Below are 122,132 nucleotides of genomic sequence, written 5' to 3'. Positions count from 1 at the left end.
TGATCGTGCGACGAGTATCTCTGTCTCTCTTGTCTCTCTAACCCTCTGTCTCTCTGTCTCTCCTAACCCTCTGTCTCTCTGTCTCTCTAACCCTCTGTCTCTCTATCTCTCTGTCTCTCTAACTCTCTGTCTCTCTGTCTCTCTAACCCTCTGTCTCTCTGTCTCTCTAACCCTCTGTCTCTCTATCTCTCTGTCTCTCTAACTCTCTGTCTCTCTCTGTCTCTCTAACCCTCTGTCTCTCTGTCTCTCTAACCCTCTGTCTCTCTATCTCTCTGTCTCTCTAACCCTCTGTCTCTCTAACCCTCTGTCTCTGTCCCCGTGTCTCTCTAACCCTCTGTCTCTGTCCCCGTGTCTCTCTAACCCTCTGTCTCTGTCCCCGTGTCTCTCTAACCCTCTGTCTCTCTGTCTCTCTAACCCTCTGTCTCTGTCCCCGTGTCTCTCTAACCCTCTGTCCCTCTGTCTCTCTGTCCCTGTCCCCCGCGTTGCCCCAGCTCCAGTGAGGGTCCGGTGGACTTTACGCTCGAGTCGGCCTTGGCCTTTGTGGCCGAGCGAGAGGCCGCAGAGACGACCGGCGGTGACGCCGACGCCGCTGCCGGTGACGCCGGTGACGCCGGTGACGCCGGTGACGCCGGTGACGCCGGTGACGCCGGTGACGCCGCTCCGTCTCGTCCTCGGGCGCGACTCCGAGGGCCGTACCTCGCCCGTCTCGAGCTGCTGAGCCGTGCCGGCAATAACCCCGGGCTGGGCGGAGGAGGTCCAACAGACCTCGGTGAGAGCCTCCATCACTCCATCACTCCATCACTCCACTCACTCCATCACTCCATTCACTCCATCACTCCATCACTCCGTCACTCCATCACTCCATCACTCCATCACTCCATCACTCCATCACTCCGTCACTCCGTCACTCCATCACTCCATCACTCCATCACTCCATCACTCCATCACTCCATCACTCCGTCACTCCATCACTCCGTCACTCCGTCACTCCGTCACTCCATCACTCCATCACTCCGTCACTCCGTCACTCCGTCACTCCGTCACTCCGTCACTCCATCACTCCGTCACTCCGTCACTCCATCACTCCATCACTCCGTCACTCCATCACTCCATCACTCCATCACTCCGTCACTCCATCACTCCATCACTCCATCACTCCGTCACTCCGTCACTCCGTCACTCCGTCACTCCGTCACTCCGTCACTCCGTTCACTCCGTCACTCCATCACTCCATCACTCCGTCACTCCGTCACTCCATCACTCCATCACTCCATCACTCCATCACTCCATCACTCCATCACTCCATCACTCCGTCACTCCGTTCACTCCATCACTCCATCACTCCATCACTCCATCACTCCATCACTCCGTTCACTCCGTCACTCCGTCACTCCGTCACTCCGTCACTCCGTTCACTCCGTCACTCCGTCACTCCGTCACTCCGTCACTCCGTCACTCCGTCACTCCGTCACTCCGTCACTCCGTCACTCCGTCACTCCGTCACTCCGTCACTCCGTCACTCCGTCACTCCGTCACTCCATCACTCCATCACTCCATCACTCCGTCACTCCATCACTCCGTCACTCCGTCACTCCGTCACTCCGTCACTCCATCACTCCGTCACTCCGTCACTCCATCACTCCATCACTCTCCATCACTCCATCACTCCATCACTCCATCACTCCATCACTCCATCACTCCGTCACTCCATCACTCCATCACTCCATCACTCCGTCACTCCATCACTCCATCACTCCATCATCACTCCATCACTCCGTCACTCCATCACTCCGTCACTCCATCACTCCATCACTCCATCACTCCACTCACTCCGTCACTCCATCACTCCATCACTCCATCACTCCATCACTCCATCACTCCATCACTCCATCACTCCATCACTCCACTCACTCCATCCTCCACTCACTCCATCATCACTCCATCACTCCGTCACTCCATCACTCCGTCACTCCATCACTCCATCACTCCATCACTCCACTCACTCCGTCACTCCATCACTCCATCACTCCATCACTCCATCACTCCATCACTCCATCACTCCATCACTCCATCACTCCATCACTCCATCACTCCGTTCACTCCATCACTCCATCACTCCATCACTCCGTCACTCCATCACTCCATCACTCCATCACTCCGTCACTCCATCACTCCGTTCACTCCATCACTCCATCACTCCATCACTCCGTCACTCCATCACTCCGTCACTCCGTCACTCCATCACTCCATCACTCCATCACTCCATCACTCCATCACTCCATCACTCCACTCACTCCGTTCACTCCATCACTCCATCACTCCATCACTCCATCACTCCGTCACTCCGTCACTCCATCACTCCATCACTCCATCACTCCATCACTCCGTCACTCCGTCACTCCATCACTCCATCACTCCATCACTCCATCACTCCACTCACTCCGTTCACTCCATCACTCCATCACTCCATCACTCCATCACTCCGTCGCTCCGTCACTCCATCACTCCATCACTCCATCACTCCATCACTCCGTCACTCCACTCACTCCATCACTCCATCACTCCATCACTCCATCACTCCGTCACTCCACTCACTCCATCACTCCGTTCACTCCATCACTCCATCACTCCGTCACTCCGTCACTCCGTCACTCCATCACTCCATCACTCCGTCACTCCGTCACTCCATCACTCCGTCACTCCATCACTCCATCACTCCGTCACTCCGTCACTCCGTCACTCCGTCACTCCGTCACTCCGTCACTCCGTCACTCCGTCACTCCATCACTCCATCACTCCATCACTCCATCACTCCGTCACTCCGTCACTCCATCACTCCATCACTCCGTCACTCCGTCACTCCATCACTCCGTCACTCCGTCACTCCGTCACTCCATCACTCCATCACTCCGTTCACTCCGTTCACTCCGTCACTCCATCACTCCATCACTCCATCACTCCATCACTCCGTCACTCCGTCACTCCGTCACTCCGTCACTCCGTCACTCCGTCACTCCGTTCACTCCGTCACTCCGTCACTCCGTCACTCCGTCACTCCGTCACTCCATCACTCCGTCACTCCATCACTCCATCACTCCATCACTCCATCACTCCATCACTCCGTCACTCCGTCACTCCGTCACTCCGTCACTCCATCACTCCATCACTCCATCACTCCATCACTCCATCACTCCGTTCACTCCATCACTCCATCACTCCATCACTCCACTCACTCCATCACTCCATCACTCCGTCAATCCGTTCACTCCATCACTCCATCACTCCATCACTCCATCACTCCGTTCACTCCGTCACTCCATCACTCCATTCACTCCATCACTCCGTCACTCCGTTCACTCCATCACTCCATCACTCCGTTCACTCCGTTCACTCCGTCACTCCATCACTCCATCACTCCATCACTCCATCACTCCATCACTCCATCACCCCATCACTCCATCACTCCATCACTCCATCACTCCGTCACTCCATCACTCCATCACTCCATTCACTCCACTCACTCCGTTCACTCCATCACTCCATCACTCCATCACTCCATCACCCCATCACTCCATCACTCCATCACTCCATCACTCCATCACTCCGTCACTCCATCACTCCATCACTCCATTCACTCCACTCACTCCGTTCACTCCATCACTCCACTCACTCCATCACTCCGTTCACTCCGTTCACTCCATCACTCCACTCACTCCATCACTCCGTTCACTCCGTCACTCCGTCACTCCGTCACTCCGTCACTCCACTCACTCCATCACTCCATTCACTCCATCACTCCGTCACTCCGTCACTCCATCACTCCATCACTCCATCACTCCATCACTCCGTCACTCCGTCACTCCATCACTCCATCACTCCATCACTCCATCACTCCATCACTCCGTCACTCCATCACTCCATCACTCCATCACTCCGTTCACTCCGTTCACTCCATCACTCCATTCACTCCATCACTCCATCACTCCGTTCACTCCGTCACTCCGTCACTCCATCACTCCGTTCACTCCATCACTCCATCACTCCATCACTCCATCACTCCATCACTCCATCACTCCATTCACTCCGTTCACTCCGTCACTCCACTCACTCCGTTCACTCCGTCACTCCGCTCACTCCACTCACTCCATCACTCCATCACTCCACTCACTCCGTTCACTCCGTTCACTCCGTCACTCCGTCACTCCGTTCACTCCATCACTCCATCACTCCATCACTCCGTCACTCCATCACTCCATCACTCCATCACTCCGTCACTCCACTCACTCCGTCACTCCGTTCACTCCATCACTCCGTCACTCCATCACTCCATCACTCCATCACTCCGTCACTCCATCACTCCGTTCACTCCATCACTCCATCACTCCGTCACTCCGTCACTCCACTCACTCCATCACTCCATTCACTCCATCACTCCATCACTCCGTCACTCCGTCACTCCGTCACTCCATCACTCCATCACTCCATCACTCCGTCACTCCGTCACTCCGTCACTCCGTCACTCCGTCACTCCGTCACTCCATCACTCTATTCACTCCATCACTCCATCACTCCACTCACTCCACTCACTCCATCACTCCATCACTCCATCACTCCATCACTCCGTTCACTCCATCACTCCGTCACTCCACTCACTCCACTCACTCCACTCACTCCATCACTCCGTTCACTCCATCACTCCATCACTCCATCACTCCGTCACTCCATCACTCCACTCACTCCACTCACTCCACTCACTCCATCACTCCGTTCACTCCATCACTCCATCACTCCATCACTCCGTCACTCCGTCACTCCATCACTCCATCACTCCATCACTCCATCACTCCATCACTCCGTCACTCCATCACTCCGTTCACTCCGTCACTCCGTCACTCCGTTCACTCCGTCACTCCATCACTCCATCACTCCTTCACTCCATCACTCCATCACTCCATCACTCCATCACTCCGTCACTCCATCACTCCATCACTCCGTTCACTCCGTCACTCCATCACTCCGTTCACTCCGTCACTCCATCACTCCGTTCACTCCGTTCACTCCGTCACTCCGTCACTCCATCACTCCATCACTCCATCACTCCATCACTCCATCACTCCGTTCACTCCGTCACTCCGTCACTCCATCACTCCGTCACTCCGTCACTCCGTCACTCCGTCACTCCATCACTCCGTCACTCCGTCACTCCGTCACTCCATCACTCCGTCACTCCGTCACTCCATCACTCCATCACTCCATCACTCCGTTCACTCCGTCCCTCCGCTCACTCCGTCACTCCATCACTCCGTTCACTCCATCACTCCGTTCACTCCATCACTCCATCACTCCATTCACTCCGTCACTCCGTCACTCCGTCACTCCATCACTCCATCACTCCGTCACTCCATCACTCCATCACTCCATCACTCCATCACTCCATCACTCCGTCACTCCGTCACTCCATCACTCCGTCACTCCATCACTCCATCACTCCGTCACTCCATCACTCCGTCACTCCATCACTCCGTCACTCCATCACTCCATCACTCCATCACTCCATCACTCCACTCACTCCATCACTCCGTTCACTCCGTCCACTCCATCACTCCATCACTCCATCACTCCGTCACTCCATCACTCCATCACTCCGTCACTCCGTCACTCCGTCACTCCGTCACTCCGTCACTCCGTCACTCCGTCACTCCGTCACTCCGTCACTCCGTCACTCCGTCACTCCGTCACTCCGTCACTCCGTCACTCCGTCACTCCGTCACTCCGCTCACTCCGTCACTCCGTCACTCCGTCACTCCGTCACTCCGTCACTCCGTCACTCCGTCACTCCGTCACTCCGTCACTCCGTTCACTCCGTTCACTCCGTTCACTCCGTTCACTCCGTCCACTCCGTCCACTCCGTCACTCCGTCACTCCGTTCACTCCGTTCACTCCGTCACTCCGCTCACTCCGTCCACTCCGTTCACTCCGTTCACTCCGTCACTCCGCTCACTCCGTCCACTCCGTCCACTCCGTCCACTCCGTCACTCCGTCACTCCGTTCACTCCGTTCACTCCGTTCACTCCGTCACTCCGTTCACTCCGTTCACTCCGTTCACTCCGTCACTCCGTTCACTCCGTTCACTCCGTCACTCCGTTCACTCCGTCCACTCCGTTCACTCCGTTCACTCCGTTCACTCCGTCACTCCGTCCACTCCGTTCACTCCGTCACTCCGTCCACTCCGTTCACTCCGTTCACTCCGTCACTCCGCTCACTCCGTTCACTCCGTCACTCCGCTCGCTCCGTTCGCTCCGTTCGCTCCGTCCGCTCCGTCCACTCCGTTCACTCCGTTCACTCCGTCACTCCTTCACTCCGTCACTCCGTTCACTCCGTTCACTCCGTTCACTCCGTCACTCCGTTCACTCCGTTCACTCCGTTCACTCCGTCACTCCGTTCACTCCGTTCACTCCGTCCACTCCGTTCACTCCGTCACTCCGTCACTCCGTTCACTCCGTCACTCCGTTCACTCCGTTCACTCCGTTCACTCCGTCACTCCGCTCACTCCGTCACTCCGTCACTCCGTCACTCCGTCCACTCCGTCCACTCCGTTCACTCCGTCACTCCGTTCACTCCGTCACTCCGTTCACTCCGTTCACTCCGTCACTCCGTTCACTCCGTTCACTCCGTTCACTCCGTCACTCCGTTCACTCCGTTCACTCCGTCCACTCCGTTCACTCCGTCACTCCGTTCACTCCGTCCACTCCGTCACTCCGTTCACTCCGTCACTCCGTTCACTCCGTCACTCCGTTCACTCCGTCACTCCGTTCACTCCGTCCACTCCGTTCACTCCGTCCACTCCGTCACTCCGCTCACTCCGCTCACTCCGTTCACTCCGTTCACTCCGTCACTCCGTTCACTCCGTTCACTCCGTCACTCCGTTCACTCCGCTCACTCCGTCACTCCGTCCACTCCGTCACTCCGTTCACTCCGTCACTCCGTTCACTCCGTCACTCCGTTCACTCCGTCCACTCCGTCACTCCGTTCACTCCGTCCACTCCGTTCACTCCGTCACTCCGTTCACTCCGTCACTCCGTTCACTCCGTTCACTCCGTCACTCCGTTCACTCCGTCACTCCGTTCACTCCGTTCACTCCGTCACTCCGTTCACTCCGTTCACTCCGTCACTCCGTTCACTCCGTCACTCCGTTCACTCCGTCCACTCCGTCCACTCCGTTCACTCCGTCACTCCGTTCACTCCGTCACTTCGTTCACTCCGTTCACTCCGTCCACTCCGTTCACTCCGTTCACTCCGTCACTCCGTTCACTCCGTCACTCCGTTCACTCCGTTCACTCCGTCACTCCGTTCACTCCGTCACTCCGTTCACTCCGTTCACTCCGTCACTCCGTTCACTCCGTTCACTCCGTTCACTCCGTCACTCCGTTCACTCCGTCACTCCGTTCACTCCGTTCACTCCGTCCACTCCGTTCACTCCGTTCACTCCGTCACTCCGTTCACTCCGTCCACTCCGTTCACTCCGTCACTCCGTCACTCCGTTCACTCCGTTCACTCCGTTCACTCCGTCACTCCGTTCACTCCGTCCACTCCGTTCACTCCGTCACTCCGTCACTCCGTTCACTCCGTTCACTCCGTTCACTCCGTCACTCCGTTCACTCCGTCCACTCCGTCCACTCCGTTCACTCCGTTCACTCCGTCACTCCGTTCACTCCGTCACTCCGTTCACTCCGTTCACTCCGTCCACTCCGTTCACTCCGTCCACTCCGTTCACTCCGTCCACTCCGTTCACTCCGTCACTCCGTCACTCCGTTCACTCCGTCACTCCGTTCACTCCGTCACTCCGTCACTCCGTTCACTCCGTCACTCCGTTCACTCCGTCACTCCGTTCACTCCGTTCACTCCGTCACTCCGTCACTCCGTCTACTCCGTTCACTCCGTCCACTCCGTCCACTCCGTTCACTCCGTCACTCCGTTCACTCCGTCACTCCGTCACTCCGTCCACTCCTTCATTCCGTCACTCCTTCACTCCGTCACTCCGTTCACTCCGTTCACTCCGCTCACTCCGTCCACTCCGTCACTCCGTTCACTCCGTCACTCCGTTCACTCCGTTCACTCCGTCACTCCGTCCACTCCGTCCACTCCGTCACTCCGTTCACTCCGTCACTCCGTCCACTCCGTTCACTCCGTCCACTCCTTCACTCCGTTCACTCCGTCACTCCGTTCACTCCGTCACTCCGTTCACTCCGTCCACTCCGTCCACTCCGTCACTCCGTCACTCCGTTCACTCCGTTCACTCCGTTCACTCCGTTCACTCCGTCACTCCGTTCACTCCGTTCACTCCGTTCACTCCGTCACTCCGTTCACTCCGTCACTCCGTCCACTCCGTCCACTCCGTCACTCCGTCCCTCCACTCACTCCGTTCACTCCGTTCACTCCGTCACTCCGTTCACTCCGTCACTCCGTTCACTCCGTTCACTCCGTCACTCCGTTCACTCCGTCACTCCGTTCACTCCGTTCACTCCGTCACTCCGTTCACTCCGTTCACTCCGTCACTCCGTTCACTCCGTCACTCCGTTCACTCCGTCACTCCGTTCACTCCGTTCACTCCGTCACTCCGTCCACTCCGTTCACTCCGTCACTCCGTTCACTCCGTCACTCCGTTCACTCCGTTCACTCCGTCACTCCGTTCACTCCGTCACTCCGTTCACTCCGTCACTCCGTTCACTCCGTCACTCCGTTCACTCCGTTCACTCCGTCACTCCGTTCACTCCGTCACTCCGTCCACTCCGTTCACTCCGTCACTCCGTTCACTCCGTTCACTCCGTTCACTCCGTCACTCCGTCCACTCCGTCACTCCGTCACTCCGTTCACTCTGTGCCTCCGTCCGTCTGCCGGCCCGTCGAAATGTCTTCACCGTCCGTGTGGGTGGGCGGGCGGGCGAGCGGGTGGGCGAGTGGGTGGGCGAGCGAGTGAGTGGGTGGGTGGGCAAGCGAGCGGGTGGGCGGGCGGGCGAGTGGGTGGGCGAGAGGGTGGGTGGGCGAGTGAGAGGGAGGGTGAGTGAGTGGGTTGGTGTGTGGGCGAGTGGGTGGGCGAGTGTATGGGCGAGTGGGTGGGCGAGTGAACGAGTGAGTGAGTGGGTGGGTGAGAGGGAGGGTATGTGGGTGGGCTAGTGAGAGGGAGGGTGAGAGGGAGGGTGAGTGTGTGAGCGAGCGAGCGAGTGGGTGTGTGGGCGAGCGTGTGGGTGTGTGGGCGAGCGTGTGGGCGAGTGGGTGGGCGAGTGGGTGGGCGAGTGAGAGGGAGGGTGAGTAGGTGGGCGAGCGAGTGGGTGTGTGGGCGAGCGAGTGGGCGAGTGAACAAGTGAGTGGGTGGGTGGGCGAGAGGGTGGGTGTGTGGGTGAGCGAGTGAGCGTGTGGGTGTGTGGGTGAGCGTGTGAGCGAGTGAGCTGTGTGGGCGAGCGTGTGGGTGAGCGAGTGAGCTGTGTGTGTGAGCGTGTGGGTGAGCGAGTGAGCTGTGTGTGTGAGCGTGTGGGTGAGCGAGTGAGCGAGTGAGCTGTGTGTGTGAGCGTGTGGGTGAGCGTGTGGGTGAGCGAGTGAGCTGTGTGTGTGAGCGAGTGAGCTGTGTGTGTGAGCGAGTGAGCATGTGGGTGAGCGAGTGAGCTGTGTGGGTGAGCGTGTGGGTGAGCGAGTGAGCGTGTGGGCGAGCGAGTGAGCTGTGTGTGTGAGCGAGTGAGCGTGTGGGTGAGCGAGTGAGCTGTGTGTGTGAGCGAGTGAGCTGTGTGGGTGAGCGTGTGAGCGAGTGAGCTGTGTGTGTGAGCGTGTGTGTGAGCGTGTGTGTGAGCGAGTGAGCTGTGTGTGTGAGCTCTGTGGGTGAGCGAGTGAGCGTGTGGGTGAGCTCTGTGTGTGAGCGAGTGAGCTGTGTGTGTGAGCTCTGTGTGTGAGCGAGTGAGCTGTGTGGGTGAGCGTGTGAGCGAGTGAGCTGTGTGCTCTCTGTGCGTGTGCTGTAGGGGACTCGGTTCTGCTGATGCGGCAGTATTTTGCGAGGTTTGGAGACAAACCTTGCTGCTTCTCAGACCTACGCCCCTACCTGCACCTCATCCCTCACCACGACGCACAGCAGGTGAGCGGGTGGGTGGGTGGGTGAGTGATACAGCAGGTGGTGAGTGGGTGAGTGAGTGGGTGAGTGAGTGGGTGAGTGATACAGCAGGTGGTGAGTGGGTGAGTGAGTGGGTGAGTGATACAGCAGGTGGTGAGTGGGTGAGTGAGTGGGTGAGTGAGTGGGTGGGTGATACAGCAGGTGGTGAGTGAGTGGGTGAGTGAGTGGGTGGGTGATACAGCAGGTGGTGAGTGGGTGAGTGGGTGAGTGATACAGCAGGTGGTGAGTGGGTGAGTGAGTGGGTGAGTGATACAGCAGGTGGTGAGTGGGTGAGTGAGTGGGTGAGTGATACAGCAGGTGGTGAGCGAGTGAGTGGGTGGGTGAGTGATACAGCAGGTGGTGAGTGGGTGAGTGGGTGGGTGAGTGATACAGCAGGTGGTGAGTGGGTGAGTGAGTGGGTGAGTGATACAGCAGGTGGTGAGTGGGTGAGTGGGTGGGTGAGTGATACAGCAGGTGGTGAGTGGGTGAGTGGGTGGGTGAGTGATACAGCAGGTGGTGAGTGGGTGAGTGAGTGGGTGAGTGATACAGCAGGTGGTGAGTGGGTGAGTGAGTGGGTGAGTGATACAGCAGGTGGTGAGCGAGTGAGTGGGTGGGTGAGTGATACAGCAGGTGGTGAGTGGGTGAGTGGGTGGGTGAGTGATACAGCAGGTGGTGAGTGGGTGAGTGAGTGGGTGAGTGATACAGCAGGTGGTGAGTGGGTGAGTGAGTGGGTGAGTGATACAGCAGGTGGTGAGTGGGTGAGTGAGTGGGTGAGTGATACAGCAGGTGGTGAGTGGGTGAGTGGGTGGGTGAGTGATACAGCAGGTGGTGAGTGGGTGAGTGGGTGGGTGAGTGGGTGGGTGAGTGATACAGCAGGTGGTGAGTGGGTGAGTGAGTGGGTGGGTGAGTGATACAGCAGGTGGTGAGCGAGTGGGTGAGTGAGTGGGTGAGTGGGTGATACAGCAGGTGGTGAGTGGGTGAGTGAGCGGGTGAGTGATACAGCAGGTGGTGAGCGAGTGGGTGAGTGGGTGGGTGATGCAGCAGGTGGTGAGCGAGTGGGTGAGTGAGTGGGTGGGTGATACAGCAGGTGGTGAGTGGGTGAGTGAGTGGGTGAGTGAGTGGGTGGGTGATACAGCAGGTGGTGAGTGAGTGGGTGAGTGAGTGGGTGGGTGATACAGCAGGTGGTGAGTGGGTGAGTGGGTGAGTGAGTGGGTGAGTGATACAGCAGGTGGTGAGCGAGTGGGTGAGTGGGTGGGTGATACAGCAGGTGGTGAGTGGGTGAGTGAGTGGGTGAGTGATACAGCAGGTGGTGAGTGGGTGAGTGAGTGGGTGAGTGATACAGCAGGTGGTGAGCGAGTGGGTGAGTGGGTGGGTGATACAGCAGGTGGTGAGTGAGCGGGTGAGTGGGTGAGTGATACAGCAGGTGGTGAGCGAGTGGGTGAGTGGGTGGGTGATACAGCAGGTGGTGAGTGAGCGGGTGAGTGGGTGAGTGATACAGCAGGTGGTGAGTGAGTGGGTGAGTGGGTGAGTGATACAGCAGGTGGTGAGCGAGTGGGTGAGTGGGTGGGTGATACAGCAGGTGGTGAGTGAGCGGGTGAGTGGGTGAGTGATACAGCAGGTGGTGAGTGCAGGTGGTGAGTGGGTGGGTGAGTGATGCAGCAGGTGGTGAGCGAGTGGGTGAGTGATACAGCAGGTGGTGAGTGATACAGCAGGTGGTGAGTGATACAGGTGGTGAGTGAGTGGGTGAGTGATACAGCAGGTGGTGAGTGATACAGCAGGTGGTGGTGAGTGATACAGGTGGTGAGTGATACAGCAGGTGGTGAGTGATACAGCAGGTGGTGAGTGATACAGCAGGTGGTGAGTGATACAGGCGGTGAGTGTGCGTGTGATGCGGGCGGTGCCGGTGGGGTGAACTCCGCACCTCCTCTCCCAACGCGTCCGGTCTGCAGCGTGGAAGAGGAGGCCAAAGTACGCCTCCTCTAGGCTGGCCTGCAGTGGGTGAGGATGAGGCCTACGTGAGGCTGTTTTTTACAGTGAGGGAGGATGAGGCCTACGTGAGGCTGTTTTTTGCAGTGAGGGAGACTGAGGCCTACGCGAGGCTGTTTTTTGCAGTGAGGGAGGATGAGGCCTACGTGAGGCTGTTTTTGCAGTGGGTGAGGATGAGGCCTACGTGAAGCTGTTTTTACAGTGAGGGAGGATGAGGCCTACGTGAGGCTGTTTTTTGCAGTGGGTGAGGATGAGGCCTACGTGAGGCTGTTTTTTGCAGTGAGGGAGGATGAGGCCTACGTGAGGCTGTTTTTGCAGTGAGGGAGGATGAGGCCTACGTGAGGCTGTTTTTGCAGTGAGGGAGGATGAGGCCTACGTGAGGCTGTTTTTACAGTGAGGGAGGATGAGGCCTACGTGAGGCTGTTTTTGCAGTGAGGGAGGATGAGGCCTACGTGAGGCTGTTTTTTGCAGTGAGGGAGGATGAGGCCTACGTGAGGCTGTTTTTGCAGTGAGGGAGGATGAGGCCTACGTGAGGCTGTTTTTGCAGTGAGGGACGGATGAGGCCTACGTGAGGCTGGTTTTTACAGTGAGGGAAGGATGAGGCCTACGTGAGGCTGTTTTTGCAGTGAGGGAGGATGAGGCCTACGTGAGGCTGTTTTTGCAGTGGGGAAGGATGAGGCCTACGTGAGGCTGTTTTTTGCAGTGGGTGAGGATGAGGCCTACGTGAGGCTGTTTTTACAGTGAGGGAGGATGAGGCCTACGTGAGGCTGTTTTTGCAGTGAGGGAGGATGAGGCCTACGTGAGGCTGTTTTTTGCAGTGAGGGAGGATGAGGCCTACGTGAGGCTGTTTTTTGCAGTGGGTGAGGATGAGGCCTACGTGAGGCTGTTTTTACAGTGAGGGAGGATGAGGCCTACGTGAGGCTGTTTTTGCAGTGAGGGAGGATGAGGCCTACGTGAGGCTGTTTTTTGCAGTGAGGGAGGATGAGGCCTACGTGAGGCTGTTTTTTGCAGTGAGGGAGGATGAGGCCTACGTGAGGCTGTTTTTGCAGTGAGGGAGGATGAGGCCTACGTAAGGCTGTTTTTCCCTCTCGTTCCAGTTCATCGACGATCTCATGGCCACCGTCCCGCTCTCGCCCTGCACCGAGGCATCGACATCATCATCGACATCATCATCATCGACATCAACGACATCATCATCATCGACATCAACGACATCATCATCATCGACATCAACGACATCAGCTGTTGCCCCCAGCGAAGGTGGCCGCCCGGACACCCCTAACAAAGGTGGCCGCCTGGACACCCCGAACCAAGATGGTCGCACGGGCACCCCCAACCAAGATGGCCGCCTTGATACCCCCTGCCACGATGGCCGCCGGGACGTCACCCCCGGCCGAGATGGCCGCACGGACGCCCCTGACCAACATGGCCGCACGGACGCCCCTGACCAACATGGCCGCACGGACACCCCTAACGAAGATGGCCGCACGGACGCCCCTGACCAACATGGTCGCACGGACACCCCTGACGAAGATGGCCGCACGGACACCCCTGCTGATGATCCTACTGCTGACGGTGTCCCTGCCGCCACGCCCGCGAGCCACAGCAGCAGGAGGCCGCTGCTGTTCCCAGGTGCCATGGAGGCGCTCCAGAGGCACCAGTGCCTGGAGCAGCTGCGGCGAGCCCTTGGCCTGCACGCGGCGCCGGGGAGGGCGGAGAGGGCGAGGGAGATGGTGCTGAGGTATCGGCACGCGTTGAGATTCGGTGAGACGTGGTGGGTGTGGTGAGCGTGTGTGGTGAGTGTGGTGTGGTGTGTGTGTGGTGTGTGTGTGTGGTGTGTGGTGTAGTGTGGTGTAGTGTGGTGTGTGTGGTGTGTATGTGGTGTGTGTGTGGTGGGTGTGTGTGTGGTGTGTGTGGTGAGTGTGTGGTGAGTGTGTGTGGTGTGGTGTGTGTGTGGTGTGTGTGTGGTGTGTGTGTGTGGTGTGGTGTAGTGTGGTGTGTGTGGTGTAGTGTGGTGTGTGTGTGGTGTGTGTGTGGTGGGTGTGTGTGTGGTGTGTGTGTGTGGTGTGTGTGGTGTGTCTGTGTGGTGTGTGTGTGGTGTGTGTGTGTGGTGTGTGGTGGGTGTTGTGAGTGTGTGTGGTGTGTGTGGTGTGGTGTGTGTGTGTGGTGTGGTGTGTGGTGTGTGTGGTGAGTGTGTGTGGTGTGTGTGGTGTGTGTGTGTGTGGTGTGTGTGTGGTGGGTGTGTGTGTGGTGTGTGTGTGTGGTGTGTGTGTGTGTGGTGTAGTGTGGTGTGTGTGGTGTGTGTGTGTGTGGTGTGTGTGTGTGGTGTGTGTGGTGTGGTGTGTGTGGTGTGTGTGTGTGTGGTGTGTGTGGTGAGTGTGTGTGGTGTGTAGTGTGTGTGTGTGTGTGGTGTGTGTGTGTGTGTGGTGTGTGTGTGGTGTGGTGTGTGTCTGTGTGTGGTGTGTATGTGGTGTGTGTGTGGTGTGTGGTGTGTGTGTGTGGTGTGTGTGGTGTAGTGTGGTGTAGTGTGGTGTGTGTGGTGAGTGTGTGGTGTGTGTGTGGTGTGTAGTGTGTGTGTGTGTGGTGTGTGTGTGTGGTGTGTGTGTGTGGTGTGTGTGTGGTGTGTGTGTGTGTGTGTGTGTGTGTGGTGTGTGTGTGGTGTGTGTGTGGTGTGACACAGTGAGTGAGTGACACAGTGAGTGAGTGACACAGCGAGTGAGTGACACAGTGAGTGAGTGACACAGTGAGTGACACAGTGAGTGACACAGTGAGTGAGTGGCACAGTGAGTGAGTGGCACAGTGAGTGGCACAGTGACACAGTGAGTGACACAGTGAGTGAGTGACACAGTGAGTGACACAGCGAGTGAGTGACAGTGAGTGACACAGTGAGTGAGTGACACAGTGAGTGACACAGCGAGTGAGTGACAGTGAGTGACACAGCGAGTGACACAGCGAGTGACACAGTGAGTGACAGTGTGTGAGTGACACAGCGAGTGAGTGACACAGTGAGTGACACAGCGAGTGAGTGACGCAGCGAGTGACACAGCGAGTGAGTGACACAGCGAGTGAGTGACACAGTGAGTGGCACAGTGAGTGACACAGCGACACAGTGAGTGACACAGCGAGTGAGTGACACAGCGAGTGAGTGACACAGTGAGTGGCACAGTGAGTGACACAGCGACACAGTGAGTGACACAGCGAGTGAGTGACACAGCGAGTGAGTGACACAGCGAGTGAGTGACACAGTGAGTGACACAGCGAGTGAGTGACACAGTGAGGGACACAGTGAGTGACACAGTGAGTGACACAGTGACACAGTGAGTGACACAGTGAGTGACACAGTGAGTGAGTGGCACAGTGAGTGACACAGTGACACAGTGAGTGACACAGCGAGTGACACAGTGACACAGTGAGTGACACAGTGACACAGCGAGTGACACAGCGAGTGACACAGTGACACAGTGAGTGACACAGTGACACAGTGAGTGACACAGTGAGTGACACAGTGAGTAACACAGTGACACAGTGAGTGACACAGTGAGTGACACAGTGACACAGTGAGTGACACAGCGAGTAAGTGGCACAGTGAGTGACAGTGACACAGTGAGTGACACAGTGATTGACACAGTGAGTGACACAGTGAGTGACACAGTGACACAGTGAGTGACACAGCGAGTGAGTGGCACAGTGAGTGACAGTGACACTGAGTGACACAGCGAGTGAGTGACACAGTGAGTGACACAGTGAGTGACACAGTGAGTGGCACAGTGACAGTGAGTGACACAGTGACACAGTGAGTGAGTGACACAGTGAGTGACACAGTGAGTGACACAGTGAGTGAGTGACACAGTGAGTGACACAGTGAGTGACACAGTGAGTGACAGTGAGTGAGTGACACAGTGAGTGACACAGTGAGTGACACAGCGAGTGAGTGACACAGCGAGTGAGTGACACAGTGAGTGACACAGTGAGTGACACAGTGAGTGACACCGTGAGTAACACAGTGAGTGACACAGTGAGTGAGTGACACAGTGAGTGAGTGACACAGTGAGTGAGTGACACAGTGAGTGACACAGTGAGTGACACAGCGAGTGACACAGCGAGTGACACAGTGAGTGACACAGTGAGTGACACAGTGAGTGACACAGTGACACAGTGAGTGACACAGTAAGTGACACAGCGAGTGAGTGACACAGTGAGTGACACAGTGAGTGACACAGTGACACAGTGAGTGACACAGTGAGTGACACAGTGAGTGACACAGTGACACAGTGAGTGACACAGTGAGTGACACAGTGACACAGTGAGTGACACAGTGACACAGTGAGTGACACAGTGAGTGACACAGTGAGTGACACAGTGACACAGTGAGTGACACAGTGAGTGACACAGTGACACAGTGAGTGACACAGCGAGTGAGTGGCACAGTGAGTGACAGTGACACAGTGAGTGACACAGCGAGTGAGTGACACAGTGAGTGACACAGTGAGTGACACAGTGACACAGTGAGTGACACAGTGAGTGACACAGTGAGTGACACAGTGACACAGTGAGTGACACAGTGAGTGACACAGTGAGTGACACAGTGAGTGACACAGTGAGTGACAGTGACACAGTGAGTGACACAGTGACACAGTGAGTGACACAGTGAGTGACACAGTGAGTTACACAGCGAGTGAGTGACGCAGCGAGTGAGTGACACAGCGAGTGACACAGTGAGTGACACAGTGAGTGACACAGTGAGTGACACAGTGACACAGTGAGTGACACAGTGAGTGACACAGCGAGTGAGTGACACAGTGAGTGACACAGTGAGTTACACAGCGAGTGAGTGACACAGTGAGTGACACAGTGAGTGACACAGTGAGTGACACGGTGAGTGACACAGTGACACAGTGAGTGACACAGTGAGTGACACAGCGAGTGAGTGACACAGTGAGTGACACAGTGAGTGACACAGTGAGTGACACAGCGAGTGAGTGACACAGCGAGTGACACAGTGAGTGACACAGTGAGTGACAGTGACACAGTGAGTGACACGGTGAGTGACACGGTGAGTGACACGGTGAGTTACACAGCGAGTGAGTTACACAGCGAGTGAGTGACACAGTGAGTGACACAGCGAGTGAGTGACACAGCGAGTGAGTGACACAGCGAGTGAGTGACACAGCGAGTGACACAGTGAGTGACACAGTGAGTGACACAGTGAGTGACACAGTGACACAGTGAGTGACACAGTGAGTGACACAGTGAGTGACACAGTGAGTGAGTGACACAGTGAGTGACACAGTGAGTGACACAGTGACACAGTGAGTGACACAGTGAGTGACACAGTGAGTGAGTGACACAGTGAGTGACACAGCGAGTGAGTGACACAGCGAGTGAGTGACACAGTGAGTGACACAGCGAGTGAGTGACACAGTGAGTTACACAGCGAGTGACACGGTGAGTGACACAGTGACACAGTGAGTGACACAGTGAGTGACACAGTGACACAGTGAGTGACACAGTGAGTGACACGGTGAGTGACACAGTAACACAGTGACACAGTGAGTGACAGTGAGTGACACAGCGAGTGAGTGACACAGTGAGTGACACAGTGAGTGACACAGTGAGTGACACAGTGACACAGTGAGTTACACAGTGAGTGAGTGACACAGTGAGTGAGTGACACAGTGAGTGACACAGCGAGTGACACAGTGAGTGACACAGTGACACAGTGAGTGACACAGTGAGTGAGTGACACAGTGAGTGAGTGACACAGTGAGTGACACAGTGAGTGACACAGTGACACAGTGAGTGACGACACAGTGAGTGACACAGTGAGTGACACAGTGAGTGACACAGTGACACAGTGAGTGACACAGTGAGTGACACAGTGACACAGTGAGTGACACAGTGAGTGACACAGTGAGTGACACAGTGAGTGAGTGAGTGACACAGTGAGTGACACAGTGAGTGACACAGTGAGTGAGTGACACAGTGAGTGACACAGTGACACAGTGAGTGACACAGTGAGTGACACAGTGAGTGACACAGTGACACAGTGAGTGACGACACAGTGAGTGACACAGTGAGTGACACAGTGAGTGACACAGTGACACAGTGAGTGACACAGTGAGTGACACAGTGAGTGACACAGTGAGTGAGTGACACAGTGAGTGACACAGCGAGTGACACAGTGAGTGACACAGTGAGTGAGTGACACAGTGAGTGAGTGACACAGTGAGTGAGTGACACAGTGAGTTACACAGCGAGTGACACAGTGAGTGACACAGTGAGTGACACAGTGAGTGACACAGTGACACAGTGAGTGACACAGTGAGTGACACAGTGACACAGTGAGTGACACAGTGAGTGACACAGTGAGTGACACAGTGAGTGACACAGCGAGTGAGTGACACAGTGAGTGACACAGTGAGTGACACAGTGAGTGACACAGTGAGTGAGTGACACAGTGAGTGACACAGTGAGTGACACGGTGAGTGACACAGTGAGTGACACGGGGGTGTTGTGTGGTGTGCTCCAGGTGAACGCTGCTTGAAGACTGAACTACAGCCGGCCGACCCGTACTGCCTCCTGGCAGCTCACCTGCTGCTGGACGCACAGCCACCCTGCACAGGTGGGTGTGTGTAACACGTGGTGTGTGTGTAACACGTGGTGTGTGTGTGTGTGTGTAACACGTGGTGTGTGTGTGTAACACGTGGTGTGTGTGTGTAACACGTGGTGTGTAACACGTGGTGTGTAACACGTGGTGTGTGTGTGTGTGTGTAACACGTGGTGTGTAACACGTGGTGTGTGTGTGTAACACGTGGTGTGTAACACGTGGTGTGTAACACGTGGTGTGTAACACGTGGTGTGTGTGTGTGTAACACGTGGTGTGTAACACGTGGTGTGTGTGTGTGTGTGTAACACGTGGTGTGTGTGTAACACGTGGTGTGTGTGTGTGTAACACGTGGTGTGTGTGTAACACGTGGTGTGTAACACGTGGTGTGTAACACGTGGTGTGTGTGTGTGTGTGTAACACGTGGTGTGTGTGTGTAACACGTGGTGTGTGTGTGTAACACGTGGTGTGTAACACGTGGTGTGTGTGTGTGTGTAACACGTGGTGTGTGTGTGTAACACGTGGTGTGTGTGTGTAACACGTGGTGTGTAACACGTGGTGTGTAACACGTGGTGTGTAACACGTGGTGTGTGTGTGTGTAACACGTGGTGTGTAACACGTGGTGTGTGTGTGTGTGTGTAACACGTGGTGTGTGTGTAACACGTGGTGTGTGTGTGTGTAACACGTGGTGTGTGTGTAACACGTGGTGTGTAACACGTGGTGTGTAACACGTGGTGTGTAACACGTGGTGTGTAACACGTGGTGTGTGTGTGTGTGTAACACGTGGTGTGTGTGTGTGTAACACGTGGTGTGTGTGTGTGTAACACGTGTGTGTGTGTGTGTAACACGTGGTGTGTGTGTGTGTGTGTAACACGTGGTGTGTGTGTGTAACACGTGGTGTGTGTGTGTGTGTAACACGTGGTGTGTGTGTAACACGTGGTGTGTGTAACACGTGTGTGTGTAACACGTGGTGTGTAACACGTGGTGTGTGTGTGTGTGTGTGTAACACGTGGTGTGTAACACGTGGTGTGTGTGTGTGTGTGTAACACGTGGTGTGTGTGTAACACGTGGTGTGTGTGTGTGTGTGTAACACGTGGTGTGTGTGAACACCGTGGTGTGTGTGGGTTCAAAAAAAACCACGTTGGTGTGGTGTGTGTGTGTAACACGTGGTGGGTGTGTAACACGTGGTGTGTAACACGTGGTGTGTAACACGTGGTGTGTGTGTAACACGTGGTGTGTAACACGTGGTGTGTAACACGTTGGTGTGTGGTGGTTTACACGTGTGTGTGTGTGTGTAACACGTGTGTGTGTTGTGTAACACGTGGTGTGTGTGTAACACGTGGTGTGTGTGTGTGTGTAACACGTGGTGTGTGTGTGTGTAACACGTGGTGTGTGTGTGTAACACGTGGTGTGTAACACGTGGTGTGTGTGTGTGTGTAACACGTGGTGTGTAACACGTGGTGTGTGTGTGTGTAACACGTGGTGTGTAACACGTGGGATGTGTGTGTAACACGTGGTGTGTGTGTGTGTAACACGTGGTGTGTGTGTGTGTAACACGTGGTGTGTAACACGTGGTGTGTGTGTGTAACACGTGGTGTGTGTGTGTGTAACACGTGGTGTGTGTGTAACACGTGGTGTGTGTGTGTAACACGTGGTGTGTGTGTAACACGTGGTGTGTGTGTGTGTGTGTAACACGTGGTGTGTGTAACACGTGGTGTGTGTAACACGTGGTGTGTGTAACACGTGGTGTGTAACACGTGGTGTGTGTGTGTGTGTGTAACACGTGGTGTGTAACACGTGGTGTGTGTGTGTGTAACACGTGGTGTGTGTGTGTAACACGTGGTGTGTGTGTGTAACACGTGGTGTGTGTGTAACACGTGGTGTGTGTGTGTGTGTAACACGTGGTGTGTAACACGTGGTGTGTGTGTGTGTAACACGTGGTGTGTAACACGTGGGATGTGTGTGTAACACGTGGTGTGTGTGTGTGTAACACGTGGTGTGTGTGTGTGTAACACGTGGTGTGTAACACGTGGTGTGTGTGTGTGTGTGTAACACGTGGTGTGTGTAACACGTGGTGTGTGTAACACGTGGTGTGTGTAACACGTGGTGTGTAACACGTGGTGTGTGTGTGTGTGTGTAACACGTGGTGTGTAACACGTGGTGTGTGTGTGTGTAACACGTGGTGTGTGTGTGTAACACGTGGTGTGTGTGTGTAACACGTGGTGTGTGTGTAACACGTGGTGTGTGTGTGTAACACGTGGTGTGTAACACGTGGTGTGTGTGTGTAACACGTGGTGTGTGTGTGTGTGTGTGTAACACGTGGTGTGTGTGTGTGTGTAACACGTGGTGTGTGTGTGTGTGTGTAACACGTGGTGTGTGTGTGTGTAACACGTGGTGTGTGTGTGTGTAACACGTGTGTGTGTGTGTAACACGTGGTGTGTGTGTGTGTGTGTAACACGTGGTGTGTGTGTGTAACACGTGGTGTGTGTGTGTGTGTAACACGTGGTGTGTGTGTAACACGTGGTGTGTGTAACACGTGTGTGTGTAACACGTGGTGTGTAACACGTGGTGTGTGTGTGTGTGTGTGTAACACGTGGTGTGTAACACGTGGTGTGTGTGTGTGTGTGTAACACGTGGTGTGTGTGTAACACGTGGTGTGTGTGTGTGTGTGTAACACGTGGTGTGTGTGTAACACGTGGTGTGTAACACGTGGTGTGTAACACGTGGTGTGTGTGTAACACGTGGTGTGTAACACGTGGTGTGTAACACGTGGTGTGTGTGTGTTTAACACGTGTGTGTGTGTGTGTGTAACACGTGGTGTGTGTGTGTGTAACACGTGTGTGTGTGTGTGTAACACGTGGTGTGTGTGTGTGTAACACGTGGTGTGTGTGTGTGTGTGTAACACGTGGTGTGTGTGTAACACGTGGTGTGTGTGTGTGTGTAACACGTGGTGTGTGTGTGTGTAACACGTGGTGTGTGTGTGTAACACGTGGTGTGTAACACGTGGTGTGTGTGTGTGTGTAACACGTGGTGTGTAACACGTGGTGTGTGTGTGTGTAACACGTGGTGTGTAACACGTGGGATGTGTGTGTAACACGTGGTGTGTGTGTGTGTAACACGTGGTGTGTGTGTGTGTAACACGTGGTGTGTAACACGTGGTGTGTGTGTGTGTGTGTAACACGTGGTGTGTGTAACACGTGGTGTGTGTAACACGTGGTGTGTGTAACACGTGGTGTGTAACACGTGGTGTGTGTGTGTGTGTGTAACACGTGGTGTGTAACACGTGGTGTGTGTGTGTGTAACACGTGGTGTGTGTGTGTAACACGTGGTGTGTGTGTGTAACACGTGGTGTGTGTGTAACACGTGGTGTGTGTGTGTAACACGTGGTGTGTAACACGTGGTGTGTGTGTGTAACACGTGGTGTGTGTGTGTGTGTGTGTAACACGTGGTGTGTGTGTGTGTGTAACACGTGGTGTGTGTGTGTGTGTGTAACACGTGGTGTGTGTGTGTGTAACACGTGGTGTGTGTGTAACACGTGGTGTGTGTGTGTGTAACACGTGGTGTGTGTGTGTGTGTAACACGTGGTGTGTGTGTGTGTGTGTAACACGTGGTGTGTGTGTGTAACACGTGGTGTGTGTGTGTGTGTGTAACACGTGGTGTGTGTGTGTGTGTGTAACACGTGGTGTGTGTGTGTGTGTAACACGTGGTGTGTAACACGTGGTGTGTAACACGTGGTGTGTAACACGTGGTGTGTAACACGTGGTGTGTGTGTGTAACACGTGGTGTGTAACACGTGGTGTGTGTGTGTGTGTAACACGTGGTGTGTAACACGTGGTGTGTGTGTGTGTGTAACACGTGGTGTGTAACACGTGGTGTGTGTGTGTGTAACACGTGGTGTGTAACACGTGGTGTGTGTGTGTGTGTGTAACACGTGGTGTGTAACACGTGGTGTATGTGTGTGTGTAACACGTGGTGTGTAACACGTGGTGTGTGTGTGTGTGTGTGTAACACGTGGTGTGTGTGTGTGTGTAACACGTGGTGTGTGTGTGTGTAACACGTGGTGTGTAACACGTGGTGTGTGTGTGTGTGTGTAACACGTGGTGTGTGTGTGTGTGTGTGTAACACGTGGTGTGTGTGTGTGTGTAACACGTGGTGTGTGTGTGTGTGTGTAACACGTGGTGTGTGTGTGTGTGTGTAACACGTGGTGTGTGTGTGTGTGTAACACGTGGTGTGTGTGTGTGTAACACGTGGTGTGTGTGTGTGGTGTGTGTGTGTGTAACACGTGGTGTGTGTGTGTGTGTAACACGTGGTGTGTGTGTAACACGTGGTGTGTGTAACACGTGGTGTGTGTAACACGTGGTGTGTGTAACACGTGGTGTGTAACACGTGGTGTGTGTGTGTGTAACACGTGGTGTGTAACACGTGGTGTGTGTGTGTGTGTGTAACACGTGGTGTGTAACACGTGGTGTGTAACACGTGGTGTGTAACACATGGTGTGTAACACGTGGTGTGTAACACGTGGTGTGTGTGTAACGCGTGGTGTGTAACACGTGGTGTGTAACACGTGGTGTGTGTGTGTGTGTGTAACACGTGGTGTGTGTGTGTGTAACACGTGTGTGTGTGTGTGTAACACGTGGTGTGTGTGTGTGTAACACGTGGTGTGTGTGTGTGTAACACGTGGTGTATGTGTGTGTGTGTAACACGTGTGTGTGTGTGTAACACGTGGTGTGTGTGTGTGTAACACGTGGTGTGTGTGTGTGTGTAACACGTGGTGTGTGTGTAACACGTGGTGTGTGTGTGTGTAACACGTGATGTGTGTGTGTGTAACACGTGGTGTGTAACACGTGGTGTGTGTGTGTGTAACACGTGGTGTGTAACACGTGGTGTGTGTGTGTGTAACACGTGGTGTGTAACACGTGGTGTGTGTGTGTGTAACACGTGGTGTGTAACACGTGGTGTGTGTGTGTGTAACACGTGGTGTGTGTGTAACACGTGGTGTGTGTGTGTGTGTAACACGTGGTGTGTAACACGTGGTGTGTGTGTGTGTGTAACACGTGGTGTGTAACACGTGGTGTGTGTGTGTGTGTAACACGTGGTGTGTGTGTGTAACACGTGGTGTGTGTGTGTAACACGTGGTGTGTGTGTAACACGTGGTGTGTGTGTGTAACACGTGGTGTGTAACACGTGGTGTGTAACACGTGGTGTGTGTGTGTAACACGTGGTGTGTGTGTGTGTGTAACACGTGGTGTGTGTGTGTGTGTGTAACACGTGGTGTGTGTGTAACACGTGGTGTGTGTGTGTAACACGTGGTGTGTGTGTGTGTGTAACACGTGGTGTGTGTGTGTGTAACACGTGGTGTGTGTGTGTGTGTGTAACACGTGGTGTGTGTGTGTGTGTGTAACACGTGGTGTGTAACACGTGGTGTGTAACACGTGGTGTGTAACACGTGGTGTGTAACACGTGGTGTGTGTGTGTGTGTGTAACACGTGGTGTGTAACACGTGGTGTGTGTGTGTGTGTGTAACACGTGGTGTGTAACACGTGGTGTGTGTGTGTGTGTGTAACACGTGGTGTGTAACACGTGGTGTGTGTGTGTGTAACACGTGGTGTGTAACACGTGGTGTGTGTGTGTAACACGTGGTGTGTAACACGTGGTGTATGTGTGTGTGTAACACGTGGTGTGTAACACGTGGTGTGTGTGTGTGTGTGTAACACGTGGTGTGTGTGTGTGTGTAACACGTGGTGTGTGGTAACACGTGGTGTGTAACACGTGGTGTGTAACACGTGGTGTGTGTGTGTGTGTAACACGTGGTGTGTGTGTGTGTGTAACACGTGGTGTGTGTAACACGTGGTGTGTGTGTGTGTGTAATACGTGGTGTGTGTGTGTGTGTAACACGTGGTGTGTGTGTGTGTAACACGTGTGTGTGTAACACATGGTGTGTGTGTAACACGTGGTGTGTGTAACACGTGGTGTGTGTGTGTAACACGTGGTGTGTAACACGTGGTGTGTGTGTGTGTGTAACACGTGGTGTGTGTGTGTAACACGTGGTGTGTGTGTGTGTGTAACACGTGGTGTGTGTGTGTGTGTAACACGTGGTGTGTGTGTGTGTGTAACACGTGTTGTGTGTGTGTGTGTAACACGTGTGTGTGTAACACGTGGTGTGTGTGTGTGTGTGTAACACGTGGTGTGTGTGTGTGTGTAACACGTGGTGTGTGTGTGTGTAACACGTGGTGTGTGTGTGTAACACGTGGTGTGTGTGTAACACGTGGTGTGTGTGTAACACGTGGTGTGTGTGTGTGTAACACGTGGTGTGTGTGTAACACGTGGTGTGTGTGTGTGTAACACGTGGTGTGTGTAACACGTGGTGTGTGTGTGTGTGTAACACGTGGTGTGTGTGTGTGTAACACGTGGTGTGTGTGTGTGTGTGTAACACGTGGTGTGTGTGTGTAACACGTGTGTGTAACACGTGGTGTGTGTGTGTAACACGTGTGTGTGTGTGTAACACGTGGTGTGTGTGTGTGTAACACGTGGTGTGTGTGTGTAACACGTGGTGTGTGTGTGTGTAACACGTGTGTGTGTGTAACACGTGGTGTGTGTGTGTGTAACACGTGTGTGTGTGTGTAACACGTGGTGTGTAACACGTGGTGTGTGTGTGTAACACGTGGTGTGTGTGTGTGTAACACGTGGTGTGTGTGTGTGTGTAACACGTGGTGTGTGTGTGTAACACGTGGTGTGTGTGTAACACGTGGTGTGTGTGTAACACGTGTGTGTGTGTGTGTGTGTAACACGTGTGTGTGTGTAACACGTGGTGTGTGTGTGTAACACGTGGTGTGTGTGTGTAACACGTGGTGTGTGTGTGTAACACGTGGTGTGTAACACGTGGTGTGTGTGTAACACGTGGTGTGTGTGTGTAACACGTGGTGTGTGTGTGTAACACGTGGTGTGTGTGTAACACGTGGTGTGTGTGTGTGTGTAACACGTGGTGTGTGTGTAACACGTGGTGTGTGTGTAACACGTGGTGTGTGTGTAACACGTGGTGTGTGTGTGTGTGTAACACGTGTGTGTAACACGTGGTGTGTGTGTGTAACACGTGTGTGTGTGTAACACGTGTGTGTGTGTAACACGTGTGTGTGTGTGTGTGTGTAACACGTGGTGTGTGTGTGTGTGTAACACGTGTGTGTGTGTAACACGTGTGTGTGTGTGTGTAACACGTGGTTTGTGTGTGTAACACGTGGTGTGTGTGTAACACGTGGTGTGTGTGTAACACGTGTCTGTGTGTGTAACACGTGTGTGTGTGTAACACGTGGTGTGTGTGTAACACGTGGTGTGTGTGTAACACGTGGTGTGTGTGTAACACGTGGTGTGTGTGTGTGTGTAGCACGTGGTGTGTGTGTGTGTAACACGTGGTGTGTGTGTGTGTAACACGTGGTGTGTGTGTGTGTGTAACACGTGGTGTGTGTGTGTAACACGTGGTGTGTGTGTAACGTGTGTGTGTGTGTGTGTGTAACACGTGTGTGTGTGTGTAACGTGTGTGTGTAACACGTGTGTGTGTGTAACACGTGTGTGTAACACGTGTGTGTGTGTAACACGTGTGTGTGTGTGTAACAAGTGTGTGTGTAACACGTGTGTGTGTGTAACACGTGTGTGTGTGTAACACGTGTGTGTGTGTAACACGTGGTGTGTGTGTGTGTGTAACACGTGTGTGTGTGTGTAACGTGTGTGTGTAACACGTGTGTGTGTGTAACACGTGTGTGTGTGTAACACGTGTGTGTGTGTAACACGTGTGTGTAACACGTGTGTGTAACACGTGTGTGTGTGTGTGTAACACGTGGTGTGTGTGTAACACGTGTGTGTGTGTGTGTAACAAGTGTGTGTGTAACACGTGTGTGTGTGTAACACGTGTGTGTGTGTGTAACACGTGTGTGTGTGTATGTAACACGTGTGTGTGTGTGTAACACGTGGTGTGTGTGTAACACGTGGTGTGTGTGTGTAACACGTGGTGTGTGTGTGTGTGTGTAACAAGTGTGTGTGTGTGTGTAACACGTGTGTGTGTGTGTAACACGTGGTGTGTGTGTGTGTAACACGTGTGTGTGTGTAACACGTGGTGTGTGTGTAACACGTGTGTGTGTGTGTGTAACAAGTGTGTGTGTAACACGTGTGTGTGTGTAACACGTGTGTGTGTGTGTGTGTGTGTAACACGTGTGTGTGTGTAACACGTGTGTGTGTGTGTAACACGTGTGTGTGTGTGTAACACGTGTGTGTGTGTAACACGTGTGTGTGTGTAACACGTGGTGTGTGTAACACGTGGTGTGTGTGTGTAACACGTGGTGTGTGTGTGTAACACGTGGTGTGTGTGTGTAACACGTGGTGTGTGTGTGTAACACGTGGTGTGTGTGTGTGTGTGTAACACGTGGTGTGTGTGTGTGTGTAACACGTGTGTGTGTGTGTGTAACACGTGTGTGTGTGTGTAACACGTGGTGTGTGTGTGTGTAACACGTGGTGTGTGTGTGTGTAACAAGTGTGTGTGTGTGTGTAACAAGTGTGTGTGTGTGTGTAACACGTGGTGTGTGTGTGTAACACGTGTGTGTGTGTGTGTGTAACACGTGGTGTGTGTGTGTGTGTAACACGTGTGTGTGTGTGTGTAACACGTGGTGTGTGTAACACGTGTGTGTGTGTGTGTAACACGTGTGTGTGTAACACGTGTGTGTGTGTGTAACACGTGTGTGTGTGTGTAACACGTGTGTGTGTGTGTGTGTAACACGTGTGTGTGTGTGTAACACGTGGTGTGTGTGTGTAATACGTGTGTGTGTGTGTAACACGTGTGTGTGTGTAACACGTGGTGTGTGTGTGTAACACGTGGTGTGTGTGTGTGTGTGTGTAACACGTGGTGTGTGTGTGTAGCACGTGTGTAACACGTGGTGTGTGTGTGTAGCACGTGTGTGTGTGTAACACGTGTGTGTGTGTGTGTAACACGTGGTGTGTGTGTGTAACACGTGTGTGTGTGTGTAACACGTGGTGTGTGTGTGTGTGTAAGACGTGGTGTGTGTGTGTAACACGTGTGTGTGTGTGTAACACGTGTGTGTGTGTAACACGTGGTGTGTATGTGTAACACGTGTGTGTGTGTATGTGTAACACGTGGTGTGTGTGTGTGTAACACGTGTGTGTGTGTATGTGTAACACGTGTGTGTGTAACACGTGTGTGTGTGTAACACGTGTGTGTGTGTGTAACACGTGTGTGTGTGTGTAACACGTGGTGTGTGTGTGTAACACGTGTGTGTGTGTGTAACACGTGTGTGTGTATAACACGTGGTGTGTGTGTGTAACACGTGGTGTGTGTGTGTGTGTAACACGTGGTGTGTGTGTGTAGCACGTGTGTGTGTGTAACACGTGTGTGTGTGTGTGTAACACGTGTGTGTGTGTGTGTAACACGTGTGTGTGTGTGTAACACGTGGTGTGTGTGTGTAACACGTGGTGTGTGTGTGTGTAACACGTGGTGTGTGTGTGTAGCACGTGTGTGTGTGTAACACGTGTGTGTGTGTGTGTGTAACACGTGGTGTGTGTGTGTAACACGTGTGTGTGTGTGTAACACGTGGTGTGTGTGTGTGTGTAAGACGTGGTGTGTGTGTGTAACACGTGTGTGTGTGTGTAACACGTGTGTGTGTGTAACACGTGGTGTGTGTGTGTAACACGTGTGTGTGTGTGTGTGTAACACGTGGTGTGTGTGTAACACGTGTGTGTGTGTGTAACACGTGGTGTGTGTGTGTAACACGTGTGTGTGTGTATGTGTAACACGTGGTGTGTGTGTGTGTGTAACACGTGTGTGTGTGTATGTGTAACACGTGTGTGTGTAACACGTGTGTGTGTAACACGTGTGTGTGTGTGTGTAACACGTGTGTGTGTGTGTGTAACACGTGTGTGTGTGTAACACGTGTGTGTGTGTGTAACACGTGTGTGTGTGTGTGTAACACGTGTGTGTGTAACACGTATGTGTGTGTGTGTAACACGTGGTGTGTGTGTAACACGTGGTGTGTGTGTAACACGTGGTGTGTGTGTAACACGTGGTGTGTGTGTAACACGTGTGTGTGTGTGTGTAACACGTGTGTGTGTGTAACACGTGTGTGTGTAACATGTGTGTGTGTGTGTGTGTAACACGTGTGTGTGTGTGTGTGTGTGTAACACGTGTGTGTGTGTAACACGTGTGTGTGTGTGTAACACGTGTGTGTGTGTGTAACACGTGTGTGTGTGTGTAACACGTGTGTGTGTGTATGTAACACGTGTGTGTGTGTGTGTAACACGTGTGTGTGTGTGTAACACGTGTGTGTGTGTAACACGTGTGTGTGTGTAACACGTGTGTGTGTGTGTGTAACACGTGTGTGTGTGTAACACGTGTGTGTGTGTAACACGTGTGTGTGTGTGTAACACGTGTGTGTGTGTGTAACACGTGGTGTGTGTGTAACACGTGTGTGTGTGTAACACGTGTGTGTGTGTGTGTAACACGTGTGTGTGTGTGTAACACGTGTGTGTGTGTAACACGTGTGTGTGTGTGTGTAACACGTGTGTGTGTGTAACACGTGTGTGTGTGTAACACGTGTGTGTGTGTGTAACACGTGTGTGTGTGTGTAACACGTGTGTGTGTGTAACACGTGTGTGTGTGTGTAACACGTGTGTATGTGTGTGTGTGTAACACGTGTGTGTGTGTAACACGTGTGTGTGTGTGTAACACGTGTGTGTGTAACACGTGTGTGTGTGTGTAACACGTGTGTGTGTGTGTGTAACACGTGTGTGTAACACGTGTGTGTGTGTGTGTGTAACACGTGTGTGTGTGTGTAACACGTGTGTGTGTAACACGTGTGTGTGTGTAACACGTGTGTGTAACACGTGTGTGTGTAACACGTGTGTGTGTGTAACACGTGTGTGTAACACGTGTGTGTGTAACACGTGTGTGTGTAACAAGTGTGTGTGTAACACGTGTGTGTGTGTGTGTAACAAGTGTGTGTGTAACACGTGTGTGTGTGTAACACGTGTGTGTGTGTGTGTAACACGTGTGTGTGTGTGTGTAACACGTGTGTGTGTAACACGTGTGTGTGTGTGTGTAACACGTGTGTGTGTGTGTGTAACACGTGTGTGTGTAACACGTGTGTGTGTGTGTGTGTAACACGTGTGTGTGTGTGTGTAACACGTGTGTGTGTAACACGTGTGTGTGTGTAACAAGTGTGTGTGTAGAGCCGTGGAGGGCTGTAGTTCTGCTAGAGGAGGGGCTGTGTGTGTGTGACTGTGTGTGTGACTGTGTGTGTGACTGTGTGTGTGTGTGTGTGACTGTGTGTGTGTGTGACTGTGTGTGTGACTGTGTGTGTGTGTGTGACTGTGTGTGTGTAGAGCCGTGGAGGGCTGTAGTTCTGCTAGAGGAGGGGCTGTGTGTGTGTGTGACTGTGTGTGTGACTGTGTGTGTGTGTGACTGTGTGTGTGTGACTGTGTGTGTGACTGTGTGTGTGTAGAGCCGTGGAGGGCTGTAGTTCTGCTAGAGGAGGGACTGTGTGTGTGTGACTGTGTGTGTGTGTGACTGTGTGTGTGACTGTGTGTGTGTGACTGTGTGTGTGACTGTGTGTGTGTGACTGTGTGTGTAGAGCCGTGGAGGGCTGTAGTTCTGCTAGAGGGACTGTGTGTGTGTGACTGTGTGTGTGTGTGTGACTGTGTGTGTGACTGTGTGTGTGACTGTGTGTGTGTGACTGTGTGTGTGTGTGTGACTGTGTGTGTGACTGTGTGTGTAGAGCCGTGGAGGGCTGTAGTTCTGCTAGAGGAGGGACTGTGTGTGTGTGTGTGACTGTGTGTGTGTGTGTGACTGTGTGTGTGTGTGTGACTGTGTGTGTAGAGCCGTGGAGGGCTGTAGTTCTGCTAGAGGAGGGGCTGTGTGTGTGTGTGTGTGTGACTGTGTGTGTGACTGTGTGTGTGTGTGTGACTGTGTGTGTGTAACTGTGTGTGTGTGTGTGACTGTGTGTGTGTGTGACTGTGTGTGTGTAGAGCCGTGGAGGGCTGTAGTTCTGCTAGAGGAGGGGCTGTGTGTGTGTGTGACTGTGTGTGTGTGTGACTGTGTGTGTGACTGTGTGTGTGTAGAGCCGTGGAGGGCTGTAGTTCTGCTAGAGAAGGGGCTGTGTGTGTGTGTGACTGTGTGTGTGTGTGACTGTGTGTGTGACTGTGTGTGTGTGACTGTGTGTGTGTGTGTGACTGTGTGTGTGACTGTGTGTGTAGAGCCGTGGAGGGCTGTAGTTCTGCTAGAGGAGGGACTGTGTGTGTGTGTGTGACTGTGTGTGTGTGTGTGTGACTGTGTGTGTGTGTGTGACTGTGTGTGTAGAGCCGTGGAGGGCTGTAGTTCTGCTAGAGGAGGGGCTGTGTGTGTGTGTGTGTGACTGTGTGTGTGACTGTGTGTGTGTGTGTGACTGTGTGTGTGTAACTGTGTGTGTGTGTGTGACTGTGTGTGTGTGTGACTGTGTGTGTGTAGAGCCGTGGAGGGCTGTAGTTCTGCTAGAGGAGGGGCTGTGTGTGTGTGTGACTGTGTGTGTGTGTGACTGTGTGTGTGACTGTGTGTGTGTAGAGCCGTGGAGGGCTGTAGTTCTGCTAGAGAAGGGGCTGTGTGTGTGTGTGACTGTGTGTGTGTGTGACTGTGTGTGTGACTGTGTGTGTGTAGAGCCGTGGAGGGCTGTAGTTCTGCTAGAGGAGGGGCTGTGTGTGTGTGTGACTGTGTGTGTGTGTGACTGTGTGTGTGACTGTGTGTGTGTAGAGCCGTGGAGGGCTGTAGTTCTGCTAGAGAAGGGGCTGTGTGTGTGTGTGACTGTGTGTGTGTGTGACTGAGTGTGTGACTGTGTGTGTGTAGAGCCGTGGAGGGCTGTAGTTCTGCTAGAGGAGGGACTGTGTGTGTGTGACTATTTGTGTGTGACTGTGTGTGTGTGACTGTGTGTGTGTGTGTGACTGTGTGTGTGTGTGTGACTGTGTGTGTGTGACTCTGACTGTGTGTGTGTGACTGTGTGTGTAGAGCCGTGGAGGGCTGTAGTTCTGCTGGAGGAGGGACTGTGTGTGTGTGACTGTGTGTGTGTGACTGTGTTAGGTGCTCGCTAACAGCACTTGCCCCTACAGTCTGTTAAGGCTATATGGGGGATCTTTGTCTTTATCTTTGTGTGACTGTGTGTGTGTGACTGTGTGTTACTGTGTGGGTGTGTGTGACTGTGTGTGTGTGACTATTTGTGTGTGACTGTGTGTGTGTGTGTGACTGTGTGTGTGTGACTCTGTGACTGTGTGTGTGACTGTGTGTGTGTAGAGCCGTGGAGGGCTGTAGTTCTGCTGGAGGAGGGACTGTGTGTGTGTGGCTGTGTGTGTGTGACTGTGTGTTACTGTGTGGGTGTGTGTGACTGTGTGTGTGTGACTATTTGTGTGTGACTGTCTGTGTGTGACTCTGTGTGTGTGACTCTGTGTGTGTGACTCTGTGTGTGTGACTGTGACTGTGTGTGTGACTGTAACTGTGACTGTGTGTGTGTGACTGTGTGTGACTGTGTGTGTGACTGTGTGTGTGTAGAGCCGTGGAGGGCTGTAGTTCTGCTAGAGGAGGGACTGTGTGTGTGACTGTGTGTGTGTGTGACTGTGTGTGTGACTGTGTGTGTGTGACTGTGTGTGACTGTGTGTGTGACTGTGTGTGTGTAGAGCCGTGGAGGGCTGTAGTTCTGCTAGAGGAGGGGCTGTCCCACAGCCCGTCAAGTGCCCAGCTGAAGCTTCTTCTGCTGCGGCTGTACGCGGCGGCTGGGGCGTTCACACCCTGTGCTGAACTCTACACTTCACTGGACGCCAAGCACGTCCAGCACGAGACCATCGGGTGTGAACACACACACAGTCACACACACACCTACACACACAGTCACACACACACACCACGGCTGGGGCGTTCACACCCTGTGCTGAACTCTACACATCACTGGACGCCAAGCACGTCCAGCACGAGACCATCGGGTGTGAACACACAGTCACACAGTGACACACACACCTACACACACCTACACACACACACACCTACACACCACGGCTGGGGCGTTCACACCCTGTGCTGAACTCTACACATCACTGGACGCCAAGCACGTCCAGCACGAGACCATCGGGTGTGAACACACACACACAGACAGTCACACACACACACACACCACGGCTGGGGCGTTCACACCCTGTGCTGAACTCTACACATCACTGGACGCCAAGCACGTCCAGCACGAGACCATCGGGTGTGAACACACACACAGACACACCTACACACACCTACACACACAGTCACACACACACCTACACACCACGGCTGGGGCGTTCACACCCTGTGCTGAACTCTACACATCACTGGACGCCAAGCACGTCCAGCACGAGACCATCGGGTGTGAACACACACACAGTCACACACACAGTCACACACACAGTCACACCACGGCTGGGGCGTTCACACCCTGTGCTGAACTCTACACATCACTGGACGCCAAGCACGTCCAGCACGAGACCATCGGGTGTGAACACACAGTCACACACAGTGACACACACACCTACACACACCTACACACACACACACCTACACACCACGGCTGGGGCGTTCACACCCTGTGCTGAACTGTACACCTCACTGGACGCCAAGCACGTCCAGCATGAGACTATCGGGTGTGAACACACACACAGTCACACAGTGACACACACACCTACACACACCTACACACACACACAGTGACACACAGTCACACACACACCTACACACACACACAGTGACACACAGTCACACACACACAGTCACACACACACCTACACAACAACAACAACAACAACAACCGCCATTCGCCACTAAGTGGCGGTGACGTCACCACGACGCTTGTGCCAGGCTATGTGCACCCTGAGGCCACGTGAAGTGTCGAACGCCCGCTGGCAGGAGGTCACGGGGCAGACCCAGGTGCCACGGGTCGACTGACTGAGATGACTGGCTGATGCACCACCTGTGCCCCCTACTGTGCCAACCTGCTGTGCTTTAGCCACCCGGCGCTCCGCTCGCTGTTGTGAGCGTCGCTCCTCCGCCCTCCGTTGTTGTTGGAGGGCGACTGCCTCCAACTGCCCAGTAGCATCCTTCACGAGCCTCCTCCACAGAGGCCGATCTTGACACCGCTGGTACCAGTCATCGGCAAGTCCACTCAGCTCCACGTCCTCCTGTACCACATCACTCCATCTCTTCTCTAGCCCGTGCCGCGCCCGCTTAGCCCCCTCAATCCGGCCAAACAAAAGCTGTTTCGGCATGCGGTGGCTGGGCATGCGGGCTACATGACCCAGCCATCGCAGCCTTGCCTGCCGGAGGAGCTCACCGATGGGACCCTGCCCAGATCTTTCAAGGATTTGTGAGCTCCTCACACAATCCAGTCTGGTTAAACCCAGGATGGATCGTAGGCAGGTCAGCCTAAATGTTTCTAACCGGCGAAGATGTTCCATTAGGGGGGTCCACGTTTCGCAAGCGTAGAGAAGGGAGGGAATGACCGTGGCCGAGAAGACCTGAAGCTTAGTGCGGAGCGACAGACCAGGTAGCTTCCACACAGCGTTACGCAACCGATGAAAAGATATTGCCGCTCGACTGATTCGGAGTGAGACCTCTGCTGTTAAACTGGAGCCAGTCATAAGCACACTGCCCAGGTATGGGAAACTCTCCACTCTCTCCACAACTGCCCCATCACCGATTGGGAGTTGTGGGGGTGGAGTGTCCGATGGTACAAAATACCCAGGCAGGTGCTTAGTTTTGGTGGGGCTGATGGTAAGGCCCCACCTCTTAGTGGCACGCTCCAGTCTCAGCAGCAGCGTCTCCAACTCCTCCTCTGACTGAGCAGCTATTACCAAGTCATCAGCATACATAACGTGGTTGAGCAATAGGGAGCCATCCCTTGACCGCACCCGGGCATCGATTAGCCTCCCATTATATCTGTACCATATGGAGATTCCCCCGGTACAGCTATTGAAGGCTTCACGAACTACGTGGTCAAAATAGATGTTAAATAATGTGGGAGCCAGAGGACATCCCTGTCGCACCCCAAGGTGTACAGGGAATGGCTCTGACTCCCGGCCACGTAGTTTTACCCGGGCCCGCTCACCATCATGAAGGTCCTTAATGATCGTGAGCAGAGGGTCAGGTACTCCAAAAGCACGAAGAACGACCCAGAGCCCAGGCCTACTGATGGTATCATAGGCCTTGACCAGGTCAATAAAGCAGAGATGTAGGTCTTGTTGGAATTCCCTACACCTCTGCTGTAGCAGACGGACAGAAAATATGGCATCTGTGCAGGACCGCCCTTTCCTGAAACCGCATTGGGGCTCCGCAAGCCTCTCCTCAGCGTGCCTGGCAAGGCGATGCTGAATAATCCTTGCCAGGACCTTTCCCGGCACACTGAGGAGTGAGATGCCCCTGTAGTTGTTACAGTCTGTGCGGTCCCCCTTCTTAAAAAGGGGGACCACCAGGGCATCCTTCCAATCCTGCGGAACCCGTCCAGTGGTCCAGACTGTTGTTATGATGTCATATAGGGCAGTCTGTGCACAAACGCCACCCTCCCTCAGCATTTCGCTTGGGAGATCATCTCTGCCCGCTGCCTTTCCTGGTCTCAGACTCCGGATCGCCTTCAATACTTCCTCAGCAGATGGCACCTCAGCCAGCCACTCACAGGGGGTGACTTCATCCAATATTTGAGGCACCGCAGCCTCAGCAGGGTCATCCTCACCCTGTGCCACGATGTTTTCCTGGCTGTGGGATTTTCCCTCCCCCAGGACCTCACAGAAATGCTCAGCAAATCTGCGAACCTGTTCCTGGGGGTCGGAAATTGGATCACCGTTTTTTCCCCTAATGATGGTAATAGGTGTGGCGCTGCAGGTTACTCTTTTGATGGAGTTAAATAGCGATTTGTGATCACGGGCCACTGAGGCAGACTCCATCTCCTCAGCAACCCGCGACCACCACCCATCCTTGCAGCGCCTCACGGCTCTCCGAACCTCCGAGCGAAGGCTGCGGTAAGCCTCCTCATTCTCTGACGTGGGATTCTGTAGCCGATGACAGTGGGCCTGTCGCTTTTTCTCAACCATCCTGAACAACTCCTCTGTCATCCAGGGTGTCTGGGGAGGTCTGGACCGCGTACCCAAAGCAGCCATTGCAGCTGCATGAGTCACAGTCCTAAACCTCGCCCATTTACCCTCGACATCAGGAGGAGTCGGGGACGATGCTAATCCCAGCCGCAAGCGATGATGAAATTCTCGCTTGCAACTTTCATCAGATAACTGAGACCAGGCCACTTTAGGTTGGAATGGGGTCCTGGGTGTACACCCACCACCGGAGTGGAAGAATGGCAGGCGCATCTTACAGATGACTAGTCGATGGTCAGAGGGCAGATCAGCTCCACGGTAGGTCCTGGTGTCAAGGACATGGGCTCGCATTCGCTGGTCCGTCACTATGTAGTCCAGCAGATGTTCTTGCTTGGACCCGGCATGCATCCATGATGTTGTGTGGATGCGCCGATGCCGGAACAGCGTGTTGGTAATTACAAGCCCATGGGCTGCACAAAAATCTAGCAGCCTCCTACCGTTGTTATTGAGCTGATCTGGCCCATGCCCTCCAATCACTCCAGACCAGGTGCCAGTATCATGACCAACTCGGGCATTGAAGTCACCCAACATGATGACTCTATCCCGAGGGGCCACTTTAGCCAGCACCTGTGACAGGAGGTCATAGAAGGCATCTGACTCATCGGCTTTGCCTGCATCCCTCCACGGATGTTCATCTTCGGTGGGGGCATAAGTAACCACGACCACCATTCCTCGCCTCCGGTTGATGGGAAGGCGAGCCCAAAGTAGCCTGGGGCTTACAGCTTCCCACACCTCACCGCCACGCTCCCACGCCCCCTTCATTCTTTTATTCAAAAGAAGACCCACACCCTGTTGTTTGGCAGTCTGCTGCCCCGAGTAGAGGACTGTCCACCCCTCATGGTGGCAGGAGCCAGAGCCGGTCCACCGGACCTCCTGAATGCCGCATAGATCCAGGCGGTACCGGTCCAGCTCCCGACAGAGGAGTGGCAGCCTCTCCTCTGCAGTGAGCGTTCGAACATTCCACGTGGCCACCCGTAGTGGCTTTTCGTTGTTTCTGGAGTAGCCCCGAGGGTAGGTATTCAATCTCCTGGCTCCGCCAATTGGGGTTTGGCCAGGAGACGTCATAGACGCCTGGCCCCCCGGGGCCTCCGGCACAAGCTTAGTTGTTACATATTTCACTTTAATTCGTGGTTTTGTGGTAATTAATTGAAGGTGGAGGGGTTACCAGCCCCTCGCACCCGTCCAGAGCCCCCGTTTAGCCCCTGTGGTGGACACATATGCCATGAGGGGAGGAGCCAATCAAAATTGGAACTCCCCCCACAGCACTGTCCACGACAGAGTTGCCCGTCCGGCACCGCGAGGAGGTAGGGGGTTGTTTTGCCGGACTACACACACACACAGTCACACACAGTCACACACACACAGTCACACACACACCTACACACACACAGTCACACACACACACACACAGTCACACACACAGTCACCCCACGGCTGGGGCGTTCACACCCTGTGCTGAACTCTACACCTCACTGGACGCCAAGCACGTCCAGCACGAGACCATCGGGTGTGAACACACAGTCACACACAGTGACACACACACACACCTACAACAACAACAACAACCGCCATTCGCCACTAAGTGGCGGTGACGTCACCACGACGCTTGTGCCAGGCTATGTGCACCCTGAGGCCACGTGAAGTGTCGAACGCCCGCTGGCAGGAGGTCACGGGGCAGACCCAGGTGCCACGGGTCGACTGACTGAGATGACTGGCTGATGCACCACCTGTGCCCCCTACTGTGCCAACCTGCTGTGCTTTAGCCACCCGGCGCTCCGCTCGCTGTTGTGAGCGTCGCTCCTCCGCCCTCCGTTGTTGTTGGAGGGCGACTGCCTCCAACTGCCCAGTAGCATCCTTCACGAGCCTCCTCCACAGAGGCCGATCTTGACACCGCTGGTACCAGTCATCGGCAAGTCCACTCAGCTCCACGTCCTCCTGTACCACATCACTCCATCTCTTCTCTAGCCCGTGCCGCGCCCGCTTAGCCCCCTCAATCCGGCCAAACAAAAGCTGTTTCGGCATGCGGTGGCTGGGCATGCGGGCTACATGACCCAGCCATCGCAGCCTTGCCTGCCGGAGGAGCTCACCGATGGGACCCTGCCCAGATCTTTCAAGGATTTGTGAGCTCCTCACACAATCCAGTCTGGTTAAACCCAGGAAGGATCGTAGGCAGGCCAGCCTAAATGTTTCTAACCGGCGAAGATGTTCCATTAGGGGGGTCCACGTTTCGCAAGCGTAGAGAAGGGAGGGAATGACCGTGGCCGAGAAGACCTGAAGCTTATTGCGGAGCGACAGACCAGGTAGCTTCCACACAGCGTTACCCAACCGATGAAAAGATATTGCCGCTCGACTGATTTGGAGTGAGACCTCTGCTGTTAAACTGGAGCCAGTCATAAGCACACTGCCCAGGTATGGGAAACTCTCCACTCCACAACTGCCCCATCACCGATTGGGAGTTGTGGGGGTGGAGTGTCCGATAGTACAAAATACCCAGGCAGGTGCTTAGTTTTGGTGGGGCTGATGGTAAGGCCCCACCTCTTAGTGGCACGCTCCAGTCTCAGCAGCAGCGTCTCCAACTCCTCCTCTGGATGAGCAGGTATTACCAAATCATCAGCATATATAACGTGGTTGAGCAATAGGGAGCCATCCCTTGACCGCACCCGGGCATCGATCAGCCTCCCATTATATCTGTACCATATGGAGATTGCCCTGGTACAGCTATTGAAGGCTTCACGAACTACGTCGTCAAAATAGATGTTAAATAATGTGGGAGCCAGAGGACATCCCTGTCACACCCCAAGGTGTACAGGGAATGGCTCTGACTCCCGGCCACATAGTTTTACCCGGGCCCGCTCACCATCATGAAGGACCTTAATGATCGTGAGCAGAGGGTCAAGTACTCCAAAAGCACGAAGAACAACCCAGAGCCCAGGCCTACTGATGGTATCATGGGCCTTTTTTGATGGAGTTAAATAGAGATTTGTGATCACGGGCCACTGAGGCAGACTCCATCTCCTCAGCAACCCGCGACCACCACCCATCCTTGCAGTGCCTCACGGCTCTCCGAACCTCCGAGCGAAGGCTGCGGTAAGCCTCCTCATTCTTTGACGTGGGATTCTGTAGCCGATGACAGTGGGCCTGTCGCTTTTTCTCAACCATCCTGAACACCTCTGTCAGCCAGGGTCTCTGGGGAGGTCTGGACCGCGTACCCAAAGCAGCCATTGCAGCTGCATGAGTCACAGTCCTAAACCTCGCCCATTTACCCTCGACATCAGGAGGAGTCGGGGACGATGCCAATCCCAGCCGCAAGCGATGATGAAATTCTCGCTTGCAACTTTCATCAGATAACTGAGACCAGGCCACTTTAGGTTGGAATGGGGTCCTGGGTGTACACCCACCACCGGAGTGGAAGAATGGCAGGCGCATCTTACAGATGACTAGTCGATGGTCAGAGGGCAGATCAGCTCCACGGTAGGTCCTGGTGTCAAGGACATGGGCTCGCATCCGCTGGTCCGTCACTATGTAGTCCAGCAGATGTTCTTGCTTGGACCCGGCATGCATCCATGATGTTGTGTGGATGCGCCGATGCTGGAACAGCGTGTTGGTAATTACAAGCCCATGGGCTGCACAAAAATCTAGCAGCCTCCTACCGTTTTTATTGAGCTGATCTGGCCCATGCCCTCCAATCACTCCAGACCAGGTGCCAGCATCATGACCCACTCGGGCATTGAAGTCACCCAACATGATGACTCTATCCCAAGGGGCCACTTTAGCCAGCACCTGTGACAGGAGGTCATAGAAGGCATCTGACTCATCGGCTTTGCCTGCATCCCTTCACGGATGTACGTCTTCGGTGGGGGCATAAGTAACCACGACCACCACTCCTCGCCTCCGGTCGATGGGAAGGCGAGCCCAAAGTAGCCTGGGGCTTACAGCTTCCCACACCTCACCGCCACGCTCCCACGCCCCCTTCATTCTTTTGTTCAAAAGAAGAGCCACACCCTGTTGTTTGGCAGTCTGCTGCCCCGAGTAGAGGACTGTCCACCCCTCATCGTGGCAGGAGCCAGAGCCGGTCCACCGGACCTCCTGAATGCCGCATAGATCCAGGCTGTACCGGTCCAGCTCCCGACAGAGGAGTGGCAGCCTCTCCTCTGCAGTGAGCGTTTGAACATTCCACGTGGCCACACGAAGTGGTTTTTAGTTGTTTCTGGAGGAGCCCCGAGGGTAGAGATTCAATCTCCTGGCTCCGCCAATTGGGGTTTGGCCAGGAGACGTCATAGACGCCTGGCCCCCCGGGGCCTCCGGCACAAGCTTATTAGTTACATATTTCAGTTTAACTCTTGGTTTAGTGATAATTAATTGAAGGTGGAGGGGTTACCAGCCCCTCACACCCGTCCAGAGCCCCCGTTTAGCCCCTGTAGTGGACACAGACGCCATGAGGGGAGGAGCCAATCGGAATTGGCCCTCCCCCCACAGCACTGTCCACGAGAGAGTTGCCCGTCCGGCACCGCGAGGAGGTAGGGGGTTGTTTTGTACACACACACACACACTGACACACACACAGTCACACACGCACCTGCACACACACACACATGCACCTACACACACAGCCTGCTAGAGGCTACCTGGGGGATCTTTGTCTGTGTGTAGGTGCTGCTACTCGCTACTAACTGCACTTGCCCCTACAGCGTGCTAGAGGCTACCTGGGGGATCTTTGTCTGTGTGAAACTGCACTTGCCCCTACAGCGTGCTAGAGGCTACCTGGGGCATCTTTGTCTTGACAGCTACCTGCTGACGCGGTACGGCGAGGCTCTCGGTCAGTTCTCGGCAGCGTCTCAGGCGTACTCAGCGGTGTTACGATTCCTCCACTCCAACCAGAAGGACGTGGGTCACTCACTCAGTCACTCACTCAGTCACTCACTCAGTCACTCACTCAGTCACTACTCAGCGGTGTTACGATTCCTCCACTCCAACCAGAAGGACGTGGGTCACTCACTCAGTCACTCACTCAGTCACTACTCAGCGGTGTTACGATTCCTCCACTCCAACCAGAAGGACGTGGGTCACTCACTCAGTCACTCACTCAGTCACTACTCAGCGGTGTTACGATTCCTCCACTCCAACCAGAAGGACGTGGGTCACTCACTCAGTCACTCACTCAGTCACTACTCAGCGGTGTTACGATTCCTCCACTCCAACCAGAAGGACGTGGGTCACTCACTCAGTCACTCACTCAGTCACTACTCAGCGGTGTTACGATTCCTCCACTCCAACCAGAAGGACGTGGGTCACTCACTCAGTCACTCACTCAGTCACTCACTCACTCAGTCACTCAGTCACTCACTCAGTCACTCAGTCACTCACTCACTCACTCAGTCACTCACTCAGTCACTCACTCAGTCACTCACTCACTCACTCAGTCACTCACTCACTCACTGAGTCACTCACTCAGTCACTCACTCAGTCACTCACTCAGTCACTACTCAGCGGTGTTACGATTCCTCCACTCCAACCAGAAGGACGTGGGTCACTCACTCAGTCACTCACTCAGTCACTCACTCAGTCACTCACTCAGTCACTACTCAGCGGTGTTACGATTCCTCCACTCCAACCACAAGGACGTGGGTCACTCAGTCACTCACTCAGTCACTCACTCAGTCACTACTCAGCGGTGTTACGATTCCTCCACTCCAACCAGAAGGACGTGGGTCACTCACTCAGTCACTCACTCAGTCACTCACTCAGTCACTCACTCAGTCACTACTCAGCGGTGTTACGATTCCTCCACTCCAACCAGAAGGACGTGGGTCACTCACTCAGTCACTCACTCAGTCACTCACTCACTCAGTCAGTCACTCAGTCACTCAGTCACTCACTCACTCAGTCACTCACTCACTCAGTCACTCAGTCAGTCACTCACTCAGTCACTACTCATCGGTGTTACGATTCCTCCACTCCAACCAGAAGGACGTGGGTCACTCACTCAGTCACTCACTCACTCAGTCACTACTCAGCGGTGTTACGATTCCTCCACTCCAACCAGAAAGACGTGGGTCACTCACTCAGTCACTCACTCAGTCACTCACTCAGTCACTCAGTCACTCACTCAGTCACTCAGTCAGTCACTCAGTCACTCACTGAATCACTCACTCAGTCACTCACTCACACACTCAGTCACTCACTCAGTCACTCACTCACTCAGTCACTCACTCACTCACTCAGTCACTCACTCACTCACTCAGTCACTCAGTCACTACTCATCGGTGTTACGATTCCTCCACTCCAACCAGAAAGACGTGGGTCACTCACTCAGTCACTCAGTCACTCAGTCAGTCAGTCAGTCACTCAGTCACTCACTCAGTCACTCACTGAGTCACTCACTCAGTCACTCAGTCACTCAGTTACTCACTCACTCACTCAGTCACTACTCATCGGTGTTACGATTCCTTCACTCCAACCAGAAAGACGTGGGTCACTCACTCACTCAGTCACTCACTCACTCACTCAGTCAGTCACTCAGTCACTCAGTCACTCACTCAGTCACTCACTCAGTCACTCACTCACTGAGTCACTCAGTCAGTCACTCAGTCACTACTCATCGGTGTTACGATTCCTCCACTCCAACCAGAAGGACGTGGGTCACTCACTCACTCAGTCACTCACTCACTCAGTCACTCAGTCACTCACTCACTCAGTCACTCAGTCACTCACTCAGTCACTACTCAGCGGTGTTACGATTCCTCCACTCCAACCAGAAGGACGTGGGTCACTCACTCAGTCACTCACTCAGTCACTCACTCACTCACTCAGTCACTACTCAGCGGTGTTACGATTCCTCCACTCCAACCAGAAGGACGTGGGTCACTCACTCAGTCACTCACTCAGTCACTCACTCACTCAGTCAGTCACTCAGTCACTCAGTCACTCACTCACTCAGTCACTCACTCACTCAGTCACTCAGTCAGTTACTCACTCAGTCACTACTCATCGTTGTTACGATTCCTCCACTCCAACCAGAAGGACGTGGGTCACTCACTCAGTCACTCACTCACTCACTCAGTCACTACTCAGCGGTGTTACGATTCCTCCACTCCAACCAGAAAGACGTGGGTCACTCACTCAGTCACTCACTCAGTCACTCACTCAGTCACTCAGTCACTCACTCAGTCACTCAGTCACTCAGTCAGTCACTCAGTCACTCACTGAATCACTCACTCAGTCACTCACTCACACACTCAGTCACTCACTCAGTCACTCACTCACTCAGTCACTCACTCACTCACTCAGTCACTCACTCACTCACTCAGTCACTCAGTCACTACTCATTGGTGTTACGATTCCTCCACTCCAACCAGAAAGACGTGGGTCACTCACTCAGTCACTCAGTCACTCAGTCAGTCAGTCAGTCACTCAGTCACTCACTCAGTCACTCACTGAGTCACTCACTCAGTCACTCAGTCACTCAGTTACTCACTCACTCACTCAGTCACTACTCATCGGTGTTACGATTCCTTCACTCCAACCAGAAAGACGTGGGTCACTCACTCACTCAGTCACTCACTCACTCACTCAGTCAGTCACTCAGTCACTCACTCAGTCACTCACTCAGTCACTCACTCACTGAGTCACTCAGTCAGTCACTCAGTCACTACTCATCGGTGTTACGATTCCTCCACTCCAACCAGAAGGACGTGGGTCACTCACTCACTCAGTCACTCACTCACTCGGTCACTCAGTCACTCACTCACTCACTCAGTCACTCACTCAGTCACTCAGTCACTCACTCACTCACTCAGTCACTCGCTCAGTCACTCAGTCACTCAGTCACTCACTCACTCACTCAGTCACTCACTCAGTCACTCACTCAGTCACTCAGTCACTGAGTCACTCAGTCACTCAGTCACTACTCATCGGTGTTACGATTCCTCCACTCCAACCAGAAAGACGTGAGTCACTCAGTCACTCACTCAGTCACTCACTCAGTCACTCACTCACTCAGTCACTCACTCACTCAGTCACTCAGTCAGTCACTCACTCAGTCACTACTCATCGGTGTTACGATTCCTTCACTCCAACCAGAAAGACGTGGGTCACTCACCTAGTCACTCACTCACTCAGTCACTCACTCAGTCACTCACTCAGTCACTCACTCAGTCACTCAGTCACTCACTCACTCAGTCACTCACTCAGTCACTCAGTCAGTCACTCAGTTACTCACTCACTGAGTCACTCACTCAGTCACTCACTCACTCAGTCACTCACTCAGTCACTCACTCCTCACTCACTCAGTCACTCACTCAGTCACTCACTCACTCAGTCACTCACTCAGTCACTCACTCACTCAGTCACTCACTCAGTCAGTCACTCACTCAGTCACTACTCAGTCACTCACTCACTCACTCAGTCACTCACTCAGTCACTCACTGAGTCACTCACTCAGTCACTCACTCACTCACTCACCCACTCACTCACCCACCCACCCACTCACTCACCCACTCACTCACCCACTCACCCACCCACCCACCCACTCACCCACCCACCCACCCACTGTCTCTCTCACCCACACCCACTCACCCACACTCACTGTCTCTCTCACCCACCCACCCACCCACTCACCCACCCGCCCACCCACACACACTCACACTCTCTCTCACCCACCCACCCACTCACTCACTCACACTCTCTCTCTCACCCACCCACCCACCCACTCACTCACCCACCCACCCACACACTCACACTCTCTCTCACCCACCCACCCACTCACCCACTCACTCACCCACCCACCCACACACTCACACTCTCTCTCACCCACCCACTCACACTCTCTCTCACCCACCCACTCACCCACACTCACTCACTGTCACTCACTCACCCACCCACCCACTCACTCACTCACACTCTCTCTCACCCACCCACCCACTCACAAACACTCTCACCCACCCACCCACTCACCCACTCACTCACCCACCCACCCACACACTCACACTCTCTCTCACCCACCCACTCACACTCTCTCTCACCCACCCACTCACCCACACTCACTCACTGTCACTCACTCACTGTCACTCACTCACCCACCCACACACACTCACTCACTCTCTCACCCACTCACTCACACACTCACTCTCTCACCCACCCACTCACACTCTCTCCCACCCCCACCGTTCCCACCGCCCCCCCCGCCCAGACGTCTGAGTACGTCATCCAGGCCTTCAAGTTCGGGGCCTTCCACAAAGTGCCGGAGCTTGTGGCCTTCCGTCAGCGGCTGGAGAACTCCCTTCACTTCGCCACGGTGCAGACGGAGAGAGCCCTGCTGCAGATCTTCCTGGAGGGAGACACGTGAGTGGGGAGACACGGGGAGGAGACACGGGGGGACACGGGGAGACACGGGGGAGACACGGGGGAGAGACACGGGGGGAGAGACACGGGGGGAGACACGGGGGGACACGGGGAGACACGAGGAGACACGGGGAGACACGGGGGGGAGACACGGGGAGACACGGGGAGACACGGGGGGGAGACACGGGGAGACACGGGGAGACACGGGGAGAGAGACGGGGAGACACGGGGGGACACGGGGAGACACGAGGAGACACGGGGAGACACGGGGAGACACGGGGAGACACGGGGAGAGAGAGACACGGGGAGACACGGGGGAGACACGGGGAGACACGGGGAGACACGGGGAGACACGGGGAGACACGGGGAGAGAGAGACACGGGGTGGCCTTCCCTCAGCGGCTGGAGAACTCCCTTCACTTCGCCACGGTGCAGACGGAGAGAGCGCTGCTGCAGATCTTCCTGGAGGGAGACACGTGAGTGGGGAGACACGGGGAGGAGACACGGGGGGACACGGGGAGACACGGGGGAGACACGGGGGGGAGACACGGGGAGACACGGGGAGACGGGGGAGAGACACGGGGAGACACGGGGAGACACGGTGAGACACGGGGAGACACGGGGAGACACGGGGGAGAGACACGGGGAGACACGGGGAGACACGGGGAGACACGGGGAGACACGGGGAGACACGGGGGAGAGACACGGGGAGAGACACGGGGAGACACGGGGAGACACGGGGAGACACGGGGAGACACGGGGGAGACACGGGGAGACACGGTGAGACACGGGGGAGAGACATGGGGGAGAGACACGGGGAGACACAGGGGAGAGACACGGGGGGAGAGACACGGGGAGAAACGGAGTGAGAGACATGGGGGAGAGACACGGGGAGACACGGGGAGACACGGGGGAGAGACACGGGGAGACACGGGGGGAGAGAAACGGGGGGAGAGACACCTTGAGAGAGACACGGAGGAGAGACACGGGGGAGAGACACGGGGGGAGAGACACGGGGGGGGAGAGACATGGGGGGGGAGAGACACGGGGGGGGAGAGACACGGAGGAGAGACACGGGGGGAGAGACACGGGGGGAGAGACACGGGGGGAGAGACACGGGGGGAGAGACACGGGGGGAGAGACACGGGGGGAGAGACACGGGGGGAGAGACACTGTGACACTGTGTCTGTCACTGTGTGTGTACCACACCTATTACCATCATTAGGGGAAAAAACGGTGATCCAATCTCCGAACCCCAGGAACAGGTTTGCAGATTTGCTGAGCATTTCTGTGAGGTCCTGGGGGAGGGAAAATCCCTCAGCCAGGAAAACATCGTGGCACAAAGTGAGGATGACCCTGCTGAGGCTGCGGTGCCTCAAATATTGGAAGAAGTCACCCCCTGTGAGTGGCTGGCTGAGGTGCCATCTGTTGAGGAAGTACTGAAGGCGATCCGGAGTCTGAGACCAGGAAAGGCAGCGGGCAGAGATGATCTCCCAAGCGAAATGCTGAGGGAGGGTGACGTTTGTGCACAGACTGCCCTATATGACATCATAACAACGGTCTGGACCACTGGACGGGTTCCGCAGGATTGGAAGGATGCCCTGGTGGTCCCCCTTTTTAAGAAGGGGGACCGCACAGACTGTAACAACTACAGGGGCATCTCACTCCTCAGTGTGCTGAGGAGAGGCTTGCGGAGCCCCAATGCGGTTTCTGGAAAGGGCGGTCCTGCACAGATGCCATATTTTCTGTCCGTTTGCTACAGCAGAGGTGTAGGGAATTCCAACAAGACCTACATCTCTGCTTTATTGACCTGGTCAAGGCCTATGATACCATCAGTAGGCCTGGGCTCTGGGTTGTTATTCGTGCTTTTGGAGTCCCTGACCCTCTGCTCACGATCATTAAGGACCTTCATGATGGTGAGCGGGCCCGGGTAAAACTACGTGGCCGGGAGTCAGAACCATTCCCTGTACACCTTGGGGTGCGACAGGGATGTCCTCTGGCTCCCACATTATTTAACATCTATTTTGACCACGTAGTTCGTGAAGCCTTCAATAGCTGTACCAGGGGAATCTCCATATGGTACAGATATAATGGGAGGCTAATCGATGCCCGGGTGCGGTCAAGGGATGGCTCCCTATTGCTCAACCACGTTATGTATGCTGATGATTTGGTAATAGCTGCTCAGTCAGAGGAGGAGTTGGAGACGCTGCTGCTGAGACTGGAGCGTGCCACTAAGAGGTGGGGCCTTACCATCAGCCCCACCAAAACTAAGCACCTGCCTTGGTATTTTGTACCATCGGACACTCCACCCCCACAACTCCCAATCAGTGATGGGGCAGTTGTGGAGAGAGTGGAGAGTTTCCCATACCTGGGCAGTGTGCTTATGACTGGCTCCAGTTTAACAGCAGAGGTCTCACTCCGAATCAGTCGAGCGGCAATATCTTTTCATCGGTTGCGTAACGCTGTGTGGAAGCTACCTGGTCTGTCGCTCCGCACTAAGCTTCAGGTCTTCTCGGCCACGGTCATTCCCTCCCTTCTCTACGCTTGCGAAACGTGGACCCCCCTAATGGAACATCTTCGCCGGTTAGAAACATTTAGGCTGGCCTGCCTACGATCCATCCTGGGTTTAACCAGACTAGATTGTGTGAGGAGCTCACAAATCCTTGAAAGATCTGGGCAGGGTCCCATCGATGAGCTCCTCCGGCAGGCAAGGCTGCGATGGCTGGGTCATGTAGCCCGCATGCCCAGCCACCGCATGCCGAAACAGCTTTTGTTTGGCCGGATTGAGGGGGCTAAGCGGGCGCGGCACGGGCTAGAGAAGAGATGGAGTGATGTGGTACAGGAGGACGTGGAGCTGAGTGGACTTGCCGATGACTGGTACCAGCGGTGTCAAGATCGGCCTCTGTGGAGGAGGCTCGTGAAGGATGCTACTGGGCAGTTGGAGGCAGTCACCCTCCAACAACAACGGAGGGCGGAGGAGCGATGCTCAGAACAACGAGCGGAGCGCCGGGTGGCTAAAGCACAGCAGGTTGGCACAGTAGGGGGCACAGGTGGTGCATCAGCCAGTCATCTCAGTCAGTCGACCCGTGGCACCTGGGTCTGCCCAGTGACCTCCTGCCAGCGGGCGTTCGACACTTCACGTGGCCTCACGGTGCACATAGCCTGGCACAAGCGTCGTGGTGACGTCACCGCCACTTAGTGGCGAATGGCGGTTGTTGTTGGTTGTTGTTGTGTGTGACACTGTGTATGTGTGTAGTGTGAGTGTTCTACAGGAGTGTGTGTGACTGTGTGTAACTGTGTGTGTAGTGTGAGTGTTCTACAGGAGTGTGTGTGTGTGTGACTGTGTGTGTGTGTGACTGTGTGTGTGTGACACTGTGACTGTGTGTGTATAGTGCGAGTGTTCTACAGGAGTGTGTGCGTGCTCTGGGGTTGACTGTGTGTGTGACTGTGTGTATGTGTATGTGTGTAGTGTGAGTGTTCTACAGGAGTGTGTGTGTGTGTGTGACACTGTATGTGTGTGTGTAGTGTGAGTGTTCTACAGGAGTGTGTGCGTGCTCTGGGGTTGACTGTGTGTGTGTGAGACTGTGTAACTGTGTGTGTAGTGTGAGTGTTCTACAGGAGTGTGTGTGTGTGACTGTGTGTGTAGTGTGAGTGTTCTACAGGAGTGTGTGTGTAACTGTGTGTGTGTGTGACACTGTGTGTGTGTGTGTGTGACTGTGTGTAACTGTGTGTGTAGTGTGAGTGTTCTACAGGAGTGTGTGTGTGACACTGTGTATGTGTGTGTAGTGTGAGTGTTCTACAGGAGTGTGTGTGTGTGTGTGACACTGTGTGTGTGTGACTGTGTGTAACTGTGTGTAGTGTGAGTGTTCTACAGGAGTGTGTGTGACTGTGTGTGTGTGACTGTGTCACTGTGTGTGTGTGACACTGTGTATGTGTGTAGTGTGAGTGTTCTACAGGAGTGTGTGTGACTGTGTGTGTGTGTGACTGTGTCACTGTGTGTGTGTGTGACACTGTGTATGTGTGTAGTGTGAGTGTTCTACAGGAGTGTGTGTGTGACACTGTGTGACTGTGTGTGACTGTGTGTGTAGTGTGAGTGTTCTACAGGAGTGTGTGTGTGACTGTATGTGTGTGTGTGACACTGTGTATGTGTGTAGTGTGCGTGTTCTACAGGAGTGTGTGTGACTGTATGTGTGTAGTGTGAGTGTTCTACAGGAGTGTGTGTGTGACTGTGTGTGTGTAGTGTGAGTGTTCTACAGGAGTGTGTGTGTGACTGTATGTGTGTGTGTAGTGTGAGTGTTCTACAGGAGTGTGTGTGTGTAGTGTGAGTGTTCTACAGGAGTGTGTGTGTGACTGTATGTGTATGTGTGTAGTGTGAGTGTTCTACAGGAGTGTGTGTGTGTGTGACACTGTGTGTGTGTGTGACTGTGTGTGACTGTGTGTGTAGTGTGAGTGTTCTACAGGAGTGTGTGTGTGTGACTGTGTGTGTAGTGTGAGTGTTCTACAGGAGTGTGTGTGTGTGTGTGACTGTGTGTGTGACTGTGTGTGTAGTGTGAGTGTTCTACAGGAGTGTGTGTGACTGTGTCACTGTGTGTGTGTGACACTGTGTATGTGTGTAGTGTGAGTGTTCTACAGGAGTGTGTGCGTGCTCTGGGGTTGACTGTGTGTGTGTGTGACTGTGTGACTGTGTGTGTGTGCGTGACTGTGTGTATGTATGTGTGTGTAGTGTGAGTGTTCTACAGGAGTGTGTGTGTGTGTGACTGTGTGTGTCACTGTGTGTGTAGTGTGAGTGTTCTACAGGAGTGTGTGCGTGCTCTGGGGTTGACTGTGTGTGTGTGTGACTGTGTGACTGTGTGTGTGTGTGTGACTGTGTGTGACTGTGTGTAGTGTGAGTGTTCTACAGGAGTGTGTGCGTGCTCTGGGGTTGACTGCCCACTCCGACAACATCTGCTGGGACTCGCTGAGGGACAACAGAGACCTCGACCTCATCCTCTCCTGGAACCCCTCTGCTAGGTGGGAGTCCACCACTCTACATAGTCCACCTCTCTACATAGTCCACCACTCTACATAGTCCACCACTCTCTACATAGTCCACCACCACTCCACAGTCCACCACCACTCCACATAGTCCACCACTCTTCATAGTCCACCACCACTCTACAGAGTCCACCACTCTACATACAGAGTCCACCACTCACTCTCTGCATTGTCCACCACCACTCTCTACATAGTCCACCACTCTACATAGTCCACCACCACTCTCTACACAGTCCACCACCACTCTCTACATAGTCCACCACTCTACATAGTCCACCACCACTCTACATAGTCCACCACCACTCTATACAGTCCACCACCACTCTCTACATAGTCCACCACCACTCTACATAGTCCACCACTCTACATAGTCCACCACCACTCTCTACACAGTCCACCACCACTCTACATAGTCCACCACCACTCTCTACACAGTCCACCACTCACACTCTACATAGTCCACCACCACTCTACATAGTCCACCACTCTACATAGTCCACCACCACTCTCTACATAGTCCACCACCACTCTACATAGTCCACCACCACTCTCTACACAGTCCACCACTCACTCTCTACATAGTCCACCACCACTCTACATAGTCCACCACTCTACAGAGTCCACCATTCTCTACATAGTCCACCACTCACTCTCTACATAGTCCACCACCACTCTACATAGTCCACCACTCTCTACATAGTCCACCACCACTCTCTACATTGTCCACCACCACTATACATAGTCCACCACTCTACATAGTCCACCACTCTACAGAGTCCACCACTCACTCTCTACATAGTCCACCACTCTCTACATAGTCCACCACCACTCTACATAGTCCACCACTCTACATAGTCCACCACCTCTCTCTACACAGTCCACCACCACTCTACACAGTCCACCACTCATTCTCTACACAGTCCACCACTCACTCTATACATAGTTTACCACTCTACATAGTCCACCACCACTCTCTATACTCCACCATCACTCTACATAGTCCACCACTCTACATAGTCCACCACTCTACATAGTCCACCACCACTCTCTACATAGTCCACCGCCACTCACCACATAGTCCACCACTCTATACATAGTCCACCACTCTCTACATAGTCCACCACCACTCTCTACATAGTCCACCACCACTCTCTACATAGTCCACCACCACTCTCTACACAGTCCACCACTCACTCTCTACATAGTCCACCACCACTCTCTACAGAGTCTACCACTCTACATAGTCCACCACTCTCTACATAGTCCACCACCACTCTCTACATAGTCCACCACCACTCTCTACATAGTCCACCACCACTCTCTACACAGTCCACCACCACTCTCTACATAGTCCACCACCACTCTACATAGTCCACTCACTCTCTACATAGTCCACCACCACTCTCTACACAGTCCACCACCACTCTCTACATAGTCCACCACCACTCTACATAGTCCACTCACTCTCTACATAGTCCACCACCACTCTCTACACAGTCCACCACCACTCTCTACATAGTCCACCACTCTCTACATAGTCCACCACCACTCTCTACACAGTCCACCACCACTCTCTACATAGTCCACCACTCTCCACAGAGTCCACCACCACCACCACCACGACTGAGTCCACCAGCCCGCTTGCCGTGCTCCCCCAGGCTTGTGTCCGAGCTGTCCTGTCGCCAACGCTCTGTGCACGAGGAGCGACTTTGGCTGCGGCTGCGTTCTCTGCTGCTCCGCTCCATCGCCGCCATCGCAGCCTTCTGCCAGCCCCTCGCCGCCACCGCCGCTGCCGCAACAACAACAACAACAACATCAACAACAACGTCAACAACAACAACGTCAACAACAACGTCAACAACATCGTCAACCGCTAGGGCAGCTTCATCGCACAACGGCGTTAGCCAGGGCGGCGGCGCTGACGGTGACCCTGGCGACGAATCCTCGGCCCTTCGCTGCTTCGTGCCCATGCTGCGGGAACTCCGCGCCATGCACCAGCACCTGCTGCTTCAGCAGCAGCAGGAGCAGCAGGGGCAGCAGCAGGAGCAGGGGCAGGGGCAGGAGCACCTGCTGCTTCAGCAGCAGCAGGAGCAGCAGGGGCAGCAGCAGGAGCACCACCACCTGCTGCTTCAGCAGCAGCAGGAGCAGCAGGGGCAGCAGCAGGAGCACCACCACCTGCTGCTTCAGCAGCAGCAGGAGCAGCAGGGGCAGCAGGGGCAGGGGGACAGTGAAGACAACAACCACCAGCAGCACAACCACCACCACGGCCACCAGCAGCAGCAGCAACTTGAAGAAAGTCTCCAGCACCACCACCAGCAGCAGCAGCAGCAGGAACTTGAAGAAAGTCTCCAGCAGCTGCATTGCCGCCAGCAGCAGCAGCAGCTGACTGGGGTGGTGACCAACTCAGACTCGCTGGTGGTGAGTGGACATCATCAGCATCAGCAGCATCACCATCAGTATCATCATCAACATCATCAGCATCATCAGCACTCCGTATCATCATCAACATCATCAGCATCATCATCATCAGCAGCAGCACTCCGTCTGTGTGTCTGTGTGTGTGCAAAACAACCCCCTACCTCCTCGCGGTGCCGGACGGGCAACTCTGTCGTGGACAGTGCTGTGGGGGGAGGTCCAATTTTGATTGGCTCCTCCCCTCATGGCGTTTATAACCACCACAGGGGCTAAACGGGGGCTCTGGACGGGTGCGAGGGGCTGGTAACCCCTCCACCTTCAATTAATTACCACTAAACCACGAATTAAACTGAAATATGTAACTAATAAGCTTGTGCCGGAGGCCCCGGGGGGACAGGCGTCTATGACGTCTCCTGGCCAAACCCCAAATGGCGGAGCCAGGAGATTGAATACCTACCCTCGGGGCTCCTCCAGAAACAACGAAAAGCCACTACGGGTGGCCACGTGGAATGTCCGAATGCTCACTGCGGAGGAGAGGCTGCCACTCCTCTGTCGGGAGCTGGACCGGTACCGCCTGGATCTATGCGGCATTCAGGAGGTCCGGTGGACCGGCTCTGGCTCCTGCCACCATGAGGGGTGGACAGTCCTCTACTCGGGGCAGCAGACTGCCAAACAACAGGGTGTGGCTCTTCTTTTGAGCAAAAGAATGAAGGGGGCGTGGGAGCGTGGCGGTGAGGTGTGGGAAGCTGTAAGCCCCAGGCTACTTTGGGCTCGCCTTTCCATCAACCGGAGGCGAGGAATGGTGGTCGTGGTTACTTATGCCCCCATCGAAGATGAACATCCGTGGAGGGATGCAGGCAAAGCCGATGAGTCAGATGCCTTCTATGACCTCCTGTCACAGGTGCTGGCTAAAGTGGCCCCTCAGGATAGAGTCATCATGTTGGGTGACTTCAATGCCCGAGTTGGTCATGATACTGGCACCTGGTCGGGAGTGATTGGAGGGCATGGGCCAGATCAGCTCAATAACAACGGTAGGAGGCTGCTAGATTTTTGTGCAGCCCATGGGCTTGTAATTACCAACACGCTGTTCCGGCATCGGCACATCCACACAACATCATGGATGCATGCCGGGTCCAAGCAAGAACATCTGCTGGACTACATAGTGACGGACCAGCAGATGCGAGCCCATGTCCTTGACACCAGGACCTACCGTGGAGCTGATCTGCCCTCTGACCATCGACTAGTCATCTGTAAGATGCGCCTGCCATTCTTCCGCTCCGGTGGTGGGTGTACACCCAGGACCCCATTCCAACCTAAAGTGGCCTGGTCTCAGTTATCTGATGAAAGTTGCAAGCGAGAATTTCATCATCGCTTGGGGCTGGGATTGGCATCGTCCCCGACTCCTCCTGATGTCGAGGGTAAATGGGCGAGGTTTAGGACTGTGACTCATGCAGCTGCATTGGCTGCTTTGGGTATGCGGTCCAGACCTCCCCAGAGACCCTGGCTGACAGAGGAGGTGTTCAGGATGGTTGAGAAAAAGCGACAGGCCCACTGTCATCGGCTACAGAATCCCACGTCAGAGAATGAGGAGGCTTACCGCAGCCTTCGCTCGGAGGTTCGGAGAGCCGTGAGGCGCTGCAAGGATGGGTGGTGGTCGCGGGTTGCTGAGGAGATGGAGTCTGCCTCAGTGGCCCGTGATCACAAATCTCTATTTAACTCCATCAAAAAAGTAACCTGCAGCGCCACACCTATTACCATCATTAGGGGAAAAAACGGTGACCCAATCTCCGACCCCTAGGAACAGGTTTGCAGATTTGCTGAGCATTTCTGTGAGGTCCTGGGGGAGGGAAAATCCCTCAGCCAGGAAAACATCGTGGCACAAAGTGAGGATGACCCTGCTGAGGCTGCGGTGCCTCAAATATTGGAAGAAGTCACCCCCTGTGAGTGGCTGGCTGAGGTGCCATCTGTTGAGGAAGTACTAAAGGCGATCCGGAGTCTGAGACCAGGAAAGGCAGCGGGCAGAGATGATCTCCCAAGCGAAATGCTGAGGGAGGGTGGCGTTTGTGCACAGACTGCCCTATATGACATCATAACAACAGTCTGGACCACTGGACGGGTTCCGCAGGATTGGAAGGATGCCCTGGTGGTCCCCCTTTTTAAGAAGGGGGACCGCACAGACTGTAACAACTACAGGGGCATCTCACTCCTCAGTGTGCCGGGAAAAGTCCTGGCAAGGATTATTCAACATCGCCTTGCCAGGCACGCTGAGGAGAGGCTTGCGGAGCCCCATTGCGGTTTCAGGAAAGGGCGGTCCTGCACAGATGCCATATTTTCTGTCGTGCCACTAAGAGGTGGGGCCTTACCATCAGCCCCACCAAAACTAAGCACCTGCCTGGGTATTTTGTACCATCGGACACTCCACCCCCACAACTCCCAATCGGTGATGGGGCAGTTGTGGAGAGAGTGGAGAGTTTCCCATACCTGGGCAGTGTGCTTATGACTGGCTCCAGTTTAACAGCAGAGGTCTCACTCCGAATCAGTCGAGCGGCAATATCTTTTCATCGGTTGCGTAATGCTGTGTGGAAGCTACCTGGTCTGTCGCTCCGCAATAAGCTTCAGGTCTTCTCGGCCACGGTCATTCCCTCCCTTCTCTACGCTTGCGAAACGTGGACCCCCCTAATGGAACATCTTCGCCGGTTAGAAACATTTAGGCTGGCCTGCCTACGATCCATCCTGGGTTTAACCAGACTAGATTGTGTGAGGAGCTCACAAATCCTTGAAAGATCTGGGCAAGGTCCCATCGGTGAGCTCCTCCGGCAGGCAAGACTGCGATGGCTGGGTCATGTAGCCCGCATGCCCAGCCACCGCATGCCGAAACAGCTTTTGTTCGGCCGGATCGAGGGGGCTAAGCAGGCGCGGCACGGGCTAGAGAAGAGATGGAGTGATGTGGTACAGGAGGACGTAGAGCTGAGTGGACTTGCCGATGACTGGTACCAGCGGTGTCAAGATCGGCCTCTGTGGAGGAGGCTCGTGAAGGATGCTACTGGGCAGTTGGAGGCAGTCGCCCTCCAACAACAACGGAGGGCGGAGGAGCGACGCTCACAACAACGAGCGGAGCGCCGGGTGGCTAAAGCACAGCAGGTTGGCACAGTAGGGGGCACAGGTGGTGCATCAGCCAGTCATCTCAGTCAGACGACCCGTGGCACCTGGGTCTGCCCAGTGACCTCCTGCCAGCGGGCGTTCGACACTTCACGTGGCCTCAGGGTGCACATAGCCTGGCACAAGCGTCGTGGTGACGTCACCGCCACTTAGTGGCGAATGGCGGTTGTTGTTGTTGTTGACTGTGCGTGTGTGACTGTGTGTGACTGTGTGTGACTGTGTGTGACTGTGTGTGTGTGTGACTGTGTGTGTGTGTGTGTGACTGTGTGTGTGACTGTGTGTGTGACTGTGTGTGACTGTGTGTGACTGTGTGTGTGTGTGAATGTGTGTGTGTGTGTGACTGTGTGTGTGACTGTGTGTGTGTGACTGTGTGTGTGACTGTGTGTGTGTGACTGTGTGTGTGTGACTGTGTGTGTGTGACTGTGTGTGTGTGTGACTGTGTGTGTGTGACTGTGTGTGTGACTGTGTGTGTGACTGTGTGTGTGTGTGACTGTGTGTGTGTGACTGTGTGTGTGTGACTGTGTGTGTGAAACAACCCCCTACCTCCTCGCGGTGCCGGACGGGCAACTCTGTCGTGGACAGTGCTGTGGGGGGAGTTCCAATTTTGATTGGCTCCTCCCCTCATGGCATATGTGTCCACCACAGGGGCTAAACGGGGGCTCTGGACGGGTGCGAGGGGCTGGTAACCCCTCCACCTTCAATTAATTACCACAAAACCACGAATTAAAGTGAAACATGTAACAACTAAGCTTGTGCCGGAGGCCCCGGGGGGCCAGGCGTCTATGACGTCTCCTGGCCAAACCCCAATTGGCGGAGCCAGGAGATTGAATACCTACCCTCGGGGCTACTCCAGAAACAACGAAAAGCCACTACGGGTGGCCACGTGGAATGTTCGAACGCTCACTGCAGAGGAGAGGCTGCCACTCCTCTGTCGGGAGCTGGACCGGTACCGCCTGGATCTATGCGGCATTCAGGAGGTCCGGTGGACCGGCTCTGGCTCCTGCCACCATGAGGGGTGGACAGTCCTCTACTCGGGGCAGCAGACTGCCAAACAACAGGGTGTGGGTCTTCTTTTGAACAAAAGAATGAAGGGGGCGTGGGAGCGTGGCGGTGAGGTGTGGGAAGCTGTAAGCCCCAGGCTACTTTGGGCTCGCCTTCCCATCAACCGGAGGCGAGGAATGGTGGTCGTGGTTACTTATGCCCCCACCGAAGATGAACATCCGTGGAGGGATGCAGGCAAAGCCGATGAGTCAGATGCCTTCTATGACCTCCTGTCACAGGTGCTGGCTAAAGTGGCCCCTCGGGATAGAGTCATCATGTTGGGTGACTTCAATGCCCGAGTTGGTCATGATACTGGCACCTGGTCTGGAGTGATTGGAGGGCATGGGCCAGATCAGCTCAATAACAATGGTAGGAGGCTGCTAGATTTTTGTGCAGCCCATGGGCTTGTAATTACCAACACGCTGTTCCGGCATCGGCGCATCCACACAACATCATGGATGCATGCCGGGTCCAAGCAAGAACATCTGCTGGACTACATAGTGACGGACCAGCGAATGCGAGCCCATGTCCTTGACACCAGGACCTACCGTGGAGCTGATCTGCCCTCTGACCATCGACTAGTCATCTGTAAGATGCGCCTGCCATTCTTCCACTCCGGTGGTGGGTGTACACCCAGGACCCCATTCCAACCTAAAGTGGCCTGGTCTCAGTTATCTGATGAAAGTTGCAAGCGAGAATTTCATCATCGCTTGCGGCTGGGATTGGCATCGTCCCCGACTCCTCCTGATGTCGAGGGTAAATGGGCGAGGTTTAGGACTGTGACTCATGCAGCTGCAATGGCTGCTTTGGGTACGCGGTCCAGACCTCCCCAGACACCCTGGATGACAGAGGAGTTGTTCAGGATGGTTGAGAAAAAGCGACAGGCCCACTGTCATCGGCTACAGAATCCCACGTCAGAGAATGAGGAGGCTTACCGCAGCCTTCGCTCGGAGGTTCGGAGAGCCGTGAGGCGCTGCAAGGATGGGTGGTGGTCGCGGGTTGCTGAGGAGATGGAGTCTGCCTCAGTGGCCCGTGATCACAAATCGCTATTTAACTCCATCAAAAAAGTAACCTGCAGCGCCACACCTATTACCATCATTAGGGGAAAAAACGGTGATCCAATTTCCGACCCCCAGGAACAGGTTCGCAGATTTGCTGAGCATTTCTGTGAGGTCCTGGGGGAGGGAAAATCCCACAGCCAGGAAAACATCGTGGCACAAAGTGAGGATGACCCTGCTGAGGCTGCGGTGCCTCAAATATTGGATGAAGTCACCCCCTGTGAGTGGCTGGCTGAGGTGCCATCTGCTGAGGAAGTATTGAAGGCGATCCGGAGTCTGAGACCAGGAAAGGCAGCGGGCAGAGATGATCTCCCAAGCGAAATGCTGAGGGAGGGTGGCGTTTGTGCACAGACTGCCCTATATGACATCATAACAACAGTCTGGACCACTGGACGGGTTCCGCAGGATTGGAAGGATGCCCTGGTGGTCCCCCTTTTTAAGAAGGGGGACCGCACAGACTGTAACAACTACAGGGGCATCTCACTCCTCAGTGTGCCGGGAAAGGTCCTGGCAAGGATTATTCAGCATCGCCTTGCCAGGCACGCTGAGGAGAGGCTTGCGGAGCCCCAATGCGGTTTCAGGAAAGGGCGGTCCTGCACAGATGCCATATTTTCTGTCCGTCTGCTACAGCAGAGGTGTAGGGAATTCCAACAAGACCTACATCTCTGCTTTATTGACCTGGTCAAGGCCTATGATACCATCAGTAGGCCTGGGCTCTGGGTCGTTCTTCGTGCTTTTGGAGTACCTGACCCTCTGCTCACGATCATTAAGGACCTTCATGATGGTGAGCGGGCCCGGGTAAAACTACGTGGCCGGGAGTCAGAGCCATTCCCTGTACACCTTGGGGTGCGAAAGGGATGTCCTCTGGCTCCCACATTATTTAACATCTATTTTGACCACGTAGTTCGTGAAGCCTTCAATAGCTGTACCGGGGGAATCTCCATATGGTACAGATATAATGGGAGGCTAATCGATGCCCGGGTGCGGTCAAGGGATGGCTCCCTATTGCTCAACCACGTTATGTATGCTGATGACTTCGTAATAGCTGCTCAGTCAGAGGAGGAGTTGCAGACGCTGCTGCTGAGACTGGAGCGTGCCACTAAGAGGTGGGGCCTTACCATCAGCCCCACCAAAACTAAGCACCTGCCTGGGTATTTTGTACCATCGGACACTCCACCCCCACAACTCCCAATCGGTGATGGGGCAGTTGTGGAGAGAGTGGAGAGTTTCCCATACCTGGGCAGTGTGCTTATGACTGGCTCCAGTTTAACAGCAGAGGTCTCACTCCGAATCAGTCGAGCGGCAATATCTTTTCATCGGTTGCGTAACGCTGTGTGGAAGCTACCTGGTCTGTCGCTCCGCACTAAGCTTCAGGTCTTCTCGGCCACGGTCATTCCCTCCCTTCTCTACGCTTGCGAAACGTGGACCCCCCTAATGGAACATCTTCGCCGGTTAGAAACATTTAGGCTGACCTGCCTACGATCCATCCTGGGTTTAACCAGACTGGATTGTGTGAGGAGCTCACAAATCCTTGAAAGATCTGGGCAGGGTCCCATCGGTGAGCTCCTCCGGCAGGCAAGGCTGCGATGGCTGGGTCATGTAGCCCGCATGCCCAGCCACCGCATGCCGAAACAGCTTTTGTTTGGCCGGATTGAGGGGGCTAAGCGGGCGCGGCACGGGCTAGAGAAGAGATGGAGTGATGTGGTACAGGAGGACGTGGAGCTGAGTGGACTTGCCGATGACTGGTACCAGCGGTGTCAAGATCGGCCTCTGTGGAGGAGGCTCGTGAAGGATGCTACTGGGCAGTTGGAGGCAGTCGCCCTCCAACAACAACGGAGGGCGGAGGAGCGACGCTCACAACAACGAGCGGAGCGCCGGGTGGCTAAAGCACAGCAGGTTGGCACAGTAGGGGGCACAGGTGGTGCATCAGCCAGTCATCTCAGTCAGTCGACCCGTGGCACCTGGGTCTGCCCCGTGACCTCCTGCCAGCGGGCGTTCGACACTTAACGTGGCCTCAGGGTGCACATAGCCTGGCACAAGCGTCGTGGTGACGTCACCGCCACTTAGTGGCGAATGGCGGTTGTTGTTGTTGTTGTTGTGTGACTGTGTGTGTGACTGTGTGTGTGTGTGACTGTGTGTGTGTGACTGTGTGTGTGTGACTGTGTGTGTGACTGTGTGTGTGTGACTGTGTGTGTCACTGTGTGCGTGTGTGTGACTGTGTGTGTGTGTGTGACTGTGTGTGTGTGACTGTGTGTGTGACTGTGTGTGTGTGTGTGACTGTGTGTGTGTGTGACTGTGTGTGTGTGACTGTGTGTGTGACTGTGTGTGTGACTGTGTGTGTGACTGTGTCTGTGTGACTGTGTGTGTGTGACTGTGTGTGTGTGACTGTGTGTGTGTGTGTGACTGTGTGTGTGACTGTGTGTGTGTGTGACTGTGTGTGTGTGTGACTGTGTGTGTGTGTGACTGTGTGTGTGTGTGACTGTGTGTGTGTGTCACTGTGTGTGTGTGTGTCACTGTGTGTGTGTGTGACTGTGACTGTGTGTGACTGTGTGTGTGACTGTGTGTGTGACTGTGTGTGTGTGTGACTGTGTGTGTGTGTGACTGTGTGTGTGACTGTGTGTGTGACTGTGTGTGTGACTGTGTGTGTGTGTGACTGTGTGTGTGTGACTGTGTGTGTGACTGTGTGTGTGACTGTGTGTGTGTGTGACTGTGTGTGTGTGTGACTGTGTGTGTGACTGTGTGTGTGTGACTGTGTGTGTCTGTGTGTGTGTGTGACTGTGTGTGTGTGACTGTGTGTGTGTGACTGTGTGTGTGTGACTGTGTGTGTGTTTGACTGTGTGTGTGTGTGACTGTGTGTGTGTGACTGTGTGTGTGTGACTGTGTGTGTGACTGTGTGTGTGTGTGTGACTGTGTGTGTGTGTGTGACTGTGTGTGTGTGTGACTGTGTGTGTGTGACTGTGTGACTGTGTGTGTGTGTGTGTGTGTGACTGTGTGTGACTGTGTGTGTGTGTGACTGTGTGTGTGTGTGACTGTGTGTGTGACTGTGTGTGTGACTGTGTGTGTGACTGTGTGTGACTGTGTGACTGTGTGTGTGTGTGACTGTGTGTGTGTCACTGTGTGTGTGTGACTGTGTGTGTGTGTGTGACTGTGTGTGTGACTGTGTGTGACTGTGTGACTGTGTGTGTGTGACTGTGTGTGTGTGACTGTGTGTGTGTGACTGTGTGTGTGACTGTGTGTGTGTGTGACTGTGTGTGTGTGTGACTGTGTGTGTGTGACTGTGTGTGTGTGACTGTGTGTGTGACTGTGTGTGTGTGACTGTGTGTGTGTGTGACTGTGTGTGTGTGACTGTGTGTGTGTGTGACTGTGTGTGTGTGTGACTGTGTGTGTGTGACTGTGTGCGTGGCGGTGAGCAGGAGGTGAGCGCCCCTCCCCCATCCCGCCTGCACGCGTTGGTGCGGAGTGGCAGCCTCAGCTGCATCCTGAGCAGCCTGGCGCTCGCTCACGACCTGCAGCGCCTGCACGCGGCCGGCACAGGTGAGGCTCACCCACTCACTCACCCACTCGCTCACCCACTCGCTCACCCACTCACTCACCCACTCACTCACCCACTCACTCACTCACCCACTCACTCACACACTCACTCACTCACCCACTCACTCACCCACTCACTCACTCACCCACTCACTCACCCACTCACTCACCCACTCGCTCACCCACTCACTCACCCACTCGCTCACCCACTCACTCACCCACTCACTCACTCACCCACTCACTCACCCACTCACTCACCCACTCGCTCACCCACTCACTCACCCACTCACTCACTCACCCACTCACTCACCCACTCACCCACTCACTCACTCACTCACCCACTCACTCACCCACTCACTCACCCACTCGCTCACCCACTCACCCGCTCGCTCACCCGCTCACTCACCCACTCACCCACCCACTCACTCACCCACTCACTCACTCACCCACTCACTCACTCACTCACCCACTCGCTCACCCACTCACTCACCCACTCACTCACTCACTCACCCACTCACTCACCCACTCACTCACCCACTCACTCACCCACTCGCTCACCCACTCACCCACTCACTCACCCACTCACTCACCCACTCGCTCACCCACTCACCCACTCGCTCACCCACTCACTCACCCACTCGCTCACCCACTCACCCACTCGCTCACCCACTCACTCACCCACTCACTCACCCACACACTCACCCACTCACTCACTCACCCACACACCCACCCACACACTCACTCACCCACCCACCCACTCACCTACACACTCACTCACTCACTCACCCACTCACTCACCCACTCACTCACCCACTCACTCACCCACTCACTCACCCACTCACTCACCCACTCACCCACTCACTCACTCACCCACTCACTCACTCGCTCACCCACTCGCTCACCCACTCGCTCACCCACTCACCCACCCACTCACTCACTCACTCACCCACTCACTCACCCACTCGCTCACCCACTCGCTCACCCACTCACCCACCCACCCACTCACTCACTCACTCACCCACTCACTCACCCACTCACTCACCCACCCGCTCACCCACTCACTCACCCACTCACCCACCCACTCACCCACTCACCCACCCACTCACCCACTCACCCACTCACTCACCCACTCACTCACCCACTCACTCACCCACTCACTCACCCACTCACTCACTCACACACTCACTCACTCACCCACTCACTCACTCACTCACCCACTCACTCACCCACTCACTCACCCGCTCGCTCACCCACTCACTCACTCGCTCACCCGCTCACTCACTCGCTCGCTCACCCGCTCACTCACTCGCTCACCCACTCGCTCACCCGCTCGCTCACCCACTCGCTCACCCACTCACTCACTCGCTCACCCGCTCACTCACTCGCTCGCTCACCCGCTCACTCACTCGCTCACCCACCCACCCACCCACTCACCTACTCACCCACTCACCCACCCACTCACCACCTACTCACCCACCTGCCCACTCTCACCCACTTGCTCACCTGCTCCGTGAGTGTGACGGGGAGTGGTGGTGCTGTGGTTAGCACTATGCTGTGTGTGACTGTCTGTGTGTGACTGTGTGTCAGTCTGTGTGACTGTGTGTGTGTCAGCCTGTGTGTGTGACTGTGTGTGTGTGTCAGGCCTTCATAGGTGCTCGCAGGCCTTCATAGGTGCTCGCTAACAGCATTTGTCCCTACAGTCTGTTACAGGCTATATGGGGGATCTTTGTTATCCTTGTTGTGTGTCAGCCTGTGTGTGTCTATGTGTTTGTCTGTGTGTGTATGTGTCTGTGTGGTGTGTGTGTCTGTGTGGTCTGGGTGTGTGGTGTGTGAGTGTGTGTGTGTGGTGTGTGTGTGTCACTGTGTGTGTCTGTGTGTGTATGTGTAACTGTGTGTAACTGTGTGTGTGTAGTGTGAGTGGTCTACGGGAGAGTGTGCGTGCTCTGGGTTTGACTATGTGTGTGTGTCACTGTGTGTGTGTGTCTGTGTGTGTCATTGTGTGTGTGTCACTGTGTGTGTGTGTGTGTCACTGTGTGTGTGTCACTGTGTGGGGAGCGATAGTGTAGCGGTTAGCGCTACGCTGCGCTATGAACCTGGCGACCCGGGTTCGATTCCCGCTCACGGCCAACACCAGTGACGATTATCTGAACCGGTCCCGGGCCGCCCCTAGGTCGACTCAGCCTCAAATGAGTACCCGGTGCGGTGTGTAAACATCGCCACTAGGGAGACAAAGGCGGTCGGGTGTGGTGCTGGCCACCCACCCCCTCGTGTACCGTTCCGGCCTTCATAGGTGCTCGCTAACAGCACTTGCCCCTACAGTCTGTTAAGGCTATATGGGGGATCTTTGGATCTTTGTATGTGTGTCACTGTGTATGTGACTATGTACATGTATGTGTGTGTCACTGTGTGTGTATGTATGTGACTGTGTGTATGTATGTGTATGTGACTGTATGTGTGTCACTGTGTATGTGACTATGTATATGTATGTGTGTGTCACTGTGTGTGTATGTATGTGTGTGTATGTATATGTTTTATGTGTGTATATGACTGTATGTGTGTGTGTGACTATATGTGTATGTGACTGTATGTGTGTGTGTGACTGTATGTGTGTCACTGTGTATGTGACTATGTATATGTATGTGTGTGTCACTGTGTGTGTATGTATGTGTGTGTATGTATGTGTGTATGTGACTGTATGTGTGTGTATGTGTCACTGTGTGGTGTGTGTGTATGTGACTATGTGTGTGTGACTGTGTGTGTATATGACTGTATGTATGTGTGTGGTGTGTGTGTGTGTCACTGTGTATATGACTGTATGTGTGTATATGACTGTATGTGACTGTGTATGTGTGTCACTGTGCGTGACTGTATGTGTGTATATGACTGTGTGTATATGACTGTATGTGTGTGTGTGACTGTATGTGTGTGTAGGTGTATGTATGTGACTGTGTGTGTATATGACTGTATGTATGTGTGTGTGACTGTGTGTGTATATGACTGTATGTGTGTGTGTCACTGTGTATATGACTGTATGTGACTGTGTATGTGTGTCACTGTGCGTGACTGTATGTGTGTATATGACTGTGTGTATATGACTGTATGTGTGTGTGACTGTATGTGTGTGTATGTGTATGTATGTGACTGTGTGTGTATATGACTGTATGTATGTGTGTGTGACTGTGTGTGTATATGACTGTATGTGTGTGTGTGTCACTGTGTATATGACTGTATGTGTATGTATATGACTGTGTGTATATGACTGTATGTGTGTGTGTGGTGTGTGTGTGTGTGTGTCACTGTTTATATGACTGTATGTGTATGTATATGACTGTGTGTATATGACTGTATGTGTGTGTGTGGTGTGTGTGTGTGTGTCACTGTGTATATGACTGTATGTGTATGTATATGACTGTGTGTATATGACTGTATGTGTGTGTGTGGTGTGTGTGTGTGTCACTGTGTATATGACTGTATGTGTATGTATGTGACTGTGTGTGTATGTGACTGTATGTGTGTGGTGTGTGTATATGACTGTGTGTGACTGTGTGTGTGTGACTGTATGTGTATGTGTGTGTGTGTGACTGTGTGTGTGTGTCTGTGTAGACCCTTCTGCCGAGCTCCAGGAGGCAGTCTGTGACAAGTTCGCCTTGGTGGTTCCGCTACTCAGAGGTACCAGCAACATCATCGGCAACATCATCAGCATCAGCATCATCAGCATCATCATCAGCATCATCAGCAGCATCATCACCAGCATCATCATCATCATTAGCATCATTGTCATTAGCAACATCATCAGCAGCAGCATCATCAGCATCATCATCAGCATCATCAGCAGCATCAGCATCATCATCATCAGTAGCATCATCATCAGTAGCATCATCATCATTAGCATTATTATCATCAGCAACATTATCAGCAGCATCATCAGCAGCAGCATCATCATCAGCTATATCAGCATCATCAGCAGTATCATCAGCAGCAGCATCATCATCTGCATCATCATCAGCAGCATCATCAGCAGCATCATCAGCAGCAGCAGCAGCATCATCATCAGCATCATCATCAGCAGCAACATCATCACCATCATCATCAGCAGCAACATCATCACCAGCATCATCATCAGCATCATCATCATCAGCAGCAGCATCATCAGCAGCATCATCAGCAACAGCAGCATCAGCAGCAGATGATGACGGTGATGTTGTTGATGTTGTTGATGTTTTTGTTGATGATGTTGTTGATATAGTAATAGGTTTTACCCTTTTAACTGGCACAAAAACTGACACCTTTATTCAAGGCATCGTGTTTGCAATGACCACAACACAAGCAGTCAAAATGCAAACAAAAAAGACAACTCTGATAATAATATGCACTGTCCTTGAATTTGATTGGTCCACACACGAGTTAAAAGGGTAAAACCTATTCCTATATCTTGTTTCTGGCAAAGGAGGTCTCATAATGTAAATGCTCACCCCGAGCCCTCAATACTCTGATGGTGCGCTGTTTTTGAGTTGTACGCCTTTTGGCGTCTTCTGGTCCAACACCAATGGAGACTAAAGGGCTCTAAGAAAAGCTGTCTCGGGTGTGGACCAATCAAATTCAAGGACAGTGCATATTATTATCAGAGTTGTCTTTTTTGTGTGCATTTTGACTGCTTGTGTTGTGGTTATTGCAAACATGATGCCTTGAATAAAGGTGTCAGTTTGTGTGCCAGTTAAAAGGGTAAAACCTATTCCTATATCTTGTTTCTGGCAAAGGAGGTCTCATAATGATGTTGTTGATGTTGTTATTGTTGATGTTGTTGTTGTTGTTATTGTTGATGTTGTTGTTGATGTTGTTGATGATGTTGAAGTTGTTGATGATGTTGTTGTTGTTGATGATGTTGAAGTTGTTGATGATGTTGATGTTGTTGTTATTGTTGTTGTTGTTGATGTTGTTATTGTTGATGTTGTTGTTGTTATTGTTGATGTTGTTGATGATGATGATGTTGTTGTTGTTGATGTTGTTGTTGTTGTTGTTATTGTTATTATTATTGTTGTTGTTGATGTTGTTGTTGTTGATGTTGTTGTTGATGTTGTTATTGTTGTTGTTGATGTTGTTGTTGATGTTGTTGTTGATGTTGTTGTTGTTGATGATGATGTTGTTGTTATTGTTATTATTGTTGTTGATGTTGATGTTGTTGTTGATGTTATTATTGATGTTGTTATTGTTATTATTATTGTTGATGTTGTTGTTATTGTTATTATTGATGTTGTTGTTGTTGATGATGTTGGTGTTGTTGATGATGTTGTTGTTGTTGTTGTTATTATTGTTGTTGTTGATGTTGTTATTATTGTTATTATTATTGTTGTTGATGTTGATGTTGTTGTTATTATTGTTGTTGATGTTGATGTTGTTGTTGATGTTATTATTGATGTTGTTATTGTTATTATTATTGTTGATGTTGTTGTTATTGTTATTATTGATGTTGTTGTTGTTGTTGATGTTGTTATTATTGTTATTATTATTGTTGTTGATGTTGATGTTGTTGTTGTTGTTGATGATGTTGATGTTGTTGTTGATGTTGTTGTGTAGAGGTGCTGGCACGGTGCAGGGGCTCTGTGCTCTCTTCCTCCCCCTCACTGGGGCTGAGCGTCGCCCCTCAGCTGCTGGAGCACCTGGTACTCTTCATGGAGGTGAATCAACAACAACATCAACAACATCAACAACAACGTCAACAACAACATCAACAACATCAATAACATCAACATCAACAACATCAACATCAATAACAACATCAACAACATCAATAACAACATCAACAACAACATCAACAACATCAATAACATCAACATCAACAACATCAACATCAATAACAACATCAATAACAACATCAACAACATCAACAACAACATCAACAACATCAACAACAACGTCAACAACAACATCAACAACATCAATAACATCAATAACATCAACATCAACAACATCAACATCATCATCAACAACATCAACAGCAACAACAACATCAACAACATCAACAACGTCAATAACATCAACAACAACATCAACAACATCAACAACGTCAATAACATCAACAACAACATCAACACCATTAACAACAACATCGTCAACAACATCAACAACAACATCTCCCCCCCCGTGTCTCTCCCCTCCGTGTCTCTCTCCCCGTGTCTCCCCGTGTCTCCCCCCGTGTCTCCCCCCCGTGTCTCCCAGTGTCTCTCCCCCGTGTCTCCCCGTGTCTCTCCCCGTGTCTCTCCCCGTGTCTCTCCCCCCCCGTGTCTCCCCCCCGTGTCTCCCCCCCGTGTCTCCCCCCCGTGTCTCCCCGTGTCTCTCCCCCCGTGTCTCCCCGTGTCTCTCCCCCCGTGTCTCCCCGTGTCTCTCTCCCCGTGTCTCTCTCCCCTGTCCGTGTCTCCCCAGACTGCTGCTGTGGTGACCTTCGTGGCTGGTGTGGCTTGCCGTGCCCTACGCCCCACCAGCTCCCCGTGTCTCTCTCCCCGTGTCTCTCTCCCCTGTCCGTGTCTCCCCAGACTGCTGCTGTGGTGAGCTTCGTGGCTGGTGTGGCTTGCCGTGCCCTACGCCCCACCAGCTCCCCGTGTCTCTCTCCCCGTGTCTCTCTCCCCGTGTCTCTCTCCCCTGTCCATGTCTCCCCAGACTGCTGCTGTGGTGAGCTTCGTGGCTGGTGTGGCTTGCCGTGCCCTACGCCCCACCAGCTCCCCGTGTCTCTCTCCCCGTGTCTCTCTCCCCTGTCCGTGTCTCCCCAGACTGCTGCTGTGGTGAGCTTCGTGGCTGGTGTGGCTTGCCGTGCCCTACGCCCCACCAGCTCCCCGTGTCTCTCTCCCCGTGTCTCTCTCCCCTGTCCGTGTCTCCCCAGACTGCTGCTGTGGTGAGCTTCGTGGCTGGTGTGGCTTGCCGTGCCCTACGCCCCACCAGGTCCCAGCTGCAGAAGCGGCGCAGGAAGAAGGGGGGTGGAGGGGCAGGGACGGGGACGGTGAGTGAACACGTGACAGTGTGTGTGTGTCAGTGAGTGTGTGAACACGTGTGTCAGTGAGTGTGTGTCAGTGTGTGTCAGTGTGTGTCAGTGAGTGAACACGTGAGTCAGTGTGTCAGTGTGTGTGTGTGTGTCAGTGTGTGTGTGTCTGTGTGTGTCAGTGTGTCAGTGTGTGTGTCACTGTGTGTGTGTGTCACTGTGTGTGTGTGTGTCACTGTGTGTGTGTGTGTCAGTCTGTGTGTCAGTGTATGAGTGTGTGTGTCACTGTGTGTCAGTGAGTGTGTCACTGTGTGTGTCAGTGTCACTGTGTGTGTATCAGTGTGTGTGTCAGTGTGTGTGTGTGTCAGTGTGTCAGTGAGTGTGTCAGTGTGTCAGTGTGTGTGTGTGTCAGTGTGTGTGTCAGTGTGTGTGTGTGTCAGTGTGTGTGTGTGTGTGTGTCAGTGTGTGTGTGTCAGTGTGTGTGTCAGTGTGTGTGTCAGTGTGTGTGTGTCAGTGTGTGTGTGTCAGTGTGTCACTGTGTCACTGTGTGTGAGTGTGTCAGTGTGTGTGTGTCACTGTGTGTGTGTGTCAGTGTGTCACTGTGTGTCACTGTGTGGGGAGTGATAGTGTAGCGGTTAGCGCTACGCTGCGCTATGAACCTGGCGACCCGGGTTCGATTCCCGCTCACGGCCAACACGTGTGGCGATTATCTGAACCGGTCCCGGGCCTCCCCTAGGTCGACTCAGCCTCAAATGAGTACCTGGTGCGGTGTGTAGTAAACATCGTCACTAGGGAGACAAAGGCGGTCGGGCGTGGTGCTGGCCACCCACCCCCTCGTGTACCGTTCCGGCCTTCATAGGTGCTCGCTAACAGCACTTGCCCCTACAGTCTGTTAAGGCTACATGGGGGAACTTTGTTGTTTGTCTTTGTGTGACTGTGTGAGGAGTGGTGGTGCAGTGGTTAGCGCTGCGCTACTAACACAGGGAGACCTGAGTTCGATTCCCGCTCACGGCCACCACCACCGCCAGTGACAGCGATTATCTGAACCGGTCCTGGGCCTCCCCTAGGTCGACTCAGCCTCAACTGAGTGCTACCTGGTGTAGCTGTGGTGTGTAGTGAACATCGCCAGCACTGGGGGAGAGACAAAGGCGGCCGGGCGTGGTGCTGGTAGCCACCCACCCCCTCTGTGTGTGTGTGTGTAGGTGCTGCTACTCGCTACTAGCAGCACTTGCCCCTACAACCCTGCTAGAGGCTACCTGGGGGATCTTTGTCTGTGTGTAGGTGCTGCTACTCGCTACTAACAGCACTTGCCCCTACAGCCCTGCTAGAGGCTACCTGGGGGATCTTTGTCTGTGTGTAGGTGCTGCTACTCGCTACTAACAGCACTTGCCCCTACAGCCCTGCTAGAGGCTACCTGGGGGATCTTTGTCTGTGTGTGTAGGTGCTGCTACTCGCTACTAACAGCACTTGCCCCTACAGCCTGCTAGAGGCTACCTGGGGGATCTTTGTCTGTATGTGTGTAGGTGCTGCTACTCGCTACTAACTACAGCACTTGCCACTACAGCCTGCTAGAGGCTACCTGGGGGATCTTTGTCTGTGTGTGTAGGTGCTGCTACTCGCTACTCACAGCACTTGCCCCTACAGCCCTGCTAGAGGCTACCTGGGTGCCCTATACCTGTACCTGTGTGCCCCCCCCCCGCTCACCAGCCCCCCACGCTGGAGAGCTTCGCCGTGTTCACGGCAGCGCTCCGTGAGACGCTCACCGACGCGGTGAGCGACGTGGAGAGCAAAGCTCAGCACGTGGCAACACTGCCCTACCACAGCCTCATCACTCACCACTCACAGGTGGGTGGTGAGTGGGTGGGTGAGTGGGTGGGTGAGTGGGTGAGTGGGTGGGTGGGTGGGTGAGTGGGTGGGTGGGTGAGTGGGTGGGTGGGTGGGTGAGTGGGTGGGTGGGTGGGTGAGTGGGTGGGTGGGTGAGTGGGTGAGTGGGTGAGTGGGTGGGTGGGTGAGTGGGTGAGTGGGTGAGTGGGTGGGTGGGTGGGTGAGTGGTGGGTGGGTGGGTGAGTGGGTGAGTGGGTGAGTGGGTGGGTGGGTGGGTGAGTGGGTGGGTGGGTGGGTGGGTGAGTGGGTGAGTGGGTGGGTGAGTGGGTGAGTGGGTGGGTGGGTGGGTGAGTGGGTGAGTGGGTGAGTGAGTGGGTGGGTGAGTGGGTGAGTGGGTGGGTGGGTGGGTGAGTGAGTGGGTGGGTGGGTGAGTGAGTGAGTGGGTGGGTGGGTGAGTGGGTGGGTGGGTGGGTGAGTGGGTGGGTGAGTGGGTGGGTGGGTGGGTGAGTGGTGGGTGAGTGGGTGAGTGGGTGAGTGGGTGGGTGAGTGGGTGGGTGGATGGGTGAGTGGTGGGTGAGTGGGTGAGTGGTGGGTGAGTGGGTGAGTGGTGGGTGAGTGGGTGAGTGGGTGAGTGGGTGGGTGGGTGGGTGAGTGGGTGGGTGGGTGAGTGGGTGAGTGGGTGGGTGGGTGAGTGGGTGGGTGGGTGGGTGAGTGGGTGGGTGGGTGAGTGGGTGGGTGGGTGGGTGGGTGAGTGAGTGGGTGAGTGGGTGGGTGGGTGGTGGGTGAGTGGGTGGGTGAGTGGGTGGGTGGGTGAGTGAGTGGGTGGGTGGGTGGGTGAGTGGGTGGGTGGGTGGCTGGGTGAGTGGCTGGGTGAGTGAGTGGCTGGGTGAGTGAGTGGCTGGGTGAGTGGGTGGCTGGGTGAGTGAGTGGCTGGGTGAGTGGGTGGCTGGGTGAGTGAGTGACTGGGTGGGTGAGTGACTGGGTGGGTGAGTGGGTGGGTGAGTGAGTGGGTGGGTGAGTGGGTGGCTGGGTGGGTGAGTGGGCGCTTGGGGCCAAGCAGGGCCAGGGGGAGGGCCGGTGATTGTCCAATGGGAGAGCAGCTCCTCTTATTCACCTCCCCCCCCCATGCCCCCGTTGGTGGTGAGCAGGCTGGTGAGCAGGCTGGTGAGCAGGCTGGTGAGCAGGCTGGTGAGCAGGCTGGTGAGCAGGCTGGTGAGCAGGCTGGTGAGCAGGCTGGTGAGCGTGCGGTGTGGGAGAAAGTGCAGAGAAGCTACCAGCGCTCGCTGCAGGAGATCGAGGAAGCTCTCAAACGTCGCCTCGAGTCCACACTCACCACACTCAAACTCTGACGCTCACCACTCACTCACCACTCACACTCACCACTCACTCACCACACTCACTCACCACTCACTCACCACTCACTCACCACTCACTCACCACCCACTCACCACTCACCACTCACTCACCACACTCACTCACCACTCACTCACCACTCACTCACCACACTCAAACTCTGACGCTCACCACTCACTCACCACACTCACTCACCACTCACTCACCACACTCACTCACCACTCACTCACCACTCACTCACCACTCACTCACCACCCACTCACCACTCACTCACCACTCACCACTCACTCACCACTCACTCACCACTCACTCACCACACTCAAACTCTGACGCTCACCACTCACCACTCACTCACCACTCACCACTCACTCACCACTCACCACTCACTCACCACTCACTCACCACCCACTCACCACCCACTCACCACTCACTCACCACTCACTCACCACTCACCACTCACTCACCACTCACCACTCACTCACCACTCACTCACTCACCACACTCAAACTCTGACGCTCACCACTCACTCACCACTCACTCACCACTCACACTCACCACTCACTCACCACTCACTCACCACACTCACCACACTCAAACTCTGACGCTCACCACTCACCACTCACTCACCACTCACTCACCACTCACCACTCACTCACCACTCACTCACCACTCACTCACCACTCACTCACCACACTCAAACTCTGACGCTCACCACTCACTCACCACTCACTCACCACTCACTCACCACTCACTCACCACACTCAAACTCTGACGCTCACCACTCACTCACCACACTCACTCACCACTCACACTCACCACTCACTCACCACTCACTCACCACACTCAAACTCTGACGCTCACCACTCACTCACCACTCACTCACCACTCACACTCACCACACTCAAACTCTGACGCTCACCACTCACTCACCACTCACTCACCACTCACACTCACCACTCACACTCACCACTCACACTCACCACACTCAAACTCTGACGCTCACCACTCACTCACCACTCACTCACCACTCACACTCACCACACTCAAACTCTGACGCTCACCACTCACTCACCACTCACTCACCACTCACACTCACCACTCACACTCACCACTCACACTCACCACACTCAAACTCTGACGCTCACCACTCACTCACCACTCACTCACCACTCACACTCACCACACTCAAACTCTGACGCTCACCACTCACTCACCACTCACTCACCACTCACACTCACCACTCTCACCACACTCAAACTCTGACGCTCACCACTCACTCACCACTCACTCACCACTCACTCACCACCACTCACTCACCCACTCACTCACTCACCACTCACACTCACCACCCACTCACTCACTCACCACTCACGCACCACACTCAAACTCTGACGCTCACCACTCACTCACCACTCACTCACCACTCACTCACCCACTCACTCACTCACCACTCACACTCACCACCCACTCACTCACTCACCACTCACTCACCACACTCAAACTCTGACGCTCACCACTCACCACTCACTCACTCACCACTCACCACTCACTCACCACTCACTCACCACTCACCACTCACTCACCACTCACTCACCACTCACTCACCACACTCAAACTCTGACGCTCACCACTCACTCACCACTCACTCACCACTCACACTCACCACTCTCACCACACTCAAACTCTGACGCTCACCACTCACCACTCACTCACCACTCACTCACCACTCACTCACCACTCACACTCACCACCCACTCACCACTCACCACTCACTCACCACTCACTCACCACCCACTCACCACTCACCACTCACTCACCACTCACTCACCACTCACACTCACCACTCACTCACCACTCACACTCACCACTCACTCACACGCACCACACTCAAACTCTGACGCTCACCACTCACTCACCACTCACTCACCACTCACCACTCACTCACCACTCACTCACCACTCACTCACTCACCACTCACTCACCACTCACTCACCACTCACTCACTCACCACTCACTCACCACTCACTCACCACTCAAACTCTGACGCTCACCACTCACTCACCGCTCACTCACCACTCACTCACCACTCACTCACCACTCTCTCACCACTCACACTCACCACTCACTCACCACTCACTCACCACTCACTCACCACTCACACGCAGCACACTCAAACTCTGACACTCACCACACTCACTCACCACTCACCACTCACTCACCACCCACTCACCACCCACTCACCACCCACTCACCACTCACTCACCACTCACCACTCACTCACCACTCACCACTCACTCACCACTCACTCACCACCCACTCACCACTCACTCACCACTCACTCACTCACCACTCACTCACCACTCACTCACCACTCACACTCACGACTCACACTCACCACACTCAAACTCTGACGCTCACCACTCACTCACCACTCACTCACCACTCACTCACCACTCACCACTCACTCACTCACTCACCACTCACTCACTCACCACTCACACGCACCACACTCAAACTCTGACACTCACCACTCACTCACCACTCACTCACCACTCACTCACCCACCACTCACTCACCACCCACTCACCACCCACTCACCACTCACTCACCACTCACTCACTCACCACTCACTCACCACTCACCACTCACTCACCACTCACCACTCACTCACCACTCACCACTCACTCACCACCCACTCACCACTCACTCACCACTCACTCACCACTCACTCACTCACCACTCACCACTCACTCACCACTCACCACTCACTCACCACTCACTCACCACTCACACTCACGACTCACACTCACCACACTCAAACTCTGACGCTCACCACTCACTCACCACTCACTCACCACTCACTCACCACTCACTCACTCACTCACCACTCACTCACTCACCACTCACACGCACCACACTCAAACTCTGACACTCACCACTCACTCACCACTCACTCACCACTCACTCACCACTCACACGCACCACACTCAAACTCTGACGCTCACCACTCACTCACCACTCACTCACCACTCACTCACCACTCACTCTCCACACTCACTCACCACTCACTCACCACCCACACTCACCACTCACTCACCATCCTCACGCGCACCACTCACGCTCACCATCCTCACGCTCGCCACTCACACTCACCATCCACACTCACCATCCACACACTCACCACACTCACACTCACCACCCACACGCTCTGACGCTCACCACTCACTCACCATCCTAACGCTCACCACCCACACACTCACCACCCTCACGCTCACCACCCTCACACTCACCACCCTCATGCTCACCACCCACACACTCACCACTCACACGCTCACCACCCACACGCTCACCACCCACACGCTCACCACCCACACACTCACCACTCACACGCTCACCACCCACACGCTCACCACCCATACTCACCCCTGAGTGAGTGTTGCTGAGTGTGATGGTGGTGGTCATGGTGTTGTTGGTGGTGATGGTGGTGGTGATGGTGGTGGTGATGTTGGTGGTGGTGGTGTTGGTGGTGGTGATGGTGTTGTTGGTGGTGGTGATGGTGGTGGTGATGGTGGTGGTGGTGATGGTGGTGGTGATGGTGATGATGGTGGTGGTGGTAGTGATGGTGGTGGTAGTGATGGTGGTGGTGGTGATGGTGGTGGTGGTGGTGGTGATGATGGTGATGGTGGTGATGGTGTTGGTGGTGATAGTGTGGCGACAGTAGTAGCTGTAGAGTGACGGGAAGTGTGTGTAGTGTGTGTGTAGTGTGTGTGTCTGTCTGTGTGTGTAGTGTGTATCTGTCCGTGTGTCTGTGTGTGTGTGTCTGTGCGTGTGTGTGTGTCTCTGTGTGTATGTCTGTGTGTCTGTAGTGTGTCCGTGTGTATGTGTGACTGTGTGTGTATGTGATGTGTGTGTGTGTCTCTTTGTCTTTGACTGTGTGTGTGTGTGCGACTGTGTGTGTGTCTGTGTGTGACTGTGTGTGACTGTGTGTGACTGTGTGTGTGTGACACTGTGTTTGTGTGTCTGTGTGTATGTGAGTGTGAGTGTGTATGTGACTGTGTGTGTGTGACTGTGTGTGTGACTGTGTGACTGTGTGTGACTGTGTGACTGTGTGTGTGTGACTGTGTGTGTGTGACTGTGTGTGACTGTGTGTGTGTGACTGTGTGTGTGTGACTGTGTGTGTGTGTCACTGTGTGTGTGTGTGACTGTGTGTGTGTGACTGTGTGTGTGAGTGTGTGACTGTGTGTGTGTGTGACTGTGTGTGTGTGTGACTGTGTGTGTGTGTGACTGTGTGTGTGTGACTGTGTGTGACTGTGTGTGTGTGTGACTGTGTGTGTGTGTGACTGTGTGTGTGTGTGACTGTGTGTGTGTGTGACTGTGTGTGTGTGACTGTGTGTGACTGTGTGTGTGTGTGACTGTGTGTGTGTGTGACTGTGTGTGTGTGTGTGTAACTGTGTGTGTGTGACTGTGTGTGTGTGACTGTGTGTGTGTGTGTGACTATGTGTGTGTGACTGTGTGTGTGTGTGTGACTATGTGTGTGTGACTGTGTGTGTGTGTGACTGTGTGTGACTGTGTGTGTGTGTGACTGTGTGTGTGTCACTGTGTGTGACTGTGTGTGTGTGACTGTGTGTGTGTGACTGTGTGACTGTGTGTGTGTGACTGTGTGTGTGTCACTGTGTGTGTGTGTGTGACTGTGTGTGACTGTGTGTGTGTCACTGTGTGTGTCACTGTGTGTGTGTGACTGTGTGTGACTGTGTGTGACTGTGTGTGTGTGACTGTGTGTGACTGTGTGTGTGTGACTGTGTGTGTGTGACTGTGTGTGTGTGACTGTGTGTGTGTGTGACTGTGTGTGTGTGTGTCACTGTGTGTGTGTCACTGTGTGTGTGACTGTGTGTCACTGTGTGTGTGTGACTGTGTGTGTGACTGTGTGTGACTGTGTGTGTGTGACTGTGTGTGTGTCACTGGGTGTGCTACTGAGTGCTGAATTCAATAAAGCTCTTGCGCTGGTTCCGCCTGCTGTGGCCTCTCTCCAATGCCAACGCCTCGCTGAGGTCGCCAGGGCTGCTGTGCCAGGCTAGGTGCACCAGGAGCAGGTCACGGGACAGACCCTGCAGGGGCTATGGGTTGTACTGCTGCTGTGCCAGGCTAGGTGCACCAGGAGGAGGTCAGGGGACAGCCAGGTGCCACGGGTCGACTGACTGAGATGAGTGGCTGATGCACCACCTGTGCCCCCTACTGTGCCAACCTGCTGTGCTTTAGCCACCCGGCGCTCCGCTCGTTGTTGTGAGCGTCGCTCCTCCGCCCTCCGTTGTTGTTGGAGGGCGACTGCCTCCAACTGCCCAGTAGCGTCCTTCACGAGCCTCCTCCACAGAGGCCGATCTTGACACTGCTGGTACCGGTCATCGGCAAGTCCACTCAGCTCCACGTCCTCCTGTACCACATCACTCCATCTCCTCTCTAGCCCGTGCCGCGCCCGCTTAGCCCCCTCAATCCGGCCAAACAAAAGCTGTTTCGGCATGCGGTGGCTGGGCATGCGGGCTACATGACCCAGCCATCGCAGCCTTGCCCGCCGGAGGAGCTCACCGATGGGACCCTGCCCAGATCTTTCAAGGATTTGTGAGCTCCTCACACAATCCAGTCTGGTTAAACCCAGGATGGATCGTAGGCAGGCCAGCCTAAATGTTTCTAACCGGCGAAGATGTTTTATTAGGGGGGTCCACGTTTCGCAAGCGTAGAGAAGGGAGGGAATGACCGTGGCCGAGAAGACCTGAAGCTTAGTGCGGAGCGACAGACCAGGTAGCTTCCACACAGCGTTACGTAACCGATTAAAAGATATTGCCGCTCGACTGATTCGGAGTGAGACCTCTGCTGTTAAACTGGAGCCAGTCATAAGCACACTGCCCAGGTATGGGAAACTCTCCACTCTCTCCACACACAGACACTGACACACACAGACGCACACTGACACACACTGACACACACACAGACGCACAGGCACTGACACAAACACACACACACTGACACACATTGACAAACACAGACATTGACACACACCGACACACACACTGGCACACACACTGACACACAGACACTGACACACACTGACACACACAGACACACTGACATACAGACACTGACACACACACTGACACACAGACACTGACATACACACTGACACAGACACTGACACACAGACACACACACACTGACACACACACAGACACACACTGACACACACTGACACACACAGACACACACAGACGGACACACACTGACACAGACACTGACACACAGACACACACACACTGACACACACACAGACACACACTGACACACACTGACACACACACAGACTGACACACACACACAGACACACACAGACGGACACACACTGACACACACACACTGACACACACACACTGACAGACACTGACACACAACAATAGAAATGACCGCCCGTTGCCGGATTATGACAAAATAACGATTTATTATTATTACAGTAGAAATCAGAATGGTAACTTTATAGTTATTATAAGAACATCAACAACCCATTGTACACAACGCAGGCAGGAAGATGAGGTGGGGGGGAGGGGGTAAACTCCCTCCACTCGCAGAAATATTCCTTCAGTGACCGCCCGACCAGCGGCACATTGAGGGTCTGGGTTCATCGCTCTCAGGGGGTTCACGATGGCCGTGTCAGAGACCCACAGACTCACCACACAGAGACCCACAGACTCACCACACAGAGACCCACAGACTCACCACACAGACACCCACAGTCACCACACAGAGACCCACAGACTCACCACACAGACACACAGACTCACTACACAGAGACCCATAGACTCACCACACAGAAACCCATAGCCTCACCACACAGAGACCCACAGACTCACCACACAGATACCCATAGACTCACCACACAGAGACCCAGAGACTCACCACACAGAGACCCACAGACTCACCACACAGAGACCTACAGACTCACCACACAGATACCCATAGTCTCACCACACAGAACCATGGACTCATCACACAGAGACCCATAGACTCACCACACAGAGACCCACAGACTCACCACGCACGGAGACCCACAGACTCACCACACAGATATCCATAGTCTCACCACACAGAACCACAGACTCACCACACAGAGATCCACACACCACACAGAGACCCATAGACTCACCTCACGTAGACCCATAGACTCGCCACACAGACCCACAGACTCACCACACAGAGACCCATAGACTCACTACACAGAGACCCACAGCCTCACCACCACACAGAGACCCACAGACTCACCACGCACGGAGACCCACAGACTCACCACACAGAGACCTATAGTCTCACCACACAGAGAACCATAGACTCACCACACAGAGATCCACACACTCACCACACAGAGATCCACACACTCACCACACAGAGATCCACACACTCACCACACAGAGATCCACAGACTCACCACACAGAGATCCACACACCACACAGAGACCCATAGACTCACCTCACATAGACCCATAGACTCGCCACACAGAGACCCACAGACTCACCACACAGAGACCCATAGACTCACTACACAGAGATCTATAGACTCACCACACAGAGACCCATAGACTCACCACACAGAGATCCACACACTCACCACACAGAGACCCATAGACTCACCACACAGAGACCCACAGACTCACCACCACACAGAGACCCACAGGCACGCCACACAGAGACCCACAGACTCACCACCACACAGAGACCCACAGACTCACCACACAGAGACCCACAGACTCACCACACAGAGACCCACAGACTCACCACCACAGAGACCCATAGACTCACCACCACAGAGACCCACAGACTCACCACACAGAGACCCACAGACTCACCACAGAGACCCACAGACTCACCACCACACAGAGACCCACAGACTCACCACCACACAGAGACCCACAGACTCACCACCACACAGAGACCCACAGACTCACCACCACACAGAGACCCATAACCTCACCACACAGAGACCCACATCCTCACCACCATACAGAGACCCATAGACTCACCACCACAGAGACCCATAGACTCACCACCACAGAGACCCACAGATTCACCACACAGAGACCCACAGACTCACCACACAGAGACCCACAGACTCATCACACAGAGACCCATAGACTCACCTCACAGAGACCCACAGACTCACCACCACACAGAGACCCACAGACTCACCACCACACAGAGACCCACAGACTCACCACCACACAGAGACCCACAGACTCACCACACAGAGACCCACAGACTCACCACCACACAGAGACCCACAGACTCACCACCACACAGAGACCCACAGACTCACCACACAGAGACCCACAGACTCACCACCACACAGAGACCCACAGACTCACCACCACACAGAGACCCACAGACTCACCACCACACAGAGACCCACAGACTCACCACCACACAGAGACCCACAGCCTCACCACCACACAGAGACCCACAGCCTCACCACCACACAGAGACCCACAGACTCACCACTACACAGAGACCCACAGACTCACCACACAGAGATCCACACACTCACCACACAGAGATCCACACACTCACCACACAAATACCCATAGACTCACCACACAGAGACCCATAGACTCACCACACAGAGATCCACACACTCACCACACAGATACCCATAGACTCACCACACAGAGAACCAAAGACTCACTCACACAGAGACCATAGACTCACCACACAGAGACCCACAGACTCACCACCACAGAGACCCACAGACTCACCATCACAGAGACCCACAGACTCACCACACAGAGACCCACAGACTCACTCACACAGAGACCCATAGACTCACCACACAGACACCCATAGACTCACCACACAGAGACCCACAGACTCCCCCCACAGACTCACCACACAGAGACCCACAGACTCACCACACAGAGACCCACAGACTCAACACCACACAGAGACCCACAGACTCACCACCACACAGAGACCCACAGACTCACCACACAGAGACCCATAGTCTCACCACACAGAGATCCACACACCACACAGAGATCCACACACTCACCACACAGAGACCCATAGACTCACCTCACAGAGACCCACAGACTCACCACCAGAGACCCACAGACTCACCACACAGAGACCCACAGACTCATCACACAGAGACCCATAGACTCACCTCACAGAGACCCACAGACTCACCACCACACAGAGACCCACAGACTCACCACCACACAGAGACCCACAGACTCACCACCACACAGAGACCCACAGACTCACCACACAGAGACCCACAGACTCACCACCACACAGAGACCCACAGACTCACCACCACACAGAGACCCACAGACTCACCACACAGAGACCCACAGACTCACCACCACACAGAGACCCACAGACTCACCACCACACAGAGACCCACAGACTCACCACCACACAGAGACCCACAGACTCACCACCACACAGAGACCCACAGCCTCACCACCACACAGAGACCCACAGCCTCACCACCACACAGAGACCCACAGACTCACCACTACACAGAGACCCATAGACTCACCACACAGAGATCCACAGACTCACCACACAAATACCCATAGACTCACCACACAGAGACCCATAGACTCACCACACAGAGATCCACACACTCACCACACAGAGATCCACACACCACACAGATACCCATAGACTCACCACACAGAGAACCAAAGACTCACTCACACAGAGACCCATAGACTCACCACACAGAGACCCACAGACTCACCACCAGAGACCCACAGACTCACCATCACAGAGACCCACAGACTCACCACACAGAGACCCACAGACTCACTCACACAGAGACCCATAGACTCACCACACAGACACCCATAGACTCACCACACAGAGACCCACAGACTCCCCCCACAGACTCACCACACAGAGACCCACAGATTCACCACACAGAGACCCACAGACTCAACACCACACAGAGACCCACAGACTCACCACCACACAGAGACCCACAGACTCACCACACAGAGACCCATAGTCTCACCACACAGAGATCCACACACCACACAGAGATCCACACACTCACCACACAGAGACCCATAGACTCACCTCACAGAGACCCACAGACTCACCACCAGAGACCCACAGACTCACCAGACAGAGACCCACAGACTCACCTCATAGAGACCCACAGACTCACCACACAGAGACCCATAGACTCACCACACAGAGACCCACAGACTCACTCACACAGAGACCCATATACTCACCACACAGAGACCCACAGACTCACCACACAGAGACCCACAGACTCACCACACAGAGACCCACAGATTCACCACACAGAGATCCACACACCACACCGAGATCCACACACTCACCACACAGAGACCCATAGACTCACTACACAGAGACCCACAGACTCACCTCATAGAGACCCACAGACTCACCACACAGAGACCCACAGCCTCACCACCACACAGAGACCCACAGACTCACCACACAGAGACCCATAGACTCACCTCACAGAGACCCACAGACTCACCACCAGAGACCCATAGACTCACCACACAAAGACCCACAGCCTCACCACCACACAGAGACCCATAGACTCACCACACAGAGACCCACAGACTCACCTCATAGAGACCCACAGACTCACCACACAGAAACCCATAGACTCACTACACAGAGACCCACAGACTCACCTCATAGAGACCCACAGACTCACCACACAGAGACCCACAGCCTCACCACCACACAGAGACCCACAGACTCACCACACAGAGACCCATAGACTCACCACACAGAGACCCACAGACTCCCCCCACAGAGACCCACAGCCTCACCACCACACAGAGACCCACAGCCTCACCACCACACAGAGACCCACAGCCTCACCACCACACAGAGACCCACAGACTCACCACCACACAGAGACCCACAGACTCACCTCACAGAGACCCACAGACTCACCACCAGAGACCCACAGCCTCACCACCACGCAGAGACCCACAGCCTCACCACCACACAGAGACCCACAGACTCACCACCAGAGACCCACAGCCTCACCACCACACAGAGACCCACAGCCTCACCACTACACAGAGACCCACAGACTCACCACCACACAGAGACCCACAGCCTCACCACCACACAGAGACCCACAGACTCACCACACAGAGACCCACAGACTCACCACGAGAGACCCACAGACTCACCACACAGAGACCCACAGACTCACCACTACACAGAGACCCACAGACTCACCACACAGAGACCCACAGCCCCACCACCACACAGAGACCCACAGCCTCACTACCACACAGAGACCCATAGACTCACCACCACACAGAGACCCACAGACTCACCACACAGAGACCCACAGACTCACCACACAGAGACCCACAGCCTCACCACCACACAGAGACCCACAGCCTCACCACCACACAGAGACCCACAGACTCACCACCACACAGAGACCCACAGACTCACCTCACAGAGACCCACAGACTCACCACCAGAGACCCACAGCCTCACCACCACGCAGAGACCCACAGCCTCACCACCACACAGAGACCCACAGACTCACCACCAGAGACCCACAGCCTCACCACCACACAGAGACCCACAGCCTCACCACTACACAGAGACCCACAGACTCACCACCACACAGAGACCCACACACTCACCACCTCACAGAGACCCACAGCCTCACCACCACACAGAGACCCACAGACTCACCACCACACAGAGACCCACAGCCTCACCACCACCACACGGAGAGTGTTGCCACGAATCAAATTTAAACTTTAAAACAACGGGCAGTGGAGTGGCGGTGACGTCTGCGGTGGAGGAGGTGTTGGTGAGCGGCCAGCGATGGTCACGAAGGCTGCTCCTGCGAGCGCCATGCCAGCCGCTCACCGGCGACGGTGAGGGGCGTGGTGAGCGCCGCGGCAAAGCGGCGGAACGCATCGAGGGAGACTCGCCGGCAGTCGCCGAGATCCACCCGGCGCAGAGACACACAGCGGGACAGGTGGTGCAGACATCGCTCCGTGAGCTTGTCACAGCCTGGGAGACACACACACAGTCACACACACACAGTCACACACAGAGACACACACAGAGACACACACACAGAGACACACACACAGTCACATACACACACACAGTCACACACACACACAGTCACACACACAGAGACACACAGCGGGACAGGTGGTGCAGACATCGCTCAGTGAGCTTGTCACAGCCTGGGAGACACACACACAGACACACACAGTCACACACAGTCACACACACAGAGACACACACACACAGTCATATACACACAGAGACACACAGCGGGACAGGTGGTGCAGACATCGCTCAGTGAGCTTGTCACAGCCTGGGAGACACACACAGAGACACACACAGTCACACACAGTCACACACACAGAGACACACACACAGAGACACACACAGTCACACACACAGAGACACAGAGACACACACACAGTCACACACACAGAGACACAGAGACACACACACAGAGACACACAGCGGGACAGGTGGTGCAGACATCGCTCAGTGAGCTTGTCACAGCCTGGGAGACACACACAGAGAGACACACACAGAGACACACACAGACACACACACAGAGACACACAGTCACACACACACACACAGACACACACAGAGACACACAGCGGGACAGGTGGTGCAGACATCGCTCAGTGAGCTTGTCACAGCCTGGTAGACACACACACAGTCACACAGTCACACACACACAGTCACACACAGTCACACACACAGAGACACACACACAGTCACACACACACAGTCACACACAGAGACACAGAGACACACACACAGAGACACACAGCGGGACAGGTGGTGCAGACATCGCTCAGTGAGCTTGTCACAGCCTGTGAGACACACAGAGACACACACACAGTCACACACACAGTCACACACAGACACACACACACAGAGACACACACACAGAGACACACACACAGAGACACACAGCGGGACAGGTGGTGCAGACATCGCTCAGTGAGCTTGTCACAGCCTGGGAGACACACACAGAGACACAGTCACACACAGTCACATACACAGAGACACACACACAGAGACACACACACAGAGACACACAGCGGGACAGGTGGTGCAGACATCGCTCAGTGAGCTTGTCACAGCCTGGGAGACACACACACAGAGACACAGTCACACACACAGTCACAGTCACACACACACACAGTCACACACAGTCACACACAGTCACACACACAGAGACACACACACACAGTCACACAGTCACACACACACAGTCACACAGTCATACACACAGTCACACACACACACACACAGTCATATACACACACAGACACACACAGTCACACACACACAGTCACACACAGTCACACACACAGTCATATACACACACACAGACACACACACAGAGACACGCAGCGGGACAGGTGGTGCAGACATCGCTCAGTGAGCTTGTCACAGCCTGCGAGACACACACACAGAGACACAGTCACACACACAGTCACACACACAGAGACACACACACAGAGACACACACACAGTCACACACAGTCACACACACACAGTCACACACACACAGTCACACACACACAGTCACACACAGTCACACACAGAGACACACACAGTCATATACACACAGAGACACACACAGAGACACACACAGTCATATACACACAGAGACATACACATACACAGTCACACACACAGTCACACACACAGTCACACACACAGAGACACACACAGTCATATACACACAGAGACATACACACGCACAGTCACACACACAGTCACACACACACAGACACACACACACACACAGACACACACAGAGACACACACACAGTCACACACACACAGACACACACACACAGACACACACACACAGTCACACACACACAGTCATATACACACAGAGACACGCAGCGGGACAGGTGGTGCAGACATCGCTCAGTGAGCTTGTCACAGCCTGGGAGACACACACAGAGACACATACACAGTCATATACACACAGAGACACACACAGAGACACACACACAGTCACACACACAGTCATATACACACAGAGACACACACACAGAGACACACACACAGTCACACACACAGTCATATACACACAGAGACACAGAGACACACACACAGAGACACACACACAGTCACACATACAGTCACACACACAGTCATATACACACAGAGACACACACACAATCACAAACACAGAGACACACACACAGTCACACACACAGTCACACACACACACAATCACACACACAGAGACACACACACAGTCACACACACACAGTCACACACACACAGTCACACACAGTCACACACAGAGACACACACAGTCATATACACACAGAGACACACACAGAGACACACACAGTCATATACACACAGAGACATACACATACACAGTCACACACACAGTCACACACACAGTCACACACACAGAGACACACACAGTCATATACACACAGAGACATACACACGCACAGTCACACACACAGTCACACACACACAGACACACACACACACACAGAGACACACACACAGTCACACACACACAGACACACACACACAGACACACACACACAGTCACACACACAGTCACACACACAGTCACACACACACAGTCATATACACACAGAGACACGCAGCGGGACAGGTGGTGCAGACATCGCTCAGTGAGCTTGTCACAGCCTGGGAGACACACACAGAGACACATACACAGTCATATACACACAGAGACACACACAGAGACACACACACAGTCACACACACAGTCATATACACACAGAGACACACACACAGAGACACACACACAGTCACACACACAGTCATATACACACAGAGACACAGAGACACACACACAGAGACACACACACAGTCACACATACAGTCACACACACAGTCATATACACACAGAGACACACACACAATCACAAACACAGAGACACACACACAGTCACACACACAGTCACACACACACACAATCACACACACAGAGACACACACACAGTCACACACACACAGAGACACACACACAGTCACACACACAGTCACACACACACACAGTCACACACACACAGTCACACACACAGTCACACACAAAGAGACACACACACACAGAGACACACACAGTCACACAACAACAACAACCGACATTCGCCACTAAGTGGCGGTGACGTCACCACGACGCTTGTGCCAGGCTATGTGCACCCTGAGGCCACGTTAAGTGTCGAACGCCCGCTGGCAGGAGGTCACGGGGCAGACCCAGGTGCCACGGGTCGACTGACTGAGATGACTGGCTGATGCACCACCTGTGCCCCCTACTGTGCAAACCTGCTGTGCTTTAGCCACCCGGCGCTCCGCTCGTTGTTGTGAGCGTCGCTCCTCCGCCCTCCGTTGTTGTTGGAGGGCAACTACCTCCAACTGCCCCAGTAGCGTCCTTCACGAGCCTCCTCCACAGGGGCCGATCTTGACACCGCTGGTACCGGTCATCGGAAAGTCCACTCAGCTCCACGTCCTCCTGTACCACGTCACTCCATCTCTTCTTTAGCCCGTGCCGCGCCCGTTTAGCCCCCTCGATCCGGCCGAACACAAGCTGTTTCGGCATGCGGTGGCTGGGCATGCGGTGGCTGGGCATGCGGGCTACATGACCCAGCCATCGCAGCCTTGCCTGCCGGAGGAGCTCACCGATGGGACCTTGCCCAGATCTTTCAAAGATTTGTGAGCTCCTCACACAATCCAGCCTGGTTAAACCCAGGATGGATCGTAGGCAGGCCAGCCTAAATGTTTCTAAGCGGCGAAGATGTTCCATTAGGGGGTTCCACGTTTCACAAGCGTAGAGAAGGGAGGGAATGACCATGGCCGAGAAGACCTGAAGTTTAGTGCGGAGCGACAGACCAGGTAGCTTCCACACAGCGTTACGCAACCGATAAAAAGATATTGCCGCTCGACTGATTCGGAGTGAGACCTCTGCTGTTAAACTGGAGCCGGTCATAAGTACACTGCCCAGGTATGGGATACTCTCCACTCTCTCCACAACTGCCCCATCACCCATTGGGAGTTGTGGGGGTGGAGTGTCTGATGGTACAAAATACCCAGGCAGGTGCTTAGTTTTGGTGGGGCTGATGGTAAGGCCCCACCTCTTAGTGGCACGCTCCAGTCTCAGCAGCAGCGTCTCCAACTCCTCCTCTGAATGAGCAGCTATTACCAAATCATCGGCATACATAACGTGGTTGAGCAATAGGGAGCCATCCCTTGACCGCACCTGGGCATCGATCAGCCTCCCATTATATCTGTACCAAATGGAGTTTCCCCGGTACAGCTATTGAAGGCTTCACGAACTACGTGGTCAAAATAGATGTTAAATAATGTGGGAGCCAGAGGACATCCCCGTCGTACCCCAAGGTGTACAGAGAATGGCTCTGACTCCCGGCCACGTAGTTTTACCCGGGCCCGCTCACCATCATGAAGGTCCTTAATGATCGTGAACAGAGGGTCAGATACTCCAAAAGCACGAAGAACGACCCAGAGCCCAGGCCTACTGATGGTATCATAGGCCTTGACCAGGTCAATAAAGCAGAGATGTAGGTCTTGTTGGAATTCCCTACACCTCTGCTGTAGCAGACGGACAGAAAATATGGCATCTGTGCAGAACCGCACTTTCCTGAAACCGCATTGGGGCTCCGCAAGCCTCTCCTCAGCGTGCCTGGCAAGGCGATGTTGAATAATCCTTGCCAGGACCTTTCCCGGCACACTGAGGAGTGAGATGCCCCTGTAGTTGTTAGAGTCTGTGCGGTTCCCCTTCTTAAAGAGGGGGACCACCAGGGCATCCTTCCAATCCTGCGGAACCTATCCAGAGGTCCAGACTGTTGTTATGATGTCATATAGGGCAGTCTGTGCACAAACGCCACCCTCCCTCAGCATTTCGCTTGGGAGATCATCTCTGCCCGCTGCCTTTCCTGGTCTCAGACTCCGGATCGCCTTCAGTACTTCCTCAACAGATGGCACCTCAGCCAGCCACTCACAGGGGGTGACTTCTTCCAATATTTGAGGCACCGCAGCCTCAGCAGGGTCATCCTCACTTTGTGCCACGATGTTTTCCTGGCTGAGGGATTTTCCCTCCCCCAGGACCTCACAGAAATGCTCAGCAAATCTGCAAACCTGTTCCTGGGGGTCGGAGATTGGATCACCGTTTTTTGATGGAGTTAAATAGAGATTTGTGATCGTGGGCCACTGAGGCAGACTCCATCTCTTCAGCAACCCGCGACCACCACCCATCCTTGCAGCGCCTCACGGCTCTCCGAACCTCCGAGCGAAGGCTGCGGTAAGCCTCCTCATTCCCTCACCTGGGATTCTGTAGCCGATGACAGTGGGCCTGTCGCTTTTTCTCAACCATCCTGAACACCTCCTCTGTCAGCCAGGGTCTCTGGGGAGGTCTGGACCGCGTACCCAAAGCAGCCAATGCAGCTGCTTGAGTGACAGTCCTAAACCTCGCCCATTTACCCTCGACATCAGGACGAGTGGGGGACGATGCCAACCCCAGCCACAGGCGATGATGAAATTCTCGCTTGCAACTTTCATCAGATAACTGAGACCAGGCCACTTTAGGTTGGAATGGGGTCCTGGGTGTACACCCACCACCGGAGTGGAAGAATGGCAGGCGCATCTTACAGATGACAAGTCTATGGTCAGAGGGCAGATCAGCGCCACGGTAGGTCCTGGTGTCAAGGACATGGGCTCGCATCCGCTGGTCCGTCACTATGTAGTCCAGCAGATGGTCGTGCTTGGACCCGGCATGCATCCATGATGTTGTGTGGATGTGCTGATGCTGCGCATCCACACAACATCATGGTCTGTGCGGTCCCCCTCTAGCTGGTGAGTGAGTGACTCACCAGCTAGAGAGATGTGAGTGACTCACCAGGTGAGCGAGTGACTCACCAGGTGAGCGAGTGAATGACTCACCAGCTAGAGAGATGTGAGTGACTCACCAGGTGAGCGAGTGACTCACCAGGTGAGCGAGTGAGTGACTCACCAGGTGAGTGACTCACCAGCTAGAGAGATGTGAGTGACTCACCTGGTGAGTGAGTGACTCACCAGCTAGAGAGATGTGAGTGACTCACCAGGTGAGTGAGTGACTCACCTGGTGAGTGACTCACTCACCTGGTGAGTGAGTGACTCACCAGGTGAGTGAGTGACTCACCAGCTAGAGAGATGTGAGTGAGTGAGTGACTCACCAGGTGAGTGAGTGACTCACCAGGTGAGTGAGTGACTCACCAGGTGAGTGACTCACCAGCTAGAGAGATGTGAGTGACTCACCAGGTGAGTGAGCGACTCACCAGCTAGAGAGATGTGAGTGACTCACCAGGTGAGTGACTCACCAGGTGAGTGACTCACCAGGTGAGTGACTCACCAGCTAGAGAGATGTGAGTGAGTGACTCACCAGGTGAGTGACTCACCAGCTAGAGAGATGTGAGTGACTCACCAGGTGAGTGAGTGACTCACCAGCTAGAGAGATGTGAGTGAGTGACTCACCAGCTAGAGAGATGTGAGTGAGTGACTCACCAGGTGAGTGAGTGAGTGAGTGACTCACCAGGTGAGTGACTCACCAGGTGAGTGAGTGACTCACCAGCTAGAGAGATGTGAGTGACTCACCAGGTGAGCGAGTGAGTGACTCACCTGGTGAGTGAGTGACTCACCAGGTGAGTGACTCACCAGCTAGAGAGATGTGAGTGAGTGAGTGAGTGACTCACCAGGTGAGTGACTCACCAGCTAGAGAGATGTGAGTGAGTGACTCACCAGGTGAGTGACTCACCAGGTGAGTGAGTGACTCACCAGCTAGAGACATGTGAGTGAGTGAGTGACTCACCTGGTGAGTGACTCACCAGGTGAGTGAGTGACTCACCAGCTAGAGAGATGTGAGTGAGTGACTCACCTGGTGAGTGACTCACCAGGTGAGTGAGTGACTCACCAGGTGAGTGAGTGAATCACCAGGTGAGTGACTCACCAGCTAGAGAGATGTGAGTGAGTGAGTGACTCACCAGCTAGAGAGATGTGAGTGAGTGAGTGAGTGACTCACCAGGTGAGTGAGTGACTCACCAGGTGAGTGAGTGACTCACCAGGTGAGTGACTCACCAGCTAGAGAGATGTGAGTGACTCACCAGGTGAGTCACTCACTCACCAGGTGAGTGAGTGACTCACCAGGTGAGTGAGTGAGTGACTCACCAGGTGAGTCACTCACCAGTTAGAGAGATGTGAGTGAGTGAGTGACTCACCAGCTAGAGAGATGTGAGTGAGTGAGTGACTCACCAGGTGAGTGAGTGACTCACCAGCTAGAGAGAAGTGAGTGAGTGAGTGACTCACCAGGTGAGTGAGTGAGTGACTCACCAGGTGAGTGACTCACCAGCTAGAGAGATGTGAGTGACTCACCAGGTGAGTCACTCACTCACCAGGTGAGTGAGTGACTCACCAGGTGAGTGAGTGACTCACCAGGTGAGTGTCTCATCAGCTAGAGAGATGTGAGTGAGTGAGTGACTCACCAGCTAGATTGATGTGAGTGAGTGAGTGACTCACCAGGTGAGTGAGTGACTCACCAGGTGAGTGACTCACCAGGTGAGTGAGTGACTCACCAGGTGAGTGAGTGACTCACCAGGTGAGTGAGTGAGTGAGTGACTCACCAGCTAGAGAGATGTGAGTGACTCACCAGCTAGAGAGATGTGAGTGAGTGAGTGACTCACCAGGTGAGTGACTCACCAGGTGAGTGAGTGAGTGACTCACCAGGTGAGTGACTCACCAGGTGAGTGAGTGAGTGACTCACCAGCTAGAGAGATGTGAGTGAGCTGCTCCCGCGTGGGGTTGCCCACAGCCAGTAGCAGTGCGAGTGACGAGTCGGTGAGTGAGCGAGTCACTTACCAGGTGAGTCACTCACCTGGTGAGTGACTCACCAGGTGAGTGAGTGAGTGACTCACCAGGTGAGTGAGTGACTCACCAGCTAGAGAGATGTGAGTGAGCTGCTCCCGCGTGGGGTTGCCCACAGCCAGTAGCAGTGCGAGCGACGAGTCGGTGAGTGAGCGACAGCGCTCCAGACGGAGGTTGGTGAGCGCCGGTGAGTGCCGGGTGAGGGCCCGCAACGTCCCCTCACCCAGGGGCAGCGCCGACGCGTCCAGCGTGGTGAGGAAACGGAGGCGACTCCTCACCTCGCCCACGCCTGGGGGTGAGCGGGGGCAGGGGGTGGTGAGCGGGAGCGGGGGGGGGGTTGTTACCACACACTCACTCACCCACTCACTCACCCACACACACACACACCCACCCACTCACCCACACACTCACTCACTCACCCACACACTCACCCACACACTCACCCACACACTCACCCACTCACACACTCACCCACACACTCACTCACCCACCCACTCACTCACCCACTCACTCACACACTCACTCACCCACTCACCCACTCACTCACCCACTCACCCACCCACACACTCACTCACCCACCCACCCACTCACTCACACACTCACTCACCCACCCACACACTCACCCACTCACCCACACACTCACTCACTCACTCACCCACTCACCCACACACTCACCCACACACTCACCCACTCACTCACCCACCCACACACTCACCCACCCACTCACTCACCCACACACCCACCCACACACTCACTCACCCACCCACCCACTCACCTAAACTCACTCACACACTCACCCACACACTCACTCACCCACTCACACACCCACTCACTCACTCACCCACTCACTCACCCACACACTCACCCACACACCCACCCACTCACTCACCCACACACTCTCTCACTCACCCACACACTCACCCACACTCACCCACACACTCACTCACCCACCCACTCACCCACCCACTCACCCACACACTCTCTCACACACTCTCTCACTCACCCACACACTCACCCACACTCACCCACTCACCCACACACTCACTCACTCACCCACACACTCACCCACACACTCACCCACACACCCACCCACTCACTCACCCACACACTCACACACTCACCCACACACTCACTCACCCACACACCCACACACTCACCCACACACTCACCCACACACTCACTCACTCACCCACACACTCACTCACTCACCCACTCACTCACCCACACACTCACTCACACACTCACCCACTCACTCACTCACTCACACACTCACTCACCCACACACTCACCCACCCACCCACCCACTCACCCACCCACACACTCACTCACCCATTAACTCACTCACCCATTAACTAACTCACCCACTCACCCACACACTCACCCACACACTCACCTACACACTCACTCACACACTCACCCACACCCTCACCCACTCACCCACACACTCACCCACACGCTCACCCACACGCTCACCCACACGCTCACCCACACGCTCACCCACACGCTCACCCACTCGCTCACCCACACACTCACCCACACACTCACCCACACACTCACCCACCCACTCACCCACTAACTCACTCACCCACTCACCCATTAACTCACTCACCCACACACCCATTAACTCACTCACCCACTCACCCATTAACTCACTCACCCACACACCCATTAACTCACCCATTAACTCACCCATTAGCTCACCCACTAACTCACTCAACCACTCACCCATTAACTCACCCACTCACCCATTAACTCACTCACCCACGCACCCATTAACTCACTCACACACTGGTTGTTGTGGTGGTAGTGGTTGTTGCTGTTGTGGTGTTAGTGGTTGTTGTTATTGTGGTTGTTGTTGTAGTGGCTGTTGTTGTGTCACCAGGGAGGAAGAAGAGTCTAAGTAGGTCGTTATGGTGGTGGTTGTGGTAGTAGTAGTGGTGGTAGTGGTAGTAGTAGTAGTGGTAGTAGTAGTGGTAATAGTGGTGGTAGTAGTGGTAGTAGTAGTGGTGGTAGTGTTGGTAGTAGTGGTAGTAGTAGTAGTGGTAGTAGTAGTGGTGGTAGTGTTGGTAGTAGTGGTAGTAGTAGTAGTGGTAGTAGTAGTGGTAGTAGTGGTGGTAGTAGTGGTGGTAGTTGTTGTAGTGGTTGTTGTTGTTGTTGTGGTTGTTGTGGTTGTTGTTGTCACCAGGGAGGAAGAAGAGTCTCAGGAGGTCGTTATGGTGGTGGTTGTGGTAGTAGTGGTGGTAGTGGTAGTAGTAGTGGTAGTAGTAGTGGTAGTAGTAGTGGTGGTAGTGTTGGTAGTAGTGGTAGTGGTGGTAGTGGTAGTAGTAGTGGTAGTAGTAGTAGTGGTGGTAGTGGTAGTAGTGGTAGTAGTAGTAGTGGTAGTAGTAGTGGTAGTAGTGGTAGTAGTAGTGGTGGTAGTAGTAGTGGTAGTAGTAGTGGTAGTAGTAGTAGTGGTTGTAGTAGTAGCGGTGGTAGTAGTGGTAGTAGTAGTAGTGGTAGTAGTAGTGGTGGTAGTAGTGGTAGTAGTAGTGGTGGTGGTAGTAGTAGTGGTGGTAGTAGTGGTGGTAGTAGTAGTGGTGGTAGTAGTAGTGGTAGTAGTAGTGGTAGTAGTAGTGGTAGTAGTGGTGGTAGTAGTAGTGGTGGTAGTAGTAGTGGTGGTAGTAGTAGTAGTGGTAGTAGTAGTGGTGGTAGTGGTAGTAGTAGTGGTAGTAGTAGTAGTGGTTGTAGTAGTAGCGGTGGTAGTAGTGGTAGTAGTAGTGGTAGTAGTAGTGGTGGTAGTAGTAGTGGTGGTGGTAGTAGTAGTAGTGGTGGTAGTAGTGGTAGTAGTAGTGGTAGTAGTGGTAGTAGTAGTAGTGGTGGTAGTAGTGGTAGTAGTAGTAGTAGTGGTGGTAGTGTTGGTAGTAGTGTTGGTAGTAGTGGTAGTAGTAGTGGTAGTAGTAGTGGTGGTAGTAGTAGTGGTGGTAGTAGTAGTGGTGGTAGTAGTGGTAGTAGTAGTAGTGGTAGTAGTAGTGGTAGTAGTAGTAGTGGTGGTAGTAGTAGTGGTGGTAGTAGTGGTAGTAGTAGTAGTGGTAGTAGTAGTGGTAGTAGTGGTAGTAGTAGTAGTGGTGGTAGTAGTAGTGGTAGTAGTAGTGGTGGTAGTAGTAGTGGTGGTAGTAGTAGTGGTAGTAGTAGTGGTAGTAGTAGTGGTAGTAGTAGTAGTGGTGGTAGTAGTAGTGGTGGTAGTAGTGGTAGTAGTAGTAGTGGTAGTGGTAGTAGTAGTAGTGGTAGTAGTAGTAGTGGTAGTAGTAGTGGTGGTAGTGTTGGTAGTAGTGGTAGTAGTAGTAGTGGTAGTAGTAGTGGTAGTAGTGGTAGTAGTAGTAGTGGTGGTAGTGGTAGTAGTGGTAGTAGTAGTGGTAGTAGTAGTGGTAGTAGTAGTGGTAGTAGTAGTAGTGGTGGTAGTAGTAGTGGTGGTAGTAGTGGTAGTAGTAGTAGTGGTAGTGGTAGTAGTAGTAGTGGTAGTAGTAGTGGTGGTAGTGTTGGTAGTAGTGGTTAGTAGTGTGTAAGTATGGTAGTAGTGTGTGGTGGTAGTGTGGTTGTGTGGTGTGTAGTGGTGTGTAGTGGGGTTGTAGTGGTGTAGTAGTAGTGGTGGGTGGTAGTAGTGGTGGTGGTGTGTGTGGTGTGGTTGGTGTAGTGGTGGTGGTAGTGGTAGTAGTAGTGGTGGTAGTAGTGGTAGTAGTGGTTGTTGTGGTAGTAGTGGTAGTAGTGGTGGTAGTAGTGGTTGTTGTTGTTGTGGTTGTTGTTGTTGTGGTTATTGTTGTTGTTGTGGTTGTGTCACCAGGGAGGAAGAGGAGTCTCAGGAGGTCGTCTGTGGCTCCGTGAGCTCCCGACAGGTCGAGAGATCTCAGCGGAGGAGCGGAGGGACAGGTGGTGAGCGCAGTTACCACGCTCCACGCACAGCCGCCTAGCGACAGCTCTCGTAGGCCTGACACACACACACACAGTGACACACACACAGTGACACACACACAGTGACACACACACAGTGACACACACAGTGTCACACACAGTGTCACACACACACACACAGTGACACACACACACACACAGTGACACACACACAGTGACACACACAGTGACACACACAGTGACACACACACAGTGACACACACACACACAGTGACACACACACACACACAGTGACACACACACAGTGACACACACAGTGACACACACACACACAGTGACACACACAGTGACACACACACACACAGTGACACACACACACAGTGACACACACAGTGACACACACACACACACAGTGACACACACACACACACAGTGACACACACACACACAGTGACACACACAGTGACACACACACACACAGTGACACACACACACAGTGACACACACAGTGACACACACACACACACAGTGACACACACACACACAGTGACACACACAGTGTCACACACACACAGTGACACACACAGTGACACACACACAGTGACACACACACACACAGTGACACACACACACAGTGACACACACAGTGACACACACACACACAGTGACACACACACAGTGACACACACAGTGACACACACAGTGACACACACACAGTGACACACACACACACACAGTGACACACACAGTGACACACACACAGTGACACACACACACACACAGTGACACACACACACAGTGACACACACAGTGACACACACAGTGACACACACACAGTGACACACAGTGACACAGTGACACACACACAGTGACACACACACACACAGTGACACACACAGTGACACACACAGTGACACACACACAGTGACACACAGTGACACACACACACAGTGACACACAGTGACACAGTGACACACACACAGTGATACACACAGTGTCACACACACACACAGTGACACACACAGTGACACACACAGTGACACACACACAGTGACACACACAGTGACACACACACAGTGACACACACAGTGACACACACACAGTGACACACACACAGTGACACACACACAGTGACACACACACACACAGTGACACACACAGTGACACACACAGTGACACACACACAGTGACACACACAGTGACACACACACACAGTGACACACACACAGTGACACACACAGTGACACACACACAGTGACACACACACACACAGTGACACACACAGTGACACACACAGTGACACACACACAGTGACACACAGTGACACACACACACAGTGACACACAGTGACACAGTGACACACACACAGTGATACACACAGTGTCACACACACACACAGTGACACACACAGTGACACACACAGTGACACACACACAGTGACACACACAGTGACACACACACAGTGACACACACAGTGACACACACACAGTGACACACACACAGTGACACACACACAGTGACACACACACACACAGTGACACACACAGTGACACACACAGTGACACACACACAGTGACACACACAGTGACACACACACACAGTGACACACACACAGTGACACACACAGTGACACACACACAGTGACACACACACACACAGTGACACACACAGTGACACACACAGTGACACACACACAGTGACACACACAGTGACACACACACAGTGACACACACACAGTGACACACACACACACAGTGACACACACAGTGACACACACAGTGACACACACACAGTGACACACACAGTGACACACACAGTGACACACACACAGTGACACACACACAGTGACACACACACAGTGACACACACACAGTGACACACACACACACACAGTGACACACACAGTGACACACACACAGTGACACACACACAGTGATACACACACAGTGACACACACACACACAGTGACACACACACACACACAGTGACACACACAGTGACACACACACAGTGACACACACAGTGACACACACACAGTGACACACACACACACAGTGACACACAGTGACACACACACACAGTGACACACACACACACACAGTGACACACACAGTGACACACACACAGTGACACACACACACACAGTGACACACACAGTGACACACACAGTGACACACACAGTGACACACACACAGTGACACACACAGTGACACACACAGTGACACACACACAGTGACACACACAGTGACACACACACACAGTGACACACACAGTGACACACACACAGTGTCACACACAGTGACACACACACACAGTGACACACACACACAGTGACACACACACACACAGTGACACACACACAGTGACACACACACACAGTGACACACACACACAGTGACACACACACACACAGTGACACACACACAGTGACACACACACACAGTGACACACACAGTGACACACACACACACACAGTGACACACACACAGTCACACACAGTGACACACACACAGTGACACACACACACAGTGACACACACACAGTGACACACACACACAGTGACACACACAGTCACACACAGTGACACACACACAGTGACACACACACACAGTGACACACACACAGTGACACACACACACAGTGACACACACACACAGTGACACACACACACAGTGACACACACACACAGTGACACACACACAGTCACACAGTGACACACACACAGTGACACACACACACAGTGACACACACACAGTGACACACACACACAGTGACACACACACACAGTGACACACACACAGTGACACACACACACAGTGACACACACACAGTGACACACACAGTGACACACACACACAGTGACACACACACAGTCACACACAGTGACACACACACAGTGACACACACACACAGTGACACACACACAGTGACACACACACACAGTGACACACACACACAGTGACACACACAGTGACACACACACAGTGACACACACACAGTGACACACACACAGTGACACACACTGACACACACACAGTGACACACACACAGTGACACACACACAGTGACACACACACAGTGACACACACACACACAGTGACACACACACAGTGACACACACACACACACAGTGACACACACACACAGTGACACACACACACAGTGACACACACACACAGTGACACACACAGTGACACACACACAGTGACACACACACAGTGACACACACACACAGTGACACACACACAGTGACACACACACACAGTGACACACACAGTGACACACACACACACAGTGACACACACAGTGACACACACACACAGTGACACACACAGTGACACACACACAGTGACACACACACAGTGACACACACACACAGTGACACACACACACAGTGACACACACACAGTGACACACACACAGTGACACACACACACAGTGACACACACACAGTGACACACACAGTGACACACACACAGTGACACACACACAGTGACACACACAGTGACACACACAGTGACACACACACACAGTGACACACACACACACACAGTGACACACACACACAGTGACACACACAGTGACACACACACAGTGACACACACAGTGACACACACACAGTGACACACACACACAGTGACACACACACACACAGTGACACACACACAGTGACACACACAGTGACACACACACAGTGACACACACAGTGACACACACACAGTGACACACACACACAGTGACACACACAGTGACACACACACAGTGACACACACACAGTGACACACACACAGTGACACACACAGTGACACACACACACAGTGACACACACACAGTGACACACACAGTGACACACACAGTGACACACACACAGTGACACACACACACAGTGACACACACAGTGACACACACACAGTGACACACACAGTGACACACACACACAGTGACACACACAGTGACACACACAGTGACACACACACACACACAGTGACACACACACAGTGACACACACAGTGACACACACACACACACAGTGACACACACACAGTGACACACACACAGTGACACACACACACACACAGTGACACACACACAGTGACACACACACACAGTGACACACACAGTGACACACACACACACACAGTGACACACACAGTGACACACACAGTGACACACACACACACAGTGACACACACACAGTGACACACACACAGTGACACACACAGTGACACACACAGTGACACACACACACAGTGACACACACACACACAGTGACACACACACACAGTGACACACACAGTGACACACACACAGTGACACACACACAGTGTCACACACACAGTGACACACACACACAGTGACACACACACACACAGTGACACACACACACAGTGACACACACAGTGACACACACACAGTGACACACACAGTGACACACACACAGTGACACACACACACAGTGACACACACAGTGACACACACACAGTGACACACACACAGTGACACACACACACAGTGACACACACAGTGACACACACACACAGTGACACACACACACAGTGACACACACAGTGACACACACAGTGACACACACACAGTGACACACACACACAGTGACACACACAGTGACACACACACAGTGACACACACAGTGACACACACACACAGTGACACACACAGTGACACACACAGTGACACACACACACACACAGTGACACACACACAGTGACACACACAGTGACACACACACACACACAGTGACACACACACAGTGACACACACACAGTGACACACACACACACACAGTGACACACACACAGTGACACACACACACAGTGACACACACAGTGACACACACACACACACAGTGACACACACAGTGACACACACAGTGACACACACAGTGACACACACACACACAGTGACACACACACAGTGACACACACACAGTGACACACACACAGTGACACACACAGTGACACACACAGTGACACACACACAGTGACACACACAGTGACACACACACAGTGACACACACACACAGTGACACACACAGTGATACACACAGTGACACAGTGACACACACACAGTGACACACACACACAGTGACACACACACACAGTGACACACACACAGTGACACACACACAGTGACACACACAGTGACACACACAGTGACACACACACAGTGACACACACAGTGTCACACACACACACACAGTGTCACACACACACAGTGACACACACACAGTGACACACACACAGTGACACACACACACAGTGACACACACACACAGTGTCACACACACACAGTGACACACACACAGTGACACACACACAGTGACACACACACAGTGACACACACACAGGGACACACACAGTGACACACACACAGTGACACACACACACACAGTGACACACACACAGTGACACACACACAGTGACACACACACACAGTCACACACAGTGACACACACAGTGACACACACACAGTGACACACACACAGTGACACACACACACACAGTGACACACACACACAGTCACACACAGTGACACACACAGTGACACACACACAGTGACACACACACACACAGTGACACACACACACAGTCACACACAGTGACACACACACACAGTGACACACACACACACAGTGACACACACAGTGACACAGTGACACACACACACAGTCACACACACACAGTGACACACAGTGACACACACACAGTGACACACACACACAGTGACACACACACACAGTGACACACACACACACAGTGACACACACAGTGACACACACACACACACAGTGACACACACACACAGTGACACACACACACAGTGACACACACACAGTGACACACACACACAGTGACACACACACAGTGACACACACACAGTGACACACACACACAGTGACACACAGTGACACACACACAGTGACACACACAGTGACACACACACACAGTGACACACACACAGTGACACACACAGTGACACACACACACAGTGACACACAGTGACACACACACAGTGACACACACAGTGACACACACACACAGTGACACACACAGTGACACACACACAGTGACACACACACACAGTGACACACACAGTGACACACACAGTGACACACACACAGTGACACACACACACACAGTGACACACACACACAGTGACACAGTGACACACACACAGTGACACACACACACACAGTGACACACACACACACACAGTGACACACACACAGTGACACACACACAGTGACACACACACAGTGACACACACACAGTGACACACACACACAGTGACACACACACAGTGATACACACAGTGACACACACACACAGTGACACACACACACAGTGACACACACAGTGACACACACACAGTGACACACACACACAGTGACACACACAGTGACACACACACAGTGACACACACAGTGACACACACACAGTGACACACACAGTGACACACACACACACAGTGACACACACAGTGACACACACACAGTGACACACACACACACAGTGACACACACAGTGACACACACAGTGACACACACACAGTGACACACACACACACAGTGACACACACACACAGTGACACAGTGACACACACACAGTGACACACACACACACAGTGACACACACACACAGTGACACACACACAGTGACACACACACAGTGACACACACACAGTGACACACACACAGTGACACACACACAGTGACACACACACACAGTGACACACACACAGTGACACACACACAGTGACACACACAGTGACACACACACACACGTGACACACACACACAGTGACACACACAGTGACACACACACAGTGACACACACAGTGACACACACACACAGTGACACACACAGTGACACACACACAGTGACACACACACAGTGACACACACAGTGACACACACACACAGTGACACACACACAGTGACACACACACACAGTGACACACACACAGTGACACACACAGTGACACACACACAGTGACACACAGTGACACACACACACAGTGACACACACACAGTGACACACACAGTGACACACACAGTGACACACAGTGACACACACACACAGTGACACACACACAGTGACACACACAGTGACACACACACAGTGACACACACAGTGACACACACACAGTGACACACACAGTGACACACACACAGTGACACACACACACAGTGACACACACACAGTGACACACACACACACTGACACACACACAGTGACACACACACAGTGACACACACACACAGTGACACACACAGTGACACACACACAGTGACACACACACAGTGACACACACACACAGTGACACACACACAGTGACACACACACACACAGTGACACACACACAGTGACACACACACACAGTGACACACACACAGTGTCACACACACAGTGACACACACACAGTGACACACACACAGTGACACACACACACACAGTGACACACACACAGTGACACACACACACAGTGACACACACACAGTGTCACACACACAGTGACACACACACAGTGACACACACACAGTGACACACACACACACAGTGACACACACAGTGACACACACGCAGTGACACACACAACAGTGACACACACACAGTGACACACACACACAGTGACAAACACTGCAACATATTGTGGCGAACGAGCTTGGTGAGTGAGCCACGGTGAGCGAGCGTGGTGAGCGTGGTGAGCGTGGTGAGTGTGAGCGTGGTGAGCGTGGTGAGTGTAGTGAGTGTGAGCGTGGTGAGCGTGAGCGTGGTGAGCGTGGTGAGTGTAGTGAGTGCGAGCGTGGTGAGCGTGGTGAGTGTGAGCGTGGTGAGCGTGGTGAGTGTAGTGAGTGCGAGCGTGGTGAGCGTGGTGAGCGTGAGCGTGGTGAGTGTAGTGAGTGTGAGCGTGGTGAGCGTGGTGAGTGTGAGCGTGGTGAGTGTAGTGAGTGTGAGCGTGGTGAGCGTGGTGAGCGTGGTGAGCGTGGTGAGCGTGGTGAGTGTAGTGAGTGTGAGCGTGGTGAGCGTGGTGAGCGTGGTGAGCGTGGCAAGTGTGAGCGCGGTGAGCGTGAGCGTGGTGAGTGTAGTGAGTGTGAGCGTGGTGAGCGTGGTGAGCGTGGTGAGCGTGGTGAGTGTAGTGAGTGTGAGCGTGGTGAGCGTGGTGAGCGTGGTGAGCGTGAGCGTGGTGAGCGTGGTGAGCGTGGTGAGCGTGGTGAGTGTAGTGAGTGTGAGCGTGGTGAGTGTAGTGAGTGTGAGCGTGGTGAGCGTGGTGAGTGTGAGCGTGGTGAGTGTAGTGAGTGTGAGCGTGGTGAGCGTGGTGAGCGTGGTGAGTGTAGTGAGTGTGAGCGTGGTGAGCGTGGTGAGCGTGGTGAGCGTGGTGAGTGTATTGAGTGTGAGCGCGGTGAGCATGGTGAGCGTGAGCGTGGTGAGTGTAGTGAGTGTGAGCGTGGTGAGCGTGGTGAGCGTGGTGAGCGTGGTGAGTGTAGTGAGTGTGAGCGTGGTGAGCGTGGTGAGTGTAGTGAGTGTGAGCGTGGTGAGTGTAGGTGAGTGTGAGCGTGGTGAGCGTGGTGAGCGTGGTGAGCGTGGTGAGCTTGGTGACCGTGGTGAGTGTGGTGAGCGTGGTGAGTGTGGTGAGCGTGGTGAGTGTGAGCGTGGTGAGCGTGGTGAGTGTAGTGAGTGCGAGCGTGGTGAGCGTGGTGAGCGTGGTGAGCGTGGTGAGCTTGGTGACCGTGGTGAGTGTGGTGAGCGTGGTGAGTGTGAGCGTGGTGAGCGTGGTGAGCGTGGTGAGCTTGGTGAGTGTAGTGAGTGTGAGCGTGGTGAGCGTGGTGAGCGTGGTGAGCGTGGTGAGTGTAGTGAGTGTGAGCGTGGTGAGCGTGGTGAGCGTGGTGAGCGTGGTGAGTGTAGTGAGTGTGAGCGTGGTGAGCGTGGTGAGCGTGGTGAGCGTGGTGAGTGTGGTGAGCGTGGCGAGCGTGGTGAGTGTGGTGAGCGTGGTGAGCATGATGAGCGTGGCGAGCGTGGTGAGTGTGGTGAGCGTGGTGAGTGTAGTGAGTGCGAGCGTGGTGAGCGTGGTGAGTGTGAGCGTGGTGAGCGTGGTGAGCGTGGTGAGCGTGGTGAGTGTAGTGAGTGCGAGCGTGGTGAGCGTGGTGAGTGTAGTGAGTGCGAGCGTGGTGAGCGTGGTGAGTGTGAGCGTGGTGAGTGTAGTGAGTGTGAGCGTGGTGAGCGTGGTGAGCGTGGCAAGTGTGAGCGTGGTGAGCATGGTGAGCGTGAGCGTGGTGAGTGTAGTGAGTGTGAGCGTGGTGAGCGTGGTGAGCGTGGTGAGCGTGGTGAGTGTAGTGAGTGTGAGCGTGGTGAGTGTAGTGAGTGTGAGCGTGGTGAGCGTGGTGAGCGTGGTGAGCGTGAGCGTGGTGAGCGTGGTGAGTGTAGTGAGTGTGAGCGTGGTGAGCGTGGTGAGTGTGAGCGTGGTGAGTGTAGTGAGTGTGAGCGTGGTGAGCGTGGTGAGCGTGGTGAGCGTGGTGAGTGTAGTGAGTGTGAGCGTGGTGAGTGTAGTGAGTGTGAGCGTGGTGAGCGTGGTGAGCGTGGTGAGCGTGGTGAGCGTGGTGAGTGTGAGCGTGGTGAGTGTGGTGAGTGTAGTGAGCGTGGTGAGTGTAGTGAGTGTGAGCGTGGTGAGTGTGGTGAGCATGATGAGCGTGGCGAGCGTGGTGAGTGTAGTGAGTGCGAGCGTGGTGAGCGTGGTGAGCGTGGTGAGCGTGGTGAGTGTAGTGAGTGTGAGCGTGGTGAGTGTGGTGAGCGTGGTGAGCGTGGTGAGTGTAGTGAGTGCGAGCGTGGTGAGCGTGGTGAGTGTAGTGAGTGCGAGCGTGGTGAGCGTGGTGAGTGTGAGCGTGGTGAGTGTAGTGAGTGTGAGCGTGGTGAGCGTGGTGAGTGTAGTGAGTGTGAGCGTGGTGAGCGTGGTGAGCGTGGTGAGCGTGAGCGTGGTGAGTGTAGTGAGTGTGAGCGTGGTGAGCGTGGTGAGCGTGGTGAGCGTGGTGAGCGTGGTGAGTGTAGTGAGTGTGAGCGTGGTGAGTGTAGTGAGTGTGAGCGTGGTGAGCGTGGTGAGCGTGGTGAGCGTGGTGAGTGTAGTGAGTGCGAGCGTGGTGAGCTTGGTGACCGTGGTGAGTGTGGTGAGCGTGGTGAGTGTGAGCGTGGTGAGTGTGAGCGTGGTGAGCGTGGTGAGCGTGGTGAGTGTAGTGAGTGTGAGCGTGGTGAGCGTGGTGAGTGTGGTGAGCGTGGTGAGTGTAGTGAGTGTGAGCGTGGTGAGCGTGGTGAGTGTGAGCGTGGTGAGCGTGGTGAGTGTAGTGAGTGTGAGCGTGGTGAGCGTGGTGAGCTTGGTGAGCTTGGTGAGTGTAGTGAGTGTGAGCGTGGTGAGCGTGGTGAGTGTGGTGAGTGCGAGCGTGGTGAGCGTGGTGAGCGTGGTGAGCGTGGTGAGTGTGGTGAGTGCGAGCGTGGTGAGCGTGGTGAGCGTGGTGAGCGTGGTAAGCGTAGTGAGTGTGAGCGTGGTGAGCGTGGTGAGCGTGGTGAGTATGAGCGTGGTGAGTGTAGTGAGTGTGAGCGTGGTGAGCGTGGTGAGCGTGGTGAGCGTGGTGAGTGTGGTGAGCTTGGTGAGCGTGGTGAGTGTAGTGAGTGTAGTGAGTGTGAGCGTGGTGAGCGTGGTGAGCTTGGTGAGTGTAGTGAGTGTGAGCGTGGTGAGTGTAGTGAGTGTAGTGAGTGTGAGCGTGGTGAGCGTGGTGAGCGTGGTGAGCGTGGTGAGTGTGGTGAGCGTGGTGAGCGTGGTGAGCATAGTGAGTGTGAGCGTGGTGAGCGTGGTGAGCGTGGTGAGCGTGGTGAGCGTGGTGAGGGTGAGCGTGGTGAGCGTGGTGAGTGTGGTGAGCGTAGTGAGTGTGAGCGTGGTGAGCTTGGTGAGCGTGGTGAGCGTGGTGAGTGTGAGCGTGGTGAGCTTGGTGAGCGTGGTGAGCGTGGTGAGTGTAGTGAGCGTGAGCGTGGTGAGCGTGGTGAGTGTAGTGAGTGTGAGCGTGGTGAGTGTAGTGAGTGTGAGCGTGGTGAGTGTAGTGAGTGTAGTGAGTGCGAGCGTGGTGAGTGTGGTGAGCGTGGTGAGCGTGGTGAGTGTAGTGAGTGTGAGCGTGGTGAGCGTGGTGAGCGTGGTGAGCGTGGTGAGCGTGGTGAGTGTGAGCGTGGTGAGCGTGGTGAGTGTGAGTGTGGTGAGCGTGGTGAGCGTGGTGAGTGTGAGTGTGGTGAGCGTGGTGAGCGTGGTGAGTGTGTTGAGTGCTCACCGGGGAGCCTGCCCAGGAGCCAGGCGAGCTGCCGGTGAGAGACGCTGGCGTTGGTGAGGAGCAGTGAGCGTGGTGAGCGTGGTGAGCGTGGTGAGTGTGGTGAGTGTGGTGAGTGCTCACCGGGGAGCCTGCCCAGGAGCCAGGCGAGCTGCCGGTGAGAGACGCTGGCGTTGGTGAGGAGCAGTGAGCGTGGCTGGTGCCTCACCACGGCGGTGAGCAGGGCCGGGGAAACTCGGCGGCAACCGGAAAGATCCATCCTCACCCAGAGCCGGCGGTCACTACACCTGGACCACCATCACCACCATCATCACCACCATCACCACCATCACCACCATCACCACCACCACCACCATCACCACCATCACCACCATCATCACCATCACCATCACCACCATCCTCACCCAGAGCCGGCGGTCACTACACCTGGACCACCATCACCACCATCACCATCACCACCATCACCACCATCACCACCATCACCACCATCACCACCATCACCACCATCACCACCATCACCACCACCACCACCATCACCACCATCACCACCATCACCACCATCACCACCACCATCACCACCATCACCACCATCATCACCATCACCATCATCACCATCACCACCATCCTCACCCAGAGCCGGCGGTCACTACACCTGGACCACCATCACCAACACCACCATCATCACCAACACCATCACCACCATCACCACCATCACCACCATCACCACCACCATCATCACCACCATCATCACCATCACCACCACTATCACCATCACCACCATCACCACCATCACCACCATCATCACCACCATCACCACCATCACCACCACCACCATCACCACCATCCTCACCCAGAGCCGGCGGTCGCTACACCTGGACCATCACCACCATCATCACTACCATCACCACCATCACCATCATCATCACCATCACCACCACCACCACCATCACCACCATCACCATCACCACCATCCTCACCCAGAGCCGTCGGTCGCTACACCTGGACCATCACCATCACCACCATCATCAACAACACCACCATCACCACCATCACCATCATCACCACCACCACAATCACCACCATCACCACCACCACCATCACCACCATCACCATCATCACCACCATCACCACCACCACCATCACCACCATCACCATCATCACCACCACCACCATCACCACCATCACCACCACCACCACCACCATCACCATCATCACCATCACCACCATCACCATCATCACCACCACCACAATCACCACCATCACCACCACCACCATCATCACCACCATCACCACCACCACCATCACCACCATCACCATCATCACCACCACCACCATCACCACCACCATCACCATCACCACCATCATCACCACCACCACCACCATCACACCATCATCACCATCACCACCATCACCATCATCACCACCATCATCACCATCACCACCATCACTACCACCATCACCACCATCACCACCATCATCACCACCATCACCACCATCACACTCCAACAGGTACATCCTTAGAGAAGAGACAGCCTCTCCTCCACACACACACCCCAGAACAAGTCTACCAGACCTCCTGCACTCCACAGAGGTGCAGGCGGTACCGGTCCAGCTCCCAACAGATGAGTGACAGCCTCTCAGGCAAATAAACACACCTACACCTGAACCAGCGCACCGGACCTCCTAAATGCCACGTTGATCCAGGCGGTACCGGTCCAGCTCCAGACAGAGAAGCGGCAGCCTCTCCTCCACATCAACACCAGAACAAGTCTACTAGGCCTCCTTCCACAGAGGTGCAGGCGGTACCGGTCCAGCTCCCGACAGGGAAGTGGCAGCCTCTCCTCCACACACACACCAGAACAAGTCTACTAGGCCTCCTGTAATCCACATAGGTGCAGGCGGTACCGGTCCAGCTCCAGACAGAGGAGTGACAGCCTCTCCTCCACACCAACACCAGAACAAGTCTACTAGGCCTCCTGCACTCCACAGAGATCCAGGCGGTACCGGTCCAGCTCCCGACAGAGAGAGCGGCAGCCTCTCCACACACACACACACCAGAACAAGTCTACTAGGCCTCCTGCACTCCACAGAGATCCAGGCGGTACCGGTCCAGCTCCCGACAGATGAGTGACAGCCTCTCATGCAAATAAACACACCTACACCTGAACCAGCGCACCGGACCTCCTAAATGCCACGTTGATCCAGGCGGTACCGGTCCAGCTCCAGACAGAGAAGCGGCAGCCTCTCCTCCACACACACCAGAACAAGTCTACCAGACCTCCTTCCACAGAGGTCCAGCTCTCGACAGAGGAGTGGCAGCCTCTCCACACACACACCCCAGAACAAGTCCACTAGACCTCCTGCACTCCACAAAGGTGCAGGCAGTACCGATCCAGCTCCCGACAGAGGAGTGGCAGCTTCTCCACACACACACAAACCAGAACCGGTCCATCTGTACTCCACAGAGATCCAAGCGGTACCGGTCCAGCTCCCGACAGAGAAGCGGTAGCCTCTCCTCCACACACACCAGAACAAGTCTACTAGGCCTCCTTCCACAGAGGTCCAGCTCCAGACAGACGAGTGGCAGCCTCTCCACACACACACACACCAGAACAAGTCTACTAGGCCTCCTGCACTCCACAGAGATCCAGGCGGTACCGGTCCAGCTCCCGACAGATGAGTGACAGCCTTTCATGCAAATAAACACACCTACACCTGAACCAGCGCACCGGACCTCCTAAATGCCACGTTGATCCAGGCGGTACCGGTCCAGCTCCAGACAGAGAAGTGGCAGCCTCTCCTCCACACACCCCAGAACAAGTCTACTAGACCTCCTGCACTCCACAAAGGTGCAGGCAGTACCGATCCAGCTCCCGACAGAGGAGTGGCAGCCTCTCCTCCACACACACACAAACCAGAACCGGTCCATCTGTACTCCACAGAGATCCAAGCGGTACCGGTCCAGCTCCAGACAGAGAAGTGGCAGCCTCTCCTCCACATCAACACCAGAACAAGTCTACTAGGCCTCCTTCCACAGAGGTGCAGGCGGTACCAGTCCAGCTCCAGACAGATGAGTGACAGACTCTCCTCCACACACACCAGAACAAGTCTACTAGGCCTCCTGCACTCCACAGAGATCTAGGCGGTACCGGTCCAGCTCCCGACACAGAAGTGGCAGCCTCTCCTCCACACCCATACCAGAACAAGTCTACTAGGCCTCCTGTAATCCACAGAGGTTCAGCTCCAGACAGAGAAGCGGGCAGCCTTTCCTCCACACACCCAAACTAGAACAAGTCTACTAGGCCTCCTGCACTCCACAGAGATCCAGGCGGTTCCGGTCCAGCTCCAGACAGAGAAGTGGCAGCCTCTCCTCCACATCAACACCAGAACAAGTCTACTAGGCCTCCTTCCACAGAGGTGCAGGCGGTACCGGTCCAGCTCCCGACAGGGAAGTGGCAGCCTCTCCTCCACACACACACACCAGAACAAGTCTACTAGGCTTCCTGTAATCCACAAAGGTGCAGGCAGTACCGGTCCAGCTCCAGACAGAGAAGTGGCAGCCTCTCCTCCACACCAATACCAGAACAAGTCTACTAGGCCTCCTTCCACAGAGGTTCAGCTCCAGACAGATGAGTGACAGCCTCTCCACACACACACACACACCAGAACAAGTCTACTAGGCCTCCTGCACTTCACAGAGGTGCAGGCGGTACCGGTCCAGCTCCCGACAGAGGAGTGGCAGCCTCTCATGCAAATAAACACACCTACACCTGAACCAGCGCACCGGACCTCCTAAATGCCACGTTGATCCAGGCGGTACTGGTCCAGCTCCAGACAGAGGAGTGACAGCCTCTCCTCCACCCACACCAGAACAAGTCTACTAGACCTCCTTCCACAGAGGTCCAGCTCCCGACAGAGGAGTGGCAGCCTCTCCACACATACACACACCAGAACAAGTCCACTAGACCTCCTGCACTCCACAAAGGTGCAGGCGGTACCGATCCAGCTCCCGACAGAGGAGTGGCAGCCTCTCCTCCACACACACACAAACCAGAACCGGTCCATCTGTACTCCACAGAGATCCAAGCGGTATCGGTCCAGCTCCAGACAGAGAAGTGGCAGCCTCTCCTCCACATCAACACCAGAACAAGTCTACTAGGCCTCCTGTAATCCACAGAGGTGCAGGTGGTACCAGTCCAACTCCAGACAGATGATTGACAGCCTCTCCTCCACATCAACACCAGAACAAGTCTACTAGGCCTCCTTCCACAGAGGTCCAGCTCCCGACAGAGGAGTGGCAGCCTCTCCACACACACACACCCCAGAACAAGTCCACTAGACCTCCTGCACTCCACAAAGGTGCAGGCAGTACCGATCCAGCTCCCGACAGAGGAGTTGCAGCCTCTCCTCCACACACACACACACACCAGAACCGGTCCATCTGCACTCCACAGAGATCCAGGCGGTACCGGTCCAGCTCCCGACAGAGAGAGCGGCAGCCTCTCCACACACACACACCCCAGAACAAGTCTACTAGGCCTCCTGCACTCCACAGAGATCCAGGCGGTACCGGTCCAGCTCCCGACAGAGACAGCGGCAGCCTCTCCTCCGCAGTGAGCGTTCGGACATTCCACGTGGCCACCCGCAGTGGCTTTTCGTTGTTTCTGGAGCAGCCCCGAGGGTTGAGATTCAGTCTCCTGGCTCCGCCAAATGGGGGTTTGACCAGAAGACGTCACAGACGCCTGTCCCCCCGTCACCCCCCCACTCACCCCGCACTCACCACTCACCCCGCACTCACCACTCACCCCGCACTCACCACTCACCCCGCACTCACCACTCACCCCGCACTCACCACTCACCCCGCACTCACCACTCACCCCGCACTCACCACTCACCCCGCACTCACCACTCACCCCGCACTCACCACTCACCCCGCACTCACCACTCACCCCGCACTCACCACTCACCCCGCACTCACCACTCACCCCGCACTCACCACTCACCCCGCACTCACCACTCACCCCGCACTCACCACTCACCCCGCACTCACCACTCACCCCGCACTCACCACTCACCCCGCACTCACCACTCACCCCGCACTCACCACTCACCCCGCACTCACCACTCACCCCGCACTCACCACTCACCCCGCACTCACCACTCACCCCGCACTCACCACTCACCCCGCACTCACCACTCACCCCGCACTCACCACTCACCCCGCACTCACCACTCACCCCGCACTCACCACTCACCCCGCACTCACCACTCACCCCGCACTCACCACTCACCCCGCACTCACCACTCACCCCGCACTCACCACTCACCCCGCACTCACCACTCACCCCGCACTCACCACTCACCCCGCACTCACCACTCACCCCGCACTCACCACTCACCCCGCACTCACCACTCACCCCGCACTCACCACTCACCCCGCACTCACCACTCACCCCGCACTCACCACTCACCCCGGCACTCCCCACTCACCCCGCACTCACCACTCACCCCGGCACTCCCCACTCACCCCGCACTCACCACTCACCCCGCACTCACCACTCACCCCGCACTCCCCACTCACCCCGCACTCACCACTCACCCCGCACTCACCACTCACCCCGCACTCACCACTCACCCCGCACTCACCACTCACCCCGCACTCACCACTCACCCCGCACTCACCACTCACCCCGCACTCACCACTCACCCCGGCACTCCCCACTCACCCCGCACTCACCACTCACCCCGGCACTCACCACTCACCCCGCACTCCCCCACTCACCCCGCACTCACCACTCACCCCGCACTCACCACTCACCCCGGCACTCCCCACTCACCCCGCACTCACCACTCACCCCGCACTCACCCCCCCACAAGACTCACCAGCGGTTCCAGGCCTTGCACACGCGCATGCAAGTGCAGAGCTCGGCGCAGGAGAGGAACGGAAAGACGTTCACCCACACCTCCTTCTGCAGCGCCCGCTCGCCCTCCTCGTCGTCCACCTCATCGACGTCCACCGCCGCCACCTCCTCCTCCTCCTTCGCCGGCCGATCGCCGCCGCCGCCGCTCCCCCGACTCCTCGCCAGGGTGGTGCGAGCGCCCGCGATCATCGCGGGCCTCAGCTGGTCCACCACGACCACGGCCACCATGTCCGTGAGCCTGGCGCCGTGCCTCAGGCTGCCGGCGCAGTCCGGCACGGTTCTCGTGCCGTGCCTCAGGCTGCCGGCGCCGTCCCTCAGCCTGCCGGCACCGGCAGCTACGCCGGCACCATCACCTACTCTGGTACCTAAGCTGGCACCATCACCTACTCTGGCACCTAAGCTGGCATCATCACCTACTCGGGTACCTAAGCTGGCATCATCACCTACTCGGGTACCTAAGCTGGCATCATCACCTACTCTGGTACCTACTCTGGCATCATCAGCTACTCTGGCACCTAAGCTGGCATCATCACCTACTCTGGCACCTACTCTGGCATCATCAGCTACTCTGGTACCTAAGCTGGCATCATCACCTACTCTGGCACCTACTCTGGCATCATCACCTACTCTGGCACCTACTCTGGCATCATCACCTACTCTGGCACCTACTCTGGCATCATCAGCTACTCTGGCACCTAAGCTGGCATCATCACCTACTCTGGTACCTAAGCTGGCATCATCACCTACTCTGGCACCTACTCTGGCATCATCACCTACTCTGGCACCTAAGCTGGCATCATCACCTACTCTGGCACCTAAGCTGGCATCGTCCCCTACGTTGGCATCGTCCCCTACGCTGACACCTTCACCTACGCTGACACCTTCACCTACGCTCGTCACCATCTCCACCAGCATGGCACCTACACTGGCACCGTCACCTACACTGACACCGTCCCCTACACTGGCACCGTCCCCTACACTGGCACCGTCCCCTACACTGACACCGTCACCTAAGCTGGCACCGTCACCTACACTGGCACCGTCCCCTACGCTCGCCACATTCTCCGTGAGCCAGGCACCGTCCCCTACGCTGGGACCGTCCCCGACGCTGGCACCATCCCCTACACTCGTCACCATCTCCACCAGCATGGCACCGACGCTGGCACCGTCCCCGACGCTCGCCACATTCTCCGTGAGCCAGGCACCGTCACCGACGCTGGCTACCATCTCCATAATCTTGGCACCGTCACCGACGCTGGCACCGTCACCTTCAAGGACCGTGACGTCGCACTCCCTCGGCTCGTCAGCATCGCCATAGCCACCACCGCCACCACCGTCACCACCGTCACCACCGGCACCACCGCCATCACCGCCATCACCGCCACCATCGCCACCACCATCACCATCGCCACCACCGTTGACATCAGCGGCTCCAGCGTCCTGGCATTTGCCGGTTGTTGTTGTTGTTGATGCTTCGGTTGTTGTAGTTGCTGCCACGGTGATCAGGTGGTCGTCTGGCGGTGGTGATGGTGGCGATGAGGCGGCAGCAGCGGCTGTTGTTGTTGTTGCTGCGATGGTTGTTGTTGTTGTTGCTGCTGCAGTGGGACTGTCCACCCTGTCGATTTCAACGGCGATGTCTCCACCACCACCACCACCACCACCGCTACCACGACCACCACCTCTCATCTTCTTGGGGATGCGGTAGAGGCTGAGTGCGTCTGTACCTCGTAGCCCTGGGCTCTGCTGATGATGCTGCTGATGCCGATGCTGCTGCTGCTGCTGCCGATGCCGATGATGATGCTGCTGCTGCTGATGCTGCTGTTGCCTGAGGCGATTGCGAAGTCTGTCAGCCAAGATTCCTTCTCCCCTGTCCTGCAGAGACAAAACGACACAGCTGACGTGCGTGTGTGTGCGTGCGTGTGCGTGTGTCTGTGTGCGTGTGTGTGTGTGTGCGTGTGTCTGTGTGCGTGTGTGTGTGCATGTGTGCATGTGTGTCTGTGTGCGTGTGTGCGAGCGTGTGCGTGCGTCTGTGTGCGTGTGTGTGTGCGTGTGTCTGTGTGCGTGTGTGCGTGTGTGCGTGCGTGTGCGTGCGTGTGTGCGTGCGTGTGTGTCTGTGTGCGTGTGTGTGCGTGTGTGTGTACGTGCGCGTGAAAAACAACTCCCTACCTCCTCGCGGTGCCGGACGGGCAACTCTGTCGTGGACAGCGCTGTGGGGGGAGGTCCAATTTCGATTGCCTCCTCCCCTCATGGCGTCTGTGTCCACCACAGGGGCTAAACGGGGGCTCTGGACGGATGCGAGGGGCTGGTAACCCCTCCACCTTCAATTAATTACCACTAAACCACGAGTTAAACTGAAATGTGTAACTAATAAGCTTGTGCCGGAGGCCCCGGGGGGCCAGGAGTCTATGACGTCTCCTGGCCAAACCCCAATTGGCGGAGCCAGGAGATTGAATATCTACCCTCGGGGCTCCTCCAGAAACAAGGAAAAGCCACTACGGGTGGCCAAGTGGAATGTTCAAACGCTCACTGCGGAGGAGAGGCTGCCACTCCTCTGTCGGGAGCTGGACCGGTACCGCCTGGATCTCTGTGGCATTCAGGAGGTCCGGTGGACCGGCTCTGGCTCCTGCCACCGTGAGGGGTGGACAGTCCTCTACTCGGGGCAGCAGACTGCCAAACAACAGGGTGTGGCTCTTCTTTTGAACAAAAGAATGAAGGGGGCGTGGGAGCGTGGCGGTGAGGTGTGGGAAGCTTTAAGCCCCAGGCTAATTTGGGCTCGCCTTCCCATCGACCGGAGGCGAGGAATGGTGGTCGGGGTACTTATGCCCCCACCGAAGAAGAACATCCGTGGAGGGATGCAGGCAAAGCCGATGAGTCAGATGCCTTCTATGACCTCCTGTCACAGGTGCTGGCTGAAGTGGCCCCTCAGGATAGAGTCATCTTGTTGGGTGACTTCAATGCCTGAGTTGGTCATGATACTGGCACCTGGTCGGGAGTGATTGGAGGGCATGGGCCAGATCAGCTCAATAACAACGGTAGGAGGCTGCTAGATTTTTGTACAGCTCATGGGCTTGTAATTACCAACACGCTGTTCCGGCATCGGCACATCCACACAACATCATGAATGCATGCCGGGTCCAAGCAAGAACATCTGCTGGACTACATAGTGACGGACCAGCGAATGCGAGCCCATGTCCTTGACACCAGGACCTACCGTGGAGCTGATCTGCCCTCTGACCATCGACTAGTCATCTGTAATATGCGCCTGCCATTCTTCCACTCCGGTGGTGGGTGTACACCCAGGACCCCATTCCAACCTAAAGTGGCCTGGTCTCAGTTATCTGATGAAAGTTGCAAGCGAGAATTTCATCATCGCTTGCAGCTGGGATTGGCATCGTCCCCGACTCCTGATGTCGAGGGTAAATGGGCGAGGTTGAGGACTGTGACTCATGCAGCTGCAATGGTTGCTTTGGGTACGCGGTCCAGACCTCCCCAGAGACCCTGGCTGACAGAGGAGGTGTTCAGGATGGTTGAGAAAAAGCGACAGGCCCACTGTCATCGGCTACAGAATCCCACGTCAGAGAATGAGGAGGCTTACCGCAGCCTTCGCTCGGAGGTTCAGAGAGCCGTGAGGCGCTGCAAGGATGGGTGGTGGTCGCGGGTTGCTGAGGACATGGAGTCTGCCTCAGTGGCCCGTGATCACAATTCTCTATTTAACTCCATCAAAAAAGTAACCTGCAGCGCCACACCTATTACCATCATTAGGGGAAAAAACGGTGATCCAATCTCCGACCCCCAGGAACAGGTTTGCAGATTTGCTGAGCATTTCTGTGAGAACCTGGGGGAGGGAAAATCTCTCAGCCAGGAAAATATCGTGGCACAAAGTGAGGATGACCCTGCTGAGGCTGCAGTGCCTCAAATATTGGAAGTCACCCACTGTGAGTGGCTGGCTGAGGTGCCATCTGTTGAGGAAGTACTGAAGGCAATCCGGAGTCTGGGACCAGGAAAGGCAGCGGGCAGAGATGATCTCCCAAGCGAAATGCTGAGGGAGGGTGGCGTTTGTGCACAGACTGCCCTATATGACATCATAACAACGGTCTGGACCACTGGACGGGTTCCGCAGGATTGGAAGGATGCCCTGGTGGTCCCCCTTTTTAAGAAGGGGGACCGCACAGACTGTAACAACTACAGGGGCATCTCACTCCTCAGTGTGCCGGGAAAGGTCCTGGCAAGGATTATTCAGCATTGCCTTGCCAGGCACGCTGAGGAGAGGCTTGCGGAGCCCCAATGCGGTTTCAGCAAAGGGCGGTCCTGCACAGATGCCATATTTTCTGTCCGTCTGCTACAGCAGAGGTGTAGGGAATTCCAACAAGACCTACATCTCTGCTTTATTGACCTGGTCAAGGCCTATGATACCATCAGTAGGCCTGGGCTCTGGATTGTTCTTCGTGCTTTTGGAGTACCTGACCCTCTGCTCACGATCATTAAGGACCTTCATGATAGTGAGCGGGCCCGGGTAAAACTGCGTGACCGGGAGTCAGAGCCATTCCCTGTACACCTTGGGGTGCGACAGGGATGTCCTCTGGCTCCCACATTATTTAACATCTATTTTGACCACGTAGTTCGTGAAGCCTTCAAAAGCTGTACCGGGGGAATCTCCATATGGTACAGATATAATGGGAGGCTGATCGATGCCCGGGTGCGGTCAAGGGATGGCTCCCTATTGCTCAACCACGTTATGTATGCTGATGATTTGGTAATAGCTGCTCATTCAGAGGAGGAGTTGGAGACGCTGCTGCTGAGACTGGAGCGTGCCACTAAGAGGTGGGGCCTTACCATCAGCCCCACCAAAACTAAGCACCTGCCTGGGTATTTTGTACCATCGGACACTCCACCCCCACAACTCCCAATCGGTGATGGGGCGGTTGTGGAGAGAGTGGAGAGTTTCCCATACCTGGGCAGTGTGCTTATGACCGGCTCCAGTTTAACAGCAGAGGTCTCACTCCGAATCAGTCGAGCGGCAATATCTTTTCATCGGTTGCGTAACGCTGTGTGGAAACTACCTGGTCTGTCGCTCCGCACTAAGCTTCACGTCTTCTCGGCCACGGTCATTCCCTCCCTTCTCTACGCTTGGGAAACGTGGACCCCCCTAATGGAACATCTTTGCCGGTTAGAAACATTTAGGCTGGCCTGCCTACGATCCATCCTGGGTTTAACCAGACTGGATTGTGTGAGCTCACAAATCCTTGAAAGATCTGGGCAAGGTCCCATCGGTGAGCTCCTCCGGCGGGGAAGGCTGCGATGGCTGGGTCATGTAGCCCGCATGCCCAGCCACCGCATGCCAGAACAGCTTTTGTTCGGCCGGATCGAGGGGGCTAAGCGGGCGCGGCACGGGCTATAGAAGAGATGGAGTGACGTGGTACAGGAGGACGTGGAGCTGAGTGGACTTGCCGATGACCGGTACCAGCGGTGTCAAGATCGGCCTCTGTGGAGGAGGCTCGTGAAGGACGCTACTGGGCAGTTGGAGGCAGTCGCCCTCCAACAACAACGGAGGGCGGAGGAGCGACGCTCAGAACAACGAGCGGAGCGCCGGGTGGCTAAAGCATAGCAGGTTGGCACAGTAGGGGGCACAGGTGGTGCATCAGCCAGTCATCTCAGTCGACCCGTGGCACCTGGGTCTGCCCCGTGACCTCCTGCCAGCGGGCGTTCGACACTTCACGTGGCCTCAGAGTGCACATGGCCTGGCACAAGCGTCGTGGTGACGTCACCGCCACTTAGTGGCGAATGGCGGTTGTTGTTGTTGTGTGTGTGTCTGTCTGTGTGTGTATGTCTCTGTGTGTCTGTGTGTGTGTCTGTCTGTGTGTGTTCGTGTGTGTGTGTGCGTGCGTGTGTGTGTGTGCGTGTGTGTGTGTGCGTGTGTGCGTGTGTGTGCTTGTGTGTGTGTGTGTGTGCGAGTGTGTCTGTGTGTGTGTGTGTGCGTGTGTGTGGTGTGTGTGGGGGGAGGGAATGACTTTGTAGCTGTGACCCCGCCAGCTTGCCCTTGGCCCACAGCGAGAACCTCGTGTGAAGACAGCGGACTCCTGTCACTGCAGGAATCCACTCTCTTTGGGTGGTGGGGTCACGTGGGGGTCACGTGGGGGTCACGCGGTGGGGGTCACGTGGGGATCACGTGGTGGGGGTCACGTGGGGGTCACGTGGGGGGTCACGCGGTGGGGTCACGCGGGACAAAGAGACACACACAGCCCCTCCCCCCTCATCCCCCCACACAGCCCCTCCCCCCTCATCCCCTCCCCCCTAATCCCCCCCCCACACACAGCCCCTCCCCCCCACAGCCCCTCCCCCCCGTCCCACCTCCGAGCGCAGCCTCTTGACCATCAGCGTCTCCGGCCCCCCCCCGGCCCCCACCCCCCGCCCCCCGGCCCCGCCCCCCCGCCCCCCGGCCCCCACCCCCCGGCCCCGCCCCCTCTTCGGTGGGGGCTGCTCCCTGCCGGCTTGGGGGGGGCGGTGGCCCCCACCCCCGTTGTGGGGGAGGGGCTCCTCCACCAGGGAGCGCTTCTGGGGGGAGGGGCACGGGGGGAGAGGGAGGGGCACGGAGTGGGGGGAGGGGCACAGGGGGTGGAGCACGGGGGGGAAGGGCACGATGGGGGAGGGGCATGAGGGGGGAGGGGCACAGGGGAGGGAGGGGCACAGGGGGGGGAGGGGCACGGGGGGGAGGGGCATGGGGGGGGCACGGGGGAGGGAGGGGCACGGGGGGGTGATAGAGGTCACGGGGTCATAGTGCGGGTGCAAAACAGCTGTTCACTTATTCATATTCTTAGCTGTTCACTTATAAAGTAGCTAAAGTTTGATAGACAACCACTTAGAGAGAGAGGCAGCTAACGATTGACTTGATTCAGGACGTCTCTCCAGTGGTTACTCAATTTGAAACCATCCTCTCGGCTGAAGTTGTGTCTGTGTCTGTGAATCTGGATGGCCTCTGATCATAACCCGTGGGTTTGCACAGCACCTTGGTACCGGAGAAAACAATGATCATGATAAACAATGATCATGATCACCCACAGCGTCGTCGTGATTTAATTAGTTTATTTTGTTTTATTTTATCTACGTGACTTTACCGAATAAAACCAAAGAGTGTGAATCCTTGCAGTCACAGACGCTTCAAATCTAGAATCATCACCATCATCATCATCACCATCATCACCACCATCACCACCATCATCACCATCACCACCATAATCACCATCACCTTCACCACCATCATCATCACCATCACCACCATCACCACCATAATCACCATCACCTTCACCACCATCATCATCACCATCACCACCATCACCTTCACCACCACCACCATCACCATCATCACCACCACCACCACCAACATCACCTTCACCACCATCATCATCATCATCACCATCACCACCACCATCACCTTCACCACCATCATCATCACCATCACCACCATCATCATCACCTTCACCACCATCATCATCACCACCATCTGACCATCACCACCACCATCATCATCACCACCATCACCACCACCATCACCTTCACCACCACCACCATCATCACCTTCACCACCACCATCACCATCATCATCACCACCACCACCACCATCATCACCACCATCATCATCATCACCATCACCTTCACCACCATCACCTTCACCACCATCATCATCACCATCACCACTATCATCACCTTCACCACCATCATCAGCATCATCATCACCATCACCACCACCATCACCTTCACCACCACCATCATCATCACCACCACCATCACCACCACCATCACCACCACCATCACCACCACCACCACCATCATCATCACCTTCACCACCATCATCATCATCATCATCACCTTCACCACCATCATCACCATCACCACCACCATCACCACCACCATCACCTTCACCACCATCATCACCACCATCACCATCACCACCACCATCATCACCATCACCACCACCTTCACCACCATCATCATCATCACCATCACCACCACCACCATCACCTTCACCACCATCATTATCACCATCACCACCACCATCATCATCATCACCATCACCACCATCACCATCATCACCATCATCCTCACCATCACCACCACCACCACCATCATCACTACCATAACGACCACCATCACGACCACCACCATCACCAACATCACCACCACCATCACGACCACCACCACCACCATCACCACCACCACCACCACCATCACCACCACCACCATCACTACGAGCTTGTGAATATTTCAGCTCGTGATTATTAACATCACCAACATCACCAACATCATCACCACAAGCACTGCCGCCATCACCACAACCACCTCCACCACACAAATCTCGTCACCACCACAAACACAACAACAACCATAAATGCCACCACCACCACCACCACCACCCTCCTTACCTGCGGCCTCGCTGCTGATGCTGCTGCTGATGCTGCTGCTGATGCTGCTGCTGATGCCGTTGCTGCTTCCACTTTCACCCCCTCGGCTGTTGCCGCTGCTGCGGACGCTGCCACCGCCGCTGATGATGCTGCTGCTGCTGCTGATGATATTGCCGATGCTGCTGATGATGACAATACCGCTGATGCTGCTGCTGCTGCTGCTGCTGATGATGCAGACTGCCTAAGCTTCGGTACCAGCACCAGTTTCCTGCCTAACAACACCCTCACTCCCTGCTGATGATGATGCTGCTGATGATGCTGCTGCTGATGCTGCTGCTGCTGATGATGATGATGATGCTGGGGCTTGATCCTCAGCGACCGCGAGGATGCTGACGACGCTGATGATGATGATGAGGCCGATGACGATGACGAGGACGATGACGATGAGGACAAACGAGAGAGCGTCGATGATGCTGATGATGATGATGCTGGCGACGAGGAGGTGGACAGGGACGAGGAGGGAGCTTCGATCCACGGCGTGGAGACACCCCCAGGCCTGCTCCTGCCACGCAGACAGACGCACGCGGAGAGAGCCTCAGTCTGGCTCGCTGAGTCTCGGTGTGGCTCTGTGAGCCACGGTGGTTAACACTGAACCCTGTGGGAGTCTCACTGATTAACACTGAACCCTGTGGGAGTCTCACTGGTTAACACTGAACCCTGTGGGAGTCTCACTGGTTAACACTGAACCCTGTGGGAGTCTCACTGGTTAACACTGAACCCTGTGGGAGTCTCAGTGATTAACACTGAACCCTGTGGGAGTGTCAGTGATTAACACTGAACCCTGTGGGAGTCTCACTGGTTAACACTGAACCCTGTGGGAGTCTCAGTGATTAACACTGAACCCTGTGGGAGTCTCACTGGTTAACACTGAACCCTGTGGGAGTCTCACTGATTAACACTGAACCCTGTGGGAGTGTCAGTGATTAACACTGAACCCTGTGGGAGTCTCACTGGTTAACACTGAAC

At 54.4% G+C, this 122,132-nt stretch overlaps 2 protein-coding genes across 2 annotated transcripts in view; one reads left to right on the top strand and one right to left on the bottom strand.

The window, feature by feature from the left end:
* The first annotated feature begins 471 nt into the window (after nucleotides 1-471).
* Nucleotides 472-76,624, top strand: LOC116937057 (N-alpha-acetyltransferase 25, NatB auxiliary subunit-like). The gene is made up of 15 exons (XM_076063370.1): nucleotides 472-769; nucleotides 10,007-10,119; nucleotides 13,218-13,884; nucleotides 18,650-18,742; nucleotides 32,414-32,582; nucleotides 40,681-40,780; nucleotides 45,084-45,235; nucleotides 50,119-50,244; nucleotides 51,927-52,686; nucleotides 61,355-61,475; nucleotides 65,076-65,141; nucleotides 67,047-67,147; nucleotides 68,347-68,463; nucleotides 70,150-70,287; nucleotides 71,415-76,624. Exons 2-15 carry the CDS (start codon nucleotides 10,024-10,026, stop codon nucleotides 71,613-71,615), a joined length of 2,907 nt encoding a protein of 968 aa, XP_075919485.1. The 5' UTR covers nucleotides 472-769; nucleotides 10,007-10,023; the 3' UTR covers nucleotides 71,616-76,624.
* Nucleotides 76,625-83,751: 7,127 nt separating this feature from the next.
* The window catches only part of LOC116936871 (uncharacterized), a 95,720-nt gene continuing 57,339 nt past the window's right edge, over nucleotides 83,752-122,132 (bottom strand). Inside the window, exons 19-26 of the mRNA XM_076063363.1 lie at nucleotides 121,128-121,668; nucleotides 119,155-119,262; nucleotides 119,059-119,112; nucleotides 112,673-114,582; nucleotides 106,913-107,076; nucleotides 95,399-95,545; nucleotides 91,655-91,873; nucleotides 83,752-86,361 (exon numbers count right to left, since the gene is read on the bottom strand). Of these exons, the coding sequence (XP_075919478.1) occupies nucleotides 86,045-86,361; nucleotides 91,655-91,873; nucleotides 95,399-95,545; nucleotides 106,913-107,076; nucleotides 112,673-114,582; nucleotides 119,059-119,112; nucleotides 119,155-119,262; nucleotides 121,128-121,668 (3,460 nt within the window). The 3' untranslated portion in view covers nucleotides 83,752-86,044. The remainder of the gene's footprint in view (nucleotides 86,362-91,654; nucleotides 91,874-95,398; nucleotides 95,546-106,912; nucleotides 107,077-112,672; nucleotides 114,583-119,058; nucleotides 119,113-119,154; nucleotides 119,263-121,127; nucleotides 121,669-122,132) is intronic.

The sequence above is a fragment of the Petromyzon marinus genome, unplaced genomic scaffold, assembly GCF_048934315.1.
Source record: "Petromyzon marinus isolate PM22_M1 ecotype Great Lakes invasive population unplaced genomic scaffold, UKy_Petmar_22M1.pri1.0 PM_Scaffold_105, whole genome shotgun sequence".
Taxonomy (NCBI): domain Eukaryota; kingdom Metazoa; phylum Chordata; class Hyperoartia; order Petromyzontiformes; family Petromyzontidae; genus Petromyzon; species Petromyzon marinus.
The sequence above is the reverse complement of the archived record's forward strand: the minus strand, read 5'-3'. Positions and strand labels throughout refer to the sequence as shown.

What these genes read in the sequence shown, in the direction of transcription:
- LOC116937057 (XM_076063370.1), top strand. Translation starts at nt 10,024, where the DNA reads ATGCGGCAGTATTTTGCGAGGTTTGGAGACAAACCTTGCTGCTTCTCA. An exon ending in CCAACTCAGACTCGCTGGTG is followed by an intron (nt 52,687 to 61,354) that starts GTGAGTGGACAT and finishes GGCGGTGAGCAG; the next exon opens with GAGGTGAGCGCCCCTCCCCC. An exon ending in CCTGCACGCGGCCGGCACAG is followed by an intron (nt 61,476 to 65,075) that starts GTGAGGCTCACC and finishes GTGTCTGTGTAG; the next exon opens with ACCCTTCTGCCGAGCTCCAG.